The sequence below is a fragment of the Pseudophryne corroboree genome, chromosome 2 (assembly GCF_028390025.1).
Source record: "Pseudophryne corroboree isolate aPseCor3 chromosome 2, aPseCor3.hap2, whole genome shotgun sequence".
NCBI lineage: Eukaryota > Metazoa > Chordata > Amphibia > Anura > Myobatrachidae > Pseudophryne > Pseudophryne corroboree.
In genome coordinates, this window is record NC_086445.1 from 490,318,672 (window position 1) to 490,462,850 (window position 144,179).

Consider the following 144,179-nt stretch of genomic DNA (forward strand, 5'->3'; position numbering starts at 1 on the left):
GGGTATGTGGAAAAACCGGACGATGCCCCCAATTGATAATGTCGATATTATCTTAAACCATAAAGCTATACCTTTAAACACACTTTTACCATGAAGCCGCTACGACCGCTAAATTTAATATTCACTCTATATACATTTTACGCTATTTTCGTAATGAGTCCCGTACCGTGTACGGACTCTGCGTACAAACGCCGCGCTGGGGGTACAAAGTACACGCAGCGCGTACACACTCAATTTGATACACGTTAAAACCTTATACAGTTAGTCAATGTAATACACTTTAAACCCTAGCAGGGAAAAGAGGACACAACACCGATTTGTAGTTATTCACTGGGTTCCGACACCACAGAGTAATATATCTGAAAGGGGGTTAACAATACAATTTATACACTACAATACAACAGAGTAAATGGCTACAGTCAATGTACATACGTGAGAATATTCGCATGCGCTTCCTGGTCCAGTCCTCCGCTAATCAGGTAGATAGCGTTAAGAGTCTTCTGACCGGCCAGGCAGCAACAGGCTATTTATACAATACTTCCAAAAGCAATACAATGGATACTGTAATCCCTTTGTCCATTGGACACAGCGATGCATCTTTACAGTACAGGAGAGGTCATAGGTTGATTTGAAAAGGTGGGCGATGTCCTTCTCAACTGCTCTTGTGGGTGGTCTTCTCTGGATTCCCGCCGCAGTAAATATACAGTAAATACAGTTTATATCTATATTCTGCTTCTGCACATAACTATCCACAGGAACATGCGATCTTCCGCAAACCAACACCGGAATGTTACCCTTAAAATACCCTACAGCTGGATACCAGACACCACCTTATAACCTTAGTCTGTCCCCTCCTATCATGCAAAGGTGAATCCCTTTGTTCTGAAATCATTTAAACTGTTGATACTTGCTGATGTGGTGCAGGGGGGCTATGTGTACAATGTGCACTATTTGGTTTAAATATGGAATGTTTTGATAGCCCTCCATGCGTTCACAAACTTCACCGTAAATACCCATACCACGCACAGGACCGTGAGAGCGACCATACGCAAATTGCGGATATGTGCACGCACGGCGGAACAAGTGCACGCGCAGTGGGCATGTGTGTGTATTTTATACGTGCTGTGTGTTCTGGAATATTTTTCGACTTTGACAATATATATATATATATATATATATTAGACCATGGTCTGGCACTCCATATAAAATCCGTAACTGCTGCTGGTGCCCTCACTAAGGGATAAATATCAAAGGTTTTGGTGCGGCACTCTAGGCAATAGAATTCAGAAAGAACTCGGATGCGGCTGTGCTAGTTCAAAGTTTCAATATTCAATATATTGTCATCAGGATTTAATATATTGTCCTGATGACAATATATTAAATATTGAAGCGTTGAACTAGCGCCGCCATGTCCGAGTTTCTTCTGAATATTATTGCCTAGGGTGCCACACCAAAACCTCTGATATATATATATATATATATATATATATATACACATACGTACATTTATATACACATATTTATGTACACATATATAACTATATAACTATATATATATATATATATATATATATATATATATACATATACACATAGTGTATATATATATATATATATAGCACGCAGGTCCGGCGGCACTCAAGCAGACTGATACAGGTAATGATGCAAGAAGACTTGATTTATTCCATCCTACGGCGTTTCGGGGCTATACCCCGTCGTCAGGGACAAAGCGTTATACACACAACACTTAACAAACTGAGCTTATATAGCTGTACAAACATTTGTTACAAAGCATAATCGTGCTCACCTGGCTCCGGCGCGCGGCGTTCGTCAATCCCGCTCACACACTCCTGTGGACGCTGGAACATGACGTCAGCCGGTAACGCCAGTGCACTGGTCACATGACTCGGTCGTTGCTAGGAAACGCTATAAACATAACATACTTAATAATGGAACTATCGTCCACCCTTAAACCCTACTAAAAACAATAATGACAAAACCCTCTATCTAAACACTTACTTAAAAACCTGTGAAACCAGCACAATGTCATCTTTACACTATTTAAGGATATATGTAATAACTTAGATCCCACTTGGATCTGAATTAGTGCCGTCCTTATGGCTGCATTGTATTATACATACGGATATTAACCCCTCTCCAAAATCTCTAACACTTGATTATTTATCTATTACATAAGGGCTTGTATACCCAGATATTCGTTAAGTCCTCTGGGGGCTATGGTATTTAATCTGTGTATCCACCTGCATTCTTTTTGCAGCAGAATTTTGCCCCGGTTACTTCCCCTGTGAGATACCGGCACATGATCTATAATGATCGCCCTGATACTAGCGATATTATGTCGGGCCTGTACACAATGCCTCGCGACCGGTTGGTCGCTATTACCTTTCTCCAAAGCTTGTTTTATTGCACTGCGATGACCCGCCATTCGCTCACGGAATTGTCTCTGGGTCTTGCCCACATAGGCGAGACGGCATGGGCATTTTAGCATATACACAACATGTGTGGTTGTGCATGTCACTCTGTGGTTAATTCGGTATGCCTTCCCTGTCTGTGGATGACTAAACGTGGAACCCGTAAGTAAAGTGTTGCGCGTTGAGCATCCCAAACACCTAAAGCATCCCAACTTGGGTCTTAAAAAATGTGCTTGATTCTGCTTGGTCAAAGGGAAAATATCCTTCTTCACTATCATGTCAGCTATGTTTCTACCTCTCTTATAACTTGGGAGCAAACGGCTATTTTGTAAAGCTGGTAAGTCCCTATCAGAGCTAACAATTGGCCAGAAGGTTTTAGCTTTTTTAGTAGTATGTGGAGTGTCTGTAGTAAATTTATTGACCAAAGGGATCAATGTCCTACTGGTGTCCACTCCCTCCAGTTGAGTGACTGCTGGTCCTCTTAGTGCCTGTTCTCTTTGCACTCTAAGTGCTTTAATTTTGCTCTCTGAAGTTCACCCCTCGGGTATCCTCTTGATCCAAATTTCTCAACCATTCGGTGCATTTCCTGTTCACACTCTATTGGATCCGAGGTGATACGTCTAACTCTTAGAAACTGACTGTATGGTAAGCCCCTCCTAAGGGCCACCGGATGGAAACTATCATGACTTAGTAGTGAGTTTCTATCTGTGGGTTTGACATATAGGGAGGTCTTAAAGATACCATCTTGCATAGAAATCTGTACATCAAGGAAATTAATTAGAAACTAAGATACTAGGCTTGGGAGAACAACTTAACCCCAGTGTCTACTATTATAGACGCTTTATCGACGACCTGCTGATATTTTGTCAGGATACTGAAGTATCCTTAAAGAATCTTCTTGATACGCATAATATAGCAGAGAATCCAGTTAAACTGACATATGAGATGAGTCTATCATCTATTCATTTCCTTGATGTGCAGATTTCTATCCAAGATGGTATCTTTAAGACCTCCCTATATGTCAAACCCACAGATAGAAACTCACTACTAAGTCATGATAGTTTCCATCCGGTGGCCCTTAGGAGGGGCTTACCATACAGTCAGTTTCTAAGAGTTAGACGTATCACCTCGGATCCAATAGAGTGTGAACAGGAAATGCACCGAATGGTTGAGAAATTTGGATCAAGAGGATACCCGAGGGGTGAACTTCAGAGAGCAAAAATTAAAGCACTTAGAGTGCAGAGAGAACAGGCACTAAGAGGACCAGCAGTCACTCAACTGGAGGGAGTGGACACCAGTAGGACATTGATCCCTTGGGTCAATAAATTTACTACAGACACTCCACATACTACTAAAAAAGCTAAAACCTTCTGGCCAATTGTTAGCTCTGATAGGGACTTACCAGCTTTACAAAATAACCGTTTGCTCCCAAGTTATAAGAGAGGTAGAAACATAGCTGACATGATAGTGAAGAAGGATATTTTCCCTTTGACCAAGCAGAATCAAGCACATTTTTTAAGACCCAAGTTGGGATGCTTTAGGTGTTTGGGATGCTCAACGTGCAACACTTTACTTACGGGTTCCACGTTTAGTCATCCACAGACAGGGAAGGCATACCGAATTAACCACAGAGTGACATGCACAACCACACATGTTGTGTATATGCTAAAATGCCCATGCGGTCTCGCCTATGTGGGCAAGACCCAGAGACAATTCCGTGAGCGAATGGCGGGTCATTGCAGTGCAATAAAACAAGCTTTGGAGAAAGGTAATAGCGACCAACCGGTCGCGAGGCATTGTGTACAGGCCCGACATAATATCGCTAGTATCAGGGCAATCATTATAGATCATGTGCCGGTATCTCACAGGGGAGGTAACCGGGGCAAAATTCTGCTGCAAAAAGAATGCAGGTGGATACACAGATTAAATACCATAGCCCCCAAAGGACTTAACGAATATCTGGGTATACAAGCCCTTATGTAATAGATAAATAATCAAGTGTTAGAGATTTTGGAGAGGGGTTAATATCCTTATGTATAATACAATGCAGCCATAAGGACGGCACTAAGTCAGATCCAAGTGGGATCTAAGTTATTACATATATCTTTAAATAGTGTAAAGATGACATTGTGGTGGTTTCACAGGTTTTTAAGTAAGTGTTTAGATAGAGGGTTTTGTCATTAGTGTTTTTAGTAGGGTTTAAGGGTGGATGATAGTTCCATTATTAAGTACGTTATGTTTATAGCGTTTCCTAGCAACGACCCTGAGTCATGTGACCAGTGCACTGGCGTTACCGGCTGACGTCATGTTCCAGCGTCCACAGGAGTGTGTGAGCGGGATTGACGAACGCCGCGCGCCGGAGCCAGGTGAGCACGATTATGCTTTGTAACAAATGTTTGTACAGCTATATAAGCTCAGTTTGTTAAGTGTTGTGTGTATAACGCTTTGTCCCTGACGACGGGGTATAGCCCCGAAACGCCGTAGGATGGAATAAATCAAGTCTTCTTGCATCATTACCTGTATCAGTCTGCTTGAGTGCCGCCGGACCTGCGTGCTATATAAGGTAGTTTGTCTACCTACGGATGGCACCGCAGCAATCTTTTATTTGCATCCACATGTGAGTGCCGGGTGAACAGTTGGCGTATATATATATATATATATATATATATATATATATATTATACAGCCTACAATCACACACAGCCACTTTTGCATAAGCCTTACATTTTGAAAACTACAGTGCTTCTGGCAGTGATACTGAACTCAGTCCTCCTTGCGGTGAGTAATAAGTGCAGGGTGGTAGCTCAATGGCCGGAGTCAGACTGACTCCGCAAAGGCCCATGGGAGGAGGAGCAGCTTCATCTGGGCATGCGCAGCAGTCCTCCTCAAGGACCGGAGGCCATATTGGTTATGGGCAACCAGGAGCCTCCGACACTGTCCTCAGACTGCTCCACCAGCAGCGCCGCTGCCCGCAGCCGTGCTTGCACCCACTCCGGCGCTACCGCAGGCAGCTCAGATGTGCAAGAGCAGAGCCGCTGGTGGTGCCCCACGGACTACCAATGTCAGTTGAGCCGGTCCCTTGGTGTAGGCAATTGCCTAGTCTGCCTATAGCTAGGGCCGGCTCTGCGTCCACAGACCAGGTGACGATAGTAACCAGGAAGGAGGGGGGTGTTACCCTTGCCTGTTTAGGGATCTGTTTCTTACTTGAGCGACGCCGGATGTGCGGCCGGCATTTTGTGTCTGTCTGGATTACAGGGCCCTTCTGATCCATGGGGCCCGGGACGTGGAACCCTTTGTACCCCCCTGTCGCTGGGCCTGCTCCCATCTCCCCCCTTTCTCTCTCTCTCTCCTCTGTTTCCTCTCTCCCATCTCTCCTCTCTCCCATCTTTACTTGCTCCCATATCTCCTCACTCTCTCTCCTCTCTTCCATCTCTCTTTCTCCCATCTCTCTCTCTCCTTTCCTCTGTCTCTCTCTCTCTCCCCTGTAGGGTGTCGTAATGTTAATGAGGGGTACAACTGTACAGTATAATTTTTAGGGTTTGTTTTTTTCAAGCCAAATTACTGCCTTGCCCCGGGTGCCGAAAAAACAGGATTTTGATACCTACCGGTAAATCCTTTTCTCCTAGTCCGTAGAGGATGCTGGGGTCCATTTTAGTACCATGGGGTATAGACGGTTCCGCAGGAACCTTCGGCACTTTAAGACTTTTCAACTAGTGTGACCTGGCTCCTCCCTCTATGCCCCTCCTCCAGACCTCACTTTAGGAACCGTGCCCGAGGAGACGGACAACTTCGAGAGAAGGATTTACATTAACTAGGGCGAGATTCACACCAGCCCACACTCTACAGACATGCCTCCTAACATGGCCATAACATAACCCATGCTAACGTGCATGTACAACAATACAGACAACCTCTGTAAAAATCAAACACAACACTTGTGTAAGAACTGTTAACAAAATTCTGCAGCAAAATTGAGCACTGGGCGGGCGCCCAGCATCCTCTACGGACTAGGAGAAAAGGATTTACCGGTAGGTATCAAAATCCTGTTTTCTTACGTATTAGAGGATGCTGGGGTCCATTTTAGTACCATGGGGATGTACCAAAGCTCCCAGTATGGGCGGGAAAGTGCTAATGTTCCTGCAACACTGACTGACCAAACTGAAGGTCCTCAGCCGCCAAGGTGTCAAACTTGTAGAACTTAGCAAACGTGTTTGCACCTGACCAAGTAGCTGCTCGGCAAATTTGTAATGCTGAGACACCTCGGGCAGCCGTCCAGAATGAACCCACTTTCCTCATGGAGTGGGCCTTTACCGAAGTCGGTATCGGCAATCCTGCCTTAGAATGAGCGTGCTGAATCATACCCCGGATCCAGCGAGCAATAGTCTGCTTAGAGGCCGGACACCCAATTTTCGCGGGGTCATAAAGGACAAACAAAGCCTCTGTTTTCCGTAATCTAGCCGTTCTTGACACATAAATCTCCAGAACCCTGACGACATCCAAAGACTTGGGAACGGCTGAGGTGTCAGAAGCCACTGGCACCACCACAGGTTGGTTAATATGGAATGAAGACACAACCTTAGGAAGAAAATGCTGATGCGTCCGCAGTTCAGCTCTATCTTCGTGAAAAATCAAATAAGGACTCTTATGAGAAAGAGCTCCTAATTCAGACACACGTCTGCCTGATGCCAAGGCCAACAGCATGATCACTTTCCAAGTGAGAAATTTTAACTCTACCTCCTGTAGGGGTTCAAACCAGTCCGATTTTAGGAACTGCAACACCACATTTAGATCCCATGGTGCCGTAGGCGGCACAAAAGGAGGTTGGATGCGCAAAACACCTTTAACGAATGTCTGAACCTCAGGAAGAGAAGCCAATTGTTTCTGGAAGAAAATGGACAAAGCTGAAATTTGGACCTTGATGGACCCTAGTCGCAAACCAGCATCCACCCCTGCCTGCAGAAAAAGGAGAAGCCATCCCAATTTAAAATCCACCGCAGGATATTTCCTGGATTCACCCTAGGAGATATATTTTGTCCATATTCGATGGTAATGTTTGGACGTTACCCCCTTTCTAGCCAGAATAAGGGTGGGGATGACTGTGTTAGGAATACCCTTACGCGCTAGGCTCTGGCGTTCAACAGCCATGCCGTCAAACGTAGTCTTGATAAACTAACGGGCCTTGCTGAAGTAGGTCCTCATGAAGAGGAAGGGCCAAAGGGTCCTCCAAGAGCAACTCGTGAAGAACTGGATACCAAGCCCTCCTTGGCCAGTCTGGCGCGATGAGAATCGCCCGAACCTTCGTTATTCTGATCAGCTTGAGAACCCTTGGTATTAGAGGAAGTGGAGGAAACAGATATACTGACCGATACACCCACTGGGTCACCAGAGCATCCACCGCCATTGCCTGTGGGTCTCTCGACCTGGAACAGTATGTCGGAAGTTTCTTGTTAAGGCGAGTAGCCATCATGTCTACTTGAGGGATGCCCCAACGTCTTGACAGGTCTGCAAAGACCTCTTGGTGCAGGCCCCATTCTCCTGGATGGAGATTGTGTCTGCTGAGGAAGTCTGCTTCCCAGATGTCCACTCCTGGAATGAATATTGCTGACAGAGCTCTTGCATGTCTTTCTGCCCAGAGGAGTATCTTTGTTACCTCCGCCATCGCAGCTCTGCTTTTTGTTCCTCCTTGACGGTTGATGTGAGCCACTGCTGTCACATTGTCCGACTGAATCGGTATGGGTAGATCGTGGAGAAGATGCGTTGCTTGTTAAAGGCAGTTGTACACTGCTCTTAACTCCAGAATGTTTATATGAAGAAGCATCTCCTGACTTGACCACCTTCCTTGGAAGCTTTCTCCTCTCGTGACTGCTCCCCAACTGCGGAGGCTTGCATCCGTGGTCACTAGGACCCAATCTTGAATCCCGAACCTGCGGCCCTCTAATAGGTGAGATGATTACAGCCACCACAGGAGTGAAATCCTGGTTCTTGTTGACAGAATTATCTTCTGATGCATCTGAAGGTATGATCCAGACCACTGGTCTAAGAGATCCCACTGGAAAATCCTGGCATTGAATCGGCCAATTTGTAGGGCCTCGTAGGCCGCTACCATCATTCCCAGTAGGCGAATGCATTGGTGAACAGACACTCGTGCAGGTTTCAGAATTTGTTTTACCATTTCCTGGATTTGTAGAGCTTTCTCCATTGGAAGGAAAACTCTCTGCACCTCGGTGTCCAGTATCATTCCCAGAAATGATAGTCTCGTTGTCGGTTCAAACTGAGATTTTGGAAAATTCAGGATCCATCCGTGTTGTTGAAGCACCAACAGAGATAGAGTAATGTCTTGTACTAGCTTCTCCCTGGACCTCGCTTTTATGAGGAGATCGTCCAGGTAAGGAATTATGTTGACTCCTTTCTTGCGAAGAAGTACCATCATCTCAGCCATCACCTTGGTGAATACCCTTGGGGCCGTGGAGAGACCGAAAGGTACCATTTGGAATTGGTAATGACAGTCCTGTACCGCAAACCTCAGGTATGCCTGATGTGGAGGGTAGATGGGAACATGTAGATAAGCATCCTTGATGTCCACTGACACCATAAATTCCTTCTCCTCCAAGCTGGAGATCACAGCTCTCAGGGACTCCATCTTGAACTTGAATCATTTTAGAAATAGATTTAGAGACTTCAGGTTCAGAATTGGTCTGACCGAGCCGTCTGGCTTCGGGACCACAAAGAGGCTTGAATAAAAACCTTTTTTCTGTGGTAATTCGGGAACCAAGGAAATTACCTTGTCTTGACACAATTTTTGTATTGCATCCAATACCTTTGTTCTGTCTTGTACCGAAACTGGCAAGGTTGATTTGAAAAATCGGCATGGGGGAAGTTCTTGGAATTCCAACCTGTAACCCTGGGAAACAATTTGTAACACCCAAGGGTCCAGATCGGAACGACTCCAAAGTTGACTGAAAATCAGTAAGCGAGCCCCCACCCGACCGTCCTCCCGCAAGGGAGCCCCAGCGTAATGCTGAGGACTTTGCAGCAGCAACAGCTGCTGTTTTCTGTTCTTGTGAAGTAGCGGGCGTGGAAGGTTTTCTTCCTCTACCGCGACCTCTGCCTGCAAACAAGGAGTTGCCTTTCGCCTTTTTGTACCTGTTGGGCCGAAAGGACTGCATGGTGTTAGAATGATACCCTTTCATAGGGGGAACATATGCAGAAGGTAAAATTGCAGATTTTCCTGAAGTAGTTGTGGATATCAGGGCATCCAACTTGTCACCAAAAAGGGCCTCCCCATAATAAGGGAGCGTCTCGATATTCCTTTTTGATTCAGCATCAGCATTCCAGTGACGAACCCATAAAGCTCTACGCCCTGATACTGCCATGGCGGTGGCTCTGGAACTGAACAAACCCACATCCTTCATAGCTTCGACAAAATATCTCGCCGCATCCTTGATGTGGCCAAGGGTAAGGAGAACTTAATCTCTATCTACAGTATCAATATTAACCATTAAGTTTTCTGCCCACTTCTCTACCGCATTACCCACCCATGCACTAGCAATGGCGGGCCTGAGAATGGTACCATTCGCAGTAAATAAGGATTTAAAAATAGTTTCCAAATTACGGTCAGCCGGGTCCTTAAGAGACGCTGACCCAGGGGCAGGCAAGGTTATTTTCTTAGAAAGTCTAGAGACTGAGGTGTCTACCACTGCAGGCGTCTCCCACCTTTTCCTATCCTCCTCAGGGAAAGGATATGCAACCCGTAAGCGTTTGGGAATAGTAAATTTCTTCTCAGGGTTAGACCAGGCTCCCTCAAAGAAATCATTCAGAGGTTTAGACGGAGGAAAAGTTATTTCTTGTTTTTTATTCAGTCTAAAATAGATCTTTTCCTCAGGTGTAGGTGTACTATCAGGAAACTCTAACACCTCTTTAATAGCAACAATCATACGTTGAATGCTTTTAGCCAACTTGGGGTCTACCCCCCTTAAATCCCCTGTGTCATCCGTGTCGGAATCCGTGTCAGTGTCCCCCTTTATAATCTGTGCAAGGGACCGTTTTTTTGGGAACCTGAGGGGACTTTTGTAGATGATCCTGAAGGATCATTAAACAAGGCATCCTCTACAGACTGTCTACAATAAATAGTCTGGTGTTCAGAGTCAGAAAACTTTTGTGCTAACATAGAAATATTACTCTGCAATCTTTTCACCCACTCTGGCTCCTTCTGGGATGGAAGAGCCATTACAGTACCCACTTGTGCATCCATAATAGGTTCCTCCGGAGAGGACTCCCCCCCCCTGCCAGACATGACACACGCGTGTACAGTCACACACACACACACACACACACACACACACACACACACACACACACACACACACACACACACACAGTCCCCTTACACACAGGAGCTAACGGGGACAGACCCACAGTAAGGCCCAGTAGAGGAACACAAGGGGATTTGCCAGCTAACACTCAGCGGTCGGTAAATTAGAAATGTGTGAAACACACTCACAACGCTGATTTATATTATTTATAATAATAACCTCCTTCCCTGTACAGTATACTTGTATTTCCAGAGAAGCGCAGCGTGGATCCTTTCAGCAGCGTCTGCAGGGAGAAAATGTTGCTGAGTGAGTGAGCTGAACAGCCTGAGGAGAAGCTCCGCCCCCTAAAATGGCACGTTTCCCCTGAGGCAGGGGATTTATTTTACTGGCCTCCCCGGGGGTCCTCCACGAGTGGGGAGACATTATATATATACATGTGTACAGTATTTAAGCCAGCAGAGAGGTTACATGTCACTCAGAGCGCGCCCCCCCCCACGCGCGTGCGCGTGGGCTCTGCACCCGGTGAGAGACATGGCTCTGTTAGGGGGTGGCGGCAGTGCTGTGGGAGTGAACCGCGAGCCATGGGTGAGCTGTGTTCAGTTCCCTCAGGAGCTAATGGTGTCCTGTTAGCGGAGACTAGAACCATTAAACTAATTGAGAAGTTGGTTCTAATCTCCCCCCCTAAGTCCCACGAAGCAGGGAAGCTGTTGCCAGCAGCTTCTCTGTAAAACAAAAAACCTAACAAAGTCTTTACTAGCAAAGCTCTGTAGAGCCCCACTAGAGTGCGTCCAGTCTCCTGGGCACATTTTCTAAACTGAGGTCTGGAGGAGGGGCATAGAGGGAGGAGCCAGTTTACACTAGTTGAAAAGTCTTAAAGTGCCGAAGGCTCCTGCGGAACCGTCTATACCCCATCGTACTAAAATGGACCCCAGCATCCTCTAGGACGTAGGAGAAACTTAATTTTGGCTCTGGTTTAGAATAGTATTAAGTGTGGCACTTAAGAATAGTATTAAGTGTGCACTTAAGTGGCGATCAAATAGTTTGTGTGGCTAAATATAATATATTTCATCTGTAATTGTACAACCTAATTTATAGAGATTAATCTAAGTTTTTTTTATGTTTTTGATGACTGAAACAGCATAACATTTAATAATAATAAAAAAAACTTGCAAAATACAATATCTATCTCCTGAGTTTAACTTAACTCACTTCAGAAAGATATTGCTTTCTGTAGGTGAAAATGTGAATGTCTTTTAAACTATCCATACTGTGTGTAATTTATGTTACACTTGAGCTATATTGTTTTTGCTGTCACATTCTTTTCTGACATTCCAGCAATGTACACTTTAGTAGGACAAGACAATGATGGCTCCATTGTTAGTAATTTAACAGAATTTTCTGAATTTATAATAAAAGCAATATGTTTATTCAAAGGTCAGGAAGAAGGGGATTCAGAATAGAGCTTTCTTAATTAAATAGATTTCTCTGTAATCTGCCAATTTCCTGCAGTTCTGATTTTAAGCTGCACAGAACTAAAACAAGAAATAACTACATATAATGAATTGCACTGAGCATCGATTGAGGATTCATAGAATGGTCTGGGTCAGATAAGACACAATTACCCTGAACAGCTAATACTGTAACTGCAATCAATATAAGTACTCACATTTGTTGTGTCATTATGTGTTGTTTGGTATATTATACAATAAATAAACTATGTATTCCTTTGTATTATGGAAATAATATTAAAATAATGTGTGACATACAGTTCATAAATAAAAATCAATTATTCTGTGTAATTCCCTTATCACGTAAAAAAAACTTCTGCTAAAATAAGAATTTACTCACCGGTAATTCTATTTCCCGTAGTCCGTAGTGGATGCTGGGAACTCCGTAAGGACCATGGGGATAGCGGGCTCCGAAGGAGGCTGGGCACTCTAGAAAGATTTATGACTACCTGGTGTGCACTGGCTCCTCCCACTATGACCCTCCTCCAAGCCTCAGTTAGGACACCGTGCCCGGACGAGCAGACATAATAAGGAAGGATTTAGAATCCCGGGTAAGACTCTTACCAGCCACACCAATCACACCGTACAACTCGTGATACTATATCCAGTTTGACAGTATGAAAACAACTGAGCCTCTCAACAGATGGCTCAACAATAACCCTTTAGTTAACAATAACTATTTACAAGTATTGCAGACAATCCGCACTTGGGATGGGCGCCCAGCATCCACTACGGACTACGAGAAATAGAATTACCGGTGAGTAAATTCTTATTTTCTCCGACGTCCTAGTGGATGCTGGGAACTCCGTAAGGACCATGGGGATTATACCAAAGCTCCCAAACGGGCGGGAGAGTGCGGATGACTCTGCAGCACCGAATGAGAGAACTCCAGGTCCTCCTCAGCCAGGGTATCAAATTTGTAGAATTTTGCAAACGTGTTTGCCCCTGACCAAGTAGCTGCTCGGCAAAGTTGTAAAGCCGAGACCCCTCGGGCAGCCGCCCAAGATGAGCCCACCTTCCTTGTGGAATGGGCATTCACAGATTTTGGCTGTGGCAGGCCTGCCACAGAATGTGCAAGCTGCATTGTACTACAAATCCAGCGAGCAATAGACTGCTTAGAAGCAGGAGCACCCAGCTTGTTGGGTGCATACAGGATAAACAGCGAGTCAGATTTTCTGACTCCAGCCGTCCTGGAAACATATATTTTCAGGGCCCTGACAACGTCTAGCAACTTGGAGTCCTCCAAATCCTTAGTAGCTGCAGGTACCACAATAGGCTGGTTCAGGTGAAACGCTGACACCACCTTAGGGAGAAATTGGGGACGAGTCCTCAATTCCGCCCTATCCATATGGAAAATCAGATAAGGGCTTTTACATGATAAAGCCGCCAATTCTGACACTCGCCTGGCTGAAGCCAAGGCCAATAACATGACCACTTTCCACGTGAGATATTTCAGATCCACGGTTTTTAGTGGCTCAAACCAATGTGATTTTAAGAAGCTCAACATCACGTTGAGATCCCAAGGTGCCACAGGAGGCACAAATGGGGGCTGAATATGCAGCACTCCTTTCACAAATGTCTGAACTTCAGGTACTGAAGCTAGTTCTTTTTGAAAGAAAATCGACAGAGCCGAGATCTGTACTTTAATGGAGTCTAGTTTTAGGCCCATATTCACTCCTGCTTGCAGGAAATGCAGAAATCGACCTAGTTGAAATTCCTCTGTTGGGGCCTTTTTGGCCTCGCACCATGCAACATATTTCCACCATATGCGGTGATAATGCTTTGCCGTAACATCTTTCCTGGCCTTAATAAGCGTAGGAATGACTTCTTCCGGAATACCCTTTTCCTTTAGGATCCGGTGTTCAACCGCCATGCCGTCAAACGCAGCCGCGGTAAGTCTTGGAACAGACAGGGCCCCTGCTGTAGCAGGTCCTGCCTGAGCGGTAGAGGCCACGGGTCCTCTGAGAGCATCTCTTGAAGTTCCGGGTACCACGCTCGTCTTGGCCAATCCGGAACCACGAGAATGGTGTTTACTCCTCTCTTTCTTATTGTTCTCAATACCTTTGGTATGAGAGGCAGAGGAGGGAACACATAAACCGACTGGTACACCCACGGTGTCACTAGAGCGTCCACAGCTACCGCCTGAGGGTCCCTTGACCTGGCGCAATATCTTTTTAACTTTTTGTTGAGGCGGGACGCCATCATGTCCACCTGTGGTTTTTCCCAACGGTTTACCAGCATCTGAAAGACTTCTGGATGAAGTCCCCACTCTCCCGGGTGGAGGTCGTGTCTGCTGAGGAAGTCTGCTTCCCAGTTGTCCACTCCCGGAATGAACACTGCTGACAGTGCTAGTACATGATTCTCCGCCCATCGGAGAATTTTTGTGGCTTCTGCCATCGCCATCCTGCTTCTTGTGCCGCCCTGTCGATTTACATGGGCGACTGCCGTGATGTTGTCTGACTGGATCAGTACCGGCTGGTGTAGAAGCAGGGATTTTGCTTGACTTAGGGCATTGTAGATGGCCCTTAGTTCCAGAATATTTATGTGAAGGGAAGTCTCCTGACTCGACCATAGTCCTTGGAAGTTTCTTCCCTGTGTGACTGCCCCCCAGCCTCGAAGGCTGGCATCCGTGGTCACCAGGACCCAGTCCTGTATGCCGAATCTGCGGCCCTCTAGAAGATGGGCACTCTGCAGCCACCACAGTAGAGACACCCTGGTTCTTGGAGACAGGGTTATCAAGCGATGCATCTGAAGATGCGATCCGGACCACTGGTCCAACAGGTCCCACTGAAAGATTCTGGCATGGAACCTGCCGAAGGGAATTGCTTCGTAAGAAGCCACCATCTTTCCCAGGACCCGCGTGCAGCGATGCACTGATACCTGTTTTGGTTTCAGGAGGTCTCTGACTAGAGATGACAACTCCCTGGCTTTCTCCTCCGGGAGAAACACTTTCTTCTGGACTGTATCCAGAATCATACCCAGGAACAGTAGCCGTGTCGTCGGAACCAGCTGTGACTTTGGGATATTCAGAATCCAGCCGTGCTGGTGCAGCACCTCCTGAGATAGTGCTACTCCCACCAACAACTGTTCCTTGGACCTCGCTTTTATTAGGAGATCGTCCAAGTACGGGATAATTAAAACACCCTTTCTTCGAAGGAGTATCATCATTTCCGCCATAACCTTGGTGAATACCCTCGGTGCCGTGGACAGTCCAAACGGCAGCGTCTGGAATTGGTAATGGCAATCCTGTACCACAAATCTGAGGTACTCCTGGTGAGGATGGTAAATGGGGACATGCAAGTAAGCATCCTTGATGTCCAGGGATACCATGTAATCCCCCTCGTCCAGGCTTGCAACAACCGCCCTGAGCGATTCCATCTTGAACTTGAATTTCTTTATGTACGTGTTCAAGGATTTCAAATTTAGAATGGGTCTCACCGAACCGTCCGGTTTCGGTACCACAAATAGTGTGGAATAATAACCCCGGCCTTGTTGAAGTAGGGGTACCTTGATTATCACCTGCTGGGAATACAGCTTGTGAATTGCCGCTAGCACCGCCTCCCTGTCTGAGGGAGCAATCGGCAAGGCAGATTTTAGGAACCGGTGGGGTGGGGACGCCTCGAATTCCAGCTTGTACCCCTGAGATACTATTTGCAGGATCCAGGGATCCACCTGTGAGCGAACCCACTGATCGCTGAAATTTTTGAGGCGACCCCCCACCGTACCAGGCTCCGCCTGTGGAGCCCCACCGTCATGCGGCGGACTTGGACAAAGAAGCGGGGGAGGACTTTTGCTCCTGGGAACCTGCTGTTTGTTGCAGCCTTTTTCCCCTACCTCTGCCTCTGGACAGAAAGGACCCGCCTTTTCCACGCCTGTTTTTCTGGGTCCGAAAGGACTGAACCTGATAAAACGGCGCCTTCTTAGGCTGTGAGGGGACATGGGGTAAAAATGCTGACTTCCCAGACGTTGCTGTGGAAACTAGGTCCGAGAGACCATCCCCAAATAATTCCTCACCCTTATATGGTAACACTTCCATGTGCTTTTTTGAATCTGCATCTCCTGTCCACTGGCGAGTCCATAAGCCTCTCCTAGCAGAAATGGACAATGCACTTACTTTAGATGCCAGTCGGCAGATTTCCCTTTGTGCATCTCTCATATATAAGACTGAGTCTTTTATATGGTCTATGGTTAACAGGATCGTGTCTCTGTCTAATGTGCCAATATTTTCTGACAGTTTATCTGACCACGCAGCGGCAGCACTGCACATCCAAGCTGACGCAATAGCTGGCCTAAGTATAATGCCTGTGTGTGTATATACAGACTTCAGGATCGCCTCCTGCTTTCTATCAGCAGGTTCCTTGAGGGCGGCCGTATCCGGAGACGGTAGTGCCACCTTTTTAGACAAACGTGTGAGCGCTTTATCCACCCTAGGAGGTGTTTCCCAACGTGACCTATCCTCTGGCGGGAAAGGGAACGCCATTAGTACCTTCTTAGGAATTACCAATTTTTTATCAGGGAAAGCCCACGCTTCTTCACACACTTCATTTAATTCCTCTGACGGGGGAAAAACTACGGGTAGTTTTTTCTCCCCAAACATAATACCCTTTTTAGTGGTACCTGTATTTATATCAGAAATGTGTAACACCTCTTTCATTGCCTCAATCATGCAGTGAATGGCCTTAGTGGGCATCAGGTTAGACTCATCGTCGTCGACACTGGTGTCAGTATCAGTGTCGACATCTGGGTCTGCTTGTGGTAGCGGGCGTTTTAGAGCCCCTGACGACCCATGCGACGCCTGGGCAGGCACGAGCTGAGAAGTCGGCTGTCCCACATTTGGCATGTCGTCGATTTTCTTATATAAGGAGTCTATACGTGCACTCATTACTTTCCATAAGCCCATCCACTCAGGTGTCTGCCCCGCAGGGGGTGACATCCCTTCTAAAGGCATCTGCTCCGCCTCCACATCATTATCCTCATCAAACATGTCGACACAGCCGTACCGACACACCGCACACACACAAGGAATGCTCCGAATGAGGACAGGACCCACAAAAGCCCTTTGGGGGGACAGAGTGAGAGTATGCCAGCACACACCAGAGCGCTATATAATGCAGGGACTAACTGAGTTATGTCCCCTATAGCTGCTTTTTATATTATATATATTACGCCTAAATTTAGTGCCCCCCCTCTCTGTTTTTACCCTGTTCTGAAGTGTAGACTGCAGGGGAGAGCCAGGGAGCTTCCTTCCAGCGGATCTGTGAAGGAGAAATGGCGCCAGTGTGTCTGAGGGAGATAGCTCTGCCCCTTTTCCGCGGCCTATTCTCCCGCTTTTTCCTGGATTCTGGCAGGGGTATTTACCACATATATAGCCTCTGGGGCTATATATTGTGGTATTTTGCCAGCCAAGGTGTTTGTTATTGCTGCTCAGGGCGCCCCCCCCAAGCGCCCTGCACCCTCAGTGACCGGAGTGTGAAGTGTGCATGAGGAGCAATGGCGCACAGCTGCAGTGCTGTGCGCTACCTTGGTGAAGACTGATGTCTTCTGCCGCCGTTTTTCCGGACCTCTTCTTGCTTCTGGCTCTGTAAGGGGGACGGCGGCGCGGCTCCGGGACCGAACACCAAGGACTGGGCCTGCGGTCGATCCCTCTGGAGCTAATGGTGTCCAGTAGCCTAAGAAGCCCAATCCGGATGCAAGCAGGCGAGTTCGCTTCTTCTCCCCTTAGTCCCTCGCTGCAGTGAGCCTGTTGCCAGCAGGTCTCACTGAAAATAAAAAACCTAAACTATACTTTCTTTCTAAGGGCTCAGGAGAGCCCCTAGTGTGCATCCAACCTCGGCCAGGCACGAAATCTAACTGAGGCTTGGAGGAGGGTCATAGTGGGAGGAGCCAGTGCACACCAGGTAGTCATAAATCTTTCTAGAGTGCCCAGCCTCCTTCGGAGCCCGCTATCCCCATGGTCCTTACGGAGTTCCCAGGATCCACTAGGACGTCAGAGAAAAGGCTATGACACTTTGTACCACTTCCTTAGGCTTGTCTAAAGTGCATTCTAGTTTTGGCACCTTAATATTACGTAAAGTAACTTTTTATAGAATTTGACAGCTGATAAGAACAAACTGGCCCATCTAGTCTGCCCCTTTTTTAACCCTGACCTATTTGATCCTTGGTTCTTTATAAGGATAATCATACGTCTTACCCATGCATGTGTAAATTGCTCTACTGTATTAGCATCCACCACCTCTGATGGGAGGCTATTCCACTTATCCACTACCCTTTCTTTGAAGTAATTTTTCCTCACATTTTCCCTGAACCTATATCTGTCCAGTCTAAGGGTCTAATTCAGACATGATCGCTGTGTGCGTTTTCATACAGTGGGCGATCAGGTTTGAACTGCACATGCGCAGGTGCTACAGTGTGCCGGCACATGCTAGAGATGCGATCGGCATCTCAGCCCAGTGATCACCTCTGCCTGATTGACAGGCAGAGGCGTTCGCTGGGCGGGAGGGGGTGGGCCAGCGGCGTTGGGCCGCCGTTTTGGGGGCACGGTCTGGGCAATGCAGGCATGCCCAGACCATGTGGAGAGCGGGTCACATGCAGCCGCTGCGGCCCGGAGAGCGACGGGTAGCTCCCTGACAGCGCGCAGGAGCTGCGCTGGTAGGGAGCTACAGATGGAGCCTCCATTATCTTGGCTGTTTCTCTGCCTAAACAGAGGTTTAGTCGCACTTAGACGATAGCTTAGGTTGCTGAGTTTAATCACCGACAGGCGCATTGAGGCACGACTACATACTCAGTATGCAATACACATCTCCACCACTGGGTGGCTAATGCTGCACTAATCCAGTACTTTAGATCGAATAGCGGCGGATTGATCTACAAGCTCTAGCAAATGGTCAGTGACGGCTGTAATGTTAATATACAGTCCTGTACTGCATACTGTACACACAGATGGTGACCAATGGTCAGATGGAGAGAGTAAAAAAATAAAAAAATAGTTTATACAGACGCAAACGAACGTGGTAAAACCTTGTCAATTGCCATGTTACTGCATGTGAGCGTCCAAGTCCCATAGCCAAAGCAATAGACTGAAAACTAAAATGGTGTATGCAGATGCAACTAATGTGTGAAAGGAATAATGTAGTTCATTGACTTTAAAGTATGTACAGTCAGTGCACTGTATGTTTTGAACTATATGAGCGTCCAAGTCCCCTAACGGCATAAACGAGCACCAATGGGAAGGAATCGCTGCTTGCAGTACTTTTACACATGAACTTGTGTATCTTCCATGCAGCAATGTGGGCAAGTGGTGGAGGCTTCTGCCTCCCACGCTTAGAGTCCCGGGTTCGATTCCCAAAGTGTGAATGTATTTTTTTTCTGACTCACTTTATTATTATTTTTTCCTTTGTAATCCATTGTAATACATTCAATAGAAGTGTGCACACAGGTTTCACATAAATCAGGGTAAGTCTGCAGGAGCATCTGATTCCGCTATCTAAAATACACAGCGATAATGAGGACCCATAGACATACCAATAAATATAAATTAGTGTATCCTGACGCAATTAACTGTTCGAGCAACAGAGTACTGTAGATCATCGGCGATAGAGAATCTGTGTTGTACTTTATGAGAAGGGATCACTGTTACTGTACCATTTACACACCTATCAAAGCGACTGCAGTTCTCTATCTGATTTTCATATACAGTATACTGTAGTATTGTGTTGTTCATTTATTGTAACCTGACCTCCCTCCCTGTCTACTGTATGAACTGTGTAGGCTCCCCCGGGGGAAGGGGGAAGTGGGATGGAGGTAGGGGGAGGTAGTGCTGGGTGCAATATGAACAACCTGGGATGCCTGAGATGCATGCCGTCTGGAACGTACACCGTCTGGGACGCACAACGTCTAAGATGCCAGGGCCCGTCCTTATTCCCTCAGTGAGCTCCGACTCCTCGTTTGCTGGTGGGACCATGCTCCTGCCACAAACGAGGAGAAGGTGAGAGCGTCCCTGAGGGCACGCAGGAAGATCCTCCGGAAGTATAACCGGAGTTGGGCGGTGAGGTCACTCCAAAGGCGATGGAGTGACCTTGTCCGGAGGACCCCAAGATGCCTGCAGGCCATTCATGACTGTAAGTACAGTATAGTAGATTGCTGTACTTTAAGTTACTGTAATTACAGGTACTGTATAAAACAGGGTCTGCTGTAGCAGCAGGTATCCGGTTCATACAGTACCTGTGGTAAGCAAATGGTTAAACAAGGTCAAGTTTAAATACATTTTTCCAACTTTTTTTGCATGTACTATACATGTCAAAAACGATACCGCCTAGGTCGACACCAATTGGTCAACAGTTACTACAGTAGGTCGACACCAGATATAGGTTTACATGGCCGTTAGGTCGACATGGCAAAAGGTCGACATGAGTTTTCGAAATTGTTTTCTTTTTTTAAAACTTGTTTATACAGTTCTTTATGATCCACGTAGACTACGATTGTGAATAGTAACCTGTGCCAACCACAGCGAGGCACCTTGCCTGAAGCATGGCGAGGGGACATGGGGCACTAATTGGGGTTCCCCTTCACTTTACGAAGAAAACGACACCCAAAAAAACATAAAATACTCATGTTCACCTTTTTCCATGTCGACCTTGATGCCTTTCCTTAAATTGGTGTTAAAAAATGTTTTCAAACATTGAGTATTGCCCTTTTGACTGCCGACCTTTTACTGATGACCAAATTACTTTAATGTCTACAGTATCTTCTGTGTTACAACCATAGCAGCATTACTGTTTGCCTTAATGTACTGTAAATTACAGTCAGGTGCTGTATGGTGAGGTTCTAAGGGGCATTTATGTTGCAGATTGTGTTCTAAGGGACATTTGTGTTTCAGATACTGTAGTATTCTAAGGGCATTACTGTGGTACAGTAGATTGTTTTCTAAGGGCATTACTGTGGTACAGCCAGTGGTGCAAGTGTGCGGGTACGGCGTACCCTTAAGATTTTGACCGTGGGTACGCCGTACCGCCATCCACACACATTGTAGTGCACCAGTGACTCATCAGTGATGGAGAGAGGAGAGCGTCCTCTCCTGCACCTCTCCTGCCTGAGTCTGGTGGCCGCGGCGTGCACTGAAATGCCGGTTCGTGAGCCAATCAGAACTTGCGGACCGGCAGATAATCAGGAGCTGCCGCTGCTGGACCACGAGCCAGATCTAATTAATTTACAGGATGCTGCCGCCGCAGAACTGAGGGCAGGAGAGGGGTAGGAGGAGTGCGTGCTGTGCTCTCTTCTCCCCTCCCAGGCAGCAGCAGAAGATGACAGTGCCAGCAGCAACTAAAGTGAGTTGCACTGCTGGGGCATATCTGACATTCTGGGGGAATGTGTATCTGGCAAAGTGGGGGCATATCTGGCACTCTGGGGGCGTATGTGAATCTGGCACTGTGGGGGCATATCTAGCACTGTGGGGGCATGTGTATCTGGCACTATGGGAGCATATCTAGCACCTTGGGGGCATATATGGCACTCTAGGGGCATGTGTATCTGGCACTGTGGAGGCATATCTGGTACTGTGGGGGCATATCTTGCACTCTCGGGGCATGTGTATCTTGCAAAGTGGGGGCATATGTGTATCTGGCACTGTGGGGGCATATCTAGCACTGTAGGGGCATGTGTATCTGGCAAAGTGGGGGCATATCTGGCACTCTTGTGGGAATATCTGGCACTCTGGGGGGTTCCGGTATGAATGGTCGACCATGTTATGGTCGACAGTCATTAGGTCGACCACTATTGGTCGACATTGACATGGTTGACATGGACGACACATGAAAATGGTCGACACATGAAAGGTCGACACATAAAAAGGTCGACATGAGTTTGTAACTTTTTTTGGTGTCGTTTTTTGCGTAAAGTGACTGGGAACCCCAAATAGTGCACCGCGTCCCCTCGCATGGCTCGCTTCGCTCGCCATGCTTCGGGCATGGTGCCTTCGCTTCGCTCGGCACAGATTACCGTTCCAATCGTAGTCCACGTGGATCGTAAAGTATGGAAAAGTTCCCCAAAAGAAAAAAAACAAAAAAAAAATGCATGTCGACCTTTTCATGCGCCGACCTTTCATATGTCGACCATTTTTATGTGTCGACCATGTGTCCATGTCGACCATGTCAATGTTGACTAATAGTGGTCGACCTAATGACTGTCGACCATAACATGGTTGACCATGTGAACAGATACCCTCTGGGGGCGTGTGTATCTGGCAGGCTGGTCATAGTCTTGCCACTCTCCGCTATATTATCATTGACCATTTACCATTGAATTTATGTGGTGGGGACAGGCCATTATGCCTTTTGAGATGTGAATCTGGCTGGATTTATAGGTTAGGAACATTGGCCCCTCATGGCCTCAATGAGACGCTGGGGCTTCATTGTTTTTTATGAATATTTTTTTTTACACATTTACATATACATGTAGTTCTGAATGCCTCAGTATTTATGTGAATGCCATTTTGTATCATTGGATAGCGTGCCTCTCATTATATCAGAGAAGTTGTGGGATTGTACTCTACAGTCATTTGAGAGCTGATTGTCACGTATATCTAATATGTTTCTTATAAATGCTATGCCTTTTGTCTAAGTTTGGCTCTCTCTGCTATCCATAGTATTGTTGGTGAAGGCCACTGTTGTTTACATTGTAGCCGCGGCAACGGGCGATGGATGATGGCTTCACACGTGGGGTGATGCTGCCTTTAAAAAGGTATGTTTTAAATTTTGTATTTATCCTGATGACAAAATGCAATAACATTTCAAAACGGTGATCTATACTACTTGCTTTGGTGTGGATTTTACATGCCGGGTGCCGCCTACACGCTGTTTATATATATATATATATATAAGTTGTTTGGGTCCGGCACTCAATAAAAGATCCAATTACCCCGGTGTCCTGATCCAAAAGCAGTGTGCACTGCTGGTATACGATTCTAAATGGAACGGCACTCAGAGGCTTTTTTTATGCAAAAAAACGTGTATTAAAAGTTCAATAATACATCAATGCAGATTATCAACGTTTCGGTGCCGACACGCACCGTCGTCAGGATATGATGTATAGTATAAGCATAGAAAGACAAACACATACAACATGTACAGCTTAACTCACCCTCCTAAATACCTGTGTGATCACCATTCACCTGAGCTCCGGGCGGGTGTCCGGCGTCCTGGCGTGCGGGGGCGCTTGGCGATGACGTCATCCCGTTGTCCAGACCTTGCTGTAATCAGCGGGGCGCCTGTGCGCTGCGTCCACCCGTTGTCGGGACAACAGCCTGCAGACGTGTTAGGTAACCAAGGACGCCCTCGCGTCTCCTGGCTCTTACTGTCCTGCTGGCTGTATTTGCCGAATGCCGCTCCTTCACAGCTCTGAAAAATAAAAATGTTAAAAAGAAAACTGGAACACCCAGTAGGGGTTATGTATGCTCATAATATTAATATCCACGCACAATAGTAATGGGGTATGTGTATTATAGTATAACATCCTCAATTACAATATAACATCCTCAATTTTTTAAGGAAAATTTTTTGGTTATAGAAATACTTTCCCTAGCCATATATAGATAAATGAATTATGCTAGATACCCAACATGCCCCATTTGTAATCATAAACAATTTATATAAGGCTGTTCCAACATATCTTCTCGTTTAGGCCCCTGGGGGCCACAGTGTCCAATCTCATGATCCATCTGGCTTCCAAAATCAGTAATTGTTTGTTTCTATCCCCTCCCCGTCTGCTCATTGGTAGATGATCGATGATCATGTACCTAACACTTGTCAAAGTGTGACCATATTCCGCAAAGTGCTTGGCTACTGGTTGATCGCTATTGCCACTTTGAATTGCCGCTCGTATGGCTGATCTGTGCTGAGTGGCTCTCTCCTTAAAGGGACGTATGGTTTTGCCCACGTAGTATGAGCCACATGGGCATCGTATGATATATACAACGTAGGCCGTGGTGCATGTTACCGCATGCTTGATGGGGATGTACTTCCCACTATGTGGGTGTCGGAAGGCCTTCCCAGTATCCATATGACTGCATGTGGTGCAATGGATACACTTGTAGCACCCCTTACGATGTTGTGTGCTCCCTGTGGTAGGGAAATTGCTGAATCCAGTTATATCAGTGCGTACCACCCAGTTCTTGATGTTTCTCCCTCGTCGGAAGCTCGTCATGGGTTTTTTCGTTTTAAAACCCTTTAAGTCAGTATCAGTGCTGACTATTGGCCATAAGGCCTTAGTTGCCTGTTGGATAACACTGCTACTAGTTGTATAATTCGTTGGCCAAATTATGCGATCAACATTCTTATTTATCTTTTTATGGGTATTTAGCAGCTGTTCCCTAGGGATTTGTAAAACTTTTCTTTTATGCTGTAGAAGCAAATCTTCTGGGTATCCTCGTTTCAGGAACTTGATCATCATCTCATCCAGCTGTTTATGCAATTATTCCTGATCGCTATTAATGCGGGCAACCCTCAGCATTTGAGAGTACGGGAGTCCGGACTTTAGGGCTGTAGGATGATGGCTCTTGTACCCTAATAGTGTGTTACGATCAGTGCTCTTGCTGTAAACAGACGTAACCAGTCTTCCCTCTCTGTTTACCAGGAGAACGTCTAAGTAACTTATTTCTTTAAAGCTGTATTTATAAGTAAATTGTATCGGACCCTTAAGGGCATTAATGGACTCCACCAAGGTCACAAGTGTATCTGCTGTTCCGGACCAAAATATGATGAGGTCATCTATGTATCGCAAAAATAATTTTGAATGTTCCATAAAAAGTGGATTACTGTAAAATAGATGTCGTTCCTCTGCGTACATGTAGATGTTTGCGTATGTTGGTGACACGTTGGATCCCATGGAACAACCGGATACCTGTAAATAAAATCGTCCATCAAACAGAAAATAATTTCTGTGTAGTACCAGGCTGAGAAGTTGTATAACAAAAGCCACATTGGGTCCTATGTACTGGTTACTATTCCTGATAAATTCCTGTACTGCCCTGAGTCCGGCCTCATGCGGGATGACTGTGTACAGGCTATGTACATCCATTGTGCACATCAGTAAGTCAAATGGTGCTGTCATATAGTCATTAATGCGTAACAGGAAATTCGTGGTGTCTTTTACATAAGAATCTTCTTGAGTGATACACGGCTGTAATATCGCATCCAAGTACTGTGAGACTGGTTGATATAATGATCCCATGGCTGATACTATGGGGCGTCCCGGAGGGTTTTCTGCGTCCTTGTGGACTTTAGGGACTGTATATAGTATCGGGGTTACCGGGTGTGATTGTGTTAAAGCTTTTAACACTCTTTCAGAAATGATACCCTCTTGTTGTGCCTGTTTGAGTATGTTATCCAGCTCACTTTTGTATTTATTCACAGGATCCCTTGGTAGCTGGATATACACCGAAGTATCACTGAGTTGCCTCTGAATCTCTTTGCGGTAATCGGCGGTGTCCTGGACCACAATGGCCCCGCCCTTATCCGCTGGGCAGATGATGATGTCGGTATACTCACTCAGTTTTTTAAGTGCCTCCCGCTCTCCTTTAGGGAGATTGTATCTTGTAAATTTATTCTCATTGTTGTATTTATGTACAGAGTCATCTAATAGCCTTGTGAAGCATTTTAAAGATGGATTTAGGACCGGTGGGTCAAATGAAGATTTGATGTTTTTCCTGCAGAATTTTTCTATGGAATCTGGCCCATTAGTGCTCACAGGCACGTTTCCTGTTTTGTCTGCAAAGAATTCTTGTAACCTGAGTTTTCTGCTAAATTGATGCAGATCCTTGCCCCAGTCGTATTCAGCATGATGGTTGGTGGGGACGAAGGCAAGTCCCCTACTTAACACTGAAATTTCATCCGCTGTGAGGATTCGCTGGGACAGGTTAAAGACTGGTTCTATGTCTTTTTCCACGGGGGGCGTCCTACCCCTCTTCGTTTGACCGCCCCTTCTTGTATAGAGCCTCCTGTGTTTGGGCCCCCAGTGCGGGTACGTGCTCCTAAAGGGACGGCAGGTTGATTGCTGTTATCTTCACTTTCAGATATTACAAAATCGCTATCACTTTGTGATGCCGGTGTCTCATTAGTTTTTCTATAGTCACGTCGTCCTCTGAATTGGGTGTAAGGTCTCCTATAGTTCTTTTTAGGCTCTCCTCCTGTGATCCAGCGGTATACATTGTTCTCCTCATAGTCTTGTACGACTTTGGCACGTTTAAGTCTTTTGAATTTAATGAGGTCTGTTCGATATTTATCACACTGATTCTGCAACTTCAAAAGCCAATCAGTGTGGGAATCTCCCCGTAAGGTGTCAGTGTGCGCGGTTTCAAATGTGCTAATTTTTGCTTTCACACTCTCTAATTCTCTAGTGGCCTCCTCTATGACTAGTATCATTAAATCAAACGAGCATTTGTTAAGTATAGCTATCCATTTGCGGCAGAATGCTTGATTGTATCTGCCTATAGTAGGAGCATTCTTTACACGGAACCCTCGTGGGATAAACTTATCCCGATAATAATCTGACAGGGTAATTCCGTGCAGAGTATAATCAATCTCCCGCTTCTTCATTTTATATAGGCTTTGATATAGTATTTCACAAGAGTCTGCCTCCGCGCTGTATTGTGGATTCTCCTCAAACAGAATTTTGTTAATTTGTTCATCTGTGAAGCTCAAAGTCTCTCCCAATGGTGTAGTGGGTAATGGGAGCAGTGGATGCGTCATTGTATCTCAAGAGGGGCAATAATAATTTGAGTGTGAAAAGCAATATATAAAAAGTACATACGTCTCCCTGGGTGTCCAGTTGAAGGCAAGGTGTGTCAGTGAAAGAATTCCATGGTGCCTTGAAAGATGAAGAAATGCTTTCTTCTAAATAAGTTGTTTGGGTCCGGCACTCAATAAAAGATCCAATTACCCCGGTGTCCTGATCCAAAAGCAGTGTGCACTGCTGGTATACGATTCTAAATGGAACGGCACTCAGAGGCTTTTTTTATGCAAAAAAAGTGTATTAAAAGTTCAATAATACATCAATGCAGATTATCAACGTTTCGGTGCCGACACGCACCGTCGTCAGGATATGATGTATAGTATAAGCATAGAAAGACAAACACATACAACATGTACAGCTTAACTCACCCTCCTAAATACCTGTGTGATCACCATTCACCTGAGCTCCGGGCGGGTGTCCGGCGTCCTGGCGTGCGGGGGCGCTTGGCGATGACGTCATCCCGTTGTCCAGACCTTGCTGTAATCAGCGGGGCGCCTGTGCGCTGCGTCCATGCATACCCCATTACTATTGTGCGTGGATATTAATATTATGAGCATACATAACCCCTACTGGGTGTTCCAGTTTTCTTTTTAACATTTTTATTTTTCAGAGCTGTGACGGAGCGGCATTCGGCAAATACAGCCAGCAGGACAGTAAGAGCCAGGAGACGCGAGGGCGTCCTTGGTTACCTAACACGTCTGCAGGCTGTTGTCCCGACAACGGGTGGACGCAGCGCACAGGCGCCCCGCTGATTACAGCAAGGTCTGGACAACGGGATGACATCATCGCCAAGCGCCCCCGCACGCCAGGACGCCGGACACCCGCCCGGAGCTCAGGTGAATGGTGATCACACAGGTATTTAGGAGGGTGAGTTAAGCTGTACATGTTGTATGTGTTTGTCTTTCTATGCTTATACTATACATCATATCCTGACGACGGTGCGTGTCGGCACCGAAACGTTGATAATCTGCATTGATGTATTATTGAACTTTTAATACACGTTTTTTTGCATAAAAAAAGCCTCTGAGTGCCGTTCCATTTAGAATCGTATACCAGCAGTGCACACTGCTTTTGGATCAGGACACCGGGGTAATTGGATCTTTTATTGAGTGCCGGACCCAAACAACTTATTTAGAAGAAAGCATTTCTTCATCTTTCAAGGCACCATGGAATTCTTTCACTGACACACCTTGCCTTCAACTGGACACCCAGGGAGACGTATGTACTTTTTATATATTGCTTTTCACACTCAAATTATTATTGCCCCTCTTGAGATACAATGACGCATCCACTGCTCCCATTACCCACTACACCATTGGGAGAGACTTTGAGCTTCACAGATGAACAAATTAACAAAATTCTGTTTGAGGAGAATCCACAATACAGCGCGGAGGCAGACTCTTGTGAAATACTATATCAAAGCCTATATAAAATGAAGAAGCGGGAGATTGATTATACTCTGCACGGAATTACCCTGTCAGATTATTATCGGGATATGTTTATCCCACGAGGGTTCCGTGTAAAGAATGCTCCTACTATAGGCAGATACAATCAAGCATTCTGCAGCAAGTGGATAGCTATACTTAACAAATGCTCATTTGATTTAATGATACTAGTCATAGAGGAGGCCACTAGAGAATTAGAGAGTGTGAAAGCAAAAATTAGCACATTTGAAACCGCGCACACTGACACCTTACGGGGAGATTCCCACACTGATTGGCTTTTGAAGTTGCAGAATCAGTGTGATAAATATCGAACAGACCTCATTAAATTCAAAAGACTTAAACGTGCCAAAGTCGTACAAGACTATGAGGAGAACAATGTATACCGCTGGATCACAGGAGGAGAGCCTAAAAAGAACTATAGGAGACCTTACACCCAATTCAGAGGACGACGTGACTATAGAAAAACTAATGAGACACCGGCATCACAAAGTGATAGCGATTTTGTAATATCTGAAAGTGAAGATAACAGCAATCAACCTGCCGTCCCTTTAGGAGCACGTACCCGCACTGGGGGCCCAAACACAGGAGGCTCTATACAAGAAGGGGCGGTCAAACGAAGAGGGGTAGGACGCCCCCCGTGGAAAAAGACATAGAACCAGTCTTTAACCTGTCCCAGCGAATCCTCACAGCGGATGAAATTTCAGTGTTAAGTAGGGGACTTGCCTTCGTCCCCACCAACCATCATGCTGAATACGACTGGGGCAAGGATCTGCATCAATTTAGCAGAAAACTCAGGTTACAAGAATTCTTTGCAGACAAAACAGGAAACGTGCCTGTGAGCACTAATGGGCCAGATTCCATAGAAAAATTCTGCAGGAAAAACATCAAATCTTCATTTGACCCACCGGTCCTAAATCCATCTTTAAAATGCTTCACAAGGCTATTAGATGACTCTGTACATAAATACAACAATGAGAATAAATTTACAAGATACAATCTCCCTAAAGGAGAGCGGGAGGCACTTAAAAAACTGAGTGAGTATACCGACATCATCATCCGCCCAGCGGATAAGGGCGGGGCCATTGTGGTCCAGGACACCGCCGATTACCGCAAAGAGATTCAGAGGCAACTCAGTGATACTTCGGTGTATATCCAGCTACCAAGGGATCCTGTGAATAAATACAAAAGTGAGCTGGATAACATACTCAAACAGGCACAACAAGAGGGTATCATTTCTGAAAGAGTGTTAAAAGCTTTAACACAATCACACCCGGTAACCCCGATACTATATACAGTCCCTAAAGTCCACAAGGACGCAGAAAACCCTCCGGGACGCCCCATAGTATCAGCCATGGGATCATTATATCAACCAGTCTCACAGTACTTGGATGCGATATTACAGCCGTGTATCACTCAAGAAGATTCTTATGTAAAAGACACCACGAATTTCCTGTTACGCATTAATGACTATATGACAGCACCATTTGACTTACTGATGTGCACAATGGATGTACATAGCCTGTACACAGTCATCCCGCATGAGGCCGGACTCAGGGCAGTACAGGAATTTATCAGGAATAGTAACCAGTACATAGGACCCAATGTGGCTTTTGTTATACAACTTCTCAGCCTGGTACTACACAGAAATTATTTTCTGTTTGATGGACGATTTTATTTACAGGTATCCGGTTGTTCCATGGGATCCAACGTGTCACCAACATACGCAAACATCTACATGTACGCAGAGGAACGACATCTATTTTACAGTAATCCACTTTTTATGGAACATTCAAAATTATTTTTGCGATACATAGATGACCTCATCATATTTTGGTCCGGAACAGCAGATACACTTGTGACCTTGGTGGAGTCCATTAATGCCCTTAAGGGTCCGATACAATTTACTTATAAATACAGCTTTAAAGAAATAAGTTACTTAGACGTTCTCCTGGTAAACAGAGAGGGAAGACTGGTTACGTCTGTTTACAGCAAGAGCACTGATCGTAACACACTATTAGGGTACAAGAGCCATCATCCTACAGCCCTAAAGTCCGGACTCCCGTACTCTCAAATGCTGAGGGTTGCCCGCATTAATAGCGATCAGGAATCATTGCATAAACAGCTGGATGAGATGATGATCAAGTTCCTGAAACGAGGATACCCAGAAGATTTGCTTCTACAGCATAAAAGAAAAGTTTTACAAATCCCTAGGGAACAGCTGCTAAATACCCATAAAAAGATAAATAAGAATGTTGATCGCATAATTTGGCCAACGAATTATACAACTAGTAGCAGTGTTATCCAACAAGCAACTAAGGCCTTATGGCCAATAGTCAGCACTGATACTGACTTAAAGGGTTTTAAAACGAAAAAACCCATGACGAGCTTCCGACGAGGGAGAAACATCAAGAACTGGGTGGTACGCACTGATATAACTGGATTCAGCAATTTCCCTACCACAGGGAGCACACAACATCGTAAGGGGTGCTACAAGTGTATCCATTGCACCACATGCAGTCATATGGATACTGGGAAGGCCTTCCGACACCCACATAGTGGGAAGTACATCCCCATCAAGCATGCGGTAACATGCACCACGGCATACGTTGTATATATCATACGATGCCATGTGGCTCATACTACGTGGGCAAAACCATACGTCCCTTTAAGGAGAGAGCCACTCAGCACAGATCAGCCATACGAGCGGCGATTCAAAGTGGCAATAGCGATCAACCAGTAGCCAAGCACTTTGCGGAATATGGTCACACTTTGACAAGTGTTAGGTACATGATCATCGATCATCTACCAATGAGCAGACGGGGAGGCGATAGAACAAACAATTACTGATTTTGGAAGCCAGATGGATCATGAGATTGGACACTGTGGCCCCCAGGGGCCTAAACGAGAAGATATGTTGGAACAGCCTTATATAAATTGTTTATGATTACAAATGGGGCATGTTGGGTATCTAGCATAATTCATTTATCTATATATGGCTAGGGAAAGTATTTCTATAACCAAAAAATTTTCCTTAAAAAATTGAGGATGTTATATTGTAATTGAGGATGTTATACTATAATACACATACCCCATTACTATTGTGCGTGGATATTAATATTATGAGCATACATAACCCCTACTGGGTGTTCCAGTTTTCTTTTTAACATTTTTATTTTTCAGAGCTGTGAAGGAGCGGCATTCGGCAAATACAGCCAGCAGGACAGTAAGAGCCAGGAGACGCGAGGGCGTCCTTGGTTACCTAACACGTCTGCAGGCTGTTGTCCCGACAACGGGTGGACGCAGCGCACAGGCGCCCCGCTGATTACAGCAAGGTCTGGACAACGGGATGACGTCATCGCCAAGCGCCCCCGCACGCCAGGACGCCGGACACCCGCCCGGAGCTCAGGTGAATGGTGATCACACAGGTATTTAGGAGGGTGAGTTAAGCTGTACATGTTGTATGTGTTTGTCTTTCTATGCTTATACTATACATCATATCCTGACGACGGTGCGTGTCGGCACCGAAACGTTGATAATCTGCATTGATGTATTATTGAACTTTTAATACACTTTTTTTGCATAAAAAAAGCCTCTGAGTGCCGTTCCATTTAGAATCGTATATATATATATATATATATATATATATATATATATACATATGTGTTTGATATTAAAAGGTATGCAGACAAAATAACATATGTACAGTATAACATTCAGTATAACATATATAAATATAAGATAGGGTTACAGTGTTACAGTTACATAAGAAACAGTTACAGCCAGTATACATCACCCTTAGCTTAGAGGACAGACATCCCAGTTAGAATCAGCAGCACTGAACTCCCTGGGCAAGGGTGATGTACTTATATACTGTGTATTGGAGAAGGTATACATCTGGGGCTGGGTCTTCTGCTATTGGTCCAGGAGAGGGAGGTTTCTTATTGGTCAGTTCAAACAATGGGAGATGTTCAGTTTTGTATGCAGACACCGATGTTAACCACTGGGTTTCTGCTCACATGCATGTGCAGGAAGTCCTTTGTTCTTCTAAAAGTGACTTTATATACTAACATCAAACATAACTAATTGTCGCAATGTGTGACAATTTACCCATAGCTATCAAATGAATCCACACATTCTCCTGACCATTTTGGCACTAAGCATGATATAATTAACTTATTTTGTCCCAATAATACATATATATCTAGTTTTACACTCTATTGTATAAATACAATATAATACAAGTCTTGGGTTGGACGTGTTTTGTCTATGTGTAATTTATGTGTTGTATGAATATGTGTCTGTGTGCGTCTTTATGGCATTTTTCAGTGATTGCGCCTTTTACCATAAACACACCCTCCACGCGGCAACAGGCACACCATGCGTCTCTATGCATGATGTGCGGCAAATACTTTATATTTTTAGTGTGAGCGCACAAGAGTATATGAATTTTTCATTACAGGCTGCTGGTTTAATAAAATAATCTTTTATTATTTTTAAAAACAAGGAATTATATAGACATTACCAAAAGGACATCACAATAAAAATCACAATGAAAAATAAAAAATAAAATATGTGTCAGCTTTGGCCAGTTGAATTTTTTGAGTAGGTTAATAATTTGCATGCATACCAGTCAGTTAGTGGTTAGTTTGAACAAAGCACAGTCTTTTCATGCGATCTTGATTAGATTAATAAATCAAATATCTCCCTCCGAGGAGTTTTTTTTAGCATCAGTGTTAGTCTTTTAAGCTGTTATAAAGTGAATGGTTAGAAATCTCAGGTAAAGTCACAGTCCTGTATTATTGGTTACTGCAATATTCATTAATAGCTTCGTTTAAGCAGCAGTGTAAGATGAATATTCACGCTGATTGTGAAAAGCAGTACTGATAGACTTTGTGGTCACTTATTTCCCGGCGTGACACTAGTATGGGCAATGCTTACCCTTCCACTCTGCGGCAGTTTAGTGTCTCCGGCTGGGCTGTGACACACTGGCAGCGTGCGGGTATCTCCGGCTGAGCGATGACACGCTGGAGGCATGCGGGTAAGCAGGGAGTGCTTGGTCGTGTGCCGTGACTTCCGGGTTTTTTGGAGCTTCCGGCTTCCTGTGCGTTCCCCCTGTGGTCCACCTGACGTTTTGGGGTCAGCTGACGCGTTTTTCTGCCTTTGTGGGTGGCGGTTTCCTCAGAGGTTTAGATGTCAGTTAGCACAGTCTCTATTTATCCCCCTCAGGGACTCCTCATTGGTCAGAAATTTTTTAACCATTGTTGGTAATATCCATTCTGTTCTTAATTGAAATACCATGATTAGACCAGCTGTTTCTGAGATTGGATTCCCACTCCAATTCAATCGTGCCATTTTACAAAAATCTTTTATAATAGAAAATATACAATATAAAAAAATATATAAAAAGACTATTACATATTATAATGACCACATTGAGGTGTCACATCGATCCCAAAATAAATATCTAGTTTATACATATGTATTTCAACTATCACTCAGATGGTTTGGACCATTATTAACAATTAGGATTATAATTATAATCACAAGAGGAAAAGGAATTTATGCATGATAAATAGTTAGAATATTTTCAAGCCTTTATCACTAAAGGATATTGGACCTATTTTGCCCTCAGTAGGCAACCATAAACATAAATAAGATAGAATGGGATAAAGACACACACACGAACATAAGTACATATATATATATAAGGTATGAGAATCTATTTTAAGGGATGCACCACAAATATGGAGATCTATATCAAAGAATACATATCACATGTATACATGAGGGGAAAGATTATATATGTAATAATAACCTGTTAACACACATACAGTTATTAGTTTAGAACTACCCCCTCTAATCAATCACCCTAAAGGTGGCATTATCCACATAATCTGAAGAGTGAAATATTTGGTATAGAGGATAACATGTACTGTAAGGCACTTATTCTCACAATATGGAGAGTACAATATTTTGTAAATGAAAAAACGGACGACACAGAATTATCCAACTCATATCTACAATTAGAAAAATATAGAAAGGGATATACTTTCAATGAAAAATGTGTATTTGTAACACAGTATAATACCCATGCCACTAAGATTAGTCAAATAGTAAAGAAAAATACCCAACTTCTTTTTTTTTTTTTAAACATTACATTTTTATTGAAGAGTTTTCACACAGAAATGGGGAACAGAAAAAGAGATAAGGGAAACATAGGGGTAGTCCAGAATGGTTAAAATAATCAAAGCACACACAACGCACAGTTGGATGAATAAACAATTGGTTACATTGGGCGTCCAGAAACAGGAAGAAGAGAGAGCACAGAGAAGAGACATAACAAAAAAGATAAATAAAAAAATAAAAAAATATCTGATATCACAACATTCTTGAAGAGGTCAGTCTAGGTGGGGCAAAGCACAGATAAATCAATTGGAGAACCATAGACGGTTAGCCTACTTTCTCTTCCCCTATAGTCGGACCAACTTAACCATTTCAAATGGATCGAGTTAGCTGAGGAAGAATATTTAGCTTCCGCTGTTTCGAAAATGAAATGTTTATGAATCTTATTTTGAATAATCGCTAGGGAAGGAATATTCTCAGATTTCCACAATTGTGCTATAGCAGCTTTAGTGGCTATCAAGATATGCCCCAAGACGTAGCGATCACCTGCAGAGAGGTGATCTACGTACAAATGGAATAACGCTAAAGCTGGGTCCAGGGGGATGATGAACCCTAGAACCATACTAGCCATATTGAAAACTTCTCTCCAAAGTGGTTGTATACAAGGGCAGGCCCAAAAAATATGAAAGATATCCCCCGTAGAGCCGCATTTTCTCCAACATAATTTAGATTGTGAAGGCCAGATTCTATTTTGTCTTTCAGGGGTGAAGTAGGCCCTTTGTATAAGTTTGTAAAACATTTCGGAGTGGTTAACACATTTGGAGACTTTAAAACAAGATCTAAATATACTGTCCCAATCTGCATCAATAAAGGATCTATTCAAATCACTTTCCCATAAAATCTGAGCTTTTAATTTAGTCTGTGTGCTGTTTGTCAATTGAAAATGATACCACCACGTAATCCCATATTTATGCGAGGACGTCTCCAATCGGCTTTTAATATAAGCCGGAGGAGAAGGTTTGTGAAGATGTGGGGGAGTGAATGAGTGTAACCAACTTCTCACCTGCAAGTATTTGAAAAAGTCTTGAGTCCGAATCCCAAATCTCTCTTGTAATTGGGAAAAGGACATCAAGACGTCTCCTAAAAATAAATCGCCCACCGTGGAGAGCCCCTTCTGAATCCAATCCTCTAGGGAAATATTAGGAATCAATGACATAAGAGCAAATAACGACAGGCAGGGGGGCGGTAATTTAATCTCCTCCGAAGAGGATACTAGTTTATGCCATGAATCTAGTGTTGTTTTAATAGACTTGCAGGCTCCGGACCTACTACGAGCAGCAGACGGTGGCAATCAAAACAAATCAGAAAGAGTAACAGGGTTCACATAAGAAGCTTCCAGAATCACCCATGGTATCAGACACGAGGTGTCAAACCAGTCTCTAGACTGACTTAATAGACATGCAGCATGATACTTTTCTATATCTGGGAAAGCTACCCCACCGGATTGTTTGGGCATAATAAGAATTTTTTTAGCAATTTTTGGTCTAGAGCATATCTAATCAGGACCTGATTAAATTTATTATAGAAGAGTTTGGGAAGGGGTCTTGGTATGGCGCGAAACAGGTACATTAATTTCGGCAATAAGACCATCTTGGCAGCAGCAATCCTACCCAGCCAAGACACCTCCTGTAGCATCCACTCCCCAGTCAGCTCCGTAAACGCTTTTAATAACGGGGCATAATTACACTCAATTAAATTAACTTCTCTGGTTAAATTAATCCCTAGATATCTCAAGGAGCAGGACTTCCAGGCATATTTGTACGAATCCTTCAACCTAGAGACCACAGTCGGAGATACATTGAGTGGGAGGGCTTCAGTTTTATTAGTATTTAATTTATAAAAAGAAACATCTGAATAGTCTTGAAGGACGTCATGAAGAACTGGCAAGGAAGACTCAGGATCAGAAAGACATAGTAAAATATCATCTGCAAACAAGCTGATTTTGTGAGAGATGCCCCCAATAACAGGGCCACTAATCGAATCACGGGATCTAATGCAAGCAGCCAGGGGTTCTATCGCCAATGCGAATATAATAGGAGATAATGGGCAGCCCTGACGAGTGCCATTGGAGATATTAAAGGGTGAAGAAAGACATCCGTTAACAAAGACCCGCTCACAGGGTGTGGAATAGAGAGCCAGGATAGAGTCTAAGATCCTTCCAGAGAAGCCAAATTTGTCCAGAGTTAATCTCATAAAGTCCCAGTTCAACCTATCGAACGCCTTTTTGGCATCCAGAGACAAAACTAGGAGGGGTTCTTTTCTACAGGCAGAATGCTCAATAACATTAATCACCCTACGCGTATTATACGGGGCCTGTCTGTTTAATACGAAGCCCACTTGATCAGGGTTGATAAGAGAAGGGAGAAGTGGACTGATACGGTTGGCAACTAATTTGGCATAAATTTTTAGTTCCGTATTTAATAGAGCTTTTGGTCTAAAATTCTGGACTGAGGTAGGGTTTTTTCCCGGTTTGGGGATGGTGATGATTTGAGCTTCCAGCATCTATTTGGGAAAATGCCCAACTTCTGAGGCTTCAATAAACACTGACAAGAGCACCGGGGCCAAACTCTCCTTAAAGGATTTATAGAAACCAGTAGGATAACCATCAGGTCCCGGGGCCTTATCCGCCGGAAGGGAGTCAATAGCCTTTTCGACTTCTGCTAAAGTCCAAGGCTCACTAAGGGAGCTACTAGTCTCTGGAGACAGCGAGGGGAGAGTAAAATTTCTCAGAAAATTTTGAACATCAATGCCTGTAGGTTGAAAAGTGGAAGAATCCCCCTTCAAGCAGGCCCGGCGCTACCCGCTCAGCGAAGGGATGCAGTGCAGGGAGGCGCTGGGATGGATAGGCGCTTCCCCTGCTCTACATCCCTTCCCTGCTGCGCCGTCCTGTCCCCCCTCCTGCTGGTGCTGCTGCCAGTGCTGTGTCTGTCACTGTATGACAGGCACTGGCAGCGGGCACTTGCAGCATGAAAAGCCTCCTCCCTCCCCTCACCTGTGCTGTGTGACAGCACCGAGTGCGGGACATAAGGGGGCGGAGCTACACGGGACGGAAGGGGCGTGGCTAAATGGGCCAGAAGGGGGCGGAGCTACACGGACCAGGCTGCTGTACAGAGGGAGACTGGCTTAGGTAAGTGGAGGGTGAGAGAGAAGTGTGTGTGTGTGTATATGGTGTGTGTGTATATATGGTGGGTGTGTATGTGTGTGTGTATATATGTGTGTATATATGTGTGAACTGTGTGTGTGAGGTATGTCTGTGCACGCGCTTTATGGACGCTACTACTGCGGGGGCATTACGTATAACGACGCTACTACTGGGGGGGGGGCATTACATGTAAGAACGCTACTACTACTGTGGGGGGCATTACGTATAAGGACGCTACTACTACTGGGGGGGGCATTACGTATAAGGACGCTACTACTACTGTGGGGGGGCATTACATATAAGGACGATACTACTACTGGGGGGGGCATTACGTATAAGAACGCTACTACTACTGTGGGGGGGCATTACATATAAGGACGATACTACTACTGGGGGGGGCATTACGTATAAGGACGATACTACTACTTGGGGGCATTATGCATAAGGACGCTACTATTACTGGGAGGCATTACATATAACAATGCTACTACTGGGGGGAGGGCATTACGTATAAGGATGCTACTACTGCGCGGAGCATTATGTATAAGGACAGTACTACTACTGGGGGCGCATTACGTATAAGAACGCTACTACTACTGGGAGGGCATTACGTATAAGGACGCTACTACTAGTGGGGGTGCACTACGTATAAGGACGCTACTACTACTGGGGGGGCATTACGTATAAGGACGCTACTACTTCTAGGGGGGAATTACGTATAAGGACGCTACTACTACTGGGGGTGCACTACGTATAAGGACGCTACTACTACTGGGGGGGGATTACGTTTAAGGACGCTACTACTTCTAGGGGGCATTATGTATAAGGACGCTACTACTACTGGGGGGCATTACGTATAAGGATGCTACTACTACTGGGGGTGCACTACGTATAAGGACGCTACTACTACTGGGGGTGCACTACGTATAAGGACGCTACTACTACTGGGGGGTATTACGTATAAGGACGCGTCTACTACTGGGGGTGCACTACGTATAAGGATGCTACTACTACTGGGGGGCATTATGTATAAGGATGCTGCTACTACTGGGGGGGCATTATGTATAAGGACACTACTACTACTGGGGGGCATTATGTATAAGGATGCTACTATTACTGGGGTGCATTACATATAAGGACACTACTATTACTGGGGTGCATTACATATAAGGACACTACTACTACGGGTGGGGCATTACGTATAAGATTAATAAGATTGTGCTACATTGTGGCGTAATTTTAAATGGGGGTACTATTGTGTGGCCATGCCCCTTACTTGTGAGACCACACCCCTTTTCCTGGCACGCGCCAAAAGAATATGGGAGGGCGCAAATTTATAGTTTGCAGGGGGGCGCCGAACACCCTAGCACCGGCCCTGCCTTCAAGTTGTATAGTTTAGAGTAATAAGATGCAAAGACATTTGCAATCTCGTCAGGATCGTAGACTCTCTTACCTCTATCCGAGTGGACAATGGGGGTAATTCCAAGTTGATCGCAGCAGGAAATTTTTTAGCAGTTGGGCAAAACCATGTGCACTGCAGGGGGGCAGATATAACATGTGCAGAGAGAGATAGATTTGGGTGTGGTGAGTTCAATCTGCAATCTAAATTGCAGTGTAAAAATAAAGCAGCCAGTATTTACCCTGCACAGAAACAAAATAACCCACCCAAATCTAACTCTCTCTGCAAATGTTATATCTGCCCCCCCCCTGCAGTGCACATGGTTTTGCCCAACTGCTAAAAAATATCCTGCTGCGATCAACTTGGAATTACCCCCAATATGCATTTTTCTTTAGCTTTCTTACCCCTCAGCTTCCTCGCCAGTAGTCTACCAGCCCGGTTACCAAAAACTTAGAATTTTTGGTTCAGTCTATGTAGGTTGCGTTGGACTTCCGCTAAATAGAAAACATTTACTGCCTCTCTGGCTTCCTTCAATGAATTAAGAAGGGCTTTATCGTGTGGATGTGCCTTGTGAGAACTTTCCAAGGAAGCGACTGCAAGCTCAGCTTGTTCAAATTTTTTACGATGTGCCCTTTTAAGTTTAGCCGCTGTTTGAATCGCTGTCCCTCGTGTTACTGCTTTCAGGGCGCACCAGAATGTGAAGATAGATGTCTCCCGAGGAGAGTTCTCAGAAAGGTAATAGTCCATGGTGGTTTGGATAGCCTGTGTGGTCTCCGGCTGAAAAAGACTTAGTTTACCTAAACGCCAGGGAGCCGGGGTAACCTTTCTACTATTAATATCCCATTCGATGAATAGTGGGGAGTGATCCGACCAAGACATGGGGAGAATGGAGATTTTACGGACGGACTATAGAGTCCACTTATCTGCTAAAGCTAGGTCTATACTAGAATAAGAGGCATGTACCGGGGAATAAAATGTGTAATCTCTGTCCAAAACACCCCACTTCTAATAATAGATCCCCTGTTAGAACCTGAGATAGGGAAGAACATAAAAATTGTGCATAAGAAATTCGAAACATTACAGGTGAAATTAGCACCAAGCATGTTTAATATCGACAAAAAGAAAAGACTCTCTATAAAAAATAAGGGGATAGGAACAATAACAACAGGCAATCCCCTGGATAGATTGAGAGAGAAACTGAAAGGCTTTTTTAGGTGTGCTTGAACAAAATGCCTTACTTGCACTAATGTGAACTCATGTAATAAGACATATGAGTCAAGGGTCACAGGTTAATCTTTTTTTTTTTTTTTGAGAAAAAGTTTTTATTGAATTTTATACTTTTAACAAGATATTCGTAAGATATACATTACAGGTATCACACATTGGTACATAACGCAGTTAACTGTCAAATAACAGTGACAGCATATCTATCTATGTACAACATCGAGTGAGTGAAGAATCAAACAGGCATGCATGCCGATGTATAGAAAGCTGTCAGTAGGTAGTGTAATACATTTGGTGTGTACCGTAACTAAGGGCGAAGGAATAACTCTTAACGAAGTATTATAGCTTATAAAAGAAGGACAAAGAGTAAGCTTAAGATTAGAAGTAGAAGAGAAAAGAGGCAAGGAGGGGGAAGAGAAAAGAAGGGAGGGAGGATTGGGAAGGGAGGAAAGGGAGGAATGGTCGGGCGGTCCCAGTCGCCTGGGCAGTGCGTCAGATTATCCTCAGTTGGATAGGGTATTGTGATGGTTCCCATTATCTTATATGGTAGTTAGTGGAGGTTCAGCACCGAAGTGTGACGTCCAGGGTGACCACGTATTGGCAAAATTATCTGGGGTGTCCCGGAGAACCGCTGTGATACGTTCCAATCTATAGGTTTGCCATATAGCATTAATGGTAGCAGGGGTCGTGGGGGGTGACAGCGATTTCCAGTTGGCCGCGATTTGGCATTTGGCCGTATTTAAGATATGTTTAATTAGCTTTTGTTGGTGGCGAGGGGTGTGAGGTATTGGGCGAGAGAGCAGGGAATAGAGAGGAGACATCGGGATCGTCAATCCGAGGACCTTAAAAATAAGTCTATGGACCCTAGTCCAATATCCCTTAATTTGCGGGCAGTTCCACCAAATATGCAGCAGGGTTACGCGCTGGCCACATTGACGCCAACAGTTATCCGAGCAGGAGGGGTAAATTGAATGGAGACGCGATGGTACCAGGTACCAACGGTAATATAGTTTGTAGGCATTTTCTTTAATTCGGACCGAAATGGAGCTCGTGGAAATTTCTTGCCTGATCTCAGACCACTCATCTGTCGTCAGGGTTTCACCTACCTCCTGCTCCCACGCTACTTCGTGGGGTTCCTTCAGGGGCGAGTTGTGAGCTAATAAGATTTGATATATAGTTGAGAGTAAGCCTTTAGTTGATCGGCAGGTACAGCAGAGGGATTCAAAGCTCGTTTTACCTCCCACGGGCGGTGTTCCGGAGGTAGAGCAAAAAAGTGGCGTATCTGCAAGAATTGATAAAAGGTTGAGCGTGGGAGCGAGAAACGGGATTGTAAGTTGTCAAACGTGGGGAACGTATGTAGCGGGGCGATGTCTAGAAGGAAAAGTGATGGCTGGTCCAGGAATCAAAAGCTAAGTGGTTCTCCCCTGGCGGGAATGCCGGGTTGTTCCACAGAGGGGTGAGTAGAGGGTGAAAGGAGCGTAGCTGGTAAAGACGTGAGCAGAGGTCCCATATGCCAAGGGTGAATTTCACTGTGGGCAACAGCGAGGAAGCTGGGGGACGGCTATTCGGTCGACACCAGTGCAAGCTGTAGGGGGAATATCTGTGGAGTGTGGTAGCCTCTAGTTGCGTCCAGATTCTGTGTCCAGGGTTATCGTGCCAAAGGACACATGTGGTTAAGTGGGTAGCTCTATAGTATTTGAGGAGATCAGGAACTCCTAGACCCCCTTCTAGACGATGCTTTTGGAGGATTCGCATCTTTACTCTGGGCTTATGCCCTGCCCAGATAAATCTGGTGAGGTCTGCTTGAAGATTTTTAAGGATTGAGGTGGGGACGTGGATGGGAAGAGTTTGCCACAGATATAACAGACGGGGCAGTAGTGTCATCTTAACGGCTGTCATCCGTCCAAACCAAGATAGGATGTATTTATTCCACTTTGTCATATCGTGTTTGATAGAGGTTAAGAGTCTGGGAAAGTTGGCAGCATAGAGACCAGAGTAGGACTTAGTGAGATAGATGCCCAGGTATTTGAGCTTATCAGCTCGCCAAGCACATGGGAAGGCGGCCTGTAGGAGTCGAAGGTCTGGGTCCGCGACATGTAGGGCCAATATTTCGGTTTTGTCTGAGTTAATGTTGTAATTTGAAAACCTGCTGTACGTAGCTATCATTTGAGGAGTTTAGGCTTCAGTGTTTGGTTAATCTTTTATTATAGATGGTTTTTTGAACTGTGAGTCCACATATGTGGTCTATCTTGTTGAATGTGGTTGTGGGTATCAATATGTGGGACGTACCATTAGAAAACTAAAGGTACGTTTTCTCGAAAATCGGAGAAACATTATAAATAGGAGCACTCTACACAGTGTATCACGACACACAAATCAATGTAAACAAGGAAATATCTCCAATGTTCGAATAAAGGCTCTCGAACAGATTGGGCTAACGGAAAGAGGAGGCGATAGATTTAATGCCTTATGCAGAAAAGAAGCTTTGTGAATTTTTCGCTTAAAAACCCTGGAACCTTTAGGTTTAAACGAGAACATAGAGCTTAATAATATATAATAGTTATGGTCATTATATTTATATAATTGTTTAGTATATAGATTGTCTCTCTGTTCATCTTTCTATATAGCTGCTCATCATTATGCCCTCTAAGTGGTCATATATACATATACTTCTCTAATTAAAGATTCCCTGTATAAATGTGTCCTCTAGAATATCCTAATTGTACATATGAATTGGATAATTCTGTGTCCTCCATTTTTTCATTTACAAAATATTGTACTCTCCATATTGTGAGAATAAGTGCCTTACAGTACATGTTATCCTCTATACCAAATATTACACTCTTCAGATTATGTGGATAATGCCACCTTTAGGGTGATTGATTAGAGGGGGTAGTTCTAAACTAATAACTGTATGTGTGTTAACAGGTTATTATTACATATATAAACTTTCCCCTCATGTATACATGTGATATGTATTCTTTGATATAGATCTCTATATTTGTGGTGCATCCATTAAAATAAATCCTCATACCTTATATATATATACTTATGTTCGTGTGTGTGTCTTTATCCCATTCTATGTTATTTATGTTTATGGTTGCCTATTGAGGGCAAAATAGGTCCAATATCCTTTAGTGATTAAGGCTTGAAAGTATTCTAACTATTTATCATACATAAATTCCTTTTCCTCTTGTGATTATAATTATAATCCTAATTGTTAATAATGGTCCAAACCATCTGAGTGATAGTTGAAATACATATGTATAAACCAGATATTTATTCTGGGATTGATGTGACACCTCAATGTGGTCATTATAATATGTAATAGTCTTTTTAAATATTTTTTTATATTGTATATATTCTATTATAAAAGATTTTTGTAAAATGGCACGATTGAATTGGAGTGGGAATCCAATCTCAGAAACAGCTGGTCTAATCATGGTATTTCAATTAAGAACAGAATGGATATTACCAACAATGGTTAAAAAATTTCTGACCAATGAGGAGTCCCTGAGGGGGACAAATAAAGACTGTGCTAACTGACATCTGAACCTCTGAGGAAACCGCCACCCACAAAGGTGGAGAAACGCGTCAGCTGACCCAAAAATGTCAGGTGGAATGCACAGGAAGCTCCGAAAAACCCAGAAATCGCGGCACGCGACCAAGCGCTCCCTGCTTCCCCGCACGCCTCCAGCGTGTCATCGCTCAGCCGGAGATACCCGCACGCTGCCAGTGTGTCACAGCCCAGCCGGAGACACTAAACCGCCGCAGAGTGGAATGGTAAGCATTGCCCATACTAGTGTCACGTCAGGAAATAAGTGACCACAAAGTCTATCAGTACTGCTTTTCACGATCAGTGTGAATATTCATCTTACACTGCTGCTTAAACGAAGCTATTAATGAATATTGCAGTAACCAATAATACAGGACTGTGACTTTACCTGAGATGTCTAACCATGCACTTTATAACAGCTTAAAAGACTAACACTGATGCTAAAAAACTCCTCAGAGGGAGATATTTGATTTATTAATCAAATCAAGATCGCATGAAAAGACTGTGCTTTGTTCAAACTAACCACTAACTGACTGGTATGCATGCAAATTATTAACCTACTCAAAAAATTCAACTGGCCAAAGCTGACACATATTTTATTTTTTATTTTTCATTGTGATTTTTATTGTGATGTCCTTTTGGTAATGTCTATATAATTCCTTGTTTTTAAAAATAATAAAATATTATTTTATTAAACCAGCAGCCTGTAATGAAAAATTCATATACTCTTGTGCGCTCACACTAAAAATATAAATTCTTTAGGCCTAGTGTTCCTTTATCCAGAGGATATCCAGATCCTCTTTGTGAGCAGCCATTGTATTAACATATGTTATATCGATTTTTATTTAATTTCTAGCGCCCACTTTTTACTTGTTTTTTGTGCGGCAAATACGCATGGTGCGTCCCTATACGTAAATTGCATCTTTACGCTACCACTGAGAAACGCCACTTTGTGTGTAGTTTGTATGTCTAATTTTTCCGACTTTGACAGTAGCATGGTGGGGGCGTATGTGGCACTATTGGGGTCATATGTGTTTCTGGCCCCCCCATATGTGTATCACGCCCCCATTTTCATTGGCCACGCCCCATGCAGCATTTGGCCACACCCATTTTTTTGATATGTGCACCTTCGGTGCGCGCACACAGTACCTATAAGACATTTTATCTACTTGCACCACTGGGTACAGCACATTGTACTCTAAGGGCATTACTGTGGTACAGTAGATTGTATTCTAAGGGACATTACTGTCGTACAGTAGATTGTATTCTAAGGGCATTACTGTGGTACAGTATATTGTATTCTAAGGGCATTACTGTGGCAGATACTGTAGTATTCTAAGGGCATACTGTGGTACAGTAGATTGTATTCTAAGGGCATTACTGTGACAGATACTGTAGTATTCTAAGGGCATTACTGTGGCAGATTGTATTGTAAGGGAGATTTGTGATTTGTGAGTCCAGTGTATCGTAATGTGCATAGAGCTCGCCTACCTCTATCACCCCTGTGTATTTTAGCTAGGGTCGCTCCTTCAGCATTGCCCTGTAGCCTGCAAAACCTATGCCGTCACTCGCCCTATAGCTGAGCGCTGCCACGAGTCGGGGGGGTCATGGGTGATAGCCTTTTCAATCGAGTCTAGCCTGCTACAGAATTGTATGTGTACTATACGTGCATAGAACCTTATTCTCGTGGCCGCTGTGTATTTTACAGTAGATACACTCCTGCAGATTTGCCCTGCTTTATGTAAAACTTCCGTGCACACTTCTATTGAATGTGAAAGTATAGTACAGTACAATAGATACAAAAATAAAAAATAAAAATAAAGTGTCAGGAAAAAACATGCATTCGTACTTTGAGAATCGAAGCCAGGACTCAAAGCATGGGAAGCGGCACACTTCACCACTCAGACACGTTGCCGAATGACAGATGAATAAGCCCATTGGTTTTGATTATGCTGTAATGGCTACGGATTTGGACGCTAACATATCCCTAACATCAATACACCCCACTGTACTGTACCTGTAACACGTTCGTTTGCATCTGTATACACTACTGGTTTTATTTGTTGATTTGTCTGCGGGACTTGGATGCTCACATATTCTTAACATCAACAGACTATACTGTGGCTTTATCTTGTTCGTTTGCGTCTGTATATACTGTACTACTGTATTTACGTCTGTACACTGTAATATACTGTATGACATCATACTGTAGCATATTGTAGCGTAATGAGATGCACTAGTAAAGTAGTTCTGTATTGTACTTCAATGGAGACCACACGCATGCGCAATGGTGATTTAAAAAAATGACATCTGGTAGATGTTCGCAGGTATTACACTAAAAGGCAACGCCAATCACTCTGTGCGTCTCCCTATGACTAGGTGCTCCTCCCTACGACTAGGCGTGCCTCCTTGCACCCAGGCACGCTGTGTATGCCCGATCGCGACTAACGCCTCAGCCAGCCAAGATAACGGAGGCTCCATCTGTACTCTTGCCGCCGTGCGATGCTTTTGTACCTGTGCGGCGGGGGGGGGGGGGGGGGGCGAGCCAGAAATGTGGGGTGGACTAGCTGTGCTAGGCGTCCCCCCACATGTCTGTGAAAGTGATCGTAAATTTAGCACATCTACGATCAAGTCTGAATTATCCCCTAAGTGCATGTCCTTGTGGTCTAATACTTCCTTTGAAGAATGTTTGCCTCCTGCACTTTGTTTAAACTCTTGATATATTTGAAAGTTTCTATAATTTCCCTTCTCCACTCCAAACTATACATATTAAGATCTTACAGTCTTTCCAGGTAAATTTGGTGATCAGGGCGGGATTATGCCTTGGGGGGCCTGGGGAACTTAACACAGGGGGGCCCTGGTGGAGGGGAAGGGTGTATATTAGATTGTGCATACCTCACAACATGACCCATTCTGGGAGGGACAAAATGCTCTCTACCTGGAATTCCCTTTTAATATTTGATTGGCATCACGTGTTGAATTATTTCATTGATAAAAAAAAAGGTATTTCATCAAAAATTATTACAATCATAATTAAGAGGGAAGTCCAGGTAGAGAGCATTTTATCCCTCCTGGATTGGGAGGTATAGATTGTGTATATTAAATATAAACCAATGGTGTATATTAGATTTAAACTAATAGTTTAATAGGGCCTGGGTACTGTTTATATCTCCACCTAATAGAGATACAAATATTTTATAATGTTTTCCTGTAGTGGAACAAAGACAACTTAAACAAACTTAAAATACACATAGAAAAATAACATCTATAATTTATCATGTATAAATACAGCAGCTGCAGCCTCTGTACTACTAACACACTGGGACAGGACTCAGGAGGTTGCTCTGTGTGTGTCTCTCTCTAGACGTGAACGCTCTCATTAGATAACAGGTTGCACAGGGCCTGACACCCAGACGGGAGGAGGAGAAGCTGGGATCCCTGGGTCACTTACTGTACAGCTCTCTACCCTCTGCTATCTCTCCTCTGGTCAGGAAGCTCCACCGGTATCTCATGAAACCTGATACTCCTGTGTCTCTGCCTGAAATGCATACTTTCCTGCTCACATCCTGGCAGCCTGGTTCTGCTGCTGAACAAGATGGAGGGCTAGTGATATTAGTGTGCATAATGTCACACTCAGCCTTGGAGAGAACACACTTTCTCATACGTCCTAGAGGATGCTGGGGTCCACTTCAGTACCATGGGGTACAGACGGTTCCTCAGGAGCCATGGACACTTTAAGACTTTTCTAGAGTGTGAACTGGCTCCTCCCTCTATGCCCCTCCTCCAGACCTCAGATTAGAAAATGTGCCCAGGCAGACTGGTTGCACTCCAGTGGAGCTCTACTGAGTTTCACTGAAAGACTTTATGTTAGGTTTTTTATTTTCAGGGAGATCTGCTGGCAACAGTCTCCCTGCTTCGTGGGACTTAGGGGGGAGAAATAGGAACCAACTTCCTGAATAGTTTCATGGCTCTGCTTCTTGCTGACAGGACACCATTAGCTCCTGAAGGGTACTGAACACTAGCTGCGGCTATGCACTCACTCCCACAGCACGCCGTCACCCCCGCCAGTATAAATATTACCTCATGTTTGCTGAGGAAAAACGCGCCATTGCAGGGGGCGGGGCTTCTTCCTCAGTGCCATTTTCTTCCAGCAAAAAGCAAGGGAAGAAACGCTGATCCTCCTCTCAACTTATGATTTTAGTATCAGAGTGAAAAAAGGGGGGGAAAGTGTATATTGTGGTATTCTAACCTATTATTGACAATATATATATAGTATCCCTCTGACAAATTTTACTGTGGGTCTGTCCCCTATAAGCCCCAGAGTGTCTGTGGTGTGATTGTGCACGTGTGTGACATGTCTGAGGCAGGGAGCTCTTCCTCTGTGGGAGCCATGGGGGTCATTCCGAGTTGTTCGCTCTGTATTTTTTTCTCGCAACGGAGCAATTAGTCGCTAATGCGCATGCGCAATGTCCGCAGTGCGACTGCGCCAAGTAAATTTGCTATGCAGTTAGGTATTTTACTCACGGCATTACGAGGTTTTTTCTTCGTTCTGGTGATCGTAATGTGATTGACAGGAAGTGGGTGTTTCTGGGCGGAAACAGGCCGTTTTATGGGTGTGTGCGAAAAAACGCTACCGTTTCTGGGAAAACGTGGGAGTGGCTGAAAAAAACGGAGGAGTGTCTGGGCGAATGCTGGGTGTGTTTGTGACGTCAAACCAGGAACGACAAGCACTGAACTGATCGCAGATGCCGAGTAAGTGTGGAGCTACTCAGAAACTGCTAAGAGGTGTCTATTCGCTATTTTGCTAATCTTTCGTTCGCAATTTTGATAAGCTAAGATTCACTCCCAGTAGGCGGCGGCTTAGCGTGTGCAAAGTTGCTAAAAGCAGCTTGCGAGCGAACAACTCGGAATGAGGGCCCATGTTAGGGACACAGAGTTGTAATGTGACACCAAGAGCCTGACTGGGTGAAAGATTTACGTGATAGTGTGAATCATATCAGTAAAGCTGGGTACACACTGGCAGATATATCTGCAGTTCAATCGATCTGCAGATATATCTGCAGATGGTGGTTGTTCATACACACAGAAAGAGGCGCCAATTTATCTTAAAGATATATCTGCTGTTAAATCTATCTGCAGCTATATATGCAGATGGGGATTGTTCATACACACTGAAAGATGCACTAATATATCTGCAGATATATTGGTCATCTGCTGTGTTGCACAGCAGATGCAATATATCTGTGAAAGACGTCTTTCACAGACATATTGCTTGTACACACCTGCAGATCAGCAAAAGATATATTGGACAACCAATTGATTGGCCAATATATCTACCAGTGTGTACCCAGCATTGGGTAATAAGAGATTGGATAAGTCTGAAGGTGGGTTCACACTGATAGATATATCTGCAGATCAATTGATCTGCAGATATATCTATGGACGGATCGGGCAGTGTGCTGTGCATACACACTGCCCGATCCGTCGGGGACTGACGTCATGAACTGGGCGGGCGTGTACACCCGCCCGCCCAGTTCAGCTGTCAATCACCGCCGGCCGCCGCAGCATGTGTACGGGTGGTCGGCCAACCGCCCCGTACACACACAGCGACGCGCCAATATATCGGTAGATATATTGGCCGTCGGCTGTGCTGCGCGGCCGACGCGATACGTCTGTGAACGACGGAGTTCACAGACGTATCGGCCGTACACACTGGCCGATGGTCCTGCGATATATCAGCCATTCAAGAGAACGGCCGATATATCGACCAGTGTGTACGGGCCTTGAGTCTCATACAGAAAACTGAAAATAATCTGTTGAAGATGTGATTTTTAATAGTTCTGCCTTTCATCTACAGGGGACCCCTCTGGGTCACATAAACATTTGCACAAGTAGTATGAACTGATACCGACACGGATGCTGATTCCTGTGTCGACAATAGTTATTCCAGGGGAATAGGTCCTAAGTTAGCGGAAAAACATTAAAAACATGTTTTTAGCTATAAAGATGGTATTAGAAGTTACGGGGCTCCCTCCTTTACCACAGGAGCAGGATTACTTTAGTAAAGAAGTAATGTAACTTTCCCTCCACCTCATGAGCTGAACAGCCTCTGGGAGGGAGTCTGGTTAACCCGAATATAAATTTTCAGATTCCCAAAAGAAGTCAGGCAGCTTAGCTTTTTCCATGCAGAGGACAGGAAAAGGTCGGAGTCACCCCCCATTTTAGACAGTGCCCTGTCACGGTTAAAGAAAAAAGGTGTTTCTCCCTGCGCCTGGGACGGCGTCACTTAAGGAGCCAGAAGACCGCAAGTTGGAGACTAAGTTGTAATCTATTGATGTGGCCAATGGGACACTACTCAGGCCTACCATTGCCTGTGCGTGGGTGAGTGGTGCTATTGAAAAGTGGTCAGAAAACTTGTCATCAGACATTGACACAATAGATAGAGACGAGATACTCCTAACGTTAGGTCATATTAAAGACGCTGATGCATACATGCTAGAAACCATGAAAGATATTGGTCTCTTGGGATCAAGAGCCGCTACCATGGCAATCTCAGCACGGAGGGCGTTGTGGATTCGCCAATGGAATGCTGACGCAGATTACAAAAGGAATACGGAGGCTCTCCCGTATTAAGGTGAGTCCTTATTTGGAGATGGGCTGGATGCTTTAGTTTCTGCGGCTACCGCAGGTAAGTCGACATCCTTGCCTATTGCTCCTGCGCCGGCGAAAGAGACACATCAATCTCAGATGCAGTAATTTCAGTCCCCCTTTTTTTGTGGGTCAAAGGAAGGGGAAATAAAGTCCATAGTGTCTCCAGGATCACAGGAGCAGAATCAACCTCTGCTTCTGCCAAATCTTCAGCATGACGCTGGGGCTCCCTTGCGGGAGTCCGCTCAGGTGGGGGCATGTCTAAAACTCTTCAGTCAGTTCTGGGTTCAATCTGGCCTAGACCCGTGGGTCATACAAATAGAGTCCCACGGCTACAAACTGGAGTTTCAAGACATTTCCCCAGGCGTATTTTTAAATCGACCTCACCAGCTTCTATCCCAGACAGGGAAGTGGTGGCAGCAGCAATACAAAAATTGTGTCAGGATCAAGTTTTTGTCCTGGTTCCCTTGTTACAACAATGAGAAGGGTTTTTTTGCAACCCTATTCGTGGTTACGAAGCCGGATGGCTCGGTCATACCGATTCTAAACCTGAAAACTCTGAATCTCAACCTGCAAAGGTTCTATTTCAAGATGGGATCTCTGTGGGCAGTGGTTTCCAGTCTGGAGGAGGGGGACTTCATGGTGTCAGTAGACATAAAAGATGCCTACTTACACGTTCCCATTTATCCTCCACATCAAGCTTATCTGAGATTCGTAATACAGAATTGTCATTACCAATTTCAGGCGTTGCCGTTCGGACCTTCCACGGCACCGAGGGTTTTCACCAAGGTGATGGCAGGAGATGATGGTCCTCCTTCGACAACAAGGAGTCAATATAATTCCTGACCTGGAAGATCACCTGATAAAAGCGAGATCCAGGGAGAAGTTGATGCAGAACATGGCACTCTCCCTGACAGTACATCAACATCACGGTTGGATCATAAGTTTCCATAGTTACAATAGGAACCGACGACAAGATTGCCCTTTCTGGGGATCATACTGGACACAGAAGTACAGAGGGTATTTCTTCCAGTAGAAAAGGCTCTGGAAATCCAGAGAATGGTCAAACGAATTCTGAAACCAACAAGAGCGTCGATTCATCAATGCATTCGGGTGTTGGGGAAGATGGTAGCGGCCTACGAGGCCATACAGTTTGGCCAATTCCATGCCAGAGTGTTCCAGTGGGACCTATTGGACAAGAGGTCCGGATCCCATCTACACATGCATCAGAGGGTAATCCTGTCATCCAAAGCCAGTATCTTGCTCCGGTGGTGGCTACAAAGTTCTCATCTCCTAGAGGGACGCAGGTTCGGGAGTCAAGACTGGATCCTGGTGAACACGGATGCAAGTCTCCAAGGCTGGGGAGCAGTCACACAGGGGGAATGCTTCCAAGGAAGATGGTCAAGTCAAGAAACTTGTCTTCACATAAATGTTTTGGAGTGGAAAGCCACTTACAATGGCCTTCTACAAGCGGGGCATATTCTTCAAGATCACCCCGTACAGATCCAGTTGGACAATGTAACAGCAGTCGCGTACATAACCCGTCAGGGCGGAATGAAAAACAGAGCGGCTATGCCAGAGGTGACAAAGATTCTCCTCTGGACAGAAAGACATGCAAGAGCTCTGTCGGCAAGTTTCATTCCGGGAGTGGATAACTGGGAAGCAAATTTACCCCATGATCTCCATCCAGGAGAATGGGGCCTCCGCCAAGAAGTCTTTTCGGAGGTGACAGGTCTTTGGGGAGTTCCTCAAGTAGACATGATGGCATCTCGTCTCAACAAGAAGCTTCGGTGATATTGTTTCAGGTCCAGAGACCCTCAAACAACAGCAGTGGACGCACTGGTGACCCAGTGGGTGTTTCGGTCAGTGTATGTCTTCCCTCCACTTCCACTGATCCCAAAAGTTCTCAAAATCATAAGAAGAACAGGAGTTCGAGCGATCTTCATTGTCCCAGACTGGTCAAGGAGGGCTTGGTATCCAGATCTTCAGGAGTTACTCATAGAAGATCCTCGGCCTCTTCCTCTTCGCGAGGGGCTGTTCGTGTATCAAGACTTACCGTGGCTACTTTTGATGGCATGGCTGTTGAGCGCCGAATCCTAGCCAAAAAGGTATTCCCAAAGAAGTCATTCCCACTCTTATTCAGGCCAGGAAAGGAGTAACGTCTAAACATTACACCGTATGTGGAAAAAACATGTATCTTGGTGTGAATCCAAGAAGGCTCCAACGGAACAGTTTCAGTTAGGACGTTTTCTCCATTTTCTCCAGGCGGGGGTGGATGTGGGCCTACGGTTGAGTTCAATCAAGGTCCAGATTTCGGCCTTGTCCGTTTTCTTTCAGGAAAAATTGTCTCCCTTCCAGAAATTCTGACATTCGTGAAAGGGTTTCTGCCCATCCAACCTCCTTTTGTGCCTCCTGTGGCACCATGGGATCTTGACGTGGTGTTGCAGTTCCTTCAATCGGATTGGTTTGAACCTCTCCAGGAGATAGAGTTTGTCACTGACCTAGGTTGGGGGTGTTGTGAACTCGGGGGTTCTCCCAATGGTAGGGGAGAGGAACCACAGTTGGGTCGGAACAGGGATGGCTTGATATAGGTCTTCCTCATACAGGACTCTGACAGTAAAGCTTGCTGAAAATATTAAAGAACTTTATTGCAGGAAGGGAGCAACACAATGTCACATAGCAGAGAAGGAACGTATGGGGGGAATGTCCAAGCTGACTGAAGAACTTGTGAGTGATGTTTTTAAAGATACTGATGATTTGAAGAACTGGTGAACGGTGGTTAAAGACTCTGATGATTTGAAACACTTGTGAGCGGTGGTTAAAGACACTGATGATTTGTATGACTTGAGAGCGGTGATTAAAGACACTGTAGAACTTGAGAACGGTGGTTAAAGACACTGATGATTTGTATGACTTGAGAGCGGTGGTTAAAGACACTGGTAACTTGCAAAACTTGGGAGCGGTGGTTAAAGACACTGGTAACTTGCAAAACTTGGGAGCGGTGGTTAAAGACACTGATGACTTGTAGAATTTGAGAACGGTGTTTAAAGACACTGATGACTTGCAGAACTTGAGAGCAGTGTTTAAAGACACTGATGACTTGTAGAACTTGAGAGCGGTGTTTAAAGACACTGATGACTTGTACAACTTGAGAGCAGCGTTTAGCCCGCAGCCCACGCTGACTCCAAGAGCACTGGTGACTGGATTGCAGAGGAACACACCAGCCGCTGTATACGCTGGAACTGTGCAGCAACTGGCACCTGGAAGTGCCGGAGACACTGGGGTACGACTGCAGAGAGATTCGCCGGGAACAAGAGCACTGGCATCCACTTCAGGGGAAAAGACGATACTCAGGCGCCGAGGCTCTGCCCGGCGTCTGCCTTTGAATCTCCCGCCTCCGCTGGATTGGCGGAACAGTCTGATGACGTCACCCGCTCCCCTCCCACGTGATGCCGGGTGTCATGGCGGCGCCCCTGCCCCGGGGAACCGCCGGGAGCCGCGCCAGCCAGACGCCGGAGCCCGTGGACCATCGAAGGTGGAGGCCACAACACAGACCAGCAGGCACGCAGGGGTAAGCGCGGTGAACGCCGCCTATGGTGTGTGTCAGTACCCCCTCCTCCAGGAGTGACCCCCGGACACTTTCCAGGTTTTGTTGGATGTCTGGAATGGAAAATCCGCACCAGTCGGGGAGCCGTAACTTCAGTAGCCTTGACCCAGCTCCTCTCCTCGGGGCCAAAACCTTTCCACTCCACCAAATACTGTAGATTCTTGTGAAGATAACGAGAGTCAAGAATAGCTTTGATTTCAAAGTCCGTTCCAGCTTCAGACTCTGCAGAGGTTGGCCTCGGGGACTTTAAATGGAACCGGTTTAAAACAAGGGGGCGAAGGAGAGAGACATGAAAGGAGTTTGGTATCTGGAGGAGGGAAGGCAATCCCAATTTGCAGACAACCGGGTTCAGGACTTGTAACACGGGGTAAGGACCAATAAACTTTGGGGCGAACTTCATAGTGGGCACCCTTAACCAGAGGTTGCGGGTGGAAAGCCATACCCTGTCACCAACCTTGTATTGGGGAGCTGCTCGTCGCTTCCTATCCGCAAAGAACTTATAGCGGCCGGAGACTCTCTTGAGATTAGCATGAACTCGACTTCAAATTTGGCTGAAGTGCCGAAGAGTAGAGCCTGCAGCAGGAACATCCTCTGGAGGACAAATGGGTAATTCAGGAACTTGAGGATGGAACCCATAATTAATGAAAAATGGGGACTCACCAGTCGAAGAGTGGTAAAGATGATTATGGGCAAACTCGGCCCATGGCAACAGTTCCACCCAATCATCTTGCGAGGGAGAAAGATACACACGGAGAAAAGTCTCTAAATCTTGATTGATGCGTTCAGTTTGCCCATTGGTTTGTGGATGGTAAGCGGATGAAAACTTGAGTTTTATTTGTAAGGCCGTACAGAGAGCTCTCCAGAATCTTGCAGTGAATTGTACCCCCCGGTCAGAGACGATTTCCTGAGGTAAGCCGTGCAGGCGGAAATGTTCTCGGATAAATAACAAAGCCAACTTGGGAGCTGATGGTAACCCGGTCAAAGGTACAAAATGTGCCATCTTAGAGAAACGGTCGATAATTACCCAGACAGTATTGTGACCCTTGGAGAGGGGCAATTCGGTAACAAAGTCCATAGAGATATGGGTCCAAGGCCTCTGAGGAATGGACAGTGGATGCAACAACCCCACAGGAGGCAAACAAAGAATTTTGTGCTGAGCACACTGAGGACATGAGTTGACATAATCTTGAATATCCTTCTTCATAGTGTCCCACCAGTAAGACCTTCGTAGAAACTCCCACATCTTTTGAACTCCAGGATGACCGGAAAACTTGGAAATATGAGCCCACTGCAACAACCTTGGTCGAAATTTAGCTGGCACAGACATTCTCCCAGGAGGAGGACCCAGAGCGGTGGGAGCCGCTGACATAGAAACTGGACTGAGAATCAAAGCCTTCTCAACGGAATTCTCCTTATCCGAAGCTGTTAAGGAATGGGATAAAGCATCAGCCTTGGTGTTAAAAGTCCCAGCCAGGTACTTAATAACAAATGAAAACCGAGTAAAGAAGAGCGCCCATCTAGCTTGACGGGGATTTAAGCACTGGGCCGTCTTGAGGTACAGCAAATTCTTATGATCAGTGAAAATTGTAATTAGGTGTTTAGCACCTTTCAAAAGATATCTCCATTCCTCCAAGGCAGATTTTATTGCCAAAAGCTCTTTGTCTCCAATGGTGTAATTCTGTTCCGCAGGAGAGAATTTGCGAGAATGGAAACCACATGGATGTAACTTCCCATCTGGAGCGTACTGCGAAAGCACGGCACCTATGCCTACCGTGGAAGCATCAACCTCCAAAAAGAATGGTTTTGAAAAATTTGGTTGTTGAAGTACTGGAGCGGACATAAAGGCTGCCTTTAACTGAGCGAACGCTGCTACAGCTTCGGAGGACCAATGACTTGGGTTAGAACCCTTCTTGGTTAGGGCAGTAATAGGTGCCACGATGGTAGAGAATCCCTGTATGAATTTCCGGTAGTAATTTGCAAAACCCAGAAATCGTTGTACCGCTTTCAAGGAAAGAGGCTGAGTCCAGTCCCGGATGGCAGTGAGTTTCTCTGGATCCATACGAAGCTCCGTGCCCGAAATGATGTAACCAAGAAATGGAATAGAAGGAACCTCAAAAGTACATTTGGAAATCTTGCCATAAAGATGATTCTCTCGCAATTGAAGAAGTACCTCTTTGACCTGTATTCTGTGCTCTGTGAGATTTTTAGAAAATATCAGAATGTCATCCAAATATACCACTACACTTAGGTATAGCATATCCCGAAAGACTTCGTTAATGAATCCCTGGAAGACGGCAGGGGCGTTGCTGAGGCCAAACGGCATTACCAGATACTCGTAATGCCCGTCCCTGGTATTGAAGGCTGTCTTCCATTCGTCCCCCTGTCGGATACGTATCAAATTATAAGCTCCCCTTAAATCAAGCTTGGTGAAAACTCGGGCTCCGCGAACTCTATCAAAAAGCTCCGTAATGAGCGGCAAATGATACTTATTCTTAATGGTGACATCATTTAGACCACGATAGTCAATACATGGTTTCAGCTCTCCTTCCTTCTTCTTCACAAAAAAGAAACCTGCCCCCGCCGGGGAGGTAGAGGGGCGGATGAATCCTTTCTGCAGATTAGACTTGATATAGTCTGACATAGCTTGGGTCTCGGGCAATGATAAGGGATAAGTTCGACCCCGAGGTGGCATTTTCCCCGGAATGAGCTCAATGGAGCAGTCCCAGGGTCTATGCGGTGGTAGCTGATCGGCCGCTTGCTCCGAGAACACGTCAGAAAACTCCCGATAGGCCTCCGGAATGAGCCCTTCATCTGACTTGGAAGATACACGGAGCGGATAGACAGGGGTGAGACAATTTGAATGACAAAAAGAACTCCAAGATGTTATTTGTGTCAAACTCCAGTCGAAGTGAAGGTTGTGAAGTTTAAGCCAAGGAAGGCCAAGAACCGGATCGTGGGGCATCTCCCGAATCACTAGGAACTCCAGGTGTCCCCTATGCAGAGCTCCCACTTGCAGTTTGATTGGTACTGTACAACTTGAAATCAGACCGTTAGAAATTTGGGTACCATTGATAGCAGTCAACGTAATAGGTCGTTCGACCGACCGTAGCTGAAGACCCAGATCCTGGGCACAGGAAAGGGAAATAAAATTCCCTGCAGCCCCTGAGTCCAGCATAGCCTTAACGGGTTTGGCTATTGACTCGGAGAACAGAGACACGGAGAGTAAACAGTCACTGGCGGAGAAGGTTTAGAAGAAACCCCTAGCTCGACTCCTCCGGAACAAGCTAGGACTGCCCGTTTCCCTGGCGAGACTTGCAAAACTTGTGAAAGTGATCCACGGCTCCACAGTAGAGGCAGAGTCTACCCTCACGACGACGCTGACGTTCTTCTGGGGACAGCCGAGATCAATTAATCTGCATGGGTTCATCAGGACTTGGAATAACCGTTTGCTTAGATGGAAGAGATCGGACCCTTGATCGATCTGACCGACTATGTTCGCCACCTCGTTCCTGCATGCGAAGATCCACCTTTACACAGAGCGAGATCAACTGTTCTAAAGAATCCGGCAAATCTCCAGTGACCAACTCGTCCTTTAGACGATCGGAGAGCCCGTTCCAAAAGGCAGCCCGAAGGGCATCATTATTCTAGCGCAGTTCTGAGGCTATGGTCTGAAAATTAATCACATACTGTCCCACTGAATGAGAGCCTTGTCGGACATGAAGCAAGTCTGCAGAGGCAGCGGTCGTCCTGCCGGGCTCATCAAAGATCCTCCGGAATGACGTAATGAAATTGGTGTAACTAGAAACCAATGGATCAGATCGCTCCCATAATGGAGACACCCAATCCAACGCTGAACCCTCGAGCAAAGAAATAATATATGCCACCTTGGACTGATCAGAAGGGAAGTTATGTGAAAGAAGTTCAAAATGTACCTCGCACTGATTGAGAAAACCACGGCAATTCTTTGGATTCCCATTATAGCGAGAAGGAGTAGGGACCTGAAGGCGTGACCTGGTTCCAGAGGAGAATGGAACATTACTAGAGACAACCACTGGAGCGGGTAGTGGAGCTGGGGCCGGTACTACTGAAGCCAGAGAAGTTTTAATTTGATCCAGCCGGCCAGATAATTCCTGGAGATAATTCATCACCTGGCCCTTTGCTGCTTCCTGACTTTGTACTCGAGAAATCAAGTCCTGGATGGTACTTGCCTCTCGGCTCCGTTCCCCCGGGTCCACGAGGCCTGAGTATACTGTCACTGACCTAGGTTGGGGATGTTGTGAACTCGGGGGTTCTCCCGATGGTAGGGGAGAGGAACCACAGTTGGGTCGGAACAGGGATGGCTTGATATAGGTCTTCCTCATACAGGACTCTGACAGTAAAGCTTGCTGAAAATATTAAAGAACTTTATTGCAGGAAGGGAGCAACACAATGTCACGTAGCAGAGAAGGAACGTATGGGGGGAATGTCCAAGCTTATAGAAGAACTTGTAAGCAATGTTAAAGACTCCAGGAAAAGAAGTACTTGTGAGTGTTGGTACAAGATAATAGTGACTGAAGAACTTGTGAGTGATGTGTTTAAAGATACTGATGATTTGAAGAACTGGTGAACGGTGGTTAAAGACTCTGATGATTTGAAACACTTGTGAGCGGTGGTTAAAGACACTGATGATTTGTATGACTTGAGAGCGGTGACTAAAGATACTGATGATTTATAGAACTTGAGAGCGGTGGTTAAAGACACTGATGATTTGTATGACTTGAGAGCGGTGATTAAAGACACTGTAGAACTTGAGAGCGGTGGTTAAAGACACTGATGATTTGTATGACTTGAGAGCGGTGGTTAAAGACACTGGTAACTTGCAAAACTTGGGAGCGGTGGTTAAAGACACTGGTAACTTGCAAAACTTGGGAGCGGTGGTTAAAGACACTGATGACTTGTAGAATTTGAGAACGGTGTTTAAAGACACTGATGACTTGTAGAACTTGAGAGCGGTGTTTAAAGACACTGATGACTTGTAGAACTTGAGAGCAGTGTTTAAAGACACTGATGACTTGTAGAACTTGAGAGCGGCGTTTAGCCCGCAGCCCACGCTGACTCCAAGAAGCACTGGTGACTGGATTGCAGAGGAACACACCAGCCGCTGTATACGCTGGAACTGTGCAGCAACTGGCACCTGGAAGTGCCGGAGACACTGGGGTACAACTGCAGAGAGATTCGCAGAGAACAAGAGCACTGGCATCCACTTCAGGGGAAAAGACGATACTCAGGCGCCGAGGCTCTGCCCGGCGTCTGCCTTTGAATCTCACACCTCCGCTGGATTGGCGGAACAGTCTGATGACGTCACCCGCTCCCCGCCCACGGGATGCCGGGTGTCATGGCGGCGCCCCTGTCCCGGGGAACCGCGCCAGCCAGACGCCGGAGCCCGTGGACCATCGAAGGCGGAGGCCGCAACACAGACCAGCAGGCACGCAGGGGTAAGCGCGGTGAACGCCGCCTATGGCGTGTGACAGAGTTGAAGTTTCTCACTTGAAAAGTGGTCATTCTGTTGGCCTTGGCATCCGCAAAGAGGGTGTCTGAGTTAGGGGCCTTGTCTCACAAGAACCCTTACTTGATTTGCCATGAAGATAGGGCGGAGTTAAGAACTCGTCAGAAATTTCTTCCAAGGGTGGTTCCTTCTTTCCATATAGACCAGCCTATTGTGGTGTCAGTGGCTACTGGCACTTTCGCTGCTTCAAAGTCTCTGAATGTGGTCAGGGCTTTGAGAATTTATGTCGCGAGAACAGCTCGGATACGTAAAACAGAGGCTCTGTTTGTCCTGTATGCTTCCAACAAGATTGGGTGTTCTGCTTCTAAGCAGACTATTACGCGCTGGATCAGTGGTACGATTCAGCACGTTCATTCCACGGCAGGATTGCCGGTACCGAATTTGGTGAATGCCCATTCTACTAGAAAGGTGGGCTCATCCTGGGCGGCTCCCCGGGGGGGTCTCGGCATTGCAACTTTGCCGAGCAGTTACTTGGTCAGGGGCAAACACGTTTGCTAAGTTTTACAAGTTTGACACCTTGGCCGATGAGGCCCTACAGTTTGGTCAATCGGTGCTGCATGGTCATCTGCACTCTCCCGCCCGTACTGGAGCTTTGGTATAACCCCATGGTACTGAAGTGGACCCCAGCATCCTCTAGGACGTATGAGAAAACAGGATTTTAATACCCACCTAACCCAGTGCGTACTTTACCTGCAGTTGTTATTTTGTTGAAAATGTCTTCAGCACGTTTGCTGTAATGTTCATGTTGTTGGCATGTGTTTTGTTGAATACCATGTTGTACGGCATGGTTGAAGTGCGAGCTGGTGTAAATCTCACCGTTAACTTTAAAGTAAATCCTTTCCTCGAAATGTCCGTCTCCCTGGGCACAGTTCCTATACTGAGGTCTGGAGGAGGGGCACAGAGGGAGGAGCCAGTTCACACTCTAGAAAAGTCTTAAAGTGCCCATGGCTCCTGCGGAACAGTCTATATCCCATGGTACTGAAGTGGACCCCAGCATCCTCTACGGACTAGGAGAAAAGGATTTACCGGTAGGTATTAAAATCCTGTTTTTAAGTACCGTTACAAGTAACACTGCATAAATACAACCATAACTTGAGAAGTTATGGGGCCCATGCTTAGATGCTTGGCTAACCATTAGCAAGTGCATGGTCTGGGCCCGTTGATAAATATATGTAGTAAATACTGCTAGAGCATTCCCGACTGTATACCAGATTAAGAACAGCAATGCACTGTAGAAATACACCGTAGTGCTGTGCAGTATAATGTAACATATGTATACTGTTAAAATTCAAGTGAACAATCTGGAACCTGATTCCTAGAGGTAGCAGTGGGCCCCCATGCAGTGGGCCCCATTGGGGGTTTCCCCATGTATCCCGATGGGCCAGTCCGACCTTTTACTGACATATGGCACAGTGCAATATCATAATCCAGGCACCATGACACAACGCTACACCTCTGAAGCCATGCAGTGCCATATTAACCCATGGCCGGGCCCTAGCCTTTTAGGAGTTTTGCGTCTCCTCTGGCACTTCAATCTTTCACCCACTACAGCTGACATTTTGCAAGCAGAGCTTATGTCATCATTTACAGTTTCAGCATTCACACGGATACTGATACCCACTAAAGTCTGCTGACTTCTTTTCTCACAGAGCAATCACTCTTACTTTTCTGTACTATCTTGAAATGGCCAATGTGAACACGCTAAAGAAAAGTACAGATGTGTCCTCCTCTTAGCGTACCCGAAATGCATACACATCACTGCATATCGTGCTCGACTGCAGCATTGGGTCCCCCGTTTAAAGTACGGAGTAGGACATATCTGTACTCTCTTTGTCGGGGCACTCACCTACCCTAATAGGACAGATTTACTGTGTAAAGCTTAACACATACAGGCTTAATGGTAAAAGAATGTGATCTCAAAGAAGCACATCCAAAAATCACAAACAAACACACATAAGTTACTCTGAGGTACTATTAAAAAAACTGGGATCACCAATACAGTCTCACATACTGAAATAATGCATTTACAGGTTTGTCTTAAAATACAGCCAATCAGCCCACTGTTATAAAGTGAGTAGCAAAGACAATACTAATCCGTATTATCTGGTAATAAAAAAGCAGGAAATTGGTTGGCACCAATAAGTTAGCAATACACGTATTAAATACAAAGACGATTTGTCCAGTATCAGTATATAACAATAATAACTGTACTATTTGTCCTAAGTGACAATATAAACAAATAATAATATAATTCACACTATAGGTACAGGTTGAGTATCCCTTATCCAAAATGCTTGGGACCAGAGGTATTTTGGATATCGGATTTTTCCGTATTTTGGAATAATTGCATACCATAATGAGATATCATGGTGATGGGACCTAAATCTAAGCACAGAATGCATTTATGTTTCATATACACCTTATACACACAGCCTGAAGGTCATTTTAGACAATATTTTTTGTAACTTTGTGCATTAAACAAAGTGTGTGTACATTCACACAATTCATTTATGTTTCATATACACCTTATACACACAGCCTGAAGGTCATTTAATACAATAACTTTAATAACTTTGTGTATTAAACAAAGTTTGTGTACATTGAGCCATCAAAAAAAAAGTTTTCACTATCTCACTCTCAGTCAAAAAAGTCCGTATTTCGGAATATTCCGTATTTCGGAATATTTGGATATGGGATACTCAACCTGTATTACAATGTATATTCAGACCCTAAATTACAGAAGGAGCTCTAAAAGATAATTGAATCAGGTGTTGCTTGAGATTCCACAACTCAGATTTGATAATAATTCCTGTAACATATGTGAAAAGTGACAAATGTTTGGGCAAAGTGGAGAAGTAGGAAATTCCTCTATCAGTAAAAGGTAGATGGCTGTTGCCTACCATAAGTATAATGTGACTGGTAGGTGAGCGGATCACCTTAGTACCAGAGGATTTGGAAGAAAGTTATTGGCATCTGCTGTTGCCCCGTCCCCTGTATATGGTCTGTTGCAATGTAATGCAGTAATGGGGGATTCAGGTGCAATAAGAGTGCCATGAAAGAGGTGGAACAGGGGTAGATGGTGGTGGTGAAGAGGGAAAGGCACCAGTGGGGTATTGCCTGCTGGAATGCTGCTTCCTTCTTTTTTTTTTTGTTAAGTATTTTTATTGGGTTTTACAAATATACAAAATGAAAATGAAAAGAACAGAGAATATCATAACAGAGGTTTCTGAAGAAGCCGATGGAACAGTGCAATATCACAACAGACAGTTATATAAAGCTTGAGTAAATGACAACGGATATTGGCCCTCATTCCGAGTTGTTCGCTCGCTAGCTGCTTTTAGCAGCAGTGCAAACGCTAAGCCGCCGCCCTCTGGGAGTGTATCTTAGCTTAGCAGAAGTGCGACCGAAAGGGTCGCAGCATTGCTACTAAAAAAGATTGTGCAGTTTCAGAGTAGCTGCAGACCTACTCCTACCTTGCGATGACTTCAGACTATTTAGTTCCTGTTTTGACGTCACAAACACGCCCTGCGTTCGGCCAGCCACTCCCCCGTTTCCCCAGTCACTCCTGCGTTTTTTTCTGGCACGCCTGCGTTTTTACACACACTCCCCGAAAACGGTCAGTTACCACCCAGAAACACCCACTTCCTGTCAATCACTCAACGATCAGCAGTGCGACTGAAAAGCGTCGCTAGAGCTTGTGTGAAACTGCATCGGCTTTTGTGAAAGTACGTCGCGCGTGCGCACTGCGCACCATACGCATGCGCATAATGCCGATTTTTAGCTTGATCACTGCGCTGCGAACAACAGCAGCTAGCGATCAACTCGGAATGACCCCCATAGATAGTAGTATATCATCAGGTAAACACAACTCATTGACAGGAAAGATGTTCAAAGGACACTACTTAGTTATCAGGTGTATGTAGGCAGTAATTGATTTATGTAGTCTCTGTAATCAATATAAAAACTATAAACAAAACATTTTTGAGAAATTTAAGAGTAGAGGGAGGGAGGTAATGAGGAGGAAGGGAAAAGAGGATGAAGGGTAGAGAGGGTGGGGGAAGCTCTTCAAGTAACGGATATAATGGTTATCTGCCCGTGAAACACAGAAACTAGAAATGCGTATCGAAGGTGAGTAAAACAGTTGGTAGTAAGCAGATTAGAGGAGGTAACTAATGCAGATATGGCTATTTACATTATAAAGGACTTTGGTCTACTTGTTGAATTGCTTCGAAAGGGCCCCATCTGTATACAAAAGCTGTTACAGTTCTGATAATGTATCGAGGCATCGTGTTTATCAAAGTGCATACATTTTGTTAATAAAGCTAATAAGTTTGACAATTTAGGAGAATTGGTAGATATCCATAATTTGAGTATAAGTTTCTTTGATGTAGTGAGTAAAATAGTTAAGAAAGGTATCATATGATGTTGATGTAAAGGGAGATTCCAAACATCAAAGTTCGCAAACAGTAATGGGATGAGGTATAAGGTAACATGTGAGTTAGGGGGATATTGATATAATTAATGATTTTATTCCGAAACATTTTGATGTGTCCACAGGACCACATGTTGTGAAGGAGAGTAGCAGAGGCATCGCCACATTTTGGACAAAATCCCGTTTCTTCAGGAGCAAAGTGATGTCTCTGACCTTGGGATATATATGCCCTATAGATCATCCTAATGTGTGTTTCTTGTAATGAAGATGAGCGAAGAATGCGAAGTGTTTTGTCAAAATATTGAAATAAAATATTAGATTGCATTAATAAAGGAAAATCTGATGCCCATTTAGACATTGTTTGAGTCCATAATTTTGAGGTCAAGGGTACAAGAAATTCTTTGTAGATCAACCTGGTTTTCAATGTTTTCTTTCTGAATTTACTTATAATATTATGCAATGGGTCCATCTGGGATTGGATAAGGTTGGTGGGGGGTAGAGAGGCAGTGCAGTATGACAACTGCATTATTGAGAGAAAGCTGTGAGTGGGTATACCAAATGTGGATCGAAGTTGCTGAAATGTCAACTGCTTGCCACCTTGGTCAAATACCTGGGAAATAAGTTTAAGGCCCTTCTGACAGAGGCATCTAAAAGCTGAGCTGTCTAGACCTGGCGGGAACATTGGATTACCCCAAATGGGAAGCCATTCAGACATCAAGTGATTTCTATTTAAAGTTTTACATAGTGATCTCCATGCTTCATAGGTATCTGTAAAAAATACATGAGAATAGATTTCCCGTGGAATATGTAGTTTTGGAGTGTGAAGTAAGACTCCTGGAGAATACGGATGAAGCAAGGCACAGTCCAAGTTATGGAGAAAAATTGCTCCGTTCTAGCAGCCAATCAAGTGCGTATCTGGTGAGAAGTGCTTTAGAGTACAGGATTCCGTTTGGAAAACCATGTCCCCCCCGCAGATTTAGGTAATTGAAGTTTTGAGAGTGAAATTCAAGGTTTTCGGGATTTCCAGATAAATTTGCTACACAATTTAGTCACCTCAAGACTGTCTTTAACAGGAAGTTTGATAAGGAGTAATTGCATAATGTATGTGAGTTTAGGGAAAATTATGGATTTAACAATTTCAATTCTACCCAAAAGTGATAGGGGAGATCATGCCACAACTCAGTATTATTTTTAATAGTAGTAATAGCTGGTAAAAAGTTCAATTTATATAGGGCTTCAATTTTGTTGGGGATTTGTATTCCTAAATACTTAATATGTGTTGGTTTGATTTTTATAGTTTTCAGGTGTGCGTCAGAGGAAAAATCGGGGGGAGTACCATGAAGGATAAGAAGCTCAGACTTGTTAATGTTAATTTTATAACCTGAGAAACTGCCAATTGGTTAATAATATGAAGGGACTCTGGAATGGAATGCTGCGGATGTGACAGAAATAGTAACATATCATCCGCAAACAAGGAGACTCTCAAGTCTATACCTTTGATGCAGATGCCTTGATAAAGTGGGGATGATCTAATCGCCACCGCTAGTGGCTCCAAGGTTAAGGCAAATAGGAGCAGGGACAATGGGCAGCCTTGCCGTGTTCCTCGTAGAACTGGGAAGGGTTCCGACATGATCCCATTACAAATAATCCTGGAGGAAGAGGAGGTGTACAAAGTGTTTAGCCGAAAAAAGAAACATTGGTGGGAAGCCAAAGCGGCGTAGGGTATTATATAAATGTTCCCAGTGTACCATGTCGAAAGCTTTTTCAGCATCAAGTGAAAGAATTGCTTTTGGAGTATTCGACATGGCGCACTGGGAATCACAAACTACTGCTAAAACACGTCGAATGTTTGAGACTGGATTCCTTTCCATAACAAAGCCTGTTTGATCTTGGTGTACTAAGAGAGGAGGGACTATTAATTTAAGTCGGTCCGATAATGTCTTAGTCAATCATTTGTAGTCTAAATTAAGTAGAGATATAGGCCTATAAGAAGCCGGGTCAGAGAGATCTCTGCCAGGTTTTGGTAAAACTCGAATGTTTGCCATATTAAAATAGGATGGCATCATGCCGGTTTGAAGAATATTATTAAGAACAAGCACTAAACAAGGTTCTATCTTTGGGGCAAGTCGTTTGTAATATTCTAATGTAAGTCCGTCTGGGCCCGGAGCTTTGTCAGGTTTTAGTTTGGCAATGGAATCTATTACTTCTTGTAGTGTAATAATTTGGATGAGGGATAGGCTAGCATCGTCAGGGATTTGTGGGAGAGGTAAATGTTCCCAAAATTTTCAGCTTGGGTAAGATCAGAGGCCGGAAGGGAGTTTAAGTCTGTATAAACAGTGTTAAGAATTGCGGCTATTTGTGCGTTGGATGATGTATAAGTTTGATCAGTTAATTTCAGTGGGTGAATTACAGAGGGAGCTCCTTGGCCTTTAAGTAGATTGGACAATAGTTTGCCGGATTTGTTTCCGAACTTATGGAATTTGAATTCTTTGTTGAATGTATACCATGCTTCCATTTTGGAAAATATCGATTCAAATTTAGATTTTGCCTCTACATAGTGTAATTTAGAAGAAGGGTTAGGGGTTGATTTGAATTTTTGAAAGGGTCAGTTGACGTTTTTGATGGGTAGAATAGGAGATAATCTCACCTCTGATCGTGACCTTAGAAGCCTGCCAGAACAGAACAGGGTCAGAATGTAAAGTATCTTCATTATTATGTTGGAATGAATTCCAAGCATCTAAAACTGCAGTTTTTAATTTAGAAGAAGTGGCTAGTGATGTCAGACAGTGCCATGAGATGAAAGAGTCCCTTTCCCTTACCAGGTTGTTATTGACCCAGGTGACCGCATGGTCAGAGAATGTGATCGGCTCGATATTTGATTCCTCCACCCTTGGCAGTAAGGTGTTGGAGACTAATAAGTAATCAGTTCTGGATAATTTCCCAGTGGAGGCAGAGAGACATGTATATTTTCTTTCGGTTGGGTTCAGTACTCTTCATATGTCTATTAGATGGAGCTTGGCAGCTAAAGCATTCACCCCAAACTTAGGCAGATTTCTCTTATTCATATTGGGGAATTGTTTATCTAGTTGGAGAAAAGCTATTAAATTGAAGTCACCCCCAAGGAGAATCGATAGATGGAGACAAGGAGTTAATAGAGAAACAATCTTTTGAAAAAATAATTTAGAGTAGACATTTGGTACATAAATAGTGAAATAAACATACTTCTGTGTGTCATGGGTCACATAGCACATTAGATAACGACCATCGGGGTTCGACACAATATTTGTTACGGTAATAGGTAAATGTGCTTTGTTGAGAATCGCCAGGCCTCAAGCATTAGAGGAATAAGGGGCAGATGCTAACAGCTTCCACTTCAGGCCATTTCATTTAAGCGTTTCTGGGGCAGTTAGGTGGGTTTCTTGTAGGAAAATGACATCTAGGCTCAATTTGTTAAGGTACAGTAGGATATGATTTTGTTTTTGTGGGGAGTTTATCCCACCCACATTCCAGCTTCCCACTGTAAAAGACTATAAACCAAAGGTTATAGGAACATAAAACTGTAATTACAGACCCTAGAGCTGAATATATGATCGGACAAAATACAGATAATAGATGAAGAGCATCATCATCAGTGTGGGGATGGGGGGAGAAAGGGAATTGAAGGAGGGTGTGGAGAAAAAGAAGGGTGGTAGAAACACATATAAACATTACTATGTTAATATACTTCCGTAGTATTATATAAAAAGTATCAACAGACGCAACTTAAGGTTGCCTAACAGGGCTTAACTCCTGAGCCGAAACGCCCTATAAAATTATAAACAGCAGAATCATTGCAATGGTTAATACAGTAGAAACATTTGCCTTCGCCTTTGCTAAAGGGAGTAGTATGAGAGAGTAGCAGTCTACTGCAGAGTGTTCGATGAGAACAACAAAAGGTTAAGAAAAACCAACTCCGTCATCAGGCATAAACAGTAAATATAGGAGTAACTTATTTGGAAAAACGTATCAGGACAGTTATGAAACAAACTGATCAGGGTGGATGTAATCATAAATCAGTTGATTAATAAAAGGATAAGGGTCTGCCTCTTGGTAAGAGGTAGCAGAACGAGATAGGAGACCAATCTTAGTAGCGTCAATCGTAATCTGTCATGCGAGATGGCTGTCGTTGGTCTGCAGAGATTTCTCTAAGATAAGCAACTGCCTCTTGGGGGTTAAAAAAATCTTTGAATGTGGAGCCGTAAAATATCCGCAGCCTGGCTGGATATATTAAAGCAAATTTGAGGCCATCCTGTATTAATCGGGTTCAAATCGGAGAAAATTCCTTACTTGTCTTTGCCAATTCGGCCGAATAGTTTTGAAAAATCAAGATTGTATGACCTTGCCACTTGATGTTCCTCAATTTGCGAGATGCTACCCATAACAAATCCTTATGAAGATAGTTCAAAGTTTTAAATATGACAGCCCTGGAACGTGCTCCCTCTTGTGGCTGTTGCAGGCCAAGCCCGTGGGCACGCTCTATAACCAAGTCAGTCATCTGTCCTGGACTTGTAGTAAAATAGGGAGTGTAAGTTTAATGAAATCATACAGATCTTGGCCTTTCACTTGTTCAGGTAGGCCAACAATACGCAGGTTATTAAACCTGGACCTGTTTTCAAGGTCTTGGATTTTATTATGGAGCTGGTAAATTTCATTGAGGTCAGACACTTCAGCAAAATTCTCACCCACCCCGTGTTCTGTCATAAAGAGCCTGTGTTATAGCTGTGCAATCTGCCTATTGATGTCAGCAGTTTGCTCTTTAAGCAAAGAACTAATGGTTGCTATAATTGCCTGCACCATGTCCCCATATGTCACTGGGTCTGTGGGTGCTGGGAGTACCTTGTCACTGCTGCTGGATGCTGGTAAAAGAGACTGGGAGATTGGTGGTACAGTGTCTGCAGCAGGCTGGGTGTCCTCTGCAAGGAGCAGTGTCTGAGGAGAGGAGGCTATGGAGACCGCTCTGGCACCAGCGTCCAGTGCCATCTTTGCCTCGTGGTCCCGGCGCTCCTTGTCCCACTGATCACAGCTTTTTGAACCAGCATGGCCACACAGAACTACTCCATGCAGCGCGATACAGGGAGGCCTAAGCCTTGTAAATGGTGTGCGGGCGGCATGCGTAATGGAGCTGTTCCGTTCAGCTGCTGCTCATCAAGCCGCCGAACCGGAAGTACATGCTGCTCCCTTCTATTTGAATCAGTGCCAGTGCGATATTGATCTGCTGCCTCCCCAATTGTCTCAAAACAAACCTCAGCTGACTATGAGTGTGCATTGATATGGCGCAGAGTGCAAAGAGCCTTTACCCATTGAAGCCCTTGGATACAGGTTCAGTGCCAGGTAACAGTGCTACGCCCAGTCAGCCTTATGGATAATACAGCCCTGAAGCAATGGCAATAGAGTGCAAATGCTTGAAATAACATCAGAAGTCTTTGAGGAGATTACTAAATATCAGAGCATACAATAAAAAACAAGTGCACATTTTAGATAAAAGAAACAGAGATACCTGAATAAAGATTGCCTCTATGGAAAATATGGCAATAGAGAAAATGTCCAAAGGGTCCAGTGGAGTAGAACTTTTAAAGCAACAGACGTTTATTTGTCCCAGTGCTGCTTCATAGACTCAGGAGCAACAAGTCAAATGATCTGTGATGGAAACTTAAGGGGGGTACACACGGGGAGATCCGTGTTTAAAATCTAAGCAATCTGACTTGATTGCATAGATTTTAAGCACGGATCTGCCGTGTGTATGTCCCCAGCGATAGCCGTGCATCGCTATCACCGGTGCTAGATTGGCCTGCATGCAGGCTCAATCTAGCGGGTCGCTCACTTCACCATTGTGCGAAGTGAGCGCACCCCGTCCCCTCGCTCAGCACATCGCACTGTGCTGAGCAGGGGGAGAGATGTGTGCTGAGCGGTCTGTGTTAAGATCGCTCAGCACACATCGCTCCCATCAGTACCCCCCTTTACAGAACTTGTACTTAAGAAAGAAGTAATGGGAACCGCACAAGTCCAAATTCAAACAAATGATAGTCTCTGAAAAACTGAATTAATACTGAATTACTTCTGGGTATAGCAAACATGTGTATGTGGATAATCTATCCTAGTACCTATGTTTGCTGCTTTCAGTGGTGCTCCCTAGAGTCAAAAATGATCAACCGAGGAAACCAAAAAGGGAAGTATTTGGAAAGTAGACTCTTTTTTGGGAGCACTCTAATTCAGAGGGTGAAATTGTAACATATTTAATACTGGTAAGAACATTTTTATTAGGTAAATATTAAAATTTAATTTTAGGAGTACTTTGTACAAATACAAATTACTCCTAAAATTCAATTTTAATTATTTATTTTATTTATTTATTAACAGTTTCTTATATAGCGCAGCAAATTCCGTTGCGCTTTACAATTTGAAATAATAATAACAAACTGGGTGATAACAGTCATAGAGGTAGGAAGGCCCTGCTCGCAAGCTTACAATCTATAGGGAAATAGGCATATGTACACAAGGAAAGGTGCTATCTATTGCATAGAATGAGAAGACATGTGAGGATATGTGTGGACTGTACAGAGTGGATGTAATTTGATAGGAAGGTTTATGAAAGTTATGTGGGCGGTTCAGGAATTTGATACGCTTGCCTAAAGAGGTGAGTTTTGATGGAACGCTTGAAGGTTTGGAGACTAGAGGAGAGTCTTATTGTGCGTGGTAGGGCATTCCACAGGGTGGGTGCAGCCCGATGAAAGTTCTGCAGTCGTGAGTGGGAGCGAGTAATGAGTGTGGATGAGAGACGCAGGTCTTGTGAAGCGCGCAGAGGTCGGGTTGGGAGATATTTTGTGATAAGCGAAGTGATGTACATTGGTGTAGTTTGGTTAATGGCCTTGTGTGTGAGTAAAAGTATTTTATATTGAATGCGGTAGAGTACAGGTAACCAATGGAGGGACTGACAGAGTGGATCTGCAGACGATGAACGTCTAGCGAGGAAGATAAGCCTCGCCGCTGCATTCAGAATGGATTGTAGTGGTGAGAGTCTTGTTTTGGGAAGACCAGTTAGGAGACTATTGCAATAATCAATGCGGGAGATAATGAGAGCGTGGATTAGAGTTTTAGCAGTGTCTTGTGTAAGGTATGGTCGTATTTTGGATATGTTTTTTAGATGCATGTAACATGATCTAATTTTAATATTTACCTAATAAAAATGTTCTTACCAGTATTAAATATGTTACAATTTCACCCTCTGAATTAGAGTGCTCCCAAAAAAGAGTCTACTTTCCAAATACTTCCCTTTTTGGTTTCCTCGGTTGAGAACTTGTACTTAATCAGAAAGAGACAATCTTGTAGATATACTGCAACTAGCACCACTGCTGAAGGAATTGGGCACAGTATTGTCATGTATGCCAACTAAAATGGGAACAGTCTAGCAGTGTCAGTGCTGTATTTTCCCAAGTAGGCAGGTGGACTATTGCCATCAAGGTGGGCAGCATTGTGGCATAGTGGTTAGCATTACTTCCTCACAGCACTGAAGTCATGAGTAGAATTTCTGACCAAGACATTATTTGTGTGACCTTTGAATGGTCTTCCCCATGTTTGTGTTGGCTTGCCTGGGGATGACTTATCATAACACCCCTCCAAATACCTCTCCAGTAACTCTCTTTTTAGTACATTTCAGCATCAAGACATCCAACATTGTTGTGCTAAGCAGGAAAGTAGACAGGATTTGTCGTAGTGCTGGAAATAAGGCAATGTTAGTACATTGGACCTACAGTACTTAGACAAAAGAACAGACAGGTTGACTTTGAGCAACAACTAAAGGGGGGTACTCACGGAGCGATAATCTAAGCAATCTGACTAGATTGTTTAGATTTTAAGCATGATCTGTCCGTGTGTACCTCCCACAGTGATAGCGATGCGCGGCTCCACGCGTCGCTATCGCTGGTGCTAGATTGGCCTGCATGCAGGCTCAAGCTAGCAGGTCGCTCATTTCACCCACTGGGTGAAATGAGCGCCCAACCCGCCCCCCCCACACACACACACACACACACATGCTCAGCACACATCTCTCCCCACATCTGCCCATGAATACGGGCCTTAAGAAATAATGGAATGGCCTTATTAAGATATGGAGAAGAAATCAAACAGTAAACAAACCACCAGTATCTTATCATCAATACCATCTTCTGAATAATTAATTGAGCTAAGTGTAGGATTGGCCACCATGGATTAGAGCAAACAGTTGAGATCAGAGATTTAGGTAATTCTGAAATGAATGAAGATGAAGTGTTGGCAAGTTACCTGTGCATACGCAGCAGACTCCGACACAATGCCGGAGACTACTGCACTGTGCAGAGGAGGTGGCCCACCCGGAGTCTGCACACGGGCCCCCTCCTCTGTAGAAACACCCCTGTTTGAGAGCATCACTTGATGCACATGCACTCACTGCTCTTTCAATATTACTGTATAGTGTAGACCAGAATACTGATTTTTGAGCTCTGCATTTGGTAGCCCCAGGATCAGCATGTCCTTGGAGCAGCTGTTGGATATAGCACTTCTCAAAGGGTATGTAGAATAATGAACCACTGTCCATTCAGAATGATGCCATCAGATAGGGTGTGATCATCTATCATGGTGAAGAATGGGTGCAAGTCATGTTGGACAGATATTGGCACAAATTAAAAGCTAGAATGTCCTTTCTGTTGGATAAGAGAAACTGTACCCACATGATATCTAATTCATACACCTGAATCGCATTGTCAGTCACAGGTAAGGTAGCATGTGACAAATAGTTCCTAATTCATATCTAATTTGTTTCTTTCTGTCTTCAACAGCATCCAAGCTAGCACCAGAGGCCAGCTCCACTTGTGAAGAAGTGATCAAAAGTATTAAGTTGGAAACTACAAGCATCTTGTATTTGATCCAGTAGAAGAGGGGGTATATTTACTAAAGTGCATGTTTATAAAAGTGGAGAGTCTACTTATAATTTATCTAGGACCTTATGGAAGACAATAGCTAGAATCTGATTGGTTGCTATGGGCAACATCTACACTTCTCTAAACCCGCACTTTAGTAAATATACCCCTAGGTATACCTGTGTCCTGCCATACTGCTACACAAAGTCAGTGCTCTTGGATGGCTGTAGGGAGGCTCCACATGTTACATAATACGATTAGACCTTGAGAGATGCATCATCATAATTGTTCTGTTTATTATCATTGCACACTTCACAAATCTATAGAGATTGGGTGTAGTCGAGTAAGGCATTCCAGAGAAAATGATTGTTCTTATAAGACAGTGGATGGTGCTGCTGGTGTTACATCACAAAATACATCAGTAAAGTAATTGTGCAAAGGACCTCAGAACCTGTGCTACTACTGTACTTCATGCAGGTGCAGGGGAAGGATGCACACACACAGCGGGACCAGCCAGGGGGGTTGTGCTGACAAGATGGCAAGGGCCCCCCTGTGTTATGTGACTTTGGGGCTCTCATTCTGCACTAATATAAAACTTTTCAAAGCTTTTTCTGAACTTTCACTATGGCTCCTGTAAGTTAATTACAGCCATAAGACCTTAACACCAAGATGGCTGCCTCACCTTTTGCATGCTCCTGATCGCCATAAAACAGCTGAAATTCACCACAATTGACCTATAAATCATCATAAATATCCAAGGACTTACATTTAACTTGTACTACTCTAAGCGGACATCTCATCAAAACCAACGGATTGCATTCCTGCGCTGAGATACACACTAGATTGAAACCTTTGCATCTCTCCACTGAGAAGTCCTTCAGTTTGGAATCTACTGTGCTCTGCATTGGACATCCCAGACAAGGTACTGTGGACTACAACCTATCTTTGGCTCCATCCAGCCCCTCACTTAGACATCATTCACCTCTGTTCTCTGAGCAACAAATAACTGACTTCTTGCATTAATCAACTAATATCAGAATATTCAGGTTCTGAATCATTGAAGGGTCACTGTTCATTTCAGATTGCAGGAGCCATTCCCCAGGACAAAGGATATCACTACCCCCTCAAGAAATCTACTTCAAAGGCCTCTCACACTGAGATCTTTCACACCTACACAACAGGAATTGGATTCTATCACCTTTCCAGAAGCCTGCTTTTGTCCTAAATCAGCTACAGAAAAAGCAAAGTTATTTTATTTACAGCATCACTTGTTTCAAATATACCCATTGTATTAAGGAGCAGCAATAGGTTACAGCAACAATGATCAGAGCGATTACAATCAAAGATGGCGCAGCAGATGGCTACCTCGGAGCTACGCAGCTCAGCCAAAATACCCGTTTCCCCTTGTTTTCGGGCCCATCGGCGGGTGGATCAGCGGCCCTTGCAGCCCTTGCTGCCCTGTGTGTCAGGGATGCAGACGTCGTGGACGCCGAAGTGGTTGACCGAGCACCCATGCCCCCCCACAGCCTGGATGGCAACTGGCGGGTGGATCGCCGGCCCCGGAAAGAGAATGATGGAGGCCCTCATGTTGGCCCTAGTAGAAGTACCTGGAGAGGCTGTCGCGCAGGCGCCCTAGTGAGGTGGTGGCGGCGAGGGCAGCGGTCTGCACTTACCGCGATCCTGCTTTCGAATGTGCACTCACTGGCAAACAAGTTCAACGAATTGTCCCTCCTTCTGGGCAGTGCAGAGTCAGATATTACAGGGTCGTCCATCCTCTGCTTTACGGAGACATGGCTGGACAACCATATTGCGGACAACCCGATGTCTCTGCCGGGCTTCAGTCTCTTCAGGGCTGATCGCTCCAAGGTTCTCTCAGGAAAAACGAAGGGTGGTGGCATCTGCTTCTACATCAACAATGGATGGTGCACTAATGTCACAATCCTAGGCAAATCATGTAGCCCTCACCTGGAGATGTTAAGTATCAACTGTAACCCCTTCTATTCCCCTGGGAATTTTCCTCAATTGTCCTTGTGGGAGTATACATCCCCCCCTCACCTGCGCGAACGAAGCCCTGCACCACCTGGCCGTATGCATATCTGACATAGAACAAAAACACCCAGACTCTCTGCTTATAGTGCTAGGCGACTTCAACAGAACTAACCTGAGCAAGGAGCTACCTAAGTACAAACAACAAGTCACGTTTCCCACTAGGGAAGGGTGCACTCTTGATCACTGCTACACTACCCTCAAGTCTGCCTTTCCGGTTTATCCCGCGTGCTGCACTCGGCCTATCTGACCACTGCCTCGTCCACCTATACACAGAAGCTGAGAGCGGTTAAGCCTGTTGTCAAGACTGTTAAGAAATGGACCAATGAGGCTAAGATGAAGGTCCAGGCCTGCTTTGACTGCACGGAATGGGGGTCTTCGAAGCCTCGGCAACCGACCTGAATGACCTGACAGACACCGTCACATCCTATATCAGCTACATCAGCTACTGTGAGGACATGTGTGTACCTACTAAGACTTACCGCATTTACAACAACAACAAGCCCTGGTTCAACGCCCAGCTCAGGCAACTTCGTCGGGCCAAAGAGGAGGCCTATAGCAGCGGTGACAGAGCACTATACAACCGTACTAGGAACTCTGTGACTAAAGGAATCAGGCTAGCAAAAAAGCGTTTCTCGGACAAGCTGACAAATGATCTCTCCACCAATGACCCCATATCTGTATGGAAATGAATGCAATCCATAACCAACTATAGGAAAACATTGAAGTCCACCACCATGCACCAAGACCTAGCAGACAAACTGAACCACTTTTATTTCAGGTTCGCAAAAGAAGTCCCCTGCAACCCAAACAATCACCTCTACGATGCCCCGAACACCGACGGCCAACCCCAGGCACTGCAAGTCGCCCAAAAAGAGGTGGAGGCATTATTCAAAAAGGCCAAACCCAGGAAAGCTCCGGGTCCTAATGGAGTGTCACCATCTGCCCTAAAAGCATGTGCGGGTCAGCTCGCCCCCATATTCACCAAGATCTTCAACAAATCACTGGAGCTACAGAAAGTCCCTTCCTGCCTCAAAAGGTCTACTATCGTCCCGGTCCCCAAGAAACCCTCTATCACGAACCTGAATGACTACAGACTGATAGCACTGACGTCTGTGGTCAGAAAAACGTTCGAGCGTCTGGTTTTGAATAACCTGAAAACTGTGACCAGCCCCCAACTGGACCCCCTGCAGTTCGCCTATTGATCGAATCGGTATGTCGAGGATGCAGTCAACTTGGGCTCGCACTACATTCTAAAGCACCTAGACATTCCCGGTACCTATGCGAGGGTCCTGTTTGTCGATTTCAGCTCGGCCTTCAATACAATCATCCCCAGCATCCTCCACTGCAAATTACTTCGCTTAGGGGTCCCAGAAGCTACCTGTACCTGGATAGTAGACTTCCTGACAGATAGGACACAGGTTGTGAAAGCGGGGGAATTCACCTCTCAAGCACGGTCCATTAGCACAGGGGCCCCTCAGGGCTGTGTCCTCTCACCCCTGCTCTTCTCCCTGTACACAAATGACTGCACCTCAGAGGCGCAATCAGTAAAGATCATCAAATTTGTCGATGACACCACCATCATCGGCCTCATCAAGGACGGGGACGAATCGGCCTAAAGACGGGAAGTAGACCGGTTGGCCCAGTGGTGCATCCACAACAACCTTGAGCTCAACTCCCTCAAAACTGTCGAGATGATAGTGGACGTCAGGAAGAAGTCATCTAGTGCACCTCCGCTAACAATTGCTGACTGTGTGGTATCGCTAGTGGACTCCTTCAAGTTTCTAGGGACCACAATCTCCCGGGACCTTAAATGGGGGTCAAACGCTGATGCCACTGTTGGGAAAGCGCAGCAGAGGTTGTTCTTCCTCAGGCAACTAAGGAATTCAACATCCCACAGAAGCTTCTGCTCCTCTTCTACTCCGCGATTGTGGAGTCGGTACCGTGCTCCTCGATACTGGTATGGTACAGCTCCGCCAGCGCGAGGGACAGATGCAGGCTCCAAAAGGTGGTCAGAACCGCAGAGAAGATTATCGGGGCTGACCTTCCCTCAGTCCAGGACCTGTACCGATTAAAAAGCGGGTAATGAAGATAGTAAAAGACCAGCTACACCCCGGCCACAGCATGTTTAACTTGCTTCCTTCAGGCAGGCGTTACAGGGCCATCCCCGCCAGGTCCACCAGAAGCCTCAAAAGTTTCTTTCCCCAAGCGGTCCACCTGCTGAACTCCTGAACATTGACTGACTAGACGTACATGTAACTAACTTGTGTCCCTACGGTATACCTATCTGTATGACTTGACTTGCCCCCCCCACCTGCTTATCTGTTACCTACTTGGCCGTTGTATAGCAAATCAAAGACAAATTCCTAGTATACGCAAGTATACCTGGCCAATAAAATCTTTCACATTGACAGAGTGTGAGGGCATATTTGCAGAGGCTGCAGACTATTGTGCCTGCCTGAATCAGTCTCATTGATTGAGCCTAGTAGTGCGGCTGAGACTACAGTGTATGTCTCCTGCCTGTCACACTGAGCAGAAAGGGGGAGGTGTTTACCTATGCTGTTGTTCTGCACTACAGATCTCTTCAGCCAATAGCTAGAGTTGAAGCTTATGGTCACTCCCCCAAATCCTCCCTCAAACTTCTCCATTGGAAGTGAGCAGCAACCTCCTTCTGTCACAGACTACTGGGATAGTGCTGAGTGCCTGGCCAAATGCTGCCCCCCGCTCAATCCAATTGCCACTCCCTCTGCTCGGTACACTGCAATGGGGTTCCCTCTGCTGACCTCACTGCCGCTACGATCCTCTGCTATGGCAGTGCAACCCAGGCTGCCACACTTTCGTCACTCTCTCTGTGCCTAGCCACCTGCTCTATATATAATAACAAAACTGATGCTATAATTTATGTTTAATTATATTAGGTACATTTTAACCCCAATCCCCTTCTATGTATTCTCCTCTGCGTCCAAACACCGCTGCATTCTTATTTTCCTTTGGTCAAAGTCATGCTGCAGCTCACTATCTGTCAGCTGTTGCAACAGCTCCGCTATTTTCTTCTTTACCTCAGTAACTGATGCAAAATGGGTTCCCTTAAGTACAGATTTGACTTTAGGGAAAAAAAAAAGAAGTCACATGGAGCTAGGTCTGGCGAGTATGGACTGTGTTTTAGCACTGCAATCTGTTTCTCAGCCAAAAACTGCTTCATAGAGAAAGCAATTTTCCACAACTCTGGCCTAATCTTCTGATTCTTTCCTGAAAAGTTTGTAGAACATTTTTGTAGTGATGATGTTGATTCACTGTTGCGCCCAGTCTGCCAAAATAACACCCTTGATATCCAAGAAAACAATTAACATTGTTTTGAATTTGGATTTGCTTCGACAATCTTTCTTCATTCTTGTTGATGATGGTGTTCTTCAGTGCATGTCAGGGTGTTTTATTTCAGGATCATACTGGAAGATCCATGTTTCATCATAAGTAATAACTTTATCTAGAAAATGTGAATCCACTTGAATTTGTTCCAAATTAGTTTTCGATTTTCTTTCTGCTCGGCAGCGTGATGCCTTGGAACGATCTTAACACAAGCTTTTGACATCAGCCTAACAGTTCCTTTGTTGATGTTTATCATTTCTGCTATCATAAAGATGCTGAGTCGATGGTCATATCAAACAATTTTCTCATTCTTTCCACATTTTCATTTCTTTTTTGATGTGCAAGTTCTTCCGGGACATTCATCATCTTCCACACATGTGGACAACAGTCACTAAATCTTTTGTGGCACTTAAACACATGTGCACGTAACATACAATCTTGCCCATAAGCCTTGGTTAGCATAAGGAAAGATTCGGTTTCGTTCAATTTAACTAAAAAATATAAGTTATTACGTTACTCTTTTACTAAGAATTTTTACAAGGCACAGAAAAAACCTTCTTTGAACGCTGTGTGAGACAGCATACTATCTGTGAAACTAGTAAAACCATTTGTGGATAGACCAAGGTCAAGGCCAGTGGTCCCCCACTTTCTTTAACTCACACAGCATGGTTTATATTTTACAAGTACAGTCTTGTTATTTAATGGACACACCATATATATATATATATATATATTTTATTTATTTATTTATATATATATATATATATATAGCAAATACCACTGACTCATCACAAAATCTCCTGAACCATAAGCGCTAGGAACTTGAAATTTGGACAGTAGCTTGCTTTTGTGACACAGGCACCCAGTAAGAAGGGATTTTTCAAAATTCCACCCACAAAGGGGTTAAAATGGGTGAGATAATTCCCAATTCACAAGGGAGAGTTGAGACAGCCCACCCAGCCGGGGCTATAAAGAATGCATGGAGCCGGCGATACCAAGTCGCAGAGGGGGAGGACACGATGCTCAGTTCCTGAACTTTCTTGCAGTGGCAGTCGCAGAGCACTCCATTATTCAAATAATAAAGATTTGGTTTTGAGACTGCACACTGTGGTGCAAGGAATAGTGTGGGGAGTGCTGCTGGTATTATGCAAGTATGTCCACCTTGCTGTACGATTAAACAACATGTTTGATATGTTTGAAATTGCATACACAGTAAAGAAAGCACGCTTCGAAGCAGCATTAACATTTTGTATTTATTGTAACATTAAATAGACACACATAACAAAAGGGGTTGAGCACTGTATATTCTAGAGTCATTATTCAAATAAGGGAGACACATCAACTGCCACCCCGAAACACTGTCAAACATCGCTGGGTGTGGCTCCTAATGAGTAATGGTCTGCTCTAAAACTGGCACTGGCAAGGAAGTGCAGCCTTATGGTTCAGGAGATTGTATGATGAGTCAGTAGTATTTGCCTTTTGTATATATATATATATATATATATTTCAGATATAAGTACTTCACCAACCTATTTCCACTCGGGAGTGGATAGTGTCTCAATTATCACAGGTTAACTTGTCACTTGAACTAAACATTGCCGAACCTCTCAGATAGCGAAAGGAGGAAAAGAGACATAGATATTTTGACTCTTAAATGCTTGATAGTCAGCAAATGCTTATCTGCTGTGTAAAGGGTACCAACATCTCTCCCAGTGACCTTAGGTGTTGTGAGAAAATCTTTACCTTTTTACATGAAAGGAGAAGTTATAAGGAGAGCAAGATGCTAAACAAGGAGACCTAGAGCCCTTTGGAATAGAGTCAGCCTATCCCTGCAAACCTTACATATTTAACATACAGCTGACGGAGCTTGGCTTGTCGTCCCAGCATTTACAGGACTGAGCAGGGCAGCATCAGAGGCGGGATGGGGTAGAGAAAGAGGCGGATTATTCTCCTCAGCGCCAGCCTTTTGACAGCATCAATCCGGGAAAGGCCCGCCTGGAAGTGCAGCCTGACAAAGGTTGGCAGCAGCGGGTAGAGCATGTCCTGTTGTCAGTGTAATTAGTTCTTTCACCAGAAAACGGTGAGTTGACACCCCCGGATGGCCTCTTCCTGTCAATCTTATTGCGTTTGCCGCTGCAAATGCATTCTTCGTTCTTCCCGTCGCTGCCCGTAAGGGCCGCAATGCATAGGCGGTGGCCGTCGCGCCTGCGCATTGTGGCCCTTACGCATGCGCAGTTCAGAGCCGATCGCACGGCTGCGAAAAAGGCGTGCGATCGGATCTGAATGACCCCCAATGACCTATGTCTAGAATCCAACCAAAGTACTGTATATCCTCCAAGGGGAAGGGGTACCACCCAGGGTTTAGGAGAGGTAGGGGAAGACCAATCAGAAAGTTGCGCCAGCAGGTAGTGAGTTGGTAAAACTCCAATTTGGGTGCAGCAAGTCCTCCCCTAGCTTTGGACTGAAACATGCAGTCAGGAGAGAGTTGATCTCATTTCCCTTTCCATATAAAGGATGAAGAAACAACGTAGAACTGATTTAGCAGAGAGCAAGGTAAAATGTATGGAATGGCTCCACAAAGATACAACAGTTTGTGATGTATTTTTATTTAAGGTTTAAGACGTGTACTGAACCAATACCTTGATGTATATAAATGACTGGGGTTGTTCTATGTTTGTAATAAAATATTACACATTTGTATGTGTTATAAGGCTCGACTTAGAGTATAGAAGAAGCTATTTTCATATTCAGCACACATTTGGAAGTCTGTAGTTCTTTATGACCAGTTTGACATCTGGTATTCATTTAAAAAAAGCTTTTATCTAAAAACCCTCAGCTGTTTCTTTAGTATATTGAAAAGAATGGTCTTCTGCTTATGGAACCACACCACAATTTACTACTCTGACTTATCATCAGAGATCTTATATTGGACCAGTTCTATATTTATTACACATACAGTACATGTCATTGGTATCCCAAGAAACATGAAGAATGTATCGGCACACTGAAGTGTCACCCATACATTTACACCACATGTAGCAGGGATTGTAGAGAGAGACAATGCTCTTGCAGCTATTTGTAAGTATTTTAAGATTCCTCTAGATTTCTGAAAAACACACAGCTTTGTTTTTACTTTTGATGACCGTACATGACAGACTGTGATCGGGAATAGCTTCTTTGTATGTTCAGTAAGAATTTCTGACAGACAAAATTTCATTTACAAGCCCAAAATGAATTACAAATGCCCTTTTGTGGCATTACACTCAGAGGATTACTGCTGTTAGGCCACTCCTAGGGAGTGATTTGAATTGGTAAGCGAACACGATGGTTTACGGACAAATCCGATGTTTAGGGAACTGTGCATGTGTAGAACGAGTCTTGCATGAACGCCCGCAGTCTCCCGTTACCTGCAGCATGATTGTCACGCTGTGGTGTTTGGATTAGAGGCCCTGACCATTTTGGTGGCCCAGGAAAGATTTTAGCTGGTACCACTTAAATTGCAGCCAGTCCTATCACCAAGCATTGTATTCATACACTCACACAGAAGCTGCTAAAGTACTTTGTCTTTTATATTTTTTTATATGTAAGGAAACTAGTACTATGGACCTGATTCAGCATCAGTTGAAGTTTTACTAAATTAGCAAAACTGCAACTGCTTGCAATCGCATGCTGGGGGCCGCCCAGCAAAGGGCAAAGCCGCCCAGTACAGGGCAAGGCCGCCCACCATGCTAATGGGGGCCAGTGATGCAATCACAATTCAATTGTGATCTCATCGCTGAATAAGGGAAGCCCCCCTGCCTTCGCAGCCTGGTGGAGCCAGGGGAGGCAATTTTCTCCATCGCAACACCCATATGTGATGTTACACGGGTACCCCGAATCTGCCCTCATTTCCGACGCCGCCCCCCCGCAATGCAGCATCACCACCCCCACAATGATGTGTCGCCCCTGACCACCCCGCAAACACCTCTGTCTGTCAATCAGCAAGCGTAAAGCGGGCCCTGCGCGTGCGCACTGCAGCATGGGAGATGCAATTGCACCTCAGTAGCGTTGGCTAGTGAATAAGGCCCTAAATGCGCAAAACTATAGCATAATTGAAAGATCAATTAAGTAAACAACATAAGTAAGGGTATTGCGCAAGATACAAACCAAAATGAAAATATCAAAACTAGTGTGGTTCTTGAATGCATTACTTAATATTGATTACATTTAGCCTTAATTGTCTTAATAACTTCTAGGGTTATATTTTATTAGATTTTATTTGCCTTTTTTTTTTCTATTCACATGTACATTTTGGGTTCAGTGTGTTTGACCGCCGGATGGGATGCCGGCGGTCACAATACCACCGCCAGGATCCCGATGTTTGAAATCCAGGCAGGGGTGAGGTCAGTATGTTACTCCCTCTCCCCTACCCCCTAACCCTCCCCTCAGAGCCGGCCATAGGTATAGGCAAACTAGGCAATTGCCTAGGGCATTTGATATGCCTAGGGGCATCAGCAGATTCTGCTGATTAAAATGATATGTGGCATGCCTATATTCTGTGTGTGGCATTTCATATGCAGATACAGCCACAGTCTCACACAGTATATAGGCATGCTGCATATCATTTTAATCAACAGAAGCTGCTTGTGCATCCTAGCCACATAGCAATGCAAATAAGATGCATTTTCATTAAAAAAATGTGCCCGACGTTCACATTGAGGCAAGATTTATGAGGACACATCTGTGTCCAAGCAGAGGCAGAGGTCACAGTGTTAGTGGCAGTGTGAGTGCTGTGTACATGTGAGTGGGTTGGTTGTGCAGTAGTGTCCGGAATATGTGTAAGGAGCATTATGTGTGTCATGTACAAATGCATTAATAATGTGCAACATATGTGTAAGGGGCACTATGTGTGTCATTATGTGTATAAGGGCATTAATAATGTGTGGCATATGTGTACCAGGGTACTACTGTATGTGTATAGGGGCACTAATAACGTGCAGCAAATGTGTAGGGGGCACTATGTGTCATTATGTGTATAAGGGCATTAATAATGTGCAGCGTATGTGTAAGGGACATTATGTGTAAAAGGGCATTAATAAAGGTTGTCATAATGTGTAAGGCGCATTACTGTATGTTTATAAGGACATTAATAATGTGTCTCATGTGTTAGGGGCATTACTGTGTGGCATTATGTGTTTAAAGTGCTCTACTATGTGGCGTTGCATATAGAAAGGGCACTACTGTGTCGTCTAATGTGAATAAAGAGCAATAGGGTGTGGTGAAATGTGAATAAGGAGCAATTCAGTGTGATGTAATGTGAATAAGGGGCTCTACTGTGAGGAGTAACGTTTATAAGGTAAAGTGATTCTACTGTGGGATGTAATATGAATTATGGACACTATCGCACGATCAAATGTGAATAAAGTGCAGTACTGTGTGGCGTAATTGGAATTGGGGTTTCTATTGTGTGGCCATGCCCCTTGCCAGCAAAAACACACTCCTTTTTGGGCTGTGCGCCAAATGTGCGAACTGTTCCTATTTAAAATATAGGGGGGTACAAACACCAAAATAAGGACTGCTATGGATGAGGGGTGATGGTGCTGGGAAAGAAGTGCAAGGTTAGAGGCGGAACCAGCGGTGGTGCTAGGGGGCACCAGCCGAAATCTTGCCTAGGGCATCATATTGGTTAGGGCCGGCTCTGCCTCCCCTCCCGCAGCCTAACCCTAACTTTCCCCCTTAGTGCCTAACCCTAACCAGTGGTGTCACAATGGGGGGGTGGCCCACGCCCGGTTGTCACCCGGTGAAGGGTGACACCAAGGTGCTGACTCTTCAGTGACAGGAGCAGGGTGCTGCACTGTGACATTACATGCAGCACCCAGCTCCTTTCTCTGTGTAGGAGCCAGCACCGCACACACACTGGTGCCCAGTTGCAGCCCGCATCTCCGGGACCCCCGCAGATGAAATGGGGGTTTGGAAAGCGAGGCCATGCCCAGAGCAGGATTAAGGCTATGGGGGGCCCGGGGCACATCAAACAGCGGGGCCCCTAAGAGTGAGGCAGGCAAATATATATTTTTATATATATATACATATACACAAAGAACTGAATCCGGCACTCCCCTGATGTCGGCTTTACACTGAAGGTGCTCTGGTGCCTTCCTGACAGCTTGGTGCAGTCTGTCTGTCTGGATTAAATTGCACCGTTGTTCACCTCAATATCAGTCTCGTGAGTGCCACCTTTCCAGACCCATATATATATATATATATATACATATATATATATATATATATATATATATAAAATCGAAAATAGAAACGGGGGCGCTCAGATATCACGGTGCACTACCAATGATAAATAATAAAATATGAAATCAAGTGTATAGAGTACGTGACACTTCCTCTAGAGTAAGAGTGGCTGCAACCTTAAGCAATAAATATGGGCTTGGAAAACACATAAACAAGATTTTCAGAAAGTGAAGATAAGGGCGCCTACTAGTGTCTAGTAAAATTATAGAGCTGGTGTGATTGAGAACAGGATACTACTTATCTGGCATAAACAGAATTTTGCTTCAGTCATAGGACCAGTACAGGTACATGAAAAAAGAAGAACAAAATAACATTGGCCCTCATTCCGAGTCGTTCGCTCGTTCTTTTTTTTCGCATCGCAGTGAAAATCAGCTTAGAGCGCATGTGCAATGTTCGCACTGCGACTGCGCTAAGTAATTCTGCTATGAAGAAAGGATTTTTACTCACGGCTTTTTGTTCGCACTGGCGAACGTAGTGTGATTGACAGGAAATGGGTGTTACTGGGCGGAAACACGGCGTTTTATGGGCGTGTGGCTGAAAACGCTACCGTTTCCGGAAAAAACGCAGGAGTGGCCGGAGAAACGGGGGAGTGTCTGGGCGAACGCTGGGAGTGTTTGTGACGTCAAACCAGTAACGACAAGCACTGAACTGATCGCACAGGCAGAGTAAGTCTGGAGCTACTCTAAAACTGCTAAGTTTTTTTTGTTCGCAATATTGCGGAAACTTCGTTCGCACTTTTAAGATGCCAAGATACACTCCCAGTAGGCGTAGACTAAGCGTGTGTAACTCTGCTAAATTCGCCTTGCGACCGATCAACTCGGAATGAGGGCCATAGCGCGTACTGTTTTTACGCAATTACAATCTACAGATCATATAAACCAATTGTGTGTTAAAAAACTTCCTGGGTAAAGGTAAATCCCAAAATTTAAAATCCACAGCCAGGGATTTTGTTTTAAAAGTTTTTCACAATAATAAAACACACATAAAACATAAAGGTAGAAGTATAAGATATACAGTTTTCAATCTACAGATCAAATGAACCAATTATGTGTTTAAAAAAACTTTCTGGGTATAGGCAAATCCCAAATACAGGGCTGCCATCGGAAATGGTGGGGCCCGGGACTGACAAAATAGAAAGCCCCCCCCCCCCCCAAAAAAAAAAAAGTAAAAAAAGAAATTATATATATGAAATATATATATATATTAAATATATATATATATATTTTTTTTTTCATTTTTAAACAGTGTTAGATATTTATAATTCATATTTCAGCTCTAATACTTTATGTTCTAATAACACACACAGGCACACACTCCTACCTCTGCTTCTCCCCAGAGCTCCCAGCTGCCTCCGAACTCAGAGTTCCGCTCCAGGACAGTTCCCCCATCACTCCCCCTACACTACATTTTCTCATACAGCCTGCGCGCTCAGACGGTGACTGAGCCGCAGGCTGTTACACTATTGGACAGCTGAGCCGTCGCTCAGCTGTCCTGTACTGATAGGCGGCGCCGGAGCCACGGCAACCATACGGGAGCCGGAAATGCAGCGCAACGCCGCAGATCGGTAAGAGCTCCGATCTGCGGCGGGGGGCCCTTTTAGGAACGGGGGCCCGGGGTACATACCCCCCGGGCCCCCCCTTAATCTGGCTCTGGCCATGCCCCAGCCTGCGAGGCCTGCCCCCTACCTGTGAGGCCACCCCCCCCCTTCCCTCCCCCAGTTCTAGGTGTCCCCACTGGCAGTGATGTCTCTAACCCTAACCTCCCCCCTGTGGTGCCTTAACCCTAACCTCCGCTTCCCCGCAGCCTAAATCTAACCTCCCGCTGGTGGTGCCTAACCCTAACCCCCGAGGTGGCGCCTAGACCAACCCCCCCCCAGGCCCTAACCCCTCTTCTCTCCTGACAGGTGTCGACATTCTGAAGGGTGTCGGGATTTCGGCATCGGGTTCCGACTGCCGGGATACAGACTGCTGGCATCTTAACTGCATCCCGTATATTTATAGCTATTATTTTTACTATATGAGCATCTATCTCATGTTATTATATAATGTTTTGATTTAGCAAAGACATATCCCACATATATGGGAATACATCAATCCTTTTCTATGTATAACAAGCGATAGTGGGGGGTCATTCTGAGTTGATTTTACAGCCGTGCGATCAGATAGTCGCCGCATATGGGGGAGTGTATTTTAGCATAGTAAGTGTGCGATCGCTTGTACAGGGGAGATGTGCAAAAAGTTTTAGTGGCGTTTTTGAGTAGCTCTGAATTGACTCAGCTGCTGCGATCACTTCAGCCTGTCAGGTCCCGGAGTTGACGTCAGACACCCGCCCTGCAAAAGCCTGGAGACGCCTGAGTTTTCCACGGCACTCCCAGAAAACAGTCAGTTGCCACCCAGAAACGCCTTCTTGCTGCCAATCACCTTGCGATCGCCGCTGCGATCGCATTCTTCATAAGGCCCCACGCTGCCCGGCGTTTCCCGTCACCGGGCAGCGCTGCGCCTGCGCATTAAGTTCGCTCCGCATGCGCAGTTCCCACCCGATTGCACCGCTGCGAAAAACTGCAGCGTGCGATCGGGTTGGTATGACCCCCAGTACTCCTTGTCCACCTAGCTGCTTAATGATAGTACCCACATTACCATGTACAGGATATATCAGTTTATTGTTATTTCTTTAACTGACCATTCTTAGAACACCAGGAGGTATATTTATATAAGTTTAACTGACAGTGCCTGCTGGGTGATGTGGGGCAGGTCCATTGTGCCTACGGTGCCTACTGGGTGCCCCCTGATGCAGTAGCACACTAGGAATTTCTCTATAAGGCCTATGCCTGGGGACAATTCTGCTCCTGAACCTATAGATTACAATCTATAGGTTCTATTTTCTATTTTCATCTCAAAAATATTTCCATGATCAGACCCTTTCTCACCCAGGATGCCACTAAGACCCTTATGCACTAACTGGTCATCTTCAAACTGGGCTACTGTAATCTCCTCCTGACTGGCATCCCTAAACATAGATATCTCCACTTCAGTCTATCCTCAATGCTGCTGTCCGGATCATCTTTCTCACCAAACGCACTACTTCCACCTCCCCTCTCTTACTAACCCTTCACTGGCTCCCCTTTCCCTTCAGAATCCGTTTCAAGCTTTTCACACTCACTTACAAGGCACTCGCCCACTCCTCTCCCAGTTACATCTCTGACCTTATCTCCCTTTACACTCCCGCCCGTCCTCTTCGCTCTGCTAATGCACGCCGCCTCTCCTGTCTTCTGATTACCTCCTCCCACTTCTTCCTCAAAGATTTTGCACGTGCTGTTACCTTTTTCTCGAATTCTCTACCTCTCCCCCTCAGACTCTTCACCTCTCTACAAAACTTCAAACGGGCTCTCAAGACACACTTCTTTACCAAACCCAGCCGTCTCTCATCCTAAGCCTTCTGTGACCCACACTCACTTTCTACCCCATCTGTGTCACCCCTGTTTGCGTGCCCCTCCCCTTTAGAATGTAAGCTCTCACAAACAGGGTCCTCTTCCCTCATGTGCTTTTACTTCTCTTACTTAACCTATCTTCTTTTCAATACTCCCTTTGATGGCACCAAATACTTAGGTTTTCTGCCACCCTGATAAGTTCCATTTACTGATGAAGCTATGTTTATATACCCTCTACTTGTCCTATATTGTATTGAACTGTAAGTCACTGTCTACACGTTTGGAGAGAGTATTGACTGCATAGGAGAGGAAAGAGTTAAACATCTGGGGAGGGGTGGACCTAGCTGTGAGGAAAGTACAGCCTTCTTTAGGGGGAGGGTTTGCTATATATAGGGAAGGAGAGGCCATCTTAAGTCTCTTGGTGATTTGCTTTCCCACCCTCCCGCCCTGGTATTAAGAATTTGTGGCACGTGGGCTTTGGCTTTAAGTTGTTGGCTGTTTTCGTTGGCTATTTATTGGCGGAAAAGAACGGCAGTTTTGTATTGTAGGGAAAACTGTAGTGTTTTTACAGTTTGTTGTGGTTTAGGTGCACTCACCTCCATCGACTTATGGCCGCTTGACCACCCGTCCGGGAAGGCAGCGGCAGGGCACCCAGGAGCGGTGGGTAGTCACTGTGGGGGTTGAGTTGTCACCTATTACCGGTTTATAGTAAGTTTTAGTAAATTTATAGGGTTAGTTATTTAAAGTTAATTCAGATTAATTGAGCCGTTCTTTTGGGCCGCCACCATATGCCAGCTGGAGCGGCATATTAAATTAATTTCTTTATTACAGGTTTCCTAATGGATAGGGACAAATAAATAGCTAGCAATTTTCTGCCAAAATTCAAGTCTCAGTGTCGTTATTTCTGGTTCTAGGTTATGAATGCTTTACTTTCAAAGAAAGGGGTCCACCAAATATCACTAAGATGTTTATGCTTATTTGTTTACTCTGTAATTGGGCGCTGTGGATCCCATGTGGCGCCATATAAATAAACGATAATAATAATAATAATAATAATAATAATAATAATCTTGCGAGCAGGGCCCTTTTACCTCTTTATCTGTTGTTAACCAGTCTTTCTTCATTACTTTTCCATTACTGTTTTGTCCCCATTTGTTAAAGCGCAACAGAATACGCTGGTGCTATATAAATAAATGTTACTAAATAATAATAATATCCTGGAATAGCCTTGTTGATCTGCCTGCTTTAACACCATTGCATCTGGTTTTACAGGGCAGTGCATGATTTTGAGGGCCATGGGGCTGGAGTCTGTGGAGTGGGTAGTGGTGGGGGGGTTATGGGTGCAAATGTTTGAAATGGACATTGGGAGGAGACAGTCAACTTAGTAGCGTTCCTTGCTGAGTATGGATTATTAGGCACATGAGTATGCCCGCTTTACACTAAAATGCAGATACAAGATTTGCATTTGATTTGCGCGAGACTCACTTCTGATTAAACGTCTAAATGTTTCTCTTAAGCATTGCTCATTCCAGTCTCATTTATCTCTTAATGTGATCATTAGGTAGAAATACTATGGCTCTTCATCCTTCCATAATCTATTGTGTGTGGTTTGAATCTGCTCAAATAGCTTTACAGGTTTTGAGCCAAGAAAGTCAACCTACACTAATGATTAACTGGGATAATAACAGGGCAGTCTGTAGGATCTGCTGGCAGGATGATGCCTCAGATACACATGTACAGGAAGAATTAACAATAGAACATTCTGCAAAAGTGAATTCAAAGTTGACAGTGTTCTGCTACTTACGGGATATCAATTTCTATACTATTGCATAATATCCTGTTGAGCAGGGGCAGTTTATGCCAATAATTATGCCATTCATTTCACATCTAATGTGCATTTGAGGAGTTAGGTTACCGTTTGAGTATGGTATTTCCGTAATATATCTTGTTTGTCAGCCAAATACTGTATGAAAGTTACACAAGGAGTAGAAAGCTTCAATGCATTATGTCAATACTTTAGGGCCCATTTACATTTGGACATATATGTGTTCCTTTCACAATCTCCATAAAATGTTTTTTATTTTTTTCAGATGTAGGCAAGCATGCTGCATACAGTAGCCCCTGGTTCTGTTACATCACCTCCGCCGCAAGTGTAGGTCTAGCAGATGTGTAGGACTCTGTATCAGCTGTACATGTATACGCTCAGTTAAGCTGGGTACACACTAGGTGATATGTCGTCCGATCTGACGGATGAGACCAATATAAACGCTCACAGTGGTGCATGTTGTGAAATGTGTATGCCCGATATGTTTATTTATTTATTTCCAGTTATTTATATCGCACACACACATTCCACAGCGCTTTTACAGAGAATATTTGTCCATTCACATCAGTCCCTGCCACAGTGGAGCTTACAATCTATATTCCCTATCACATGTACACACACACACATTCACGCTAAGGTTAATTTTGTTGGGAGCCAATTAACCTACCAGTATATTTTTGGATTGTGGGAGGAAACTGGAGCACCCGGAGGAAATCCACGCAAGTACGGGGAGAATATACAAACTCCACACAGTCAGAGCCATGGTGGGAATGGAACCCATGACCTCAGTGCTGTGAGGCAGTAATGCTAACCATTACACCATCCGTACTCCGATATGTGTGCCCCCGCCATTGTTAGCATGGCTGACCGGAGATATTGCTAGTGATGCCAAGCTGCAAAATGCAGCATGGCATCCCGCATCGTTCCATTGCCCATGCATCAGCAAGTGTGTATACACTTGCCAATGCAGTGTCCCTTCGCCCACCGGATCGGCTGGGTAAACATGACGTCTAGTGTGTACACAGCTTTATGGAGCATGCGCACAGTCCAACACAGTGGGTTTTTAGGTATTTACTACTATTTTCTTCTTTTTATTATTGTATACTATTATATATTATATTGCTACTGCAGCTAGCCATGTGATCCTTATATTGCAGCCATTCAGTCTAAGAAGCTGACAGACCTAAGCCTACCAGAATTACTGTGTGTCACTGTCTAACAGGTCACCTACCATACGATATATCCTTTTCAGATGTCCATGGGGAACTGTAGAAAACACACCACAAGGTACATATGTACTACAGAAATACATGTATTTGATTAGTATAACAGCTTGCTAAAATAAGTGAAAACAAGATAAACATTTAAGTGTTCATACTGATAATGAAAACTAGAAACACACAAACATATCCTACATACATCTACTACTGATCACATTTTACAGTTTTCATTCAAATATTATCAGTTAATGTCTCCGTGCACTCTGACATTATGACATACAACAATTGGAGATACAGGGGGAGATATATCAAACCTTAAAGAGAGATAAACTGCAGAAGTTGCCCATAGTGACCAATCAGCATCTAGCTATCATCTATCTAGCACAGGCTATAAAAATAGGATTTTAATTACCTACCGGTAAATCCTTTTCTCGTAGTCCGTAGAGGATACTGGGGTCTACATTAGTACCATGAGGTATAGATGGGTCCACTAGGAGCCATGGGCACTTTAAGAAATCAATAGTGTGGGCTGGCTCCTCCCTCTATGTTCCTCCTACCAGACTCAGTCTAGAAACTGTGCCCGAGGAGACGGACATACTTCGCAAGAAGGATTTAACTGAACAGTGGTAAGATTCGAACCAGCACACACAAACAAGAGGAAAGCCATACTAACCAAACTTGAACAGGAACAGCAACGGCTGAACCAACAATAATACTTAACCAAGTAACAGTGCAGAAAAACGAAGCACTGGGCGGGCGCCCAGTATCCTCTACGGACTATGAGAAAAGGATTTACCGGTAGGTAATTAAAATCCTATTTTCTCTTATGTCCTAGAGGATACTGGGGTCCACATTAGTACCATGGGGATGTACCAAAGCTCCCAAACCGGATGGGAGAGTGCTGAGGTTCCTGCAGAACTGATTGGCCTCTGAGGACCTACAGTTTGGTCAAAGTATCGAACTGGTAGAACTTAGCAAACGTGTTCGATCCTGACCAAGTAGCTGCTCAGCAGAGCTGTAAAGCAGAGACAACCCGGGCAGCCGCCCAGGAAGATCCCACTGACCTAGTAGATTGGGCCTGTACTTTAGGAACCGGCAATCCTGACGAAGAATAAGCCTGCTGGATAGTAAGCCTGATCCAGTGAGCAATAGACTGCTTTGAAGCATGACACCCAATTTTCTTGGGATCATAGGGAACAAACAGAGAGTCAGATTTTTTGTGACGAGCTGTCGTCTTCACGTAGATCCTCAAAACCCTCACAACATCCAGGGACTTTGAGGTAGCAGAGGTGTCAGTAAGCACCAGAACCACAATAGGTTGGTTGATATGAAACGCAGACACCACCTTAGGAAGAAATTGCTGACGAGTTCTGAGTTCAGTTCTATCCTCATAAAAAAACAAATAGGGGCTTTTGTGAGACAACGCCCCCAGTTCGGACACACGCCTTGCGGAAGCCAAGTCCAACAGTGTAACAGTCTTTCATGTAAGAAACGTAACGTCAACCGTCTGTAAATGTTCAAACTAGTCCGATTGCAGAAACTGCAACACCACGTTAACATCCTAAGGTGCCGTGGGAAGCACGAAGGGCGGTTGGATGTGCAGAACACACTTCAAGAATGTCTGAACCTCAGCAATGAGAAGTGCTTGAACCTTTTCCCTTTTTATTCTCTTGAGAATTCTTGGGATTAGTGGAAGAGGTGGGAACACGTAAACCATCTGGTAAACCCATGGAGTCACCAGAGCGTGCACCGCCACTGCTTGTGTGTTCCTCGACTTGGAACAATAGCGCTATAGCTTCTTGTTGAGACGAGAGGTCATCATGTCTATCTGTGGAATTCCCCACCGACTTGTTAAGGACTCGAACACCTGCAGGTGAAGGCCCCACTCTCCTGGATGGAGGTCGTGTCTGCTGAGGAAGTCCGCTTCCCAGTTGTCTACTCTCGGAATGAAGATTGCCGACAGCACCACCGCGTGTCTTTCTGCCCAGAGGAGAATTTTTGTTACCTCTGACTTTGCAGCTCTGCTCTTCGTTCCACCCTGTCGGTTTATATACATTACGGCCGTCACATTGTCAGACTGAACATGAATGGCTTGATCTTGAAGAAGATGCAATGCCTATAGTAGGCCATTGTATATGGCCCTTAGTTCCAGAGTGTTGATCGGGAGAATGGCTTCCTGACTTGACCATTTTCCTTGGAACTGTTCCCCCTGAGTGACTGCTCCCCAACCTCTGAGGCTTGCGTCCGTGATTAGCAGAATCTAATTTTGAAACCCGACCCGTCGACCCTCGGTCAAGTGAGAAGTCTGGAGCCACCATAGAAGAGAAATCTTGGCTTTTGGCGATAGAAGTATCCTCTGGTGCATGTGAAGATGTGGTCCGGACCATTTGTCCAACAGATCCAGCTGGAATGGCCTGGCATGAAACCTTCCGTACTGCAGAGCCTCGTAAGAGGCTATCATTTTCCCCAGAAGGCGAATGCACAGATGCACCGATACCCGGGTTGGTTTTAGGACATCCCGCACCATTGACTGTATTACCAATGCCTTTTCCAAAGGAAGAAACACCTTTTGTTCCTCTGTATCCAGAATCATTCCTAGGAATGGAAGCCTCCGTGTAGGTTCGGAATCCACCCGTCAGCCTGGAGAAGTCCGGTTGAGAGGGCAATGCTGTCCAACAACCTCTCTCTGGAAGGTGCTTTTATCAGCAGGTCGTCCAGGTATGGTATGATGTTCACTCCCTGTTTGTGGAGGAGAAACATCATCTCTGCCATCACCTTAGTAAAAACTCTCGGTGCCGTGGAGAGGCCAAATGGCAGGGCCTGAAACTGGAAGTGACAGTCCTGCAGTGCAAACTTTAGATACGCTTGATGAGACGGCCAAATCAGAATGTGAAGGTACATATCCTTGATGTCGAGAGACACCAGAAATTCCCCCTCCTCCAGACCTGAGATCACCGCTCTCAGAAACTCCATCTTGAACTTGAACACCCGTAAGTATGGGTTCAGTGACTTGAGGTTTAAAATGGGCCTTACCGAACCGTACGGTTTCGGTACCACAAACAGGTTGGAATAAAAACCTTTGTTTTGCAGGTGAAGAGGAACTGGAACAATGACCTGAGTCAGTAGCTGTTTTTGAATTGCTGCTTGTAAAGTCAAACTGGCTTCTGGAGATCTGGTAAGCCAGATTTGAAGAATCTGGGAGGTGTGAGTTCCTGAAACTCCAGTCTGTATCCCTGTGCTATAAGATCTTTGACCCAGGAATCCTGGCATGACGTTGCCCAAATGTTACTGAAACAACGTAACCGGGCTCCCACCTGCCTGCCTTCCAGGCAGTGTGTTCCACCGTCATGCTGAAGACTTTGAGGAAGCAGACCCTAAGGCCTGTTCCTGAGAACCTGCAGCTGCGGGTTTTCTGGGCTTACTTCTATTCCCTTTGAAGGCTGTAGAAGAACCCTTGGATTTGCCCTTGAATTTAGCCATCCGAAAGGACTGCAGAGTTTAAGCAGAGTAGGCTTTCCTAGCCGGGGTAGCTGCGGAAGGAAGGTATGTAGACTTTCCCACCGTAACCTTGGATATTAACCTATCCAGTTCATCCCCGAACAGGACCTCTTCTATGAAAGGTAGATTTTCCACTCTTTTCTAGGAGTCCGCATCCGCAGTCCACTGGCGTAGCCACAATTCCCTGCATGCTTACACTGCCATGGCAGTGGTGCGTGCGTTGAGCACACCAATTTCTTTTATGGCTTCCACCATAAAGTTAGCAGAGTCCTGGATATGCTGTAGGAGTAAAATAATATCGTCCCTGGTTAAGGAACCTAAACCATCAATTAGGTTACCATTTAGCGATGGCCCTAGTGATCCATGCACAAGTAATAGTGGGTCTCTAGGCCCCCCCCCGCCACCATGTATAAAAATTTGAGAGTGGTCTCAATCTTGCGGTCAGCCGTGTCTTTTAAGGACGCAGCCCCGGGAACCGGTAAGACTATCTTACGCGACAACCTGGACACCGATGCGTCCACAATCAGCAGGTTCTCCCATTTCTTCCTATCATCTAATGGAAAGGGAAAGGAAGAAATCATCCTTTTTGGGATCTGAAATTTCTTGTCAGGGTTTACCCAAGCCTCTACAAAGAGGGCATTCAATTCCTTTGAAGCGGGAAAAGTAGCTGAGGATTTCTTTTTAGTATTAAAATAAGATTCCTCCTCTACCTCCTCTGTCCTGTGAGGAATGTGCAGGATAGTTCTGATAGCCTCAATGAGGGCCTGAATCCCCTGTGACAGGACAGCATCCCCACCACTCGCATCCACTTCACCCTCCTCTGGATCTGATGTATCAGGATCAGTATCATCCTGCATGATTTGGGCCACAGTACGCTTTTGTGGGCAAATGGAGAGGGCTTGAGACGCAGGCATATGAGCTGAATCTTTATTTGTCAGGTCATCCATAGACTGCCGGAAGAATTGCGTCTCCTTCTCATTATGAGACAGTTTAGTGGAAATATTAGAAATCATCCCTTTTATGGAACCTAACCATGGGGCTTCAGCCCCACTGGACTGGGAGTGAGCACTATCCTGGGTACAGGGTAGTGAGTCCCCAGGGGATGAGAGACATTCCGCTGTACAAGAGACACAATCCCTGGACATGATTGTGAAGGGACACACACACACACACACACACACACACACACACACACACACACACACACACACACACACACTATATGTAGGCAGGGTCTTCAGAGAGACACAGAAGTCAGAGCCAGCCACACAGCGCCCCTTAGCAAATGTGAAACTTAGCTGGGTCGCAAGAACTAAGACCTCAGTAGTTCTTATAATCTTAACACTGCTCCGCCCCTTCACTAAGACCCCCTGGTACCGCTGAGGAGACTTGGAGTCCTTGTGGAGGAGCTGCGCTTCCCTGTGAATGCTGCCTGTATGAGCTGCAGAGGGAAATGCCACCTAAAAGCTGTAGGATCCGCTCTGAGTGAAGCCCCAACCTCCCTGTAATGGTGCGCTGCTTCCCGCATTAATTATACTGGCTTTAGGTAATATAATGTCCAACCAAGGGTTAAAACCCCTTTTAGATAGTTGTGGCTAGTGTGGGTATCAATGGTGACTCAGCGCGCCCCTCACAGCTGGACACACTGCAGTGTGTGCCTTCTGAGCCCCCTGGAGCGCAGCCTGTACTCAGAGCTGCACTCCCACCCTTGTGCCGCCATTCCCGCCGGCGACCCGCTAACCGGCGCTGTACTCACCACTCTTCTGTCTTCAGGCTCTGTTAGGGGGTGGCGGCGTGCTGTGGGAGGGTACGCTGCGCCGTGGTGTGGCTTGCGAATGGCTCCCTCAGGAGCTCAGTGTCCTGTCAGCAGAGAAATGGGACCATTAACTCTAAGGAAGTTGGGCCGTTCTACCCCCTAAATCCCACAAAGCGTCAGACTGCTGTCAAAACAGACCTGACTGAAAAAAAAACACATTTAAAATAAAGATGGAAAACTCTTCAGGAGCTCTTCAAAGCATGACCGGCTCCTCCGGGCACATTTTCTAAACTGAGTCTGGTAGGAGGGGCATAGAGGGAGGAGCCAGCCCACACTATTGATTACTTAAAGTGCCCATGGCTCCTAGTGGACCCGTCTATACCCGATGGTACTAATGTGGACCCCAGTATCCTCTAAGACGTAAGAGAAATAACAGTAGCTGAATGGTTTCTGTGGGTAACTTCTCCACTTTCTCTCCATATCGTTGATTACAACTCCCCTAAGGGCCCATTTATCAAACACAATTTGCAGCAAGCTGCAAATAATATGTATCCCTGTAATGCAAGAAGGAGGGATCGGAGGGATAGGAGATACCTGATGTGATCCGTCCATTGTCACCCACGGCCGCATCCCCCATAAGCCTTCACACATGTGTAATGGGACCATGCATCGGACTGCACATGTTTGGAAGAGGCCCATCCCACAGATCTTTTATACAGAGGTCTGGGAACCTAGAGCAACATTGCTGGGGATCTATTCAAAGTACAGCTCCAACACGTAAAGGCAGCAACACTAACCACTGTGCCATGGTGTTTTAAGAGGCTGATCAAATACATTGTTCTTGAACTTTTAGCAACCAGCTTCTATTAGGCTGGCTTATACAACTAAATGAAACTGCCACTAAATAAACTCTATGACACACATATAGAAATGTATCATGTCTTCTAAAGAGTGGACAAGTGGAAAAGTAGCCCATCGCAACCAATCTAGCTAGCATTTATCAAGTACATTATATAAAATGATGGATAGAAGTTGATTGGTTGGGCAACTTCTCCGCTCGTGAACTTCTCCTCTCTATAAAAGGCTTGATGCATCTCCCCAATAGTCCTTTTGTTTTCTCAATGTGAGCCAACATGCTTCTGCTGCAACTTCTATCTAGACCATGAATACAATAAAGCAAAATAAAAAAATATATTCTTATTATGCATAGAAATAGAAACCTGTTCTAATGAATACCATTTGGCTGAATTTGGCTTTCCTGCATAATGGGCCTAATTCAGTAAGGATTTCAAATTCTGCTAATTAGCAGAACTTGCAATCCTTTCCCTAGCATTCTGGGGGCCGCCCATCGAAGTACAAGGCCGCCCAGCATGCTGACCGCCACCTCCCCCTTTGATGAAGCAGAAATTGCGATCGCCTCGCAATTTCTGCTTCATCATAGAAATTAGTGAAGCCTCCTGCTGGCGCAGCTTAGCTGTGGCCGCAGGAGGCCCCGCCATCTTCTCGATAGCGGTGGCTACGTGTGATGTCATGCAGCTGCCGTGATCACGCCCCTAACACGCCCCCGTTTGTCCATCTCCACACCCAGTTCGCGCGGCACTGCCCCCACAACGCTCCGTCTCCTCCCTGGAAAAGGAACTTTGCCCGCCCCGCGACCACCTCTGCCTGATTGACAGGCAGAGGCTATCGCATTTTCTGCACCCCCCCCCCCTTCCCAGAAAATGCGGATGCATGCACAGGATGGGCGCTGCGCATGCGACCCGCATGTTTTTCTCAAAAATTACGTTTGGATCGCACACTGCAATCTGACCTGAATTAGGCCCAATATTAACAATCTTGTAGCCCAAGGGCTCCTAAACATACAGTGTTACAATGTCCTGCTCTATTAATCAGTATGTGGCATGGCTCCATAGTAAGACACATGCATGCTATATACACAAGTTTATTATTTGTTATAGAGAATTATCTGTTGCCCACGGGTGAACAATGTCTACACATTTTGATTTTTGTTTTATAGAGTGTGCAGGATCCTATTGTTCACTTAGAGATTTCAAGAGGAAATAACAGACTTCTCTAAACCACCAAATAAATGGTATATTTATTAAACTTTCCATCAGAACACACCTCATTAACTTCTAATCAGCTTAGGGCTTACAAAATCCCTCAGCAATCTTCTCTCCCAAAATGGAGCCAGGAAATCAAGTGATTTTCATCCAGTGTTATGTAGAGCTTACAGGCCTCTTAAGTCCTCAGGTGCAAAGCCTGGCATAACCCGCTCAGTAATTTACTGTATGAATGTTTTGCCAAACTTGATCATGTTTCCATGGAGATTGGTATAAGGCTGGTGCAGCTTGCTGATCACGTTCTATTGCTTTCTAGGAAAATACAACATGGGCTCCTCTCTTTTTTGGAATGATGGTAAATTAATATATGTACTGTAAAAATTTAGAACCTCCAACTAGCATTTATTAAATCATAATTAACATTCTCTGACATTTTTGGAGCAGTGTGAAGCCTTGAGTTTGACTTTGAGATATACTGTATATCCTTATCATGCAATGAGTAAGAAATACAATTTATGTATTGTTTTAGCAGTAGCTAAATTAGCCTCATTAAGTAGCCACAGTATGTGGTAATACAAACTAATTACTGATAGAAAATGATAATCTTCCTTTGACAGTGCGCTCTAATGATCCAGATTTCCTAGGCTATTTTTTGGGGGGGAGGGGTTGCATTATTTGCATTCATATACTATATTAGCATACTGTATTAATTACAGTTCCCAGGGATGCTGCTATAGTAAGAAGGCCAGGGCTTCTCACATTTGTTCTGTCATCCTGTAATGTCAAAATGTAAATGTTTTCCAGTTACATAAGTGTGTAATGGGGAAATAGGAGATTTGTTACCATGCAATTTACTGTATTTTTAGAAAGATAATATTCGTCATTCATATCAGTTCTTGGTCGACTGGCATTCCCTAACACACAAACGCACACACATACAAACTAGGGTTACTTTTTTTTTTTTTTTGACAGAGTGCCTAACTCGTGTTTGTATGCACTTGCCTACGCAGCTGTGATTTTTTAGGCTATGGAATTGCTTATGCTAGCAAGTGAAGCTGCCGCCCTGAAATGAAAAGAGACGCCCACCCCAGTGTTCGCAAACTCATTTGCAACGGATTACACATTCACAGCCTACACGCAAGAATGAGGAACATCAACTGTAAGACTAGACCTATGGCTACACAGACTGACCCCGAAAATGGCCATGACATGCCTGCGTTTTCACAGCCACTCACGAACAGTCCCTTGGGCAGCACGGATGGTGTAATGGTCAGCATTACTGCTTCACAGCTCTGAGGTCATGGGTTCAATTCCCACCATGGTCCTAACTGTGTGGAGTTTGTATATTCTCCCCGTACTTGCGTGGGTTTCCTCCAGGTACTCCGGTTTCCTACCACAATCCAAAAATATACAGGTAGGTTAATTGGCTCCCAGTAAAATGAACCCTAGTGTGAATGTGTGTGTGTGTGTGTGTGTGTGTGTGTGTGTGTGTGTGTGTGTGTGTGTACACATGTGGTAGAGAATAAAAATCTGGGGCAGGCACTGATGTGACTGGCCAAATATTCTCTCTATAAAAGCGCTGCGGAATATGTGTGCACTATATAAGTAATTGGTATATAATAAATAATCACTCTGTGCAATCGCAATCGCAAAAGCACCTTGACACATGCGCAGTCTGCCAATGATGGATCCATTGTGTGAACATCGGCACTGCGTACAAACACGAATTAGACCCAGAATCCAGTTAACCTATCACCTATCAGTATGTTTTTTTTGTTGAGAGGAGGATGAAATAAAACAAAAAAACATGGAGAGAACATAAAAACGCCACAAAGATAGGTCCCTGGTTGGGAATTGTACTCATGAGTCAGTGCTGCAGTAATGCTAACCACTATTCCACCAAGATGCTCCATAAAACTTCACATCAAAGTATACAAACTGTCCTTTGTAAAAGGAACGGTTTCCAAAACCTCACATCAAACCTCCAATGATAGGCATAGATTTTAAAAGTAGTTTTGATAGACGAGATTGCTCAAACTGTATTTTATATGAGTAGGATACTGTACCTATAAAAGGAACAATTTGCTTCAGTTACTAAGGGTGTGCGAATGAGTGTGGGGGATTGGTATGAAATACCTCCAATCAAAATCTCGACGGTCGAAATCCCGACAGTAATTGACCGACGGTCAAAATCCCGACCAGGTCAAAATCCCGACATGGACAAAATCCCAAAATTTAAAATACCATCAAGGTCAAAATACCGACATGTAAAATGCCAACAGGTCAAAATACCGACATGCGGTTTTCATTTTTTGTGTGTGTATGTCGACATAGGTCGACATGGACACCATATAAGTATACTGCGTATCTGTGTGTGTGTGTGTGTGTGTGTGTGTGTGTGTGTGTGTGTGTATATATATGTAGTGTACACAGTATCTGTGTGTGTGTATATATGTACACAGTATCTGTGTATATGTATGTGTGTGTGTATGTGTGTAATATATGTACAGTATGTGCGTGTCTGTATGTATATGTGTATGTGGTGTATGTGTGACTGTGCAGCATAATGTGTGTGAGCGTCACTGCTACAAGGGGCGTTGCGTCCTGTATAAGCATCACTGGTACAGGGGGCGTTGCGTGTGTAAGCGCCACTGGTAAAGGGGGCATTACATGTGTAAGCATTAAGGTGGTCATTCCGAGTTGATCGCTCGCTAGCAGTTTTAGCAGCCGTGCAAACGCTATGCCGCCGCCCACTGGGAGTGTATTTTAGCTTAGCAGAAGTGCGAACGAAAGGATCGCAGAGCGGCTACAAAGTTTTTGTGTGCAGTTTCTGAGTAGGTCAAAACCTACTCAGTGCTTGCGATCACTTCAGACTGTCCAGTTCCTGTTTTGACGTCACAATCACGCCTTGCGTTCACCCAGTCACGCCTGCGTTTTTCTTGGCACGCCTGCGTTTTTCCGAACACTCCCTGAAAACGGTCAGTTGACACCCACAAACTCCCACTTCCTGTCAATCATTCTGCGGTCAGCAGTGCGACTGAAAAGCTTAGCTAGACCCTGTGTGAAACTACATCGTTCGTTGTAATAGTACGTCGCGCGTGCGCATTACGCCGCATACGCATGCGCAGAAGTGCCGTTTTTTTTGCCTCATCGCTGCACAGCGAACGAATGCAGCTAGCGATCAACTCGGAATGACCCCCTATGTGCGCTGTCCCTTTGTAAAGAATGGGAGGGCGCAAATTTATAGTTTGCAGGGGGGCACCGAACACCCTAGCACCAGCCCTGTATACTGCACTATGGGGATTTACTATTGGTGTAGCAGTAGACAGTGAGGAAACAGTGCCTGTTACCAGCAGGTGGTGCACAATCAATGTCTTTGCCATACAGGATAATTACTGTATGGCAGTGTCCTTTTGATCTATAGGTGCAAAAACAGATTTTTCAATAGGGTTCAGTATGATATGCTGGCTGACAGGATGCCAGTGTCATTCAGCCAGCCGTAATACCGTCAGTGAGCTCAGTTTCGGGCCTGGTGGTGAGCTTAGCTTGCCACGAGTTCTATTCTCCCTCGGGTGGTGACGTGTACCCACCATCTCAGTGGGAATACCGAGGAGCGATTGTTATTGCGACCGCCTCCATTTCACTGAACGCCGGGATTCCGATAGCCGGTATATTAACTACATCTCTTTCAATATATTGCTGCTCTACAATCTCTGCAGCATGCTGCCCTGATGGCTTGTAAATGTAAACATTTGTGTTTGGTCACAAGTTACTGTCATTGCTCTTTCATTTCTAAAGGTACACTCACCGACTGCATCCTCAGCTGGGGTTGGATCTGTTTGACTTGCTAGAGGTTATCTGTGTGAGAAGACCTAGGTTTTAGATCACTGAACAACACCATTATTTTTGGAAGACTTATCATTGTATACACTTTGTAGTAAAAACATGTCAAACACATGGCCAGGGCTGGAGCTTCCACTAGGCAGCTTTAGGCAGTTGCCTAGGGGCACCGGGACCTGTGGGGGGGACGGCTACAGCTACCTGAAAAAGGTAGCGTGGTCCTACCTCTTACAGCCGCCGCAATCCCCTCAGCACTCTTATCTTACAGTAGCTGCGACTGCCAAGCTCTCGTATTGCAGCTTCCAGCTCCGTCTCCACCCGGAACAGGCAGTAACTCTGACATGCGGCTGACATGAGGCTCTTTCACTGACTACTTAGTCTTAAATCAGCCAGCAGGTAAGGTGGTTGCTAGAGATGAGCGGGTTCGGTTTCTCTGAATCCGAACCCGCCAGAACTTCATGTTTTTTTTCACGGGTCCGAGCGACTCGGATCTTCCCGCCTTGCTCGGTTAACCCGAGCGCGCCCGAACGTCATCATGACGCTGTCGGATTCTCGCGAGGCTCGGATTCTATCGCGAGACTCGGATTCTATATAAGGAGCCGCGCGTCGCCGCCATTTTCACACGTGCATTGAGATTGATAGGGAGAGGACGTGGCTGGCGTCCTCTCCGTTTAGAATAGATTAGAGAGACACTTGATTTACTAATTTTGGGGAGCATTAGGAGTACTCAGTACAGTGCAGAGTTTTGCTGATAGTGACCAGTGACCACCAGTTTTATTTATAATCCGTTCTCTGCCTGAAAAAAGCGATACACAGCACACAGTGACTCAGTCACATACCATATCTGTGTGCACTGCTCAGGCTCAGGCCAGTGTGCTGCATCATCTATTATCTATATATAATATTATATATATCTGTCTGACTGCTCAGCTCACACAGCTTATAATTGTGGGGGAGACTGGGGAGCACTACTGCAGTGCCAGTTATAGGTTATAGCAGGAGCCAGGAGTACATAATATATTATATAGTGAGTGACCACCAGACACACAGTGCAGTTTATTTAATATATCCGTTCTCTGCCTGAAAAAAGCGATACACACAGTGACTCAGTCAGTCACATACCATATCTGTGTGCACTGCTCAGGCTCAGGCCAGTGTGCTGCATCATATATTATATATCTGTCTGACTGCTCAGCTCACACAGCTTATAATTGTGGGGGAGACTGGGGAGCACTACTGCAGTGCCAGTTATAGGTTATAGCAGGAGCCAGGAGTACATAATATTATATTAAAATTAAACAGTGCACACATTTGCTGCAGGAGTGCCACTGCCAGTGTGACTAGTGACCAGTGACCTGACCACCAGTATATATAATATTAGTAGTATACTATCTCTTTATCAACCAGTCTATATATTAGCAGCAGACACAGTACAGTGCGGTAGTTCACGGCTGTGGCTACCTCTGTGTCGGCACTCGGCAGCCCGTCCATAATTGTATATACCACCTAACCGTGGTTTTTTTTTCTTTCTTTATACATACATACTAGTTACGAGTATACTATCTCTTTATCAACCAGTCTATATTAGCAGCAGACACAGTACAGTGCGGTAGTTCACGGCTGTGGCTACCTCTGTGTCGGCACTCGGCAGCCCGTCCATAATTGTATATACCACCTAACCGTGGTTTTTTTTTCTTTCTTTATACATACATACTAGTTACGAGTATACTATCTCTTTATCAACCAGTCTATATATTAGCAGCAGACACAGTACAGTGCGGTAGTTCACGGCTGTGGCTACCTCTGTGTCGGCACTCGGCAGCCCGTCCATAATTGTATATACCACCTAACCGTGGTTTTTTTTTCTTTCTTTATACATACATACTAGTTACGAGTATACTATCTCTTTATCAACCAGTCTATATTAGCAGCAGACACAGTACAGTGCGGTAGTTCACGGCTGTGGCTACCTCTGTGTCGGCACTCGGCAGCCCGTCCATAATTGTATATACCACCTAACCGTGTTTTTTTTTTCTTTCTTTATACATACATACTAGTTACGAGTATACTATCTCTTTATCAACCAGTCTATATTAGCAGCAGACACAGTACAGTGCGGTAGTTCACGGCTGTGGCTACCTCTGTGTCGGCACTCGGCAGCCCGTCCATAATTGTATATACCACCTAACCGTGGTTTTTTTTTCTTTCTTTATACATACATACTAGTTACGAGTATACTATCTCTTTATCAACCAGTCTATATTAGCAGCAGACACAGTACAGTGCGGTAGTTCACGGCTGTGGCTACCTCTGTGTCGGCACTCGGCAGCCCGTCCATAATTGTATATACCACCTAACCGTGGTTTTTTTTTCTTTCTTTATACATACATACTAGTTACGAGTATACTATCTCTTTATCAACCAGTCTATATATTAGCAGCAGACACAGTACAGTGCGGTAGTTCACGGCTGTGGCTACCTCTGTGTCGGCACTCGGCAGCCCGTCCATAATTGTATATACCACCTAACCGTGGTTTTTTTTTCTTTCTTTATACATACATACTAGTTACGAGTATACTATCTCTTTATCAACCAGTCTATATTAGCAGCAGACACAGTACAGTGCGGTAGTTCACGGCTGTGGCTACCTCTGTGTCGGCACTCGGCAGCCCGTCCATAATTGTATACTAGTATCCAATCCATCCATCTCCATTGTTTACCTGAGGTGCCTTTTAGTTGTGCCTATTAAAATATGGAGAACAAAAATGTTGAGGTTCCAAAATTAGGGAAAGATCAAGATCCACTTCCACCTCGTGCTGAAGCTGCTGCCACTAGTCATGGCCGAGACGATGAAATGCCAGCAACGTCGTCTGCCAAGGCCGATGCCCAATGTCATAGTACAGAGCATGTCAAATCCAAAACACCAAATATCAGTAAAAAAAGGACTCCAAAACCTAAAATAAAATTGTCGGAGGAGAAGCGTAAACTTGCCAATATGCCATTTACCACACGGAGTGGCAAGGAACGGCTGAGGCCCTGGCCTATGTTCATGGCTAGTGGTTCAGCTTCACATGAGGATGGAAGCACTCAGCCTCTCGCTAGAAAAATGAAAAGACTCAAGCTGGCAAAAGCAGCACAGCAAAGAACTGTGCATTCTTCGAAATCCCAAATCCACAAGGAGAGTCCAATTGTGTCGGTTGCGATGCCTGACCTTCCCAACACTGGACGTGAAGAGCATGCGCCTTCCACCATTTGCACGCCCCCTGCAAGTGCTGGAAGGAGCACCCGCAGTCCAGTTCCTGATAGTCAGATTGAAGATGTCAGTGTTGAAGTACACCAGGATGAGGATATGGGTGTTGCTGGCGCTGGGGAGGAAATTGACCAGGAGGATTCTGATGGTGAGGTGGTTTGTTTAAGTCAGGCACCCGGGGAGACACCTGTTGTCCGTGGGAGGAATATGGCCGTTGACATGCCAGGTGAAAATACCAAAAAAATCAGCTCTTCGGTGTGGAGGTATTTCACCAGAAATGCGGACAACAGGTGTCAAGCCGTGTGTTCCCTTTGTCAAGCTGTAATAAGTAGGGGTAAGGACGTTAACCACCTCGGAACATCCTCCCTTATACGTCACCTGCAGCGCATTCATAATAAGTCAGTGACAAGTTCAAAAACTTTGGGTGACAGCGGAAGCAGTCCACTGACCAGTAAATCCCTTCCTCTTGTAACCAAGCTCACGCAAACCACCCCACCAACTCCCTCAGTGTCAATTTCCTCCTTCCCCAGGAATGCCAATAGTCCTGCAGGCCATGTCACTGGCAATTCTGACGAGTCCTCTCCTGCCTGGGATTCCTCCGATGCATCCTTGCGTGTAACGCCTACTGCTGCTGGCGCTGCTGTTGTTGCCGCTGGGAGTCGATGGTCATCCCAGAGGGGAAGTCGTAAGCCCACTTGTACTACTTCCAGTAAGCAATTGACTGTTCAACAGTCCTTTGCGAGGAAGATGAAATATCACAGCAGTCATCCTACTGCAAAGCGGATAACTGAGGCCTTGGCATCCTGGGTGGTGAGAAACGTGGTTCCGGTATCCATCATTACTGCAGAGCCAACTAGAGACTTGTTGGAGGTACTGTGTCCCCGGTACCAAATACCATCTAGGTTCCATTTCTCTAGGCAGGCGATACCGAAAATGTACACAGACCTCAGAAAAAGAGTCACCAGTGTCCTAAAAAATGCAGCTGTACCCAATGTCCACTTAACCACGGACATGTGGACAAGTGGAGCAGGGCAGGGTCAGGACTATATGACTGTGACAGCCCACTGGGTAGATGTATGGACTCCCGCCGCAAGAACAGCAGCGGCGGCACCAGTAGCAGCATCTCGCAAACGCCAACTCTTTCCTAGGCAGGCTACGCTTTGTATCACCGGTTTCCAGAATACGCACACAGCTGAAAACCTCTTACGGCAACTGAGGAAGATCATCGCGGAATGGCTTACCCCAATTGGACTCTCCTGTGGATTTGTGGCATCGGACAACGCCAGCAATATTGTGTGTGCATTAAATATGGGCAAATTCCAGCACGTCCCATGTTTTGCACATACCTTGAATTTGGTGGTGCAGAATTTTTTAAAAAACGACAGGGGCGTGCAAGAGATGCTGTCGGTGGCCAGAAGAATTGCGGGACACTTTCGGCGTACAGGCACCACGTACAGAAGACTGGAGCACCACCAAAAACTACTGAACCTGCCCTGCCATCATCTGAAGCAAGAAGTGGTAACGAGGTGGAATTCAACCCTCTATATGCTTCAGAGGTTGGAGGAGCAGCAAAAGGCCATTCAAGCCTATACAATTGAGCACGATATAGTAGGTGGAATGCACCTGTCTCAGGCGCAGTGGAGAATGATTTCAACGTTGTGCAAGGTTCTGATGCCCTTTGAACTTGCCACACGTGAAGTCAGTTCAGACACTGCCAGCCTGAGTCAGGTCATTCCCCTCATCAGGCTTTTGCAGAAGAAGCTGGAGGCATTGAAGAAGGAGCTAAAAGGGAGCGATTCCGCTAGGCATGTGGGACTTGTGGATGCAGCCCTTAATTCGCTTAACAAGGATTCACGGGTGGTCAATCTGTTGAAATCAGAGCACTACATTTTGGCCACCGTGCTCGATCCTAGATTTAAAGCCTACCTTGGATCTCTCTTTCCGGCAGACACAGGTCTGCTGGGGTTGAAAGACCTGCTGGTGACAAAATTGTCAAGTCAAGCGGAACGCGACCTGTCAACATCTCCTCCTTCACATTCTCCCGCAACTGGGGGTGCGAGGAAAAGGCTCAGAATTCCGAGCCCACCCGCTGGCGGTGATGCAGGGCAGTCTGGAGCGACTGCTGATGCTGACATCTGGTCCGGACTGAAGGACCTGACAACGATTACGGACATGTCGTCTACTGTCACTGCATATGATTCTCTCAACATTGATAGAATGGTGGAGGATTATATGAGTGACCGCATCCAAGTAGGCACGTCACACAGTCCGTACTTATACTGGCAGGAAAAAGAGGCAATTTGGAGGCCCTTGCACAAACTGGCTTTATTCTACCTAAGTTGCCCTCCCACAAGTGTGTACTCCGAAAGAGTGTTTAGTGCCGCCGCTCACCTTGTCAGCAATCGGCGTACGAGGTTACATCCAGAAAATGTGGAGAAGATGATGTTCATTAAAATGAATTATAATCAATTCCTCCGCGGAGACATTGACCAGCAGCAATTGCCTCCACAAAGTACACAGGGAGCTGAGATGGTGGATTCCAGTGGGGACGAATTGATAATCTGTGAGGAGGGGGATGTACACGGTGATATATCGGAGGGTGAAGATGAGGTGGACATCTTGCCTCTGTAGAGCCAGTTTGTGCAAGGAGAGATTAATTGCTTCTTTTTTGGGGGGGGTCCAAACCAACCCGTCATATCAGTCACAGTCGTGTGGCAGACCCTGTCACTGAAATGATGGGTTGGTTAAAGTGTGCATGTCCTGTTTTGTTTATACAACATAAGGGTGGGTGGGAGGGCCCAAGGACAATTCCATCTTGCACCTCTTTTTTCTTTTCTTTTTCTTTGCATCATGTGCTGATTGGGGAGGGTTTTTTGGAAGGGACATCCTGCGTGACACTGCAGTGCCACTCCTAGATGGGCCCGGTGTTTGTGTCGGCCACTAGGGTCGCTAATCTTACTCACACAGTCAGCTACCTCATTGCGCCTCTTTTTTTCTTTGCGTCATGTGCTGTTTGGGGAGGGTTTTTTGGAAGGGACATCCTGCGTGACACTGCAGTGCCACTCCTAGATGGGCCCGGTGTTTGTGTCGGCCACTAGGGTCGCTAATCTTACTCACACAGCTACCTCATTGCGCCTCTTTTTTTCTTTGCGTCATGTGCTGTTTGGGGAGGGTTTTTTGGAAGGGACATCCTGCGTGACACTGCAGTGCCACTCCTAGATGGGCCCGGTGTTTGTGTCGGCCACTAGGGTCGCTAATCTTACTCACACAGCTACCTCATTGCGCCTCTTTTTTTCTTTGCGTCATGTGCTGTTTGGGGAGGGTTTTTTGGAAGGGCCATCCTGCGTGACACTGCAGTGCCACTCCTAGATGGGCCCGGTGTTTGTGTCGGCCACTAGGGTCGCTAATCTTACTCACACAGTCAGCTACCTCATTGCGCCTCTTTTTTTCTTTGCGTCATGTGCTGTTTGGGGAGGGTTTTTTGGAAGGGACATCCTGCGTGACACTGCAGTGCCACTCCTAGATGGGCCCGGTGTTTGTGTCGGCCACTAGGGTCGCTAATCTTACTCACACAGCTACCTCATTGCGCCTCTTTTTTTCTTTGCGTCATGTGCTGTTTGGGGAGGGTTTTTTGGAAGGGACATCCTGCGTGACACTGCAGTGCCACTCCTAGATGGGCCCGGTGTTTGTGTCGGCCACTAGGGTCGCTAATCTTACTCACACAGCTACCTCATTGCGCCTCTTTTTTTCTTTGCGTCATGTGCTGTTTGGGGAGGGTTTTTTGGAAGGGCCATCCTGCGTGACACTGCAGTGCCACTCCTAGATGGGCCCGGTGTTTGTGTCGGCCACTAGGGTCGCTAATCTTACTCACACAGCTACCTCATTGCGCCTCTTTTTTTCTTTGCGTCATGTGCTGTTTGGGGAGGGTTTTTTGGAAGGGACATCCTGCGTGACACTGCAGTGCCACTCCTAGATGGGCCCGGTGTTTGTGTCGGCCACTAGGGTCGCTTATCTTACTCACACAGCGACCTCGGTGCAAATTTTAGGACTAAAAATAATATTGTGAGGTGTGAGGTATTCAGAATAGACTGAAAATGAGTGTAAATTATGGTTTTTGAGGTTAATAATACTTTGGGATCAAAATGACCCCCAAATTCTATGATTTAAGCTGTTTTTTAGTGTTTTTTGAAAAAAACACCCGAATCCAAAACACACCCGAATCCGACAAAAAAAATTCGGTGAGGTTTTGCCAAAACGCGTTCGAACCCAAAACACGGCCGCGGAACCGAACCCAAAACCAAAACACAAAACCCGAAAAATTTCAGGCGCTCATCTCTAGTGGTTGCACAGTGCACTCTCTGCATTTGATAAAGAAAGAGAGGGTGGGAGGTGGGTGATGAGCAGCAGGCATGCACACAGTCTTAGGGGGATGAGCTGCAGCATGCATACAGATGTTGGGGGGGGGGGGGGATAGAACAGCAGACATTTAAAAGGGAGGGGGGGGGTGGGGGCACCAGACACCCACACAGACTGGGGAGATGGGTAGAAGAGAACAGCCATGCAACAGACTGGGGGTGGGGGAGAGCAGCAGCATGCTTTTCACCTGAAGGGTGGGTAGGGGGAAGGGGCAGTAGGCAGAAGTTTTGCCTAGGGTGCCAAGAAACTTTGCACCGGCCCTGCACACACATATTCCTGTACTTACGTTTGTCAATCTGTTTGCAGTGAAATGTACACATTTATCACACTTTATTATGGTTTAAAAGAGAAAAAATATATGGAATACATACATTTATGGGTACAGTCATAGCTATACTTATCTGGCTGTTGCCGTGGTGGAGACCTATCGCAGAGTCATAACTAAGTGTGTGTGAGCAGTGCTGTCACCCAGGGCACCATTGCTGCCCCATGGCATCTGCATTTGGCTCAACAGTCAGTAGAGTATTTGTCGGGCTTGGTAGTGGCTAGATCCTCTTCATAGAAAGTGAAAAACCGTGGGAAATACCATCTAGTGGGGAAAGAGCATTTTCACTATCCACGTCACCATCTGTTTACTTTAGTAACCCGAAGCGTGTCGAGCGAAGCTCTTCTCCACCCTCTTGTCGCGGGTTCAGATGGTATTTCTTACACTTTTCCAGGCATGCCATGTACACAACTTCCTGATGCAGGCAGCCTGCCCCATTATCATGACATCATGATGTCACATGCTTGGGGTGCAGTCAGTTCAGGGTGGCACAGAGCCATGCTCTGATACTGACCTATCATTGGGGGTAATTCTGAGTTGATCGCAGCAGCAAGTTTGTTAGCAATTGGGCAAAACCATGTGCACTGCAGGGGGGGCAGATATAACATTTGCAGAGAGAGTTAGATTTGGGTGGGTTATTTTGTTTCTGTGCAGGGTAAATACTGGCTGCTTTATTTTTACACTGCAATTTAGATTTCAGTTTGAATACACCCTACCCAGATCTAACTCTCTCTGCACATGTTATATCTGCCCCTCCTGCAGTGCACATGGTTTTGCCCAACTGCTAACAAAATTGCTGCTGCGATCAACTCAGAATTAGGCCCATTGTCATGTATGTCAATGCCTTCTAAAAGCTTCACAGGTAGGATGCGCCTCAGCTCTTCCTCACATGAGAACACCTTTAATCACTGCAGCAGACCTTTCCTCAGACATTGGGGTAAATTTACTAAGACGGGAGTTCTATATAAGATGGGATGTTGCCCATAGCAACCAATCAGAGTCCAGATATTATCTTCTAGAACAGCGTTTCCCAACTAGTGGTATGCATTCTTCCGGGGGGTACACGCACCACTTCAGAGGGGTACCTGAAATTGCTGCCGCTAATGGCGGCTGTGTGACCTGGCGCATGCGCAGTAGCGCATGGAGGACGCCAAGTCGCACTGCCACAACTGGATGTAGAAGCGGCAGTTGTGCATGGAAGACACTGCCGGACCAGTGTGGGAGATGAGGCTGGCTGCTGGCATGAGAGGAGAGGGAGAAAAGGCTAGCAGGAGGATAAAGTAGGAAGTTGGCATAAGGTGAGATAAAGAAGCTAGCATGAGGGGAATAGGAGAGGAGGCTGGCAGGAGGGGAAAGGAGGAGGCTGCTGAAATAAGGGGAGTGAATGAGGAGGCTGATGCTGGCATAAATAAGGGGAGTGGTTGAGGTACCTGGCATGAGAGAAAATGAGGTGAGCAGGCTATGGCTGGCATAAGGGGAGTGTCAAGGGGAGGCTGACAGGGGAGAGCAGGAGGCTAGTATTAGGGGAGTAGGAGATGTGTTGTGAGGTGGGCAGTGAGGGAGGAGGTATGTAAACAGAGATTAGAACACCAGCTGGCAGGTAGGACATAGCCTTGGTTATTGTACGTATATGTCCCTTGTTACAAGGCCACACCCCTGCTGCCCGTCTCCCGCAGCCACCCCTCAGAACAGCAAACTTTTCTGATGATAACGGATGGGTGGGGAGGACTTATGACATGAGGAGGTACTCAAAAATAAAAAGCCTAATCAAGGAGTATGGGAGAGAAAAAAGGTTGGTAACTGCTGTTCTAGATGGTGCTAGATAAATGAGAAGTAGAATCTGATTGGTTGCTATGGATAACATCCCATCTTATATAACTCCCGTCTTAGTATATTTGCCCCTTTGTTTCCTTTACATATCTCTTTATGGGGGTTATTCAGAAATGGAAGCAGAATTTTGATTCTTTTAAAATACTGTATATCTTACATAAAGACTTGACCCGGCTCTAATCAGAGCTGGTTCTAGCCTATCAGTCAGGGCTGGATTAAGCTTTCTCGGGTTGCTATCAATTCAATTGTCTATACGATGTCCTGGCAATGTTTATAAAAAGTATAGCCTAATCTGTAAATACTTCCAGCACCACAAATGTGATATACATACTGTAGTGCCCCCAGTTCACATTATGCCACACAGAATCCCCAGTTCACATATGCTTGTGGCCTCCATGCTTGTGATATAGCTATTTGTGGGGGACCTGGGCGACTGATTCGACTGCCCTGTTGTTAATCCAGCTCTATTATCACTGTTAGGCCCCAACATTGGTGATAGGTTTTCGTCCTTCCTTGTGACTAGCCTCTTCCCAGAAACAAGCTCCCTGCTTTGGCAGATGGCACTCACACCCTCACCACACCCTCGTTTCCTGCCTTAACAGCAGCTTTACGTGCCAACTGCAGCTATGGCAAACATCACCCCAGCGTGATACAGATGCCACATGCTTCCGGACATATTTCTCCCCAATACCACTTCTGCTTATCCTCTACCTGGTGATATGATCCTTAGTGCCTCTGCTTCTTTTCATGCTACAACAATGTTCATGTTAGTAATACACCAAGGCATGTGATGCCCTTGTCATTTAGGGATTTATTTATTTATTTTTAGTTTATTTAACAGGTGCCGAGGGGGGGGGGGGGGGGGGGGAGGAGTGGGTTCTCTTTATCTGGACCCCCCAACAAGCAACGCTGTCCACATTGAGCAGGTAGAAGCAGCATATGATACAGCTGCATCTGTCACTGCAGCGAGGTGTCAGTCTTCCACCTCCCTGCACCCAGCAGCCCGACTTCTTGGACCCACCCTGCTACAGACACTGCACACAGATGGGATGGGGCACTGGGACCCAGGCTGGAGAAGTGTGTACAGGGAAATGGGAAGCTGAGACAGGCCACTGAAAGGGCAGTGGGCAGAGAGAGGGTGACACATAGCAATGGGTCAGAAAGGGAGCAGGCATGCGGAGGGGGGGGGGGCAGGAACTAATTACCACACTCCTTGTCTATCAGCGGCAGCACAGTAACCTGTGCCCTCAGCCCAGCACACGCTACTGCATGCTGGGCTGCAGTAGATACAGGGAGACTGCTGCTCCACTGATCACCCCTGCTCCCAAACTGACCCTGGCTGAGGGGCACACAGCTGTATTTGCCTTCCCAGTCACCCACTATTTCCCTGTCACCCCTGCCTATTCCCATCTCCCTTTGCCTCTCCATCTTTCACTCTCCCTGTTAACCACTGCCTCACCCTCTACCTCTCTCTCTCCCTGCTTCACCCTCTACCTCTCCCCTGCCTCACTATCTTCCCATCATCCTCTCTCTCCTGTCACCCACTGCCTCTTCATGACAATCTCTATGTCACCCACTGCCTCCCCCTGGCATCATCCACTTCCTCTCCCTGTCACCGACTCCCTGGTGTAATTCACTGCCTATCACTGTCACCCTCTGCCTCTCCCTGTCATCCACTGCATCTGTCTCCTACTGTCTATCCCCGTTACCCACTGCTTCACCCTCTGCCTCTCCCTGCTTCACTATCTTCCCATCACCCTCTCTCTCCTGTCACCCTCTGCCTCTCCAAGGCATCACTTTCTCCCCATCATACAGATGCGGCATTCATTTGAGGCCACGCCCCTTGTGAGACCACACCCACTTTTCCGGGAACATGACACAATGCAGACTACCAATTCCCCTGACATGGTTCCCCCCTGTCATTTTGTTCTGGATCCACCCATAACCATATGTACAATAAATCTGTATGACCTTCCCTGCCTATGCCCCCCCTTTGTGTGTCTGTGACTATCTTCCCCCTCATTGTGTGTTTCTCTCTATTTATCATACTTGCCGGCTTCCAGGCCGCCTCTTCCTGAAGGGGACAGCCAGCTTGGCTCAGCTGGAGGGAGTGTCAAGGGAAGGTGGACAGACTGGTGGGTGTGATGATGCTATTGCATAATCATGGCCCTACCACTGCTGGACAGTGATGCCATTACTGGCATTGAAAGTGGGAGGACACCCTGTTTAGTCCGCAAGAACTGGCCTTCTCCCACATAACAGCGCGCTAGGAGCTAATTGAATAGCACCGAGACCTAATTACCAGTGCTATTCAATCCACGCTGAATTGAATTGACCCCATAGTGTTATGCAGATGTTTGCTATATGTATTTTTCATCTAAGAACCTCATTTTAAAACAGGCGGAATTACACTTATGCACAACTCTGCCTAGCCTGCAATTAAGTTGACATACCTTAGCCACACTTTGCCAATATGCAAATGCCTTCTTACCATCCAGATACTCCCCTTCAAGGGAATTGCGACTGAGTTGTGTATGACTCAGGATTGCCCATAGTTGCGTAGTCTCAGCTCTGGAGCATGCCCAAGGTAAAAACATGCAAGCTACGTCCGCACAATTGATGTGTCTTCAATTCTGCATCAGCTCCAGTGGAATGCTATAACAGAGTTCCTGTGTCGGCCCCACCCCTAAGTACATGACATCATGATGTCACTTAGAGGGACAGGGGAAGTACAGCACTGTCTAGAGGGGTGGTCTTCAGTATACCGGCGGTCGGGCTCCCGTCGACCAGCATACCGGCGCCGGGAGCCCGACAGCCGGCATACCGACACTTATTCTCCCTCGTGGGGGTCCACGACCCCCCTGGAGGGAGAATAAAATAGTGTGGCGCGCATAGCGAGCCCGCAAGGGGCTCATTTGCGCTCGCCACACTGTCGGTAAGCCGGCGGTCGGGCTCCCGGCGCCGGTATGCTGGTCGCCGGGAGCCCGACCGCCGGCATATCGTAGTGAACCCGTCTAGAGCACAGGTTCTCAAACTCGGTCCTCAGGACCCCACACAGTGAATGTTTTGCAGGTCTCCTCACAGAATCGCAAGTGAAATCATTTTCTCCACCTGTGGATCTTTTAAAATGTGCCAGTGAGTAATGAATACACCTGTGCACCAGCTGGTTACCTGCAAAACATGCACTGTGTGGGGTCCTGAGGACCGAGTTTGAGAACCTGTGGCTAGAGCTTCCTGAGGCCACTTTGAACGGCTATACTGCGGCGGGGAGCATGCCCCTATATATGGCCCTGCCCCGGCATGTGTATGCACTGGGATCACTGTGACAGCAAGTAGGATGAGGAGCAAGTAGAGCAGGTTATGATGGTAAGGGGTCCCACACCCAGCACTCATGCCTCCTATTGTACCAGTGACGTGCGGTCAGGGTGGGCAGGGGAGGCAGTGCCTCACCTGTCGTACTCCAGCTGGCTTCTTTAACCCTATTTCCAGGCATTACTAGAAATAACAGGATTTTGATACCTACCGGTAAATCCTTTTCTCCTAGTCCGTAGAGGTTGCTGGAGTCCACTTCATGACCATGGGGTATAGACGGTTCCGCAGGAGCCATGGGCACTCTTAAGACTTTTCAATGGGTGTGAACTGGCTCCTCCCTCTATGCCCCTCCTCCAGACCTCAGTTATAGGAACTATTCCCAGGGAGACGGACATTTCGAGGAAAGGATTTACTTTAATACTAGTGGTGAGATACATACCCGCTCACACCTCAACCATGCTGCACAACATGGCATTCAACAGAACACACGCCAACAGGCATGAACCACTGACAGCAACATGCTGAAACTAATATAACACAACTTGTGTAACTCTAATAACAAAACTGCAGGTAAAGTACGCACTGGGACGGGCGCCCAGCATCCTCTACGGACTAGGAAAAAAGGATTTACCGGTAGGTATCAAAATCCTGTTTTCTCATACGTCCTAGAGGATGCTGGGGTCCACTTCATGACCATGGGGTTTATACCAAAGCTCCAGTATGGGCGGGAGAGTGCGGATGACCCTGAAGCACCGATTGACCGAACTTGAGGTCTTCATCGGCCAAGGGCCCTCATTCCGAGTCGTTCGCTCATTCTTTTTTTTCGCATCGCAGTGAAAATCAGCTTAGAGCGCATGCGCAATGTTCGCACTGCGACTGCGCTAAGTAATTCTGCTATGAAGAAAGGATTTTTACTCACGGCTTTTTATTCGCACCGGCGAACGTAGTGTGATTGACAGGAAATGGGTGTTACTGGGCGGAAACACGGCGTTTTATGGGCGTGTGGCTGAAAACGCTACCGTTTCCGGAAAAAACGCAGGAGTGGCCGGAGAAACGGGGGAGTGTCTGGGCGAACGCTGGGAGTGTTTGTGACGTCAAACCAGGAACGACAAGCACTGAACTGATCGCACAGGCAGAGTAAGTCTGGAGCTACTCTAAAACTGCTAAGTTTTTTTTGTTCGCAATATTGCGTAAACTTCGTTCGCACTTTAAAGATGCTAAGATACACTCCCAGTAGGCGTAGACTAAGCGTGTGTAACTCTGCTAAATTCGCCTTGCGACCGATCAACTCGGAATGAGGGCCAAGGTGTCAAACTTGTAGAATTTTGCAAACGTATTTGACCCCGACCAAGTAGCTGCTCGGCAAAGTTGCAATGCCGAGACCCCCGGGCAGCCGCCCAGGATGAGCCCACCTTCCTAGTGGAATGGGCCTTCACCGACGTCGGTAACGGCAATCAAGCCGTAGTATGAGCGTGCTGAATCGTACCTCTGATCCAACGCGCAATAGTCTGCTTGGAAGCAGGACACCCAATCTTGTTGGGAGCATACAGGACAAACAAAGACTCTGTTTTCCGTATTCGAGCTGTTGTAGCGACAAAAATCTTCAAAGCCCTAACCACATCTAGAGACTTTGAATCAGTGAATGTGTCAGTAACCACTGGCACCACAATAGGTTGGTTTATCTAGAAACATGAAACCACCTTTGGAAGAAAATGTTGACGAGTTCTCAACTCTGCCCTATCTTCATGGAAGATCAGGTAAGGGCTCTTGTGAGACAAGGCCCCCAATTCAGACACCCGCCGTGCGGATGCCAATGCCAAAAGTATCACCACTTTCCAAGTGAGAAACTTCAACTCTATCTCTTGTAGAGGCTCAAACCAATTTGATTGAAGGAACTGCAACACCACGTTAAGGTCCCATGGTGCCACTGGAGGCACAAATGGAGGCTGGATGTGCAGAAATCCTTTCACGAAGGTCTGAACCTCTGGAAGAGAGGCCAATTGTTTTTGGAAGAACACTGACAAGGCCGAAATCTGGACCTTGATTGACCCCAATTGGAGGCCCGCCTCCACACTAGCCTGCAGAAAATGGAGAAAACGTCCCAACTCAAACTCTTCCATAGGAGCCTTCTTGGATTCACACCAAGACACATATTTTCTCCAAATACGGTGGTAATGTTTCAACGTTACTCCTTTCCTGGCCTGAATAAGGGTGGGGATGACTTCCTTGGGAATACCCTTTAGGATCCGGTGCTCAACAGCCATGCCGTCAAATGTAGCCGCGGTAAGTCTTGATACATGCACGGCCCCTGCTGCAGCAGGTCCTCGCGAAGATGAAGAGGCCGAGGATCTTCTATGAGCAACTCCTGAAGCTCTGGGTACCAAGCCCTCCTTGGCCAGTCTGGGGCAATGAAGATTGCTCAAACCCTTGTTCTTCTTATGATCCTGAGAACTTCTGGGATCAGCGGAAGTGGAGGGAAGACATACACTGACCGGAATACCCACTTGGTCACTAGCGCATCCACTGCTATTGCTTGAGGGTCTCTCGACCTGGAACAATATTTCTGAAGCTTCTTGTTGAGACGAGATGCCATCATGTCTACTTGAGGAACTCCCCAAAGACTTGTCACCTCTGCGAAGACTTCTTGGTGGAGGACCCACTCTCCTGGATGGAGATCATGTCTGCTGAGGAAGTTTGCTTCCCAGTTGTCTACTCCCGGAATGAAAATTGCCGACAGAGCCTTTACATGTCTTTCTGCCCAGAGGAGGATCTTCGTCACCTCTGCCATTGCCGCTCTGCTTTTCGTTTCGCCCTGCCTGTTTATGTACGCGACTGCTGTTACATTGTCCGACTGGATCTGCACGGGATGATCTTGAAGAAGATGTACCACTTGTTGAAGGCCATTGTAAATAGCTCTCAATTCCAGTACGTTTATGTGAAGGCAGGCTTCCCGACTTGACCATTTTCCTTGGAAGCTTTCCCCCTGAGTGACAGCTCCCCAGCCTCGGAGACTTGCATCCATGGTTACCAGGACCCAGTCCTGAATCCCGAACCTGCGTCCCTCTAGTAGGTGAGAACTGTGTAGCCACCACAGGAGCGAAATCCTGGCTTTTGACAACAGGATTATCTTCCGGTGCATGTGCAGGTAGGATCCCGACCACTTGTCCAACAGATCCCACTGGAAAACTCTGGCATGGAACCTGCCAAACTGTATGGCCTCGTAGGCCGCCACCATCTTCCCCAACAATCGAATGCACTGATGGATCGACACACTTGATGGTTTCAATATCTGTTTTACCATTTTCTGGATTTCCAGAGCCTTTTCCACCGGAAGAAATACTCTCTGAACTTCTGTGTCCAGAATCATCCCGAGAAAAGACAATCTTGTCGTCGGTTCCAACTGTGACTTTGGATAATTTATGATCCAACCGTGTTGTTGGAGTATTCACAGGGAGAGTGTGATGTTTTGTAACAACTGCTCCCTGGATCTCGCCTTTATCAGGAGATCGTCTAGATAAGGAATTATATTGACTCCTTTTTGACGCAGGAGAACCATCATCTCCGCCATCACCTTGGTGAATACTCTCAGCGCCGTGGAGAGACCAAAAGGTAACGTCTGGAATTGGTAATGGCAATCCTGAACCGCGAATCTCAAATAAGCCTGGTGAGGAGGATAAATGGGAACATGCAGGTAAGCATCCTTTATGTCTACAGACACCACGTAGTCCTCCTCCTCCAGACTGGAAATCACTGCCCTCAGTGATTCCATTTTGAACTTGAATCGTTTCAAGTAGAGATTCAGATTTTTTAGGTTTAGGATCGGTCTGACCGAGCCGTCCGGCTTCGGTACTACAAAAAGGCTTTAATAAAACCCCTCCCCTTGTTGTGACAAAGGTACCAGGACTATGACCTGATCCTGACATAATTTTTGGATTGCCGCTGTTACTGCTTCCCTTTCCGGAAGAGAAGCTGGCAAGGTCGATTTGAAAAATCAGCATGGGGGAACGTCTTGAAACTCCAGCTTGTACCCCTGGGATACTATCTGCAAAACCCAGGGGTCCAGGCCAGACAGAATCCAACCTTGGCTGAACAGTTTGAGACATTCAGTTTTTGCCCCAACCCGAGCAGCCTCCCGCAAAGGAGCCCCAGCGTCATGCTGAAGTTTTGGCAGAAGTAGGGGTAGACTTCTGCTCCTGGGAACCTGAAGCCGCTGTGGACTTCTTTCCCTTTCCCCTACCTGCAAAGAAGGGGGAACCTCTCGCTTTTTTGTATTTATTGGGCCGAAAGGACTTCATGTGCGGGTGATATGTCTTTTTTGCCAGTGCAGACGCAGAGGGCAAAAATGTCGACTTACCTGCGGTAGTCGCCGAGACTAACGCATCCAGTCCATCGCCAAATAAGGCCTCACCTTTATATGGGAGAGCCTCCATATTTCTTTTGGAATCTGCATCCGCGTTCCACTGGCGAATCCACAACGCCAGCCGAGCCGATACTGCCATGGTAGCGGCTTGTGAACTCAAGAGTCCAATATCTTTCATCGCTTCTAGCATGTGTGCGGCAGCGTCTTTGGTATTCCGTAACTTAAGGAGTATCTCATCTTTATCAATTGTGTCCATTTCTGATGACACGCTTTCTGACCATTTTTCAATAGCGCGACTCACCCACGCGCAAGCAATTGTGGGCCTGTGCAGCGTACCATTGGCAACATAAATGGATTTCAATATATTCTCCATTTTGCGGTCTGATGGCTCCTTTAGTGAAGCCGTGCCAGGTGCAGGGAGAATTACCTTCTTTTTCAACCTGGACAGAGCACTGTCTAACACAGGGGGTGACTCCCATTTTTTCCTGTCCTCCACCGGGAAAGGATAAGCTATCTGAATTCTCTTGGGAATACGAAATTTATTTTCGGGATTCACCCACATCCCTTCAAAGAGAGTATTAAGCTCGTGGGAAGGAGGGAAAGTGACCTTCGATTTCTTTTCTTTATAGAAATAAGCCTTCTCTTGAGGTACAGGAGTGGCTTCCGTGACTTCCAGAACCTCCCTTATAGCTACAATCATATATTGTATATTTTTTGCCAATTTATGATCTATTTCTCTGGAGTCACTATCGTCGACACAAGAATCAGTGTCTGTGTCGGTATCAGTATTCACAATATTCGCAAATGGTCTTTTATGTGACCCAGAGGGGTCGCCTGCGGATGGAAGAACAGAGCCTTGAAAAATCACATGCTCCACAGATTTTCTCCAGCACTCAGCATGAGATTCAGACTTATCTAATCTCCTATTGATATGATGCATACTATCACGTATTTCTTTCACCCATGCAGGCTCTTGGTGTGCCGTCAGCGCCACCACATTACAACTCTGTGTCCCTAAAATGCCTTCCTCCGGGGAGGTACTCCCTGCCTCAGACATGTCTTACACACGTGTACAACACACACTCACTGACACACTGGGACTTATAGGGGACAGACCCACAGTAAAATCTGTCAGAGGGACACAGTTTAGGAGCACCAAATATTTCCCACAATATATACAATAATAACACTGGACCAATTAATTCTACTTATCACAGCTGATACTCTCAGAGTCTTCTCACTGCTGCTGCAAATCTCCTGTTCACAGATCTCTCTATCTTCATTAACATGGGGCATATGAAATGAATGGCTAACACTTACATTGCATTTCTGACCCGCATGCACATCAAGGTTTCTTTCAATCAATCTGTCACACCATGACTCATTTCATATAAAATGACTCACTTTTAATTTCTATCTTGCGTTCCTCAAAAGGTATCTTTTCTTCAGGCGTGATGTATGATAAAAAGTAGCTTTAATAACACTATAAAATGTCAGCCACAATGAAAAATATATCGACAATGCTTCCAAGAGTCTTGACAAAGGAGATCGAGTCTCTGAAACGCATTGACCTCGTTTGCTGAGACACGCAGGACGTAAGGAGCTGGCTTGCTGAGAATCATCTTACAGCCGCAGGTGGCCGCCGACTGCAGCGGGCGGGCACACGGACGTTTGCCGCACCCCTTAAACCTCGGACAGTCCGGTCTTTTTACTTTTGTAAAAAGAGTATTGGACACTATTTTTCCTATAGCGCAGGTTATTCGTTTCTTTTTGTGTATAGTGTATTATATAAGGACTAAGGTGTGTGCCTTATTTGAATCGACCAGCAGCTGTTAAAGAATAGGGAAGGAGCGCACGTTTTAGATCACAAACCAGTCGATATTCAGTTTAGGAGCAGCCAGTTCACAACCCAGCGCCAAAGAAAAAATCCCTGTGCCGCGTACCTTGTACACAGAGACAAAATCCCCATGTCGCGTACTCCATACACAGAAACCTTTAAGCGCTATTATATTATGAATAATATGTTTTAGCTCCCAGGCCCCCCATTTTTTCAACCTGATACTTGCTCAGAAGTGGAGGAGGACCAGCTTCTTCTCTGCAGTCTGTGAATGAGAGAAAATGGTGCTGAACAGTGTGCTGGCTGACTGAGGTGGAAGCTCCGCCCCCACAATGGCGCGTTTCTCCTCAGAGATTTGTCACATAATATTTATACTGGCGGGGGTAGGGCTGTGCCTTGGCATCTTATGCCCCCTTTTTTCCAGTTTACGAGGTTATTTGCTGCCCAGGCCCCCCCCCCCAGCGCCCTGCAGTGCCTGTGTATGTGTGGACAGCAATGGCGCGCTGCGCTCCCACCAGCCGCGCGGTACCTCAGCCGTCACTTTACTTGATTGAAGATCTGTCTTCTAACACTCACCTGTCTGTGTGCTGTGGGAGTGAGCATCTAGACACGGCTAGCGTTCAGTTCCCTTCAGGAGCTAATGGTGTCCTATCAGCCAGAAGCAGAGCCATGAAACTCTTCAGGAAGTTGGTTCCTACTTCTGCCCCCTCAGTCCCACGAAGCAGGGAGACTGTTGCCAGCAGTTCTCCCTGAAAATAAAAAACCTAACATAAATCTTTTCAGAGAAACTCAGTAGAGCTCCCCTGGAGTGCATCCAGTCTGCCTGGGCACAATTCTAAAACTGAGGTCTGGAGGAGGGGCATAGAGGGAGGAGCCAGTTCACACCCATTGAAAAGTCTTAAGAGTGCCCATGGCTCCTGCGGAACCATCTATACCACATGGTCATGAAGTGGACCCCAGCATCCTCTAGAACGTATGAGAAATTGGGGAATGTACCCAACCCACGTTGGAAGATTTCTTGCTTAATTTTGAAAAGTTGAACTTTACTTTGAACAGATGTTTTTGCATGGATGGCTGTACATAGCTTATGCTCTTTTCAATAACTGGGTTCATAAATAAAAATGTAACAGGAACACATTGAAAACACATGATGTAACGGTTTAAAGTAAAAGTACAAGCTGATAGTGTAACAAAATATGTATTACAATATTCTGCACTGCATTCTGCCAATTTCTTTATCACAAGAGCCAACACCAGATGGACATTTGTCATGCTTTATCAAGACTTCATCAGTTTACAATCTCACATCCTAAGGAAAAGCATAATACTAGAACAGTTTACAAAGCTAATCATATAACAATGCTTGGCAACAAAGGCAAAAAGCTCTCAGTCTGTATGAAATAGTACTGCATGTTTGCAATTGGTAGTTCTCATTCGTTGCCATAGAGATGTTTAATTATGCTATTTAATGTCATTGTATATTTACAGCTGTAAATATGCTTTTGGCAAGCAGAAAATGTATGCTTTATTGAATTTTACAATCCATCTGCAGGCTTGACAGGCATCCAGTATTCCATATGACAAGTATCTGCAATTTATTAAATGTGTCTTTATCCTGTCTTTTCCCTTCCTACAAAGACCATAACCCTTCTAGTGACTGAGAAATGATTACAGCTGTTGGAAGCATTCAAACATCAGCATTGAGTTGTTAAAGGTGATATTTAATGTTGATACAATGGTACTCGTTTACAACGGCAGAGTGTCACAAACCAGTTTGTTACCCGTGCCTCTGGGTCACTTAAAGCTCCTGTAACCTGCCACTCTGGGCATAGTACATGCATCCATTATCATCCCCAGGGGACACAGGCATTATTGTTTCTGGCCTACTAGGCCGCAGTCCACAGCCAGCCAGACCCAGAATACTGCTGTCTCGATCACTTAACCGCGATCCAGCTAATCGTTAGCCAGCCTGAGCCATCCTGTACCACCTCACACTGCTCAGACAATCCTGGCTGGTTCTGGGGTATATATTCTAGCCTCTGGCTCCCAGTCATCGCCAGTACAATGTCTAGCTCAGCCATTACTGAGCGAAGCTATAACTGTGCATTTGGGGCCTAATTCAGGTCGCATGGCGAATGCAATGCTACCGCAATTTCTGTGAAGCACCCGCTGTGAACACGCGCGTGCATTAATGTGGTTGGCCTGCATTAACTGCGAATGCCTCTGCCTGATTGACAGGCATTGGCGTTGGCAGCGGTTACGGAGTGTTTTCGGGGTAGCGCTGGGGAAATGGGAGCACGTTAGCAGCATATTCTGGGCAGCTGCAAGTCTTCATATGCAGTCGCTCCGATCGAAAAAATGGCATCGGCGGGAAGCTTCCATAGTTTTTGCGCTCTAATTGCAGCATGATAGCAGACTGCAAGAGTAGTAGTTTCTGCTAAAAACAGAATGTGCTACTCTTACTGAATCAGGGGGCTAATTCAGGTTGGATCGCAGTGGGCGATCCAACCACAGAAAATTAGAAAAAGATGCGAACGCATGCGCAGTGCCCACATTTTCTGCGGGGGGGGGGGGGGGGGGGGGCAGAAAATGCGATTGCCTCTGCCTATCAATCATAGAAAGGCGGTCGCTGGGCGGGGGATGAGCAGCAAGGCTGCGTTTCCAGGGTGGAGACAGAGCGTTGCAGGGGTGAAGGTCGGTAAACGGAAGGCGGTGCGGCGTGAACGGGGATGTGACAGGGGCTAATTAGCAGAATTTGCAACACTTACTGAATTAGGCCCCAGACCCTTGGTCTGTTAGCCTGCTGGTGCAATTTTGTTCCTTTATGCTGCACAAATTCCTGATCCTGCTCCACACCTGTGCAGACCCTATCTCTGTCTATACCAGTAATTCCAGTTCGTTCCTACTTCACTGGTTCCGTTCCTGGTTATCCACACCTACTATCCATCCCGGTGTTCAATCTGCATCCAGTCCTGCTGTCCTCTGAGTGTTCTCAGATCCTGGACTGCAGCGACAATCTATTTCAAGCCTGATCAATACTCTGCCAAGTTCTGCCACTCTAGCATCCCGGATTACAGGTACCAAGTAAGGAGGGTGTCATTTCATACCAACAGCATCAACCCAATAATCAGACTGATTAATCTACTGCTACACTCTTCTCTGTTACACATATCGGGGGTAATTCCAAGTTGATCGCAGTAGGAATTTTTTTAGCAGTTGGGCAAAACCATGTGCACTGCAGGGGAGGCAGATTTAACATGTGCAGAGAGAGTTAAATTTGAGTGTGGTGTGTTCAATCTGCAATCTAATTTGCAGTGTAAAAATAAAGCAGGCAGTATTTACCCTGCACAGAAATAAAATAACCCACCCAAATCTAACTCTTTCTGCACATGTTATATATGCCTCCCCTGCAGTGCACATGGTTTTGCCCAACTGCTAACAAAATTCCTGCTGCGATCAACTTGGAATTACCCCCATCATTCTGTTGCCAACACCGAAGTCCCAGTTGGTCTAGTGGGTACAATTCGGCATCCCTCTGCCGAAACTGGGTTTGATACCTGGCCAGGAGGTTTCCTCAGGCCTGCCAGCTAAGCCTATACACCTCCAGATACCCATACAGACTTTTCCCTGACACTGGTTCCACAAACTAACACAAGCGTGATACAAGGTACAGCCCAGAGACCTTTCCTATGTCAGGAAGCCGGCATTCACATCTGTCCAGCAAGGATGACAGCATTGTTGGAGAGGCAAAAATTCTGGCCGGATCAAGGTGGTCCATGAGATATGTACATTAAAACACAAGTAGGCAGTACTTAGAGATAATTTTGCATCTAACGTACATAGGTTGTGTACAGATTAATCTCTCAATGGAGCCTCAAAACAGCAGTTTGAGATATGCATAAAGGTATTTATGAAGAGCTAGGCAGGCACAAATGGTGCTGTAACTAGACATTGTGTGTCCTGTGCTAGAAAAAGTAATGGTGCCCCCTCTCCCACAATACTTAAAACAGGGACACTGTGCGCGCCGAAGGCACATGCCAAAAATATAGGGCCATGGCTTTATGGGGAAGGGGCGTGGCCACATAATAGTACCAATTCACATTACACGGCACAGTAGTGTCTGTTATTCACATTACACAGACACCCACGAGTGGGAATAGCCCGTTGCGACGGAATTCCGGATGGTGGCATTGCCGACTGTTGGGATTCCGGTGTCAGTATCATAACCGCCGGGATCCCGACAGCCAGCAAATTAAACAAATCCCCTTCAAACTATGGCAATAGAAGTGACTCTGTAGCATATTTCTGGTTCACTTTGAGGGAATAATGAAAATGTGAATATGGCAGGTCTTGTATTTTTTTTAGTATCTAATTAAGAACACATCTCTTTATACCAGTGGTTCCAAAACCTTTTTGAATCACGGCACCCTACCATATCAGAATTGTTTTCATGACACCCCTAGGCCAAATTTTTCTTATTCAGAAATTTTGTAAGCTATAGTAAATTAAGTAAATTGTGTTTATACAGTATGTCATCCTTAGGTTCAAAGGTGTGGTGCGGGACAAGATTCGCTTCTGTTTGTCCACAGATTTTATGATTGACAGTCACCAGCACTGGTTTTGCCTATTACATTGACCCTAAATAATTTGAATTGGGCCAGGACCACCAATCCAAGGCACCCCTGCAAGTGTCCTGAGGCACCTCAGGGTGCCACGGCACAGTTCGAGAACCACTGCTTTACTTGTTGCAGAATTACCACTTATTAAAAAAAACACTTCAAAGGAGGAATACACATAAAAGCTGAGAGACTTATGTTCATATTGATTACTTGATGTAAGCACCACTGCTATTGTAAGAGGTGCGGCGGTGCGTGTGGTGATGCCTGCTGCCGTGCAGGTGTAGTTTCGGTACTCACCAGGCACCGCTCTCTCTCACCTTCAGGTACCGGAACCTTCAACGGACCTGGCAATCTTCAGTCGGATCCGGACACGGCGATTCCCTCTCGAAGCTGACCGACGACCGAGCTGAGGAGAAAATAGTCTACCTTAAGGGGGGTATCAACCCTTCTTCCACCGGAAAAGGGGATACCCCAGGGGTGACGGCGACCTTCACCGGTTGGGTGAAAGGTCATCACTGGCACAAAGCCTCAGCCACCCAGGTTTCACACACTCGCACTCTCGCGCGTTGTGTGATGAAGGGGATTCTCACGTCCGTGAGCAATCCCTGTTCCGGCGCTCGGGGACAGACAAGGGACAAACGCACACAGATGCTACTCACCGTCAGTTCCGCACTGCAAACGTCTTCTTCTCTTACAGGTCCCTGTAAGGAGGCAAACAAACAAGCAAACAGCCGTGCAGGGCCTAACTCTAGCCTAGTGTCACACCCCTATACTAACTACAACGGCAGAGCCCTCAAACTAGCTCTGTGGGTGTGGTGCAACAAAACTAAACACACTTAACAAGCTCACACTTTGCCCCGCACGGTAACAACATACATCACGATACACAGTGCAAGCAACTACCACAGTGCTGTCCCTTTAGGTACCCGACTCAGAACACCCGGTAGTGGGGGCCGCACAGCTCACCCACCTCCCGTACTCTCTTCTCAGGGGCTCAGGCCGAGCGGGCCTGCCTGCCTAAACACCTTGGGGTGAAGTGGGCCTAGTGCCCAGTGCCACCTCCATTCACTTTGGGGGAACCGCTTATTTATTGGGCCTAGCGCACCCTATTTGCGCACGGACCCGAGGCCCGACCTTACCCACGGGCCTAGTGCCCGCCTAACTCGTCCCTCGTTGGGTGACCTGGGCCTGGTGCCCAGGGTCACCTTATGTTACCCTAATTGGCCAAAATACACTAGGGCCTAATGCCCTCTAATGTCCCCACAGGCCTATTGCCTGGATTGCCGCTCGGGCCTAATGCCCGCCTATCTTGCGCCATGGGCAACTAAATGTGGCCGCGGGCCTAGCGCCCGGCTAACAGGGCCACGAGCCCGACAATGTGCCCACGGGCCGGGAGGGCCCGACTACGTGCCCACAGGCCGGAAGGGCCTGACTGTGCACACGGGCCTAATGCCTGAACACCCGGTGGTCTAGGGAGGAGCGGGTACAGGGGCACCTGAGAAGGGCCTACCTGACCCGCTGGGAGAGGCACCAGGGGGGAGCTTCGTCAGCTCTCTTACTTTCCACCCCTGGTGACCTCTCCGGCGCTCTTTTTCAATCTTCGGCCGCTGGCCCGTCCTGGCCAGCGTCGCCGCCGTCGCCTCGCCGCGTCCAGCCACCGCTGGACATCTTCTTTCCCGGGCCTGGAGTCTTCCGGCCTCTTCCGCGGCCACCAGAGCTCTTCTTTCCGCGGCCGTCGTCTTCTCTCCCGCGCCGACTTCCTCCTCTGGGTCCCGGCCGCTTCTTCTTCCACGCTCTTCCGCGCGCTTCTGATCCTCTTCGGCTCCCGCCCGGCGTCTGACGCCGGGGGCGGGGCCTGTGACGCGGCGAGCGCCGATTGGCTCGCCACGCCCGCTTCTGATTGGCCGGCGCCCCGCGAGCCGCGATTGGCTCGCGGACGGCGCCGGATTCGAAAAGCCGCGGGCAGCACTTCTGATTGGCGGCCAGAACGCCGCCAAGTTTAAAGCGCCGCCGCCGCGCCGCTACCCGCCGCTGCCGACAGCCTGGTGCAGGGAAACATCCGATCCCTGCACCAGACACCCGCCGCCGCACACCCAGCGCTGGGGACAGACAAGCTGCCCCAGCGCTGTCCACAGCCAGGGACAGCACCTCTGATGTGCCCACCGGGCACATCTCTACATTTCCCCCCCCCCCTTTTTCCTTTGTAGTCCCTACAAAGTTCCTCACGATGTCCCTCGTCTGCGGGTCAGGGAATTCCGAGGTCCCTCCGGCGAGGTTGTGTGCGAGGGTCCAGCCCGGACAGACTGTGACCCCACATCCTACCACCTCCAGCTCCGGGTTCCTCTTTTTACCTCCTAACCTCCATCGGCAGATCCTCTGGGGGAGTGGCATCTCCTCACGGTCGCTCGACGTTGGCCACCAAGGGGAATCTTCCTCCACGGGGACAACAGTCACCCACTCTTGACCTCCCATGTCGTCTGTGGCATCGTCCCTGTCTTCAGGGTGTGGTATCGACCACCACCCAACAGCGGAATCCTCCGGGGCATCCGTTTCCTCCCGGGCAACAACCACCATCTGTCGCATCTCCTCGTGGGGCATCTCCAAAGGTCCCATGTCTTCCTCTGGAACGGGTCCTCCCACGGCATCACGATCCTCTCCTCGTACGTCCATCCATTTCGGCACTTCCGGCAGGTATTCTTGCTCCAGGACTACCTCCTCCTCTTCACGGAGGGCATTCGACTGGGAGCACGACTCCACCCGATCCTGCCAGTCACTCTCGTCGGCGCTTCCGATGCCAGAATCGTCCTCCATCTGTTCTTGGAGGGATTCGTCGGCGGACATCTCACCGTAGTCCGAGTCCTCCTCCACCAATACCTGGACTAGGGGATTATTTTCCTCCTCAGCGTACTTGGTCCCTTCCGCTGGCATCTTTACTTCCTCAGCGTACTCCTTTGCTTCCGCTGGCATCTTTACTTCCTCAGCGTACTCCTTCGCTTCCGCTGGCATCTCTTGGTACCCAGGGCACACCTGTTCCACACGTCCTGGTCGTGGACAGTTCCATCGCGGGGAGATTCTGGACGTCCCCGTCACTGGGTCTTCACGCCTTTCTTCGCAGCGTGGTCTCTCCACCTCCCAGTCGTCCACCTCCGCCTTATGCGGGAAAGGATTCTGCCTTACTGGGGTCGCTTTCTTGGGACAGAGTAGGTCCGCGGCATCTTCCCAGGGGCACTCACTGGCCACATGTCCTGGTCGCCAACACTTCCAACAAGGGAGGGCCACTGCCACCTTCTCCAAGACGGGTTCCTTGGCCACCTCCTTCACTGAGGGATCTTCACCCTTTGGTTCCGGCTCAGAGGAAATGGGCACCTGCGTACTACCTTCAAGCAGGGTCTTCTGCTCCATTTCCCTGGTCTCCTCCTCCCATCTCTTGGCACGACCATCCGCAATCATCCGGTCTTCATTCCACGGACAATCAGGAAGCGCATGTCCCCTCGCCTCGCAGAGCGCACACACGGGCTCTGCAGCCACCCGGTCCCAAAGTTGCTGACAAGACTCCGTCAGCTGCTTCACAGTGGCCTCGTAGTCTGTCCTGTCTTCTGTCCATGGACACTCCGGGAGTCTATGTCGGGGATCTCCACAGCTTTCACACTGGAAATCAACCTCGTCTTGGCTCCACTCTTCATCCCAGGGACAACGGTTATGCTCATGCCCGTAGTTTCTGCAGAGCAAACACCAGGACTCCTTCTTCGCTTGGCCCGTCTGACGTCTTCGGTCGGCTTCCTGGACCACCTTCTTTGGGGACGTCTCTCGCCAAGTACACTCGTCGGCAAAGTGCCCCGTTTGCCGACATTTCTTGCAGGGCGTCACAGCGGCCTTCTTGCGCCTTCTCCCGGCGCTCTTCCTTTTCACGCTGTACCGACCGCTGCACCATCTTTGGGAGGTCTGCCCCAGACACCGTCACCCAGTCGCTCTGGTCCGCACGCGTCCGGGGGTGAGTCTGTTCCGGAGCCGTCCGCAGGGAGGTCTTCTTGGTGGCGTTCCACATCGTGTCCATGATCCTGTATCCTTGATCCTGCCGACTACGCCAAAATGTAAGAGGTGCGGCGGTGCGTGTGGTGATGCCTGCTGCCGTGCAGGTGTAGTTTCGGAACCCACCAGGCGCCGCTCTCTCTCACCTTCAGGTACCGGAACCTTCAACGGACCTGGCAATCTTCAGTCGGATCCGGACACGGCGATTCCCTCTCGAAGCTGACCGACGACCGAGCTGAGGAGAAAATAGTCTACCTTAAGGGGGGTATCAACCCTTCTTCCACCGGAAAAGGGGATACCCCAGGGATGACGGCGACCTTCACCGGTTGGGTGAAAGGTCATCACTGGCACAAAGCCTCAGCCACCCAGGTTTCACACACTCGCACTCTTGCGCGTAGTGTGATGAAGGGGATTCTCACGTCCGTGAGCAATCCCTGTTCCGGCGCTCGGGGACAGACAAGGGACAAACGCACACAGATGCTACTCACCGTCAGTTCCGCACTGCAAATGTCTTCTTCTCTTACAGGTCCCTGTAAGGAGGTAAACAAACAAGCAAACAGCCGTGCAGGGCCTAACTCTAGCCTAGTGTCACACCCCTATACTAACTACAACGGCAGAGCCCTCAAACTAGCTCTGTGGGTGTGGTGCAACAAAACTAAACACACTTAACAAGCTCACACTTTGACCCGCACGGCAACAACATACATCACGATACACAGTGCAAGCAACTACCACGGTGCTGTCCCTTTAGGTACCCGACTCAGAACACCCGGTAGTGGGGGCCGCACAGCTCACCCACCTCCCGTACTCTCTTCTCAGGGGCTCAGGCCGAGCAGGCCTGCCTGCCTAAACACCTTGGGATGAAGTGGGCCTAGTGCCCAGTGCCACCTCCATTCACTTTGGGGGAACCGCTTATTTATTGGGCCTAGCGCCCCCTATTTGCGCACGGACCCGAGGCCCGACCTTACCCACTGGCCTAGTGCCCGCCTAACTCGTCCCTCATTGGGTGACCTGGGCCTGGTGCCCAGGGTCACCTTATATTACCCTAATTGGCCAAAATACACTAGGGCCTAATGCCCTCTAATGTCCCCACAGGCCTATTGCCTGGATTGCCGCTCGGACCTAATGCCCGCCTATCTTGCGCCACGGGCGACTAAATGTGGCCGCGGGCCTAGCGCCCGGCTAACAGGGCAACGAGCCCGACAATGTGCCCACGGGCCGGGAGGGCCCGACTACGTGCCCACAGGCCAGAAGGGCCTGACTGTGCCCACGGGCCTAATGCCCGAACACCCGGTGGTCTAGGGAGGAGCGGGTACAGGGGCACCTGAGAAGGGCCTACCTGACCCGCTGGGAGAGGCACCAGGGGGGAGCTTCGTCAGCTCTCTTACTTTCCACCCCTGGTGACCTCTCCAGCGCTCTTTTTCAATCTTCGGCCGCTGGCCCGTCCTGGCCAGCGGTGCAGCCGTCGCCTCGCCCAGCCACCGCTGGACATCTTCTTTCCCGGGCCTGGAGTCTTCCGGCCTCATCCGCGGCCACCGGAGCTTCTTCTTCCGCGCTCTTCCGCGCGCTTCTGATCCTCTTCGGCTCCCGCCCGGCGTCTGACGTCAGACGCCGGGGCGGGGCCTGTGACGAGGCGAGCGCCGATTGGCTCGCCGCGCCCGCTTCTGATTGGCCGGCGCCCCGCGAGCCGCGATTGGCTCACGGGCGGCGCCGGATTCGAAAAGCCGCGGGCGGCGCTTCTGATTGGCGGCCAGAACGGCGCCAAGTTTAAAGTGCCGCCGCCGCCGACAGCCTGGTGCAGGGAAACATCCGATCCCTGCACCAGACACCCGCCGCCGCACACCCAGCGCTGGGGACAGACAAGCTGCCCCAGCGCTGTCCACAGCCAGGGACAGCACCTCTGATGTGCCCACCGGGCACATCTCTACACTATCACAGTCATATACACAGTCATATATACAGTTCGAGAGGTGTATGTGTGTATATATATATATATATATATATATATATACATTCACCACTAAGAGTGCAAATTTAATGTAAAAACTGTCTATCAGTCAAAAGCTATTAACCCAGTCTGTGAAGATACTTCCCCTTGAGCTCACACCTTGCAAAAGGTGAGGGAGTATCTAGAGTTCTGATTGTATATCAAACACACTGCCTTAGAGGACTCGGATGCTCGCATTTGTAAAGCACAGTATTTTCCACCGCCTCCTGCTAGCCTATTGCCCTTCCCCCCTGGGAGCCTGCACAGATCATGCAGTAGACAGGGAGGGAATTCAGGTCATGTGCAATACACAAACGCCGAATATCTACTGTATAGTACTGTTTTGCTCACTTAGTAGCGTCAGAATACACTCATTTCTACTCATTGCCGTTGTGCAGTTGCATTTAGCGTAAAGAATCGCTCCTGCAGATGTACTTTGATTTATGTGAAACCTGTGTGCAGCCTTCCATTGGATGTATTAGAGAGAAAAATTTTTTTTTTTAAATGAATGTCACAGGAACACATAAAAAAAATGGTTGGCATTTCCTTCCCATTGGTGTTGGTTTACAGTATGCCGTAGTGGACTCGGACGCTCATGTAATTGCATTTCAAAGGCACAGTACAGTATTTCCCATCGTCTCCCCCTACCCCCATCGCCCTTCCCCCCTGGGAACCTGCACAGGGAGGGAATTCAGGTCATGTGCAATACACAAACGCTGAAGATCTACAGTACTGTTTTGCTCAGTTAGTAGCGTCAGAATACCCTCATTTCATTCCCGCTGTTTAGTTGCATTTAGCGTAAAGAATCGCTCCTGCAGATGTACTCTGATTTATATGTAACTTGTGTGCACCTTTCCATTGACTGTCTTACAATGTAGATAAAATAATACAGTGTATTATTACAATAAAAAAAAAAAAAAGAAGGCACATCACGTCTCGAACCCTGGACCCCCAGCGTGGGAGGTGGGAGCCTTCACCCCTAGCCCACGACGCCTCATGAGAGACTCCCAATTTCATGTGTGAAAGTACTGCAAACAGCGCCCGGCCCCCGCCCCATTGGTGTTGGTTTATGCCTTAGAGGACTCGGACGCTCGCATTTGTAAAGCACGGTATTTTCCACCGCCTCCTGCTAGCTACTGTAGCCCTCCATTCCCAGACGCTCATGTATTTTAAAAGCACGGTGTTTATACATTGTCCTGTACATTCTTCCTTTTACACAATTACTGTAGTTGCGTCTCCATACACATACAGTACTCCATACTTTTTCCACCGCCTCCCGTTACGCCTACAGTATTGCCAGAGCTGTAGATCAATCCGCCGCTATACTGTACGATCGAAAGTACTGGATTAGTGGAGCATTAGCCACACAGTGGTGGAGATGTGTAATGCATGATGAGTATCTAGATCGCCTCAACGCGCCTATCTGTGATTAAACTCAGCTATCGCCTTAGCGTGACTAAACGCCCGTCTCGGCGGAGAAACAGTCAAGATAAAGGTGGCTACATCTGTATATCTTACTGCCATTATTTTAGATCATTTTATGTAATCACTACAAGATGAACTATGTGTGACATCTATTTGTTCAAATGTGTGATATTAAACAAATTTTTTACTAATTGGCCTTGGGTCTCTTGTTTGGGTGACTATTTGGTGAGGGGTGTCTGTTACAAGTCCCCAGATATAAGTATTCTCCAGTACACAATCCATATCTACGTGAATATCATTGGAAGAACCATTGAACAAGTACAGAAAGAATTAAAAATCTTTGAGAATAATATTGAGTTTAAAGAAAGAGACACTAAGGTTAATAAAAAGATTGAGGACTTGGAACAGATGCTCATTTCACACAAAGAACACAAGATGGACAGAGATTTATAAGATTACGAGAAAGGTGAAGTACACAATTTTAATAGAAAAGGAAATACAATAAATAAATATTCTCGACCTGATCACTACAAAAGCAGGAGATTTAGCAATTCATATAAACAGAAAACATACCCTAATAGGGGAGAATATTGGAGGTCCCAACCACGTAGATTTTCCAATAACAATAACTATCAGGACAAAGATCCTATGGACAAAAATCAAGACCCACAGAATTTAGACATACCAATAGATTTGAGACCTTTAATGACTATCCATCCCCAAGGGAGGGCACTTCCACACGCTTCTCAGATACACATCAGTTCAGATATTCTGAATCGGAGGCTGATGGGGAATCCTCACGACATGGGGTGGATGGGGTGGTTTGTTTTAGAGAAGAGACCTCATCCTGCATACAGACCTACCAGCACTGGGATGGGGGGGGGAGGGGGGGTGTACCAAAAGTACAAGAATAAACACACAAGGGGATGTAGGGGAGGAAGAAAATACCCCCCAAAAAAGTCTATGCACAAGATAAATACAGGAACAAAGACTAACCGTAAAGGGATTTTTAATCGCTCAACAAAAAATTTGAATGGCCATGAATTGTCCCTCTTAGAAAAGGGTCTTAAATTTGCCCCAGTGATGCTTTGATATCAGAAAAAAATTGTAACTTTAGAAATAGATCAGACTTCTATCCATTACAATTCAGGGGCCCATACATCGAAAGATTCTATAGTAGCACTTTAGACCAGTTTAGGAAAATTTGCGAACGAGCAGAAAGTAAGAAACTAAAAGATAATCTAAATAAAGGTGAGAGAAAAGCCATTAAAGCTATGTGTTCAGATGAATCCATTACCATAAAGCCAGCTGATAAGGGGGGTGGGATTGTGATCCTCAACACCACTGACTATCTTGCCGAAGCCAGGAGGCAGTTGGGAGATCACACTTTCTATAAAAAAAAAAAAAAGAACAAACGAGAAAACGCTATTCAAATCTGGTGTAGATTGTATTTTTAACAATACAGTGTATTACTTAACACAATTATATTTAGTGCTGCCCGGCATCACATAAAAATGTAATACAAATCTCAATACAAAACTAGAATATAAAATATTTTAAGAATATATGTATATATCTATTTATATCCTCCTCCTTTGTTATTCAAGCACCAATGTACAGCTTATAAATCTCTCAGAAGGGAGAAATATTATATATACATATCACATGTGTATACCAATATAACTCACACTTAGAACTACTGCTAATTAGCCCTATAGTCCCCAATGAGCTTTAGACATGCATATTATTCTCATGTACTGCTTAAGTCCGTATGTCCGTTCATCAGGTTAGTAATTATTGCAAAGCATAAAGTTAGTTGTGGTATGTTAAGCAGAGCCTTTACTCATGGCTTTTATATGGTGTTAGAGCAGTTCATGCAGGGTGTAGTACTGGTGACCGGCGGTCTCCTGACCGCCGGTCAGCTTACCAACGCCGGGATCCCGGCAGCATACCGACGCCGGGATCCCGGCGGGGAGGGGCGAGTGCAGCAAGCCCCTTGTGGGCTCGCTGCGCTCGCCACGCTGCTGGCTCGGAGGCGACCTGCGGTCGCCACGGGTTCTATTCCCACTCTATGGGTGTCGTGGACACCCACGAGTGGAAATAGTCCCTGTTGGTCGGCATGCCGACTATCGGGACAGTGACCCGTCGGGCTGGTGGAGGAGGTCATGTGACTGTCGGTCAGCTGACCGGCGGTCACATGAATACCACCCGTTCATGCAATGGAATAACGACAGTCACTGTATTGCAATACTCTGTACACAAATAATAGAGTGGTATACCATACAAGTGCCTCTGTGCTGTTCTGTCGGCTAACCGCCCGTACACACACCGACGTGTCAATATATCTAACGATATATTGGCCGCCGGCTGTGCAGCAGTGCCGATGAGATACGTCTGTGAATGATGGAGTTCACAGACCTATCGCTCATACACACTAGCCGACGGACCTGCGATTTACTGGCCGTTCAATAGAATGGTCGATATATCGGCCAGTGTGTACCCAGCTTAAGAGTTCATGCTAGTGCGGTAAGCTGACTAAATAGTGCTACACAGATTGGTCAAGGGCAATCTAATTAAAGTACTAAACATTCAAACAAATGTAATATAAGCCTTGATTGTTGGTATCTGTATAGTGATGTGCTTTTTATCATGCTTTTTTTTATTGGGTTTCACAGTGATTCAGGATCATTCACAAATAAAGGGCAGCAATAAATAACTAGATTGCCAGAGCCCTCTACTGGCCATGTATCATTTTACATCATGCCAAGTTGCATTGTGTAACTTCTGTACAGTGTGTCACTTTGGAAGTAGTTTACATCACTGTGAAAATCCCAGATGATGTGGTAAAAAAAGTATCATCACCAATTTATCTACACCCGAACTGAGCTGAATAATCTTTGATTTCAATTGTGTTACTCATTACTCACTCACGTTCACCGTCTGCAGGTCCACTCTGTCAGTCCCTCCATTGGTTACCTGTATTCTACCGTATTCAATATAAAATACTTTTACTCATACACAAGGACATTAACCAAACTACACCAACGTACATCACTTTGCTTATCTCAAAATATCTCCCAATCCGACCTGTTGGCTCTTCGCAAGATTTACGTCTGCCATCCACACTCATTATCCCATTCACGCCTGGAGCACTTTGTTTGGGCTGCACCCACTATGAGGAATGCCCTTCTTTTTTTTATTTTTTACATATTTTTATTGGATTTTCTTACAGGAAAACAACAATAATAATCATTACAGAGGAGGAGAGAGAAGGTTAAAGCTAGTAATAAGGCAACATGATGTAACGTGTACAATTACCATCAAAACTTGTTCAGGTATCTGATGTATAGTATTATCATCAAACAGTAAAAAGCAGATTGTGGCTCTTATATACAAGCGTCTCATCATGATAATAAAGTATCCACAAACAATTAGTGTGTCTGTCGTCTTTAGCATAGCCATAGGGTACAATATCAGTGGTAATTCTCTCTCTCACAACAAATGAACATAATAACTAATCAAGGGAGGAGGGAGGGAAGGCGGGGGGACGGACGGACATTATTCCGTTAAAGAGGGAGTCAGCATCGAGGAGATGTTTGGATGTACATATAGGATGTCATAAACAGTACAGTCATTGTAAAACCAAGCAAGAGGGGAGGAGGAGAAGAAAAAAAAGGGGGGGGGGGGGTGAATTTAGGTCAGAGAAATAGGTATACGAAGTACCTTGCAGTTCGGCCCAGGGGGATATATTAATCAGGTCAGATTTTCCAATCGTTTATAATGCCACCAATCAGTGTTCTCATAGAGCTGGAATATTTTGGATCGCGTCACTTCATCAAGTGTAGTAATGTATATGCCCCATTTTCGATAAAAGCGGTCCACCCCCCTTTCCAAGTCAGGAATTGTCGATTCCCTATCAAAATAGAGAATCTTGAGAAGTAGTACTTTCACTTCACACAGCGAGGGAGAGGTAGACGAAATCCAATGTCTCATGATAACTTTTTTTGCTACAGATACCAGTATCGTGAGAAAGGGGATCATGTTCGACAACATGCCCTGTTGTATCCAAGGTTTGAAGTTAGCAAAAAGACAAGGGATTGGATCTAGGCTAAGTTGCAATTTTAAAGTAGTATTAATAAAACTTACAGTCTTATTCCAAAACCTTCGGATTTTGTGGCACTGCCATACATAGTGTATGAATGTCGCTGTTGCAGTAGAGCATTTCAGGCAACAGTTGAGTTCAGAAGGTATGTAATGCTGGCGTTGCGTTTGTGTGATGTAGGCCCTATGTATCACCTTAGTGTGAACCTCTTGTAGAAAGGAGGACCTAAGTAGTTTCATTGAACGGTCGTAATGTTGAAATATTGTAGCGGATGATTCTATCAAAGGGAGATCTACATCCCATTGGGATACTATGGAGTTACAGATCTTATCTTTGTATAATGACAGTAAAGGAAGATAGAGGAGTTTCAATCTGTAAGTATGCTGATGTAGGAAGCGTAGGAGTGAATCTATTTCATCAAGGGTGGAGTCAGACGGTGCAAAGTGGGATAAGGAGGAAACATAGTGCTGAATTTGCATGTAGGGGTATATATATTGCGATGTGAGTCCAAACTTTTCCTGGATGGCGGGAAAGGTGTACAATTTGCCCCCTGGGTCAAATACATCTGAGGTAGCCCGGATTCCCTTCAAGTAGAGCCTATGAAAAATGGTGGAGTCTCTTCCCGGCTCAAAAAGGGGATTCCCCCATAAGGATATACGCTTGGTGTATCGATGATCACGTTTAAACTTTTTGTTGATAGTCAGCCATGATATGTACGTGTCTTTAAAGAGTGGGTTGTGGAGTAACTTGGGTGGCAGTCTTGCCCTCGGGGTGTGGAGGAGGGCGTTGGGTGATAGTGGGTGTAGTAGCGCACAGTCTAAGTTATACTCGGTGAACATGCTTTTTTCCAAGAGCCAGTCAGAGGCATATCTGAAAAGAATCAAATGGGTACAGACCAGTAGATCTGGGAGGCCTAGGCCGCCGTGTTTACGTGACATTTGTAGTTTCTTCCGTGCGATACGGGATTTCCCCCCTCTCCAAAGAAACTTTTGGAAGGTGGTGTTTAAAAAAGAGATGTCTTTATTGGGTATACGTATAGGAAGCATCTGCATCAGGTAGAGTAATTTGGGGAATATTATGTGTTTTATGACCGCCACTCTGCCTAACAAAGAGAGAGGAAGAGATTTCCATCCTTCCAAAATGTTAGAGATGCGCAGTATTAAAGGAGTGAAGTTAAGATCATAAAGGTCAGAAAGCTTGGCCGGTACTTGGATACCTAAGTATTTAAAGTGTGTAGGGACTACCTTCATGGCATGCAAAGATGGGTCTGAACGTATTAAATCCAGAGATCCTGAGATGGGCATAATTTCTGACTTATCAATGTTTATTTTGTAGCCTGAGAAAGTGCTGAATCGGGCAATGACATCCATCACTACTGGGAGGGAATGTTCTGGGTGTGATAAGAACAAAAGAATGTCGTCTGCGAATAAGCAGATTCTGAGGTCAATCGGGCCTACACGAATGCCTTGGTAATGGGGGGAGTCCCGCAGCGTAATTGCCAGCGGTTCTAATGCGATGTCGAAGAGCAAAGGGGATAAGGGGCAGCCTTGTCTGGTGCCTCTCAGTATGGGTATAGGTTGTGACAGATATCCGTTACATGATAGTTGGGAGGTAGAGGAACATTATAGAGTTTTGATAATCTTAATAAAGCTATCTGGGAAACCAAATCTGGTCATAGTGGAAAAGAGATGATCCCAGAGCACCATGTCGAAGGCCTTCTCGGCATCTAGGGAGAGTATAACTGGGTTTTGGTGAGGCCTCTTGGGAGACTGAAAAGATAGCCGAGAAGACCCTTCGAGCGTTAGTGACGGAATGTCGTCCAGGTACAAATCCAGATTGATCTGTGTGGATTATAGAAGGGAGGAACATTTTTAGTCTGTCAGCTAGGATTTTCGTCAGAATTTTATAATCCTGGTTGAGGAGTGATATTGGTCTGTATGAGGAGGGGTTGCTAAGGTCTCTTCCTGGTTTCGGGATTAGCTTGATAATAGCTGAGTTGAAATATCTTGGGAGGGTATGTGTGGAAATAATATGATTGTATAGGGCTGTCAAAATAGGGACAATGGAAGGAGATAGGAGTTTGTAATATTCGGTCATCAGACCATCGGGTCCTGGTGCCTTCCCTGATTTTAAATTAGAAATCGTGTTTTTCACTTCTATCTCTGTTATCGGAGCCGTCAGTAAATGGGAGGCAGATGATGGGAGTATCGGAACAGTAGCTATGTCAGTCCAAAGGGAGTCATCAGTCTGAATGTCATTTGTGGGGGTTGAGTATAATGAGGTATAGAAGTATGTCAGGATGTCGACTATATACGCACTACAAGATTCCAGGGAGCCATCTGGGAGCCTCAATGGGTGGATCACCATTGGTGGGGATTGGCTGCGTAGAAGGTTTGTCAGTAGTTTGCCTACCTTGTTTCCGAACCGAAAGAATAGATGATCTTTTCGGAAGGAGTATGAAGATTCTAATCTAGTAAGCAAGGCATCAAAGGAGGAATGCCCTTCTATGCACAAATAGAGTCTTCTCTAGTCTCCAAACCTTCAAGCATTCCCGGAAAACTCCCCTCTTCAGGCAAGCTTATCAAATTACAGAGCCACCCAAACATACAGTAACCTTCATAAACATTCCTATCCAATTGCATCCCTACTGTACAGTCCACACATAGCCTCACTTAGTCTTCACTTACACATCCTCCTGACCTGAGCCCAACATTGTTGTGTGACCATAACATACAGCCCATCAAGAACCTTTGCAATGTGCATTGAATAACACCTATCCTTGTGTATCAATGCATATTTCCCTATAGATTGTGAGGTTGTATCTCTATGTCAGTCTGTTATTACCCAGTTTTGTTTTATCACTGTTCATTCCAATTGTAAAGTGCAACAGAATTTGCTGCTCTATACAAGAAACTTAATAAATAATAATTGAATAAAATAAAACATCCTCAATATTTTACAGTAGTAAGGTTAAAGGTATTTATACATTTCAAGACTGTTCCACTTTATACAGGACTAATTATTTACAAATTTGTAAATAAAGTGATCAACAACTTCTTAGAATGTATATAATAAGTTCCTGAAACATATAAGGTATGTTTATAAATCTTATTTGTATCTTTCTTAGGTACAGTAACAGTGAGTAGCAAGGGAAGTGTGTTACTATGCATATCTGGCATCCTGTGTACTGTACAGGGGCAAACGCAGGATTTCTAGAGAGGGGTTTCCAAACGTTTAATTTTAGTGAGTGAGTGTGGCCTGTCTAAGAAGAGGGAATAATTAGCACTTAACCAGCTATAATATGCATCATAAAAAGTGCAGTGCATAGGCATTTCTATAATTGGTCCAGGGGGGCCCCCACCGCACCCATATATTATACTTACCCCTCTGGAGTCCCGCGACAGAGGCCCTGCACTATGGACCGAAATCCCTCGGAAAATGGCCACCGCAGCCATTTTCAAGTGGTGTGCGCATGCGCCCTGGAGATGTCCCCGGGAATAAGGTGTGGGCACCTTGTTTCCCATAGACCTACGCATGCGCAGTAGACTCTGGCATTATGCCAGAGTCTACTGCTGCTGGAGATGAGGGGGCCCGCGGTTCCCATCCTCTCTTAAAATGCCCCTGGTGTAGTATATGCCATAATTCCAACATATATAGGGCCAGCTAACACAAGAAGACCTGAGGTACAAGAAAAAGAAAGTATACTTCTTTGTGGGCGCACGCTTGTGAAGGAATAATGAAATATTTTTAGGTGAAAAAGTTAAAACCTAACTTTTATTACAGATAATTAAAAAATTGATTAATCTCCTGAGGACAAATAAACAAACAATTCCAAAGACAAATTAGACAGGACAATTATAAGACAAATTAAAAAGCGGTCGGCAGTGGAAGCATAAATTGTTGAATATTTAGAATAAATATAATATTTATAATTAGAATATATGCAATCCAATCCGGCGGCGAGAAAAATTAATTATTGTCCAAGTACATACTGTGACGAACTAGTATAAATAATACAATATCTACAATAGAAGGTAAAGTGGATCTGCTTTTTGGTGTTAGGTGATGGACACTTTTCCCACCAGCTGGAGAGCCGCCGTGGGAGGAGAGATCCCTCAAATCACCAATGAGAGACCTGAATCAAAAGGGTATGATATAGGGAGGGCAAATCCCTGACCTAAGAGATCCGGGGTCAAAGTTGCCTTCTATGCATCCACCATTTTAGCACACTGCTATTGTAAGTCTGTGGAATTATTATTGCTCTGCAAATAATGGAATGCAGAAAATAAATAAACAGTGTTTATCAGAAAATCAAGTTCAGGCTATTTACAACAGCCTAAAATTTGGACCTGTTCTGTATCTGTGGACCAATTATTCTTGCTCTACAATAAGTGAATGCCAAATACTAGCAGACAATGCTTATCGGAATGAAGGTCAGACTCATACCACAGAACATCCCTGTTTGCAACAAAGATTTCCATTAGAAGCACAATAGTGGCAAGATAACCTTTCTATGCTACAAATGTAGCTACTTGAGATTTTCACAGACCACAGGCAAAGATAATAGTTAAAGTATTTCCTAGACAAGAGCCTAGTTTCCGCCAAACATTTTGTTATCGATACAATGTTACAAGGACTTGAGGTCTGAAAAGCAATTAGTTAGAAATAGCTGTAAAGACTCTAACGCGGGCAGTCTATAATTACACACTATAAACCGATCAACTAGTAGTTTATGTATGAAAAACAACAACAGCAATTAGCCATATGTTATTATTTAAAAATGTTAACTGAGCATTTGACGGGCATGGCCCTTTTGGGATTGTGTCAGCCTGAATCTCCCCAAATAGAGTGACACAATAGGGCTCTAATAGTTATTAGTGAGAATGAGCAGAGAGGAAAAAACAGCAGTATAGCTAAATTGAATTATCCCCAGACAGAGGAGATCACTCTCCGGCTCAACAACTCTGGGGGATATGGTTACCAATCGGCTGCTGGATACCCCTGGGCTGCAGGCACCAGATCCACCGTCACTGCCCACGTAGATGTGAGTGCTCCTGGACTGGAACCAACGGGTCTACCGAGGCCATGATGGACTGTTCAATACCCCCAGGCTGCAGACGACGGATCCGCTGTCACCGCCCGCATTGATGTGGGTGCCCCTGGACTGGGACCACCGGATCTGCCAAAACTGGTGATCGGGAAGACGGGCGAAACGCATCTTCCCGATCACAGCGGTTTTAGCAGAAATGCCTTTTTTTCTTGCTTAGAAATACCCCTCCCTTTCACGCACCTGAATGATATCACTAAGCTAATTGAGCATCTGCCACACTATATATGTCTGTTGTGAGAGGCAGAGAGGTTCCTGCATTAGGAGGAGGTGCAGGCCCTGACATGCCATATGGAGCATTATGGGGTTGCTCCAAGGTAGGTAGGTAGCTCTTGGCTTAGATATGTGGCTTCTTGCTGGTTAATCATAGACCCAGATTGGGGTAATGCAGGTGTGAGGTGTGGTGCCTCTGGACTGGCTGAGCTGGATGGCTTAAGTGTGGCATACCTTTACATTCTATTAACACTTTAAACACACTAATCTCTTTAACACTATTTCTTCATTTTAATTACATCTCATTTTTGTATCACCTTCTTTATAGCTTCGGCTTCCTAACACTAATTTATTAACACTATAGTTTTTTCACTGGTATGCTGCCCTGGGCTTTCTGGCATATGCTGGTGTTTTGGGGTGCCACACCCTGCACCTAGATATAGCGCTAGGGACCCCAAATATACAGAGACACCTTGATGCAGCTTTGGGGCTTAGTAATACATTTGCTCAAATATATGTAACCGAGATCTCTGAATTCTAATATTGTGTGGGATTTACATCTGGTTACTGTTATCATTCAGGGTGCTGGGGGAAACAAAATGCCTTTTTTTCTTGCTTAGAAATACCCCTCCCTTTCAAGCACCTGAATGATATCACTAAGCTAATTGAGCATCTGCCACACTATATATATACTGGTAAATATAATAATTTTTGTTGATGACTATACACCAGTGCGGAATCAAACCTATATTTGTTTTTAACACAGGAAGACATTAGATGTGGCAGTAGGGCCATCCTGTCTGAGCTGAATGTTACTTCAGGTATGCGGCGAGATGTAATGGAGTCCGAGAGATAGGCCCCAATCAGATTATTGGAGCAAATCCGGGATCCTGGGGAAGA

At 45.8% G+C, this 144,179-nt stretch overlaps 1 long non-coding RNA gene across 1 annotated transcript; it reads left to right on the top strand.

Moving 5' to 3' along the window:
* The first annotated feature begins 22,903 nt into the window (after window positions 1-22,903).
* LOC135050904 (uncharacterized) lies at window positions 22,904-64,557 on the top strand. The gene is made up of 3 exons (XR_010241911.1): window positions 22,904-22,986; window positions 31,659-31,915; window positions 64,340-64,557. It is a non-coding gene; the product is annotated as an uncharacterized LOC135050904 (long non-coding RNA).
* The last annotated feature ends 79,622 nt before the right edge of the window (window positions 64,558-144,179 follow it).